Here is a 144,179-nt window from a genome sequence, read left to right on the forward strand (position 1 = left end):
CTAGATTTAACAGCCTCTTCTAACATTTCCTTCAAGAAGCAGCAAACCCTACCATTTCCTTCAAAAAGCAAACAGAGCAGGAAAACAAACCCTAACATTTCCTTCAAGAAGCAGACAAAACAGGAAAACAACCAAAAAGATCAAAAAACAAGCCAACTCTGTGTCTTACCACGCAAACTCACCTGAACAGGCCGCATGGTCCCAAAGAGAGACTCTAGCTGGCCACACCCCCACCTTATCTAAACTTCCTGGTTCTCTTCCTATTGGCAGAGCGAGAAGATGGGGCGGGGAAAGCAGAGCAGAGGAGAGGTGTCTTGTTCAGACTTTAACCTCTTCTCTTGCCGGGTTAGGCATGCATGTCCTCTGCCTGCCCCCCCACTGTCCCTATTTCACCCCCCAACTACTATTATTTCTCCTGATCCATATCCACTGACTAGACCTAGCAGCCTCATCTGACATCTCCCTCACTGTCTTTCTTAAATTTTGCCCATGCACTCCCAGCTCCCTCAACAGTGAAACAGCTGACCCTGCAACAAAACCTCTACACCCCACTTCAACCGGACAGACCCTGGTCTTCCATCCCCTCTGCTCAGATTCTGTCTTTAAATCTGCATACTTAGTCTTCTTCCTTTCATAAGCTGCCTCCACTGAATTTTCCCAAGGGACTGTTAACTCAATAAAATACACAGTCTTTTTACTCATGGACCATAAGACAATGTCTGGCCTCAGATTACTATAAACTATTTCCTGGGGCACAACTAGCTGTCCTCCCAAGTCGACCTGCATTTGCCAATCATCAGCCCCTACCAGGCAGCCACCTCCCTGCTTTCTCCCTGACTTAGCAGCTTTATTTTTCTCCCCCTCTCGAACAAACTGCACATCTAACCTCTCCTTTCTAGAACTTCCAGAATTCACCTGCTTCCTTCTCTCCTCAATGCCTGCGGCTAAGCTTCTCAGCACCTGATTATGCCGCCATGTATACCGGCCTTGTGATAAGCTAATTCTACAACCTGACAAAATGTGCTTTAAACTTGCTGTACCTGAGCAGAGTGGGCACGATTGATCGCCCTGTACCCAGAGACTTAGGTTCTGCGGGGTTGGCAACACATCGTATGTCGCCCCTATCAGAAATTTAATACGGCCTTCCTCCATATTCCACAGGTCCCTCCAACTAAGTTTCCTCTTCTCAACACCTTCCCAATTCAACCATTGTCCCTGTTTGGCTTGACCAACTGCTTTTGCCCCTCTTAACAACTCCTCCTGCCTACGCACCTGTTCCACTACAAGCTTTCTTTTCTCCTTTAGACCTGCTTTATTCCACACTGGTTTGCCTGGGCCAAGCCCCAAGCCTCCCCGGCCAAATTGAACATTTCCTACTATTTCTGCATGCCTAAGAGCTGCCTCTGCCTCCTGCACTGCTGCCCTTGGGTTCCATTTCCTCCCCCCAGAAGGATTCGGAACCACATTGCTAACTAACATGTCCTTACTCCCAGATAATAAAAGTTCTGTCCTAACCTTAGTGCATTTAAACTCCTCTGTTAGACTGGATACTGGCAGCTGAAGCATTCCTTTCCCATACAAAGCTACATTGCTTAAGCACCTGGGAGCACCCAACCATTTTCTAATATAAGAGCTAACTAGCCTTTCCATTCTCTCTGCTACAGATAATGGGACTTCATATACTGACATTGGCCACATTAACCTAGGATACAAGCCAAACTGCAAGCACCACAACCTCAGTTTTCCTGGGAGCCCTGATTTATCTATTCTCTCCAGCCCTTCTGCAACATCCTTTCTAAATTGCACAACCTGTTCAACATCATTCAGGTCCACATTGTACCACCGTCCTAGACTCTTAACTGATTTCTCCCTAATTGTTGGGATTTCCTCACCATCTATAGCAAACTTTCTATCACTTACTTTCCCTCTGTATATTGAAATACTCCTTGACTTACTAGGCTTAATCTTCATACTAGCCCACTTGAGATTCTGATTGACTTTATCTAACAACCTCCTTGTACATGGCACTGTTGAAGTTAGCAGTGTCATATCATCCATATAAGCCCTAATTGGTGGAAGACGCATTCCATTCTGCCGTCTCTCTCCACCTACGACCCACTTGGAAGCCCTAATAATTACCTCCATAGCCATTGTGAAAGCTAGCGGGGACACTGTACATCCTGCCATAATACCAACCTCCAATCTTTGCCAGCCTGTTGTGAGCTAAATACATATTGATTAAAGTATTGGTCCTTGGCATAAATTAGCTCCTTCATTCATGTCTGCTGAGAAAATATGGCTAAACTGTTGATGCCGTTTACAAGCTGTTGTCAGGAAGCAGAGCAAATAGATTTGAAAAAGGTCATACTTTACTAAATGCATTTTGTAGGTAAATACTTCGTTTTTCAAGTGAAGGTGATTTTACTTCATGTGGGGGTACACTGGAGGACAATTCATTTCCAATTGCCTTACTGAACTCCAAGTTTGAATAAAGTACCTAACTGAGGCCTCCGCGGTGAGAAAGCAAGGATGACCCCATGAGTTAAATGTAACGAGATGACCACAAACAGATCTGACACGCAACACAGAGTTCAGCAGAGCCCATTTGCTCCTACTTTTAGGCACGAAGATAAAAGTATTTTAACGCCTCCCCTAACAAAGGAAATGCACCCCGTGCCCTCCAGCGTTTCAGAGCGCCGCAGAGCTGTTCTGACCTGTCTGGAGTTTCCAGCAGCAATAGAATGACGGGACAGACACGTGCACGCACTCCGGTCGGTGTGAAAAAGGAGGTCTTTCATCAATGCTTAATTCGCAATGAGGAATTACAGCTACAGGAGTGATGATTCGGGTCTATCACAACTGTTGTTCACAGCATTTGTAGAATGTATATTCAACAATGTTCTGACCAATAAACCTGATTGAGACACTGAAACTGAAGCGGTGTGAACAAAGTGCACCGGGGAACTGGAGTGACTCTGGGCACAGACATGACCCGCTTCTCCTCTGGTTTTGACTTGTAATGGATGACTTTCTCCTTGATTGATGTGATTAATTTAACAATTTGTGATATGGATCAGCTCAGCATCAGTGTACTGTAAACACACCTGGCTCATGTGCTCACTAACATCACCTAAGGTCAACAGCCGTGTGAGTGTTTGCAAATGAACAGAGCCAAAACCAGCTGACTTGTGGAGCGTCATGGTGTTTTCTTTACTGCACACTGATGGAAAGTGTGGAAAGACACTGTTTTTGGTAACACTTGGATCACAGCCTGGAAATTACTGTGTAGTTATTTTGTAATTACAGGGCCTGGTTAAAATAAGTAAGCAGTGCACTAACATAGTAGAGGGGAAACGCAACACGATTTGGACTAGATGGAGCAATATTATAAATGAATTATGCAGTAGAATAACAATAACATAATGGGAGACAACAGCCATGACAGTGTAAGCATAAGTGCAGCTTATTTATAGATTTAGTGTCCCACCATGTTACGTTCTAAAGCTAAGCTTAAACTATAAGAAGTCTGCTACAGTAACATACATTTTTATTACATATTTTACATATAAGGCACAAAAAGGTGTCTTACTCTCAGCGCTCAGTGCCCACAGCCATCATCGACCAATCAATTCTCGAGATGAGGTCTGTGCAATTTAGGGCTCCCTTCAGACCGCCATTAGCTGATGTCTGCATGCTGCAGCTCGTAGCGAGCATGCTAGCAAAATGTACAGTATACAGAGCTGCAGCTTCTTAAGTACGCTTACAAACAGGTTGAAGCAGGTTGAATCTAAAAAGAGTGTGAAATAGGACTGAAACTTAACATACCTACATAAGACATAAGTCAGAAGTACATGTCTGAATTCAGTCTGGATTTATTAAACCCAAAGCCCTTGATTCTGGATTATTAGAAGGAAGCAGCGAGTCAAAATGTTATTCATATGCTTGGTGTGATTTCACAAGCTAACCGTCCTGACCGGGAGTGCCCTAACGTGACTGTTAAACTTATTAGACAGCTGCAAAATTGAAAGGAAATGATCTTCATTGAGTTTGGGAGACAAGTCAAGAGCTTTCAATAGGGCAAGGAAGGAAATGAAATAATGTGGCAAACGAGGCACAGATATGTTTAAAAAAATATGATCCAGCCTTGAAATAACATCGATTTTTCACATTTAACACAAAGTGCGTCCATATGTGGAGTTCTACAGATATGACCTAATAACTGAATATAATTTTATGATGTTTTTATAAACGCACAGTTCCTGCCTTTTAATATTAATGGCGAGCACTCTTATTATCTGCCAACATTTTTATCCTAATTACTATACTTTGTCTAATTTACTCATCCGTGCTGAGAACAAAACTGTAGCCACGAGGTCTCCAGTCGTGTCACTCTTTCTGTCATGCCTCAACCTGAGCTCTAACACCATGTGTCAGGCTTTTAATTTGCTCTTCTCTGGTAGGTGAGATTGGAGGGCGTTCGCTGGGGGAAATCGATGGGAAAATGGGATGGAATCTGCTGAGTGGATCAGAGCGAATGGAGTCAGCCCTCATGGGCATAAAGGGAACATTGGAATGAGAAAGTCTGGACAATGTTTTTAACTTCTTCCAGGAGGCTGACGACAGCAATCTGCTCTCTCAAGCCCCTCCGCGGAATGTGCTCGCAAGATTAATTTCTTGTTATTCAGAATTGATCGCTTCTTTATGGACTCATTTGCGCCTCATTCCATTCAGGCTTGTCTGGCGACTATCCGCCAACGGCACCGCATATTCTAAACACAGGAGTTGGTTTTCAGGAATGGAGCCTGACTGGCAGTTTTATTGGAAGATTTGGCTACGGCTGTCGGCTTGTGGTTTAGAGGTAGCACCTTGCGCATGCCTTTGTCTCTGGCGTGGTAGATAATTCTAATCTCTGACATCAATCTGCATTTTAATTACACCTCATACTCTTGGAGAAGAGCTTCAGTTTAACCTCAGCATCCAGCTCAATTAAAGTGTGTTTGGCCAGACACCTAGAATGAAAGCAATGAAGGAAATGACTGTACAGTGTTTGGACTTTTTCTTCTTTTTATTAAAACACAAGTGGAGTCAGTTCACTCCTGGTATGTTAACGAGTATTTGAGTTACAGTGAAGGCTGTTTGAGCAGTTAAAGCAAAACAAGTCCGGGTACAGAGTGCGTTTTGGCTTGTGTGTGGAGAAGGTGGGGTGATCAAATATCACCTTTACTGAATTCCAGGTACATCGTGGTGTGACCTTAGGGTTCTGTCATGTAATGACTTACAGGTGTTATCGCTAAACTGCTCCCCTTGTTTTGCCACATCCTTGATTTTGCAAATTGTTCCATTTTTTTTTTCCCCTCGAAATGACCCGAAACTCAGCCCCGGACAGCGCTGACGATTATCCCCAATTAGCTGGAGAGCTCTGCCAGTAACGAGCTCTCTCTGTCTGTCATCAGACAGCGTGTCATCATCACTGCCCACCGCCACAGCGCCGGACACCCTGTGATGTGCTGTCGTCTGCTGGGCCTGTCAGTGTCACAGCAACCTGATGTATGCCTAAGCCTCTGCCAGCGCGACGCGCGGCGCTGTCACGGACTCGTTTGTAGCTCTCATTTTTGCTTACAGCGTTTACTCCCCCCCCCACGCATCAGCTGCTCTCTCAAGCTCTGACTTTCTCCTCCTCCCCACATCTCTCTCATGCCCGCATCTCCCGTTAGTCAGCGCTGCGTTGATTGCTTGCATCGTTGCACATTTTAAGAGAAAGAAATATATTTTTTTAGCCTCTCACAACCTGGTGTAAAGGATCTTACGCTGGCATGTTGTTTACGCCGCTGCAAAGCAAACCCGCTCAGGTGCCTCATAAAAGCACCGCAGGTTGATTTGAGAGCTTGATAAGTTTGTCATTTCGTAATGCAGACGGAAACACAATAATAATGGTTACTGCGCTGTCACGCAAACTCTGATGGCATGTGGTCAATGAAGCTTTGCCAATGAGAAGCAGCTCATTCAGTCGGGGACATTTAAAGTACCACAGCCACTAATGTTTATGCTCCACGGGGAAGCCATTTTGTTTAAGTACCACGGCTCATCCGCACTGTCAGTCACTTCACTCGTCAGCGGTGAATATGGTATTCATAATTACACTGTAGCCCGCTTAAGTGTTTTTGGAGGTGTGGAGGTGAGCTGAACCGAAAAATTAACAGTTGTATCATCCGTTATTTGCATACATAAACGACGACTGCGGCGCGGAAATGTCACATGGACTCGGCTCTTCCTGCTTGAGCTGTGCTGGCGTTACGCAACAGGAATTTAAAGAATTTTACTGGCGAAAATGAGTCACTCATTTCAGGTTTTGACGATTATCTCTGACATTGTATTCATTTTCTAAAATTGTTATCCATTATCTTGTTTGACTTTGGTCCAGCGGCGCAGGAAGAACGCAGGACGAGCAACCATGCATTTGAAACATGCACAAGATCGCAGAGGTAACGTTAAATCACACAAACATCAAGAGCGCAGGTCGGGTGGAGGGAAGTCAGCCTGTATGTTGTGTAACTTCTAAAATGAAATGTTAATGCCAACATGCTCAAAATCTTCTAGCTCCGAGCTTCATCAGTCAAAGCTATTAGTGGGCTCCACCAAAGCAACAGACCTGCTTGCAGCCTACTGTATATGAAAGTCAAGTAGAGCTGTGATCATTTTACCCTGCCGGTTTAATGATACTCCCCCATAGTCTGAGCCAAGTCACTAATGATCAAACTGGAACTGTACATAAACACATAAAACCACTCAACACTGCACTTAATAACTAGCTGAGCAGCTACGGAGGGTTTATAAAACCGCGCTTAACAGATACTGTCTCCACTTCTCACGCAACAACAGGAAGCTAATTATTTCAGCATTGTGCTATGAAGACGGCTGCAGCATGGGTGTTCACAGCATGGGAGCTCCTTTGATGTCGCAAATATGTCCACTCTCCAGCCTCAGACTCCAGACTGCTAATGATTAATTGGCTCTGGGTAGCTTAGTCATTCGTCAGCGCGCTCATAAGATAAGGCAACCGCAGGACAAACAGGTTTGACACAGACACCTGCCGGCAGCAGCGCTTCATCACATATGCACCCTTTGATCCATTTTTCCAAAGTGTATGTTTGGATTTTGGGCAGCTATGCTCGTGTGAGTACTTGTTCTCATGTGGTGATGACACTATATAATGCGAAACCAGCGTCTGGGTTCAGATACATCTTGCGGCGCAAATAGCACAGGCGCAGTGTTCACATGGCAAACATGTTGCGAGTTTAATCTTACAAAGTGTGGGTTGTTTCCACCTGGAGAAGCAGCGGTAACACGAGGTCTCCACCGCGCCGTGCTCTGCAATGTGCTTTGTAAAGTGACACTTAAAGGATGTCTGTGAGCCTCTCTTCCTGTCATAGCCAGCAGTCCACTTGAGACTCAAGTACCAACACACATTTCACACAACCACCCAAAATAACCCCAGCAGGCTGGTGCTGTGGGCCCCTGCAGTGGCCGAGCGAGGGGCTGCCATTCACGGAGGATAACGAAGGCTCTTAAAGCACAAACATCCTTGCATGAGGCTTGTTTAAGTTATTTTTCCTGTAGCTGCTAAAGCTTAAAACTTCAATTAAACTTTCTGTTTTCTATCTGTCTGAGAGAAATTAATGTATATTATTCTAAACTGGCTGCTGAGAATTGGCTCACTGGTGGATGGAAGTGTTTTGAAGTGCTATTACAAATGCATAATCAGTGCCGTCAGCTTATAGAATGGCTTTGAATCACATTAGCCAGTGGCAGTCGTGGTGGGAGGAAATTCCCGCTTTTCTAGGGTTATTCTTGGGTTTTGTACTGTACTGGCTGCAGGCGAGCGGACTGCAGCCTTCTCAGTTAGCTGTCAGCCTCTCAGTTGAATTACTCTAATGTTTTATCCCTCACTGTTCGCCGCTTGTAATGAAATTAATGCCACTTTAATTTGCATCACCCTCTTGTTAAATCTCGGTATGCGGAATGAATGTGGCATTGTTTGACTGCAGGACACGCTGGAGAAAAACAACACTCAGGCTCGGAGCACCACACAGTGTGCGCGTTAACTGACTTGTAAATGAATCTTATAAATTGTCTCGCAGAGATTTTTTTTACTTCATCTTGGCATCCCTGGTTTCATCACACATCTGTTAATTTCCAAAATGTTGCTATAAAACCTAGCAACGGATTGGGAGTTTGGTGGTACATATCACACATATCACACACTAAAGGCGTGTAATATACCCCAATTCAGTATCAGGTGATCCACTGAATCATTCAGTGCGACAATCAATGCTACGTCCTGGGTGTATACAACCTCACAAAGGCAGCAGCTCATTGATCACTCTGCTCCCTCTCATCACTGCATCAGTCTCTCAAAGCAGAAGGGGGAAAAATATGTATTTTCAATGCAAAATGAGCAGAGCTATTACTCCACACGCTGACAACCAATCAATTTCACTACAGTGTTTTCTGTCTTCAGTTGGAGGAGAGGTTCGATAAAATGAGCAAGATAAACCGGGCATGAGAAGCTGGCTGTCAAAGCTCTCCTACAGATGGACACTTTATGAATAGGACTGAAAGAGTGTATCTGCAACAGCTGTGTATGTGCACCCTCCACAGCTCCTGAGGTAACGTAGAATAATTTTGGGTGCATATGAAAAGTGTGTGTGCGTGTGTGTGTGTGCATGCCTGAACTGTATAGCTGAACACCAGTCAATGCGCCCCAGTGAGCGGTAATCCTTGAAGCAATTGAAGAATTGTTGCGAGTAACAGGAAACAATCTTTAAAGTCTGCTTCCAGCATCGCATCAGAAATTAATTTCTTCCCTCAAAATCAATCACCCCCCCCCCCCCCCCATACTTTATCAGTCCGTAGCACACGCACAGGAAATAAACAGCAGTGTTAGAGAAGGCATTGAACTGTGCAGGAAAGGTAAATGGCCCAAGCAGTTGGGAATTTGGAGTCTTCCACCTGCTACTTGTCAAATAATTCAGCTGGTCAAAGTGGGTGTAGTCAGGCCCCACTGACTCACACACTGCACAGCCATCTGCTTCTGTTTGCCACTCTCTCCCACAATCCCCCTGTCCACCCCGCCGCTTTGGCTCTGATGACTAGTGTCTGTCAAAATCACGAACATATTTAAATCCGCAACTCTGATGCACATTCAGGTCAGATTTGCCTTCTTCAGTTCAATTGATTGCGATTCTGTCGAGTCAGTTTAAAAGTTTCAGTTTCAAATTACAAATTACGCCCCAACCAGGTACTTTTTATTTATCGTTGTTTGTTTTCCAGACCTGCATTTTTTCTTTCCCCTGGTGTGAAGCTGAACTAAACTACAAAGCGTTTCGGGGGAAACTCTCACATACACTATCCGTCCTCGCCAGAAAAAACATACGTAGGTTGACTTTGCAAGTAGGTTATCTTGACCCGTATTTGCGTTTAGTGTTTGGCGACAACATGTAGCGCGTAGTTATTATGACGAGAATAAAGGTGACGAAGCATAAAGAGCAATGAAGTCCACAAATGGAGGAAGACAGGATGGATGGATGGGTCAAACAAACACAGGACTTTGACGTACTAAGTTACATAAGTAACGTTTTTAAGCCAAATCATGATCCTTTCTTCAAGCTAACCGAGTAGTTTTGGTGCCTAAACCTTCGCAAACTTGGGCTGTTTCAGGGTATTAACCAGGAAGGTCCAGCACATCTGTTGCTGGTACTCTCAAACAGTCATATATGTCATTTTGGGAGTCATTGGCGATCGTAAAGTATACGGACGTGTTGCACATATTGTCTTTGGCAGTAAAAGCGTTGTGCTTCAGGCAAAAAAATTCTGTAAGCCAGCGAGACAAAAGGTATAATTTTTGTACAATAGGTCTACCGAGTCTTCTCTGATCATTTTCTAACCTACAGCACAAAAAAGACAGCGTAAAAAAGCTTTATAGTCACTCTACACCAGTCTCTTTGCTTCCAGCATCCTTTTAAAACATGTTACTATTCTCGATGAATGCTTCATCTATTTTAATGAATGGACACAGCCGAGGTTTGAGCCGTGTTCTCGAAGGGGGGCTTTCGGTGGCGTTTGTTTACTTAATTAAATCATGAGAGCCATCTCGAGTGTGACAGGTGAGCAAAACAGACGGTCGAGGGTTTCTTCCCCTAATCCCACGGAGACACTCGCATCCAGAAGCCTGGCACTAATGATTTCATTAACATGGCTAACAGGGCATCAGTACACCTGTTCACAGGCGTTCCAGCAGATACCTCGGTAACCTTGAGACAACGGTTCGAGGCCCCTGCCAACACTCTTTTTGTTTTATGACTGCTGTCTCAGCTCTTGTGCAGTTTTATTAAAAGCTACAGCGTGCGCCTTTGAATTTTTCCTCAAGCACGCAACGCTGCTCCCACATATGCGCTGTGACTCGAAATATCTCCCTTTTTTTTGTGCCACAGTGAACTCAGATGTATCAGAATAACTGTAAAATGCAAAATCTACAACGTATGACACGTGTCTCTCCCGCTGAGCCTGAAGAATTGCACATGACTCGACGTTTTTCCCTCAGCCTCCTCGGGACAGCAGCTGTGTGGCGTTTTCCACATGAAAGAGAGAAATGCGTACCAAGAAGTTTAGACAGCTACAGCAAAGCGCTGCATGTTGCACCAGGCTAGATTTGATCGTTTCAGAAGAAAACACACCCATCTGGCCCTCCAAGAGCATCTCAAACAAATCATTTGCATATGAAGTCTGACCCTTGTTTTTGTTGCCGTTTTTTTTAATCTTTTTCTTTTTTTAATAGTTCAAATTTAGCCAGCCGGAGATTGTCTGATCCGCTTGTTTTTTGCATTGATGTGTAAAATTGCTCTCTGTGACTCCGACTGTGTCTCTCTCTGGACCCCTTTTCTCACATTATCTGCATGCTTTAATGGTCTGTAACTTGTCAAGAGGGCCTATCTGTCTCCTCGCCCACTCATCTGACAGCCTCACCGGTGTCTCCCTCCTTTCCTGCCTCAGAATGTGATCGATAGCCCCCGAGCCCCCCACCGCCCCTCTGTCTTCACAGGTGGATGTCATTAACAGCTGAAAAATCCTCTGCCTTCTTTATAAACCGAGTAGCTCAAAACTGCTTCAGGAACATACACGTTCACGTGTGCGCAAACATAAATTGCACAGATGCAGCTATGCACGCACATACACAAAATACTGAGCAGGAATCTGGTTTTAAAAGAAGAAAGAAATGCACAAACATGCCTGGCGCTGTCCAGAGGTAACAAAAGCCACCTACCAACACCTCTAAAGCTCTTACATCAGGACATCATATCTTGCTCATTTCAAAAAGCAAAGTGTAAAAACAACACATTATCAAGGGTGATGTATCGGACTATTTCTTGGCCAAGCGCAGAAACTTCCTGGAGTCTTGTTTCCACTGTGAGATTTTAAGGAAGCCAAATGGTAGGTGTTGGATTTTGTTTCTTTCAGGCAGATCCAGGCTAGTTGTCCCTCCCTGCTCCCCCTCGCCCTGAGTCTTTATGCTAAGCTAAGATAACCTGCTGTTGGCTCTTGCTACATATTCACGGTACAGATACAAGTGTGGTGTCAATTTTCTCATCTAACTCTTGTCAAGAAATCAAACTGTACAAGCGAATTGCTGCTACTGAACATGTATATATGTAAGTTAACCAGCCACAGATTACGTCAGCAAAAAAAAGGGGGGGCGGGAAAGGTAGTATGTAGTTTATGTTCAGCCAGTAAGCCAGTAAAGACGTGTTTCTGTTTCCAGAGCAGCTCAAACTCATTTTTTTTTATGTAACTAAAACTCCAATCTGTATCCTTCCATGGCAGCGCCATGCCAGGAAGGATGCTCCTGTGAGCTTCAGACTGGGATCACATAACCCAGACATCGTGCCCTACTTTTGTCCAGGTGCTGTGCACAGACCCCACTGCTTGTCAGAAGAAGCTGCACTCCAGTATCCATAAGCTTGCTCTGATGAGGACTTACTGCATTATTCATTGGCTTTGTACAATTGATTGGGAAACGTGAGTGCCATTCTTCTGCAAAGTGTTAGATTATGTGTCATGTGTTGCTTATGCATGCAGGTTATGACCACTTATGACTAAATTGATAATGATTGGTGATACACTTTCAAGCAACATGCCATATACATTTACAAATTCTCTTCTTTTCAGGTCATGACCAGCATAACAATATGCTTGTAAAGTATCAGTTCCAGTTAAAAATAATCTGTAAAGTATGGTGAAATTTCCACTGAACATCCCGCGGGAACAATGGAACTTCCGAGGTGATATTATCAGCTCCAGGCATAAACCAGGACTTGGTACGACTATCGTGGTTTTCACAGCAGGCTCACAAAGAGACCAAACCCAGGCTGGAGAGTGGATCACGTCCAAGCTGCTGTGTTTTGTGAATCCAGCTGTGCCTAAAAAGAGAGGAAGGTCAAACCTCGTCGGAACAAGCACCATATTCAGGAGTGGCATGGGTCTTGTGCTAGATCCTTGCTGATATGCAGCGATAACAGGTTCTCTTTATCACACACACACACATGCACAGACATGCAGTCGCCCGTGTACACACATGTAGTCCCTCGCCGCCCGCGCACACACACACACACACACACACACACACACACACGCTATCTTTCTGTCTCTTGTGCAGACATTGCGCACACGCACGCGGTCAGCCGCGTGCGATCCCGTGACAGAACAAACATTGCCCGGCAGACTACCTGAGAGGACAGAGGAGATATTTGCCGCCCCGAGCGAAAGCCATATTATTTTAACGGCCTCTCGTGTTTGGCCAAACGCTAAGGTTGCAGTAGAAAAACGAAGGCTGCCGCACCAGAGATAAGACAGCAGGAGAAGATCACAAGGGGAGCTCAACGTGCGTTTGTATAACCTGTGTATGGACAACCGTCGCCGATGTCGGGGAGATTAAGGTGTATAAATATTGCGGTAAGTTTTTGGAGTGGCTGTGTTACGCCTTGCTACTTCATCACACTGCATGAGAAAACACAGCAGCTTCCAAAGAAATGCTGCATAATGCATAATTGAATTACTCTAGGGCTGTAGCAACTTTGTTCCTTTGCTCAGAGCCTAAAACTCCCATCTGTATCCGAGATACTTCCCTTTGATCCCGATTAATTGATCCCTGTTTAAACATGGAGTCAAACAGAGCACTGCGGCCGGTTCCTACTTGTTTAAGTTTAAACACAAATTTAGACCGCGGAATGAGATATGGCTGTGACTCCCTGACATGAGGGGAGGTGAGGATGTCAGCGTTGTCTGGAGTTATCTGGAGCTGCAGGACTCCTCCCCACGCTCTCTTGTGTCCAACTGCGAGAGCCATATATCAGACAGGGAGGGAAGGGAGGGACGGCGTAGGGAGGAGAGTCGGGGGGTGTCTGCCAAGGCCCAGGTTCACCGCCTCTTCTGTTTGACTTGGCCCACCGACGAGAACATCATCATCGTCAAAGAAAAAAAAAACAGCAGAATGTTTTTACTGGCCGTTATCACTATCTCTCCTGCTCCTCACAACAAAGCTGTCGGAAAATCATGTTGAAAATATGCTGTTTCGGGGGTCAGACATGTGCTGTTTCGCATCACGGACATAATGCTGTAAAAATGTCATATTCCGACTCAGGAATTTCCAAACGTAAGCTCATTCTGCAAAAATCACCCAACTCCCTCGCTTCCTACATCGTAGATCTAACAAAACACTTGTCATCACAATATCCATTAGTGTCCGAATCACTGCACCTCTTGTGATGTATCACTTGATCTTTTGCACTTTTAAATTTTGGCCACTCTACCTCTTTGTTCCAGCGTTCACTTCTAATCACACAACCCCGGTGGAAATCAGAAGAAAATAGGCTACTAAGCACAATACATTCGGATGTTTCAGCTAAATTAGGGGAAGTCCTCATTAGCCAACAGACCTTATTGATTGACAGTGAACCCTGAACCCGCCTACGAGACGCTCCATTCAAATCAAGCAATTATTTCCTGCCGAGGAGGCCGCCCCTGTGGTGTGTATGCTGCAGTTGGTGGGGTCCGCGTTTGAGGTTGCTCATTTAGAGAACAGTGACCCCTGTCGAGTTTTACTTTCCCAGTTGGAAAGTAAATCTAGGTGGTGTCTTTCAGGATGCTAATTTATGTGTCCCCGCTGGCAGCTTAAGCCCTGCTCCCTTTTGAATTGGCAACACCACCAGCTGGTGCGTCCTCACTCTTGCTGAAAGCAACATTGTCTGTGGAGCGCTGAAAAAGTGTTTTGCGTTTAAAAACCTGTCCCTGATCCTGACAGAAGTGTGGGCAGAATGGGTCCAGCTTAAGCGCCTTCCTAATGTGCCTTTAGAAATATAAAGACAGTATCTGTCACATGCAGTGTTACACTAGAGGGTTTGCTTAACAAGGCCTTCACGGCCACGGTCGCTTATCACCGGGTCATCCAGCTGTACTCCAGGAAGGAAAACTGAGTTCAGCTTGGTCATACAGTGCATACACTTCTTTCTTTGAGCTTACTTTGTGATTATGTTCCACTTTTCCTTCACTGGAAAACAGGTCGGTGTGTTACCGGTTGCGCAACCCACCTCTGCTTATCTGATTGTGGGGAAATACACCCTTAATGTGTCCGGTAAGAGATGCCTGTTAGAGAGACAGGCATCTCTTTTCGGTGCATTAAAGCACTGCTGGCCTGCTACCTGCAACCACAATCAACCAGTTTCAGACTGATCTGAGTCAGTGTGACATTGGGACAAATATCAGTGCACTCCAGTCATTAGCCAGAGCCATCTTATTATCAGATGTCTTTAATCACACAGTGTGACGATGCGGTCTCTTTGGCTGACACAGCACACTTCCGCTGACAGGCTCTAGTAAATACAGTATGTGCCTGCTGGTGTTTACATCCTGTTCTGTAACTGTCGAAATGCTGGTCACACATTTCAACAGCCACAGAATTCAGTGCCTTATTTACATTGTTTGCTAATGTTAGAGAAAGCGCTACTGGCTGCTTGTTAGCTGGAGACTACTATGTGTGTGTCTGCATTTCCTTTGCTTTCTGTTTGTTTGAAAAAAGAAAAGATCTTAAAATCAAATTATATAATATCTTGGCCCATGACCTTGGTTCAAGGAGGAGTCAAAGAGTATGTTTTCCTGTAGCATACAGCATAGAGAAATACATTGATGATATATTTCAAACCTATTTGCTGTTTATCTGCTTAAAATATACCAAACAACAATCTATAAATCAGCATTAGAAGCCACCCTGAACTACATCTGTGCATCAATCTCACTCCAAGTTTATTAACACTATTACCAGGTCAGGTGCTGCGTGATCCCTACTGCAGTCTTCACATAAACGTATGATGTGAGCATCTGTGGGAATAAAAAACGAGTGCCTGATGACAGGTGGTTGTAGAATGTGAGAGTGTCAGAGAGGATTATGCTGATGACTACATCGCCAGACAGCCTGCATGCGCTTTCCTGTAATTCCTTCCTTTCAATGAGCTGTAGGTGCAACCCAGACCGACCGCCTCCTTTCTTATGAGAAGCACAGATAGAGATCTTGCGCAGCGTCTCTTGGATTAAGTAACTTCTCCAAGGAACAATTCACTTGTTTTGCTTGGCGACAGTGATTTTGGAATGCCGCCACAGGGCCAATTTAAATACCGAGCAGATTCATTACTCATATAAGACCTAAATAATTACACGGTCAGGTAGAGGAATATGGTCCAAAGCTCCCTGGGGCCTTGTACACAAAGGGTTTAAAATAGAAACATAAACGAACTCAAAAAACCTGTTTAATCTGGCCACAACAGTTAGCTCACCACCTCAAATCTAAAGGCGTATATTAAAGTGAGTAAAGCACAAGAAACGGAGATTCAGATTTCTCAGGTATGTGCATGCTGAAGACTCGAGTGTATTTACACCGTGAACGCAGCTATTACTCTCAATTTTAAGAGTAATTATGCTCACTAACTCACTAAAGAAAATACCCCAGCATGTGAGGGCAGGATTTTTCCACCCTGAGTCATGGCTGCGAGAAGCACCAATTGGTTGCTGGGGGAATGAAAACAGGGTGGAAATACATTTAGGACACTCAAGTCAAAGCATTTTAACGTCCCGTACCTGAGCTGACCTGAGAGCCTTAAAGAAAAGCTTAAAAGAGAGGTAACAAAAGGCTATTCAGTTTTCTAATGACAGCCAAAAAAAGAAAAGAAAAAGAAAATCACTGCCGTACAACAAGGGCTCGATTGTACAGGAGGCCAGTCACTTTTTAACCTCTTCTATCTTTGGCTTGTTGATGGAGACAGAGATGTGCTGCAAAAGAAGACACTGAGTGAATGATGATAATCGGCTTCTATTCAATACCAGTGAAATGCATTCATATAGAAAAGCACGTCATATGGCTGCTCTTGAATGAGGGATTATCTGATGTGCCACGTGAGTGCAGGGGTTGGACAGAAAAGCCGAAATCTGTATGCCGGTGAGAGGAAACGAAATGTTGTAACTACAGCAACGGCGCTGAAGCGTCCGTTGACTTTCTGCAGATGGTGTCTCATGTTGTGTTTTGTAAATAGCGACAGTATCTAGCTAGCTGAAGGGAGATGTGATCAATCAGCCAGATAACATCTTTGATGTATTGTCATTTGCTGAAGGGATGTTATTACACACCAGATTATTGTGAGACTATGCAACTTTTTCAATCTGTAAGCACACCGAGGTAAGTCAGTCTATAGGTGATGGTTTCTGCAGACAGAGCTGCAGAACTGACAGAAAGATAAATCTTAGCATTTAGCAACGCTCAATAATGCAAATAAATACATATATTAACGAAAGGATTGTATGGATTTTAGCTTTAAGAACATGCAGAGCAAAACAGCCGATTTTGCTTATCTGCACAAGACATATCAAGCCCTCAGAATTTACTGCCCCCGAAATAAAACTGGGCTGAAAATACCATGGAAGTGAATACGGCAATGATCACAAGACACAGTTAAAGGGCAGATACAAAGGTTGATTCAGCGCAATGTGATCAAACCGACATTTGGAGATAACAACGCTGAGGGAGCAAGAGAGAGCATCAAACACTGAGGCATTGTTAAGATGCTTTTGCACAAGTGGGGAACGATTTAAGCACAGAGACATCTGCATGTCTAAGCAGGTTTGATTTTATCTATCGTTCGCTGTGCACCACAATGTGTCTTCACAGTCTGAAACACTCTGAGGACAATCGAGGCGGTGAGGAGAGTGGTCAGATTAAGCATTTTTCTCAGCGCTCTCATGTTTTTAGTCATTTTACAGACTTAATGTGCATAAACACATTGTTCTGAGGAAATTCATAGCTGTGATTAAAAGCACAACAGCACTTTTCACATCCTTCACAAACACAAATATGTCCAGTCATTTATACTCTATATGCAAACTACCCACATTTCGCTATGCGTTACAGCACAGGAGGTACCGGAGATGGACTTCACCCAGAATATCCTCACCTTGAACCTCAGAGCTCCTGATGTTCGTGGATATATGCCATGAGAGGACGGTAGAGTAAAGGCAGTAGGAAGTTCGGCCGCGGCAGTATCAGATGAAACAAGAACACAGCACTTTGTGCACATGCCAGGGGGCTGGAACAGCAAAGACAACACGCAGAGAGAAGGTAAACACAACAACAAAGGACACCTCACCACAAAAACTCACTGTGACTCAACTCATGGCCAAGGTACAGAAACTACAACGGGCCATTATCAGTTTTTGTGTGAGCACAGGACCTGGCAATGAGCAGCTGATGCAAATCTTTTATGAACAAAATGCAATGTGATTTCCCAAAGAACTTACCTGAGCTCAACTGCTGTCAAAATAATATCATAAATCCTAAAGTCAAATAATGTAAGAATAGAATATTGTTGAAGGACATGAGAGGACTCATTACGTCGGGTGCTTCAATATCAGTGTGTTCACCTCAGAGTGAAAAATCTCCCTTGTACCAGCAATGCTCTGTCCAGTTCCTCATTACTTTGTATCATTATGTTACGTCACTCTTTGGTATTAAAGTTATTTTCTTTCAAATATTCACCCTCTTCTATGACGCACATTTCTTTCAACAACAACAGAAATATAAATCAGCTTGTAGGTAATGCATGAAGGACATAAAAATACTCATATTAAGCCACAATTAGGAGATACTAAATCAGGTCAACACATTGTGTCGGTCTACTACTGTTGGTTCAGACAGCTATATTTCAATTCTTCCCCAAGGACGAATCCCCTTACTTTTCTTTTAACGCCACCAACAGATCAAACTCTTCTTTTATTTGTTAAATATCTCTTTATGAGTTGATGGATTGCCACGTAATTCTGTACATTCGAGGTTCCCAGACAGCAGAGCGTACTGACTGTCATGATCCCGGCTTGTCCTCTCGTGCCACCGTGAGGTCGACGTTCTTGGCTTGTAGTGACTTGCCGTAGCAGCTATTGGATGGATTGCCTTGACATTTGAGAGTGAATCCTACTGACTTCGGTGATCCTCTGACTTCCTCCAGTGCCACCAAACCTTCTATCTATCCAGTGAAATATGTTTACCTCTGGGTGGAACCTCTTTTTTTTTTCTTGCAGTATTTGTAATACTGTTCAGGACCTTCATTGACTTTGTATTTTCCCATGAGCCCAGAGAAAATCAATGTGTGCTCAGCAATGAATATGCTACATTCTTCATCAACAGTACCCAAACTAAATCGGCCATTATTTGACTGCTACCACACAGGTACTGAAACCCAAACAGTTTTTCCAAGTTTCCTATCCTATCCACAATCTAGCCTTAGTCTGCCTTGATTTACATTTTGAAACAGTTTGTCTTATCACAGCAGAAAAGCTACAGTGCATACCTGCACGTTTCCTGGTTCCAGATCCCTATCAACCGACAGTTTTATCATGCCTTGCCCTCCTCTTCTCTTCCCAGATGCATTTCTTCCCTGACCCGCATCAGTCTGTAAATCTCTCATCACCTTGCCGTACAGTAGCCACGTGAAAGAACAAGGGAGGGTGGGGGTGAGGGGCGGCGGAAGGATGGATGGAGCAAGAGCTCAGAGGTCTACCAGAGTGATGACGGCTGTCCACACCTATCTAGGACAACAGCCGTCATGTTTACAGGAAACCAGTTTGACTTGCTGTTCAGACTTGTGGTCCACAAACATTTCTGCCTAACAGTCTGAAAAGGCCTGATTTCTCACAGCAGCTCCTTTTCTCAGGTCGTCTCATCCTGGTAGTTCTGTCCATCCATCATCCACGAGGATCATGTAAACAAAACAAACAAATGTCAAACAAACTCAACCCCACCCCCCCGTCCTCACGTAAACTCGCTGCCCTACATGTTCCAACACAAGACCATCGCAGCGATTTGTTAGGCCAAAAAAGACTAGATTAATTTAGAAACATGCCTTAATTAAATACATGTGTTGGAAGAGTACACTAGCTAAACTGAAAAACAAGGCGAAAGGTACTTGGAAACCAGCAACAAAGAACAAAACAAAAAACTGAGGTCAACAACAGTGGAAAGCTTTTTTTTTTTTAGTCTGTGATCAATAGATGTTTAGTCGTGAGATGCTTTGAAATCAGCATATACGGATGACAAGAAAAATATTCTCTCAGCTGTATTTATCAGAGATGCACACTGCCGCATATTAATTATGTGCAGTTGTAGACTCTTACATCATTTTAAACAACATAAGATAAGTAGTCACACTCATTGAATGATGCTTGCTGCCATCAGTTCTTGTTTATTTGTAAACCGAAAAACTATGACACACTTTTTTCACATGCAATCATCACTCTTGCTAGCCAAAATCCTAATTTTATGAATGATTACACTCATAGATGTTAAGCATTACACTGTGCTATATCAGCTGTTGTAGAAGATGTGGGAAAACCTCCAGGGAAACTCTATGACAATATTGTCGGCAAACATTTACTTTTTTGCCTTTAGCTCTTCTTTTTACATATTCACATCTCATCACACTCTTAAATATATAGCAATGACATTTTAAAGGATCAGTCTGTCTGTTCTGGGCTAACATGGCGGTGAACATGGCAGACATGGTAGTGGACCCACTCACTCTGTAGCTACAAAGAGCTCAGTGTCAGGCCAAAAAACTTCTTTTCAGGTGATTACACACTAATGAACACATACTGAGTATTGTATTCCATTTCTGCCAGTAGATCCCACTCAATGCACACTGGACCTTCAACTGATGATTTATTCTCCTGCTGCTCTCACTCTTTGTTTGCACGAGAGCATCAGCCTAATTTCTAAAATGCAAGATGGAAATGTAAGATGAATGTCATTTTGTCGTCTAGTGCAGCTGAGAGCACTACGCTGAATGTTACGAGGTTAATTTTTGCCTGTGTCTGCAGGCACCGTTCACTGTTTTGCGTGGGATTTAAAGATGCTGGATGCTCTTTATTTGCTGTTGCATTCAAAGGCTCGACTGGAGCTCAGTGAACAGTGATTCAAGGGTTGCATTCCAACATGAACATGTCATGGTGAACATTGTGATTAACTCAGCAGGCCCACAAGCAGAGGGGCACTGAGTATACTCTGTAAAATAGTTCATCAGTTGTTCCCAATGTTAGTAAAAGAAATCTAACTCGCGATGTACCAAACCAAATGTCGTGATAAAGTTCTGTGTTTTTTGGCCATCACTCCTGTTCGTATTAACATTGCACTCACAAAGTTAATTACTGAGATCTGAGAACTCTGCAACTTTCCTTGAATTAAATATGGATGGGGACAGAAACACAAGCAGTCAGACATTGGAACAGATTAAAAAGAAAACACACAGGTTTGGCGAAGGTATTATTATTGGAAACGTCTGTCACAGCATAAAAATTGACTTCTTGGTTCAACTGAGCGCGCTCGCTGTGTTTTCCCTGTGCAGTGAGGAATTATTGGCAACATTTTGGGCGCAGCCGCTTCAAGTTTTACTTTCAAATGGAGTGATTTAGAATGATAATCTGGCTGAACTTCACCTCTCATTTCATGCCCCATCTGGCTCTGTTGTTGCAATGTCGCCATGTTCAAACGTCTTAGCTATTTAGTACAGTTTAACACAGTTACCGAAATAATGGTCAAAACTACAAATATAAAGCCTAGATTGTATACAGGTTATCCTATGAGGTCCGTCTGCCTGGTATCAACTGTTCACATCAAGTAAAAACGTGACAGCCACACACGAGGAGAAATAGTGGGAGGGAGAGTAAGAAAGAGATAGAGAGTATAATACATAGTCTCTTGTACCGCCTAAAGCAATACATCTCCCTGGAGAGGTTTCCACTGACAACAAGACATAAATGTAGAGAGAGACGGCGAGGAGACGAGGAGAGAGGGAGGAGTGAGAAAGGCAATCACCTGCTACAGGCGGGAGAGGTATGGAGATGAGAACTCGCAATATTACGACATTTCACATCACTCAAACAGTCATCGCCACGTAAGTGCAAAATCACTCACATCAGCTGCATATAGAATGACTGGGGCAACACCTTGTAGCAGGTGGTCACTCATGGTTATTCATAAACAGCCCTCAATGGGAAAATTAATGCAAACTTTTCTGAATTTCACATTGGAGAAAATGCTGCCTTCACATCTGCTAGAAGCAGCTGCTCTTAGATTTTAGGTTCCAGAGAAATAAGTTATGGGTACTGGTTGCATCTACATACGGGAGAGAAAAAGTTTACTTTTGTCGGGGTCGTCCGCTTCTCTCTGCTCGTATGGCATAATTTCATGTAAATCAAAGACAGTAAACATGCTCACACTGTCGAGGCTTTTGGGAACCTGTCATCACAAAAAAGCATCAATTTTCACCCACTGTAATTTTAGCTTAACATGACGAACGCGTTTGTTTTCTCTGCTCCCTTTTATCTCCTCTGCTGTTCAGTGAAGTAACCAAGTGACAATCTGTTACTAACGAGAACGATGGACCAGAAACACAAAAGTAACATCTGAGTTCCACGTTTATCCTTTAAGTCTCATTCACTAGATGCATCTCCTTAAGTAGATGCCCGTTGCTCAATAGTCCAGCTGCCTGAAATGTCAAACGAATCTGATGAGGCTTCACAGGAAGCCTTTACTCTTAAATGTGTCATTACGGGCTTTGAGAGAGCGGTGGGAGGGTGGAGGAATGCGAGCAGCTGACTTGGTTTTCTTTGCACGTTGTGAGTGGCACTTCCAGATTGACACTGACTGACTGACTGCGCCTCTGGGAGACGACCAAAGGGTGTGAACCGGTGAGTGTCGGCGTGTGTGTGTCTGAGCATGCGTCTCAGTGGTGACAAAAGCACAGATGTGTGTCAGATTGACAGAACATTCTTGTCCATCAAGGCGCTCGGTTATGTATCTCTAGAAGCCTGTCAGAGAAGTGGCATATGCGGTTTACATATTTGGTTTAAATGGCGCTGGTTCCTAACACACATGTGCACACGCACATACATATATATATATGTGTATGTGAGTGTGTGTACTGAATCAATCTATGCATCTACGTATTTGTCTATCAATAAATATAGATATAGATATACATAGAAATATAAATCTACATAAAAATTGTCCACCACTTTCTCTGAACCGACACTGTGTCAGCACGGAGACGGCAACGTTTCGACCCATGCTTTGAATTTCTATCAGAGCACTGCTCAGTGTTGTATTTCTAATACAAGTCTGTTTCTCTGAGCTGTGTCATCCAGGACTTAGCTTTGTTGCTTCAAGTGGCTCAACAGACAAGCACAAACATTTCAGATTGCTGAGAGACACCCGTGCCTTTAATGTGGCCTGAGCCATGATTAAAAATTTCTAGCACCTCGACATGTTTGTCCCCACAGGAGACCACAGCAAGGACGTTCAGCTTTGTTCCCCAGCCAGATCTTTCAGGTAAGTATGCGCTGGCTCACAGACATAAACAGATCTCGCATCCAAACACAGACACGAGACAATAGGACGGCGCAGACACGCATCAGAGACAGAGCCGCTCGAGCAAGCTCGTCGAGGACGAGAGAAGACGGGACTGTGCTAGGAATATGCTGAATTTATCCCCCACAGACACTTGCTGTATTTGGAGGAATTTAAAGCAAGTGGTTATGGAGTTAAGAGTTGCCGGGAAAGGCCCTCAGAGGAAGCAGCAGCGAGGATTCTGCAGGGACAATTACTCCTCCCTTAACAAACATTTGTGAGCATTAAATGTAAGTCAACAATACCGAAAGCTTAGTGCATAAGTGCGGCGTGGGGATGGCGATGGGAGATGCATCAGCAAACAGCACTGGCGAAGTGCGTCAGCAGAGTAAAGTGAGATCTGTCAGGTTATGGCTGCCATGTGCACGCGTGGAAGGGATCCTGTGAGGTTGTTGACCTGTGGTCGCGCTATGGAGCAGCAAAACAAGTGAAGCAAGTCAACATACATGTAAACAATGCAGGTTTGCACTCAACATGTTTGTTAAGGATACACAGAACTGGTCAGTAGCGCTGACTGTGAGGCTTTTGTTTGTTTCCAAGAAAACTCCCCAGGGCCTCTTTAATATGATGTTTGCTGTTTGCTAGTCAGCTGGTAGCCAAGCAGCAAGCGCAGTGCTGAGCAACTGATGAAAGTATGGCTTTATCTGTATGCAACACCTCACTAAAAACTCAGTTCTACAAACCAACTCAAGATTTTGCAATAAAATGGTCAGCATATTGTATTTTGTATGATTTCTATTCAGCAACCTGAATACATTAATTTACTTAACGAGCTAGCTTAAATAATAAGTGCATTTGTTGTATGCATCTATTCTATTAGGTGCAATATGAGCAAATTAAATGAACTAATAAAATTAATGATGGCTGAATTCCATTTATTTGCTTCAGTTTCAGGGTCCAGGTGCTATATGTGTTGATGCATGGTGTATGACATGAATTGTAATGTACAGCAAAAAAAAAAGGTGGCCAAAATTTAAAAAGTGAATATGAAATGGACTAATCCAAAACACTGAATATCAGAAATATTCAATGCAAAGTCTGGTTGAATGCAGGCTTTTAATGTTTCTTGCAGTGGCTTGTAACCTCGCAAGGTCGTCTTTGAATGTGTGGCTGCAGGCACACACACACAATCACACACGAAGAAACTTGGATACACGCGCAGACGCACACAAACACGCACACACACAAGCACGGTTATGCGTGGGCACACACACCTTGCCCACAGCCAGTGTGGTCCAATTATAGGAAGAGCCCAAAGTCCTGCTACATCAAAATGAGGAGGAGAGGATTAAGACCTGGGAATGAGGGAGGGCAGGAGTGAACTGGCAAGCAAGTGGCTGACAGGCCCTTCAAGCATCATCCTGGACTGCCTGCCTGGGCATGTACTGGTGCAACCTGTCTGTGTGTGTGTGTCTTTGTGTGTATGTGTGTGGTTGCGGGTGCCACTTGTCTTAATCTGCTTCCTGTACTCTCTGCTGCCAGACCTACATGTATTTGGACTTTCTGGGTCACAGAGGTTCAAGAAAGTGGCAGCTAGATGGAACCTGTCACTGTGAGCCACGGCAAATTAGAACGGCTGTCAAAAACGGAGCCCTGTCAGTGAATAATACGAGAACGGACCCTGAGCTCTGCTGTTTTGTTGCTATTAATGTGCGCTATTTATACAATACACATTTATTTGACAGGGTCTGTTTTGACAGAGTTTATTTATGTGGATTGATTTATGGCGTCTGAAGTTGTAGACATGAGGAATCTTGATTGAAAATGGGTCCACGCCCCGATGTCTGAGTTCAACCAAACCAATTTCTTAGAGAGCAAACCACATTATGTTTGCTGCATTTTAAGCATGTTCACATGCATGCGCGTGGTGCAAAAGCCATCACTTTTTTCCCCCCGCTCTCCTCAGACACATACTCACCAGCTCAAACAAGTCCACACACACACACACACACACACACACACGGTGCAGTTTATTTATTTATTTTTCTCAAGCTTTGCCTGGAACAGATGGCCAGTTTCATGGCCATGTTTGTGAACTCCTGGGTCGGGTCAATCAAACCGTTTTATGGGCGGAAAAAAGGAGGGAGAGATGGAGGGACAAAGTGAGAGGAAGGAAGCTCATAAAGGTAGAGGACAAAACGCGAGCAAATCAGACTGTGTTGTTCTGGCTCCAGGTCTCTAAATGAACTGTTTCTAATCGAAAGAAGTCTACTAAAGGCAGAGCTAGATTTATATTTTTACATCCAGTTTTACTGTGTGCGCAGTCTGACTTAAACAACGCTCTGCTTAACATTCATACAGATTAGTCAGCCAGCTCACATGGACTGATTATTTTAATGCAGAGTATTTACAGTGCACATATTTGGCCTAAAGGCTCATGACCTCGTCAGCCCACAAAAGAGAGCGCCGAGCGCAACACAGTGGCGAATGGGGAGCGACGATAATAACTTCCAACCTAAGGGAAGGTAGACTCAGAGCCTACAGACGGATGCTAGGGTGGAGCAGGGGCTTTTGAAATCCTGTTATGAACAGCCAATGCAGCGGCAGCAGCAGCATGGCAGCAAGAGAGTGGGCAGCACTCCCAGCTTTCTGCCATAATCAAAGGGGCGCGTTGGATATACGCTGCAGTGGGAAGAATACGCCTCGTCTGTGTGGTGGGAGAGTCGAGTTGACCCCCTGAACTACCTCACAGGCTTAATTTCCACACATTCATAATTGAAAGCAATTCAGCAACCGTCCCTCGACTGTTAGCTAAATAGCATCCCCGCTGAAGCAGTTAGAGGAAATTTGCTTTGCTCAAACACAGAGGTTAGTGAAAGAAAGAAAGAGGGGCTGTTGGTTTTACCGTGTGATCGAAGAAGTGAATCTGGAAACTTCAGGTGGCAACGACACTTGTCAAATCTAACACATTTTGAAAAATGTTAATGTGCAACTCTGGAAAGAAAAGAGAGGAGGCACATCATCAAAATATTGTTTTTTCTCTTTCTATTGCAGTGCACCTTGATTGTCACTTTTAGTTTCCTCTCTGACTGCCAAAGAGCAATCCCAGCTATGAATTTACACAAATTTCAAGAGCCCAAAGGTGCATGATCAGGAGGGAAAGACTTTGTGTGTGTCCAGGAGACAACTTAGATTAGAGAACCTCAGGCAAGGATCCAGCAGCGTAATCAGACATGAGGGTAGACTTGGTGTACGGCAGGTAATGTCAGCCCGGCCTACGTCTGCTTCTCTCTAATGAGAGTTCACCTTAAACGTGGCCTCTCTGATCTGAGAGACAATAGCTTGTTAAAGCAAACCCTGCACACTTCACCCTCCATGAGCCTATCGCTATACTTTGAAACTTTTGAAACTACCTGAAAACGGGAGGTGTAATTACTGTGCTTTGTTCTGAGTTGGACCTGGGTTTTGGTCTTGTTCTAGACTTCAGGTGGGATGAGGGGATGAGAGTTGAGTGGGAGGGGTCAAGGTTGCTCCCCCTTTCCTGTAGCTGGTATTAATGCACTGGCAGTGATGTCAGAGTATGTAAGAGTCACCATGAGCTCGTACTTAATCATTCAATGCCAGTTACTAATGGTGACCAAAAGTGCATTCTCCCTTCTCTGAACTTTAGGTCTGCACGAGGGTAATTTAATCCTGAATCATGAATCGATAGAAAAAATAAATAAATAAAGGAGGTTGTCTCAATGTGTCTCCACCAGATTTTACACTGTTTACCCTGTGAGAGATTCATTGTCTCAGGACAGCTGTTTGGTGAAAAATCGTTTCCAAAATTTTGTCATAAACCGGTTTTTAGTGTGTCAACACACTGTGTTTGGATGCAGACCCAAAATAAGACAGTCACCCGAGGAGAAACAATGTGTTAATTACCTCCAAGTCAGTTAGGGATAATTGCCTCTTACAGCATACATTTGTTGACCAATTAGTGGGACAATGATTTTGGCGGCTGGATTTTTCCACATGGGAAAATACAAAATTTCACTTCTGTGGGGTGTTTTTATGAGTTTTGAAGTTGTTGTGTTCTGCCACTAAATGTGCTGGCCAAAAGTCATTTAGAACAAACAAGAACGATTCGATAAAGTACTTACATAGACACCATTTAAAAAGCCTGACTGCAGACAAGATAAAAAGAGGTATAGCATATACATTTATTGCATGTCACCTGTTATCCACTGACCATTTTCACTGGAGCACGCTGAGGAACTGCTGGTTACAGAAATTATGCTCTGATGAAACCTTGCAACAGCCACTGTGACCATCTATCGACAGCTGCAAAACCAATTGAAACAAAACAGTGAGGAAAACCCTTGGGGTTGGGGTGTCATCAGTGAGCAGCATATGCCCATTTTATCGTCTTTCAGCCACAAGATCAGACTTCTCATCCACTTCTGACTTTACTTGATGAGGGATATTGTTAGCGTCCAGCAGGATTCTTCCCTCACCCACTAGGGTTTCTGTTGTTTTACCCTCCCTAGTCCATCCTGTTTGTCTCTCCCTGCTTCTGTTTATGGGTGTGTCTGTGTCAATCAGGGCGCGGTGACCTACTTTCCTCCTCCTGCCTGTTCACCTGCTGCCAATCCATTCATCAACTACACCTGCAGGCTGCAGTATATAAACTCCGGTCCTTCACTCTTTGCCAGATCACTCTGCGTGTTATAGTGATACTTTGTTCAACTGGCTCTCCTAGTCTCTCTCTCCTGAAATGTTCTCTTGCTGTCTTTGAACTGACTAATCCTGTTTCACCTGTGCTGTGCTCGGTTGAACATTTACATGGTCTCCTTCTGGGTCCTGAGAGATTATTTGAACCTTAACAGATAGGATGCATTTGGTTACCACCAAAAGAACATTTTAGTGTGTGTTTAAGAATGTTAACATCTGTACAAAGACCTGTTTTGACCCCTCAGGTTGTCAGTAAACCCACTGTGAGAAGAGCTGAACCAGCAACTTAAGTACCATAAGCACCACAAGCACTAGCAAGCTGCCACATGGCTTGGATTACATTATTTTCTCAACTTTGCTGCATTGTCTAGGCAGTGTTTGCTACACTGTAGTGTTTGGCTGTGGGCTGCCACTGTCAGAACCAGCTTGAATGTGTTTGTGTGTTGTTGTAGGCTTTCGAGCAGATTGTACCTCCCAAGGTTGTGCCTATGGGGAAAACACTAGGAGAAGACAGCCCCACTGAGACTGCCGTGCACACAAACACTTGGCAGTATTGCAACTGTCTCGCTCCGAGGAATGGACTCTGGTTGTGCACGTGCAGGAGGAGAGGGCTGCAGAAGGATCTGCAATCACAGTGATTCAGTATCTATAAGCTACTTTGTGAGACTTTGCAGCAAACAGAGAGAGAGAGAGAACTGACCTATCATAACAAGGACAGGCCGTGGTGATGAACACAGATTGAAATCTACGGGAAAACAAAGGCTGGGAAGGTAGTAAATGGCCCTGAGGTTTTATGATCCCGGAGGGCCAAATTTGCTAAATGGAAGTTCTTGCAGCAGAACACGTTGTCTGTGAAATTGCTTCCCTTGAGACGTGAGGCCTGTAAATGTCACTGTCCTCGCGGGGCTCACATCTTCACGCAGCAGGAAGGACCTGCCGTTGGCTCGGGGTCAGACCTCGGAGGAGATGACCTGTCTGCGTCCTGCCTCCGCTTGTTCACGCCGTCCTTCTTTGACGGTGCCTCTCCGTCTTCGTCCTTTTTTTTCCCCTCTTACGTTCCTCTCCATCTATAATGTCTATACGCCTCTTTCACTGCCTTTCCTTTCTGCTTCTCTCTTGCGCACTCTTCTCTTTTATACTTACTTCTCACTCTGCCCTTCTTTGTCCTTGTTACCATGGCTACTGCCTTCTTCGAATGAGATGGGAGGCAAGAGGGCTGATGGAAGATACAGGGGCCTATGATACTCTTGCCATTCGTCATTGTCCTTCTCTCTGTCTCCCTCTTAAATCTTCATCTCTTTCAAGTCTTCAATTAAGCGCTGGTGTTTGATAGTGTTGTTTTGTTTAATACAGACTTCTTCGATGTCAGGGGACATTCTGTAATTATTTCAAGTTTGGTTTCAAGTCTTTGTTTTCAGGATATAATGAGCAAGATAATACCAGGTGATCTTGGTTGGCTTAAGTATGTATCTGAGGATGTGTTAGTACGAGGAAACATGAGGAAGCAATGGAAGAAACCCAGAGGAACAAAGGCACTGTATAGGCTCGCATGATGCATGGGAGAGGAAGACAGGGAAACGGCAAAGGAGGAACAAGAAAGGGGAAAGGGATGTGCAACTCTGTGATGCAGATCAAAGTCTAGGTGATACCCAGGGAGGGAAGGAAAGAAAGGAAGGAGGGGAAAACATACACACACACACACACACGCACAGACAGTGTTTGTGTGTAGTCAGAGGAGGAGTGAGGCCCGTAAAAAGAAAGGGCAGTGATCAAAGAAGAGATGAGGCGATGGAGGAGGCAAGGGGGAGACACAGGGAAGAGTCGGAGGTACAGTCAGAGCCACGAGGCCTTTGTTCACATGGCAACTTTATTGTTTTGTGCACTATATTTATGAGAATGTTTTTTTCTTTCATGATCTCTTCCCCCCCTTTTTTCTTTTTTTTTGCCTGGCAGATGCACACACCCACCCACACACAAACAAACCGCGGCCACCTTTCATACCAGCTCTGCATCTGCCGGGCAGAGGGAGCATCACAGCCATAAAAGATGTGGTCACACTGCGCCTCACAGCTAAGGCTTGTTATCCTGACCATAGCAGAGCCACATTGGGAAAAAAAAAACGTCAACTGATGTTGCAGATACCGCCTTCCTGCATTACCTCATTTGCCGGCCTTGCCTAACTAATGAACGGGCACCAGTGGAGGCCGAAACGAGGGAACAGCAGGAAAGTTTAAATACACGTGGCTCCAGCACAGCAGCGGAGGAAGTTATTTGCATAATGCCTCCCTGATTACCCATCTCCTTGCTTGCTTGCACTTTTATGTGATGTCTTGTGGGTGAGGTGAGAAAGAAAGCAAAAAGTAACACGGCCAAAATTGTGGTTTCCTGTGTAGTGGCGCGATGGCTAATGAGATATTAATTTGCAACCCTGACTTTCATGGCCTTGGGATGCACAGATCAAAAGGAGAGGATTTGTTTTCTTGATGCAGAAGGCGTGGAATGAATCTTTTTTCCTTCCACTTTGGGTTCCACTCATATTTCTAAATTTGGTGTTTTCGGTGCTGGCAATCACATTAGTAAAGAGTACAGGCCATGCATTATTGTTGACAATAGTTACATTAAACAGTACATGCACATAGCAGTACTGTTAGGAATATAAAGTAATTATAGCCCTATTTGGGTTACGCTGTTGACTTTAGGCTTCATATCCCTGCTTTCACAAACACACTAGTTTACCTGTAATGTCCTGTCAGGAAATTAAAATAGTTGCTTATCCAAACATTAACACACTGCTTACACTTTTTCCCCCAACATCAAAATGTAAAACATGGCCCTGAGGAGGAATACAGCTGTCAAAGCTGTGCTTTCATTGAAAATCATGTATTCCTTGCATTCAATTTACAAGTGCACAGTCGATCCACATCCTTTCTGAATATACAATGCTAGCATCTCTACGGTGCTGGTGAGCGTGTGTCTCATATCCAGATGTATGCGTGACACTGTGTGGGTCAGAGGTTAAGTGGTGAATTATTTAATTATTTGTGTGTCTCTTTCTCTCTTTCTCTCTCTCTCTCTCTCTCTATATATATATATATATATATATATATATTTACACTGTAATGCATCACAATAAACATTAAAAATATATGCTGGTGCAAATGGCTCAGTAGCATTTAGTTTGTGCTACTCAACGCCGCAAAATGTGACTTCTGAAGAGCTCAGTACAAATGTTATGGCAGGGTCTCTCTGCAAGTCAAATTTATTTATATAACACATTTCATACAAAGTAAGCTCCATTAGCTTCACACACAGCAAACATGAAAACATACTTAAATACCTATAAAGAAAAAAAAATCTAAAAATTATTTATACCCCGGCCAACCACCAACATAAACATACCCTCCCACACATACCCAAAGAGAGACAGACATGCAGATGGAGATGGAGGAGCTGGTTACACAGGCCCGAGAGAGCACATTAGTCTAAAGCTTGCTCTTAAAGGACAGCAGTTGTGGAGCATCTTATATCATCAGTCATACGACAGCGACCTGAACGTAAAAACACAGCTTTGTGGAAACTTGTATATATAGTAGCTAAACAATACCGCTTAACTGTACACACTGCTTACAGCCACTTCCCTGTTGACACGGCATGCGTGAGCACTGCTTCCTTCTGCGTTCACAAATTTAGCTGGCGTGTGTAGTTTTATTGTATTTTGTTTGAGCTGAACCTTTAACCGCATTTCTTAATGGTTACACCGTGGACTCAACCAGGTTGTAACCAAGTAATGACATTTACAGTACACACAACGCTCCAGGTTACTTGAGTAACTGAGTTAAGAAGGGGATTCTCAGTGGATATCATTAAAGCAAGCGTGAAAATAGACACAGTAATTCACATTATCTACGTCATATGAGACAGTCTGCTGCCTCGAGTCACTCCATACTTGGCTTTTGACTCAGATTCTGTTCACGCAGACGACACTTCTACCCGGCAACTGAACACCTTGTCATGTTTGCAGACAGGCAGGATAGAACATAACTAACAGGGGGCACCGGGGAGGGGGGACAGCCTTGGCCTAGAGGTTAGATGGCCCCAGAGTTGCTGAGCTTCTCTTTACACTTCTTATGAATGATGCATGGCTGGCTGGAGTTTGGTACGGTGTGGGGAGAGAGGGCGAGTGAGCGACAGCAGCCATAGAGGCAAATGAGCATTGATCAAGAGCACTACGATTACACTGACCTCAGCTAGTTCCTTCCAGTGGGTGCCCCCAGGAGTGGAGGAAATGGCCTTAGCCAGATGAAAAGGCCTTGATGTGCATGTGTGTGTGTGTGTGTGTGCTAAGCAGAGAATCCTGTGACTGCAACTTTGAAATTTTCTTTTCCCTGCCTGAATTAAAAGTTTTCAGTGTGCAGAGCGAGATTCAGTCTTGGACTCTTAAAACATGAAAACATTCCAACGCACAGACAGAAGCAAAAGGTAAGGAATTATTCTCTTTTTTTTTTTTTTCCATTCCTGGAAAAACACTGCCCAACGGCAGCCATGGCACGGCAATACCTAAAACGGGACTGTGAGTAGGTGACGGGGATGAAGTAGGATGTGTGTGTGTGAGAGAGAGAGAGAGCGAGGTGTGAGATAAAAGGGAAGGATGGGAGGAATGCAAGAGGGAAGAGGAAAGGTGATATGGTGCGCTGGGGAGTCGACAGATTGATGGATGGCTTCGCTGCAGATGGATACTGAGCAGAAACAGAGCTGCAAAGACATACTTAAGCACACACACACATATGCAGACAGATCTAAATGCATGCATTCAACACACACACACACACACTTTCAGGATACTGTTATGAAAAGACTCACAAATCGGTGCACACATGCACATGTGAAAACAAAAATACTGGCACATAAACAGTCAGACGCTCTAATCCAAAAGTGGCATCCAGGTGCAGACATTTAACCCGTACCACTTCATCTCTCTCCTCGTGTGACACGCACATACACATTATTAATGTGCATCATGCCGCACGGGGGTGTTGCGCTGACTAATAACTGTAAACAAGTATCACCATGGGGCCTATCACACAGCCCAGTAATGGTTATTACCATCATCGCTCTTCCTATGATTATCTAGGTGCGTCGTTAGAACATCATTCCGAGCCAAGTGTACCGCTGGTGCTGCCGAAACGCACGAGGCCCCCCTCTCCATTTCGCTCATTTACATCCCAAGCACATCTGCTCGCAAGGTGTCACCGCCGCACGTTAAAGGTTTCAGGCTGATCTGTCAAAGCCAAGAAAATAAATAAATAAATAACGGACGGCTCAATGCATCTGAAACAAGCAGCAACTTACTCGACGACGCCGGAATGCTCCCATCTGTTGATGTGTTGTCGAGCGCGGTGGTGGCAACCGTGCAAGCTGAGTGTACAATAACCGCATGGGGGGCAAGGGATTGTGGGTTGTAAATGCCAGAGAAGTGTGTATGCTAACAAAACAAAAAGCAACTGTGCAACTCTACATGCAGACGTGTCTTATTTTGAGGTTGAACAAGCGCTGGGATCTGTGACACCGTCCACGTTTGGTTGGCGTTTGGTCTGGGTGCACGTTTGGGATTAGAGCTCCTTTTAAGTGTTACATTTCTTTATCCACCAATGTGAAAACAATCTTTTTTAGGCCTTCAAAGAGTGTGTCAGTGCCTTTTCACTTTCTGCTCCTTCAAATCCGAAAGCTGTAGGTCAGAGGGAGGAGGAAAGCATGATTTATCTTTTTTCTTCTCTCATTTTCGTCTCTAAATACGCCATCCTGGCAATGAGAGACATTCTATCAGTGCTTCTTTGCAGTTTATTTTGTCCTTGGACTTGGAGGGTGCACTTTATTCCTTCTATTACTCCTGCACAACCTGGCCCGATCAATACTTACGCTGTTTGATGATGTGCTAAGCGGAAGGTGTTTGAATGCATATTGGTGAGGTGATCAGGCCATGTTTACCATTAGGCTTTCAAGCATGTTTATAATTTCTAATCCTGTTCCAGCATTAGTCCTGGTCATGGTGTTGATTGGCTTATCGTGTCCCCCCGCAGTGCTCACTGGATCAAGCGCTTTTTGAGGCGAGAACCTGCTGTTTCGTATCATGATAGCAGACGGATCAGTCCACTAGGTGGAGTGGTCAAATTCAAAGGTCTGAGCCCAGACAATTACACTGCTGCAGGTAAAGTGTCCACTTTAAATTTGCAATCATATTGTGAGCTTTGTTGGTTTACCACTGTGATTTTGCACAGAAGCCACAGTTTTATTCCTTTAAAAGTTGACACACTTCGCAGAGTCACACCTCTGTGGTGAAGTTTCCTCGCTGTTTATGACGGCACAGGTACTCAACACGTGCTCTCTGGATGGGTAAAAGCTTAAAGAGTTATGCTTTCAATACACTCCTGACGGTTAAAGACTTTAACTTTTAATATTGGCTCTTCAAGGAAAAATAGAGACAGATCGAGACAGAGCAGTCTGCTCTCTCTCTCTTTTTTCTATGAACAGTCAATACAATGCCCGAAGCTGTTTTCGTGGTCTGTCCTATTACAGATGTAACCATTATTGGCCCCTTTTCAAGCTTTGCTCAAACACCTTCTTTTTGTTGCAGCTTGAGACCCTGTTTTCCTGCTTCAATCAAGGAATTAATGGCCCTTTGGTCACGGAGGCCCAGATAATAAACTTGTTCACTCTAAATTAATTAACAAGCACAACAGCAGACAGTTAGAGGAAATTGCGGCATGCATACATAATAGGCCATATACGGTATGATAATGCTGCATATATCAGTGTGATATTTAATGTTATTCAATGAGACAAACAAGCCATCAGTGTAAAGCAGCAGCTTACTATTACTGATATGCCTTTGTGTTATTAGAATTTGTTGATTCTCCCTTTTTGTTGATTTGAGCAGAATGTTTTGCCTCGGCAGGGATGTCAGGATCTGCTACAGAAATATTATCGGCTGGGAGGGATTCTTGCTCACAGGCACTTCAGCAGAGGCCAATGCCTGGCAAACATTTCACCTTTGATCAGGTTCCTGCAGTTCTGTTTTCACCACAGAAGTTAGCGGAAAGTAGCAGAAGACATGGGAGAGCTCGTGGAAACACAACAGCGACTATAAGCTGGACTTGATCCTGCAACAATACAAACCCACGCTAATAACTCCTACTCACTGAACCACTCAGCCTTTCCCTGCCACGAAATTTTTACCATTAAAATGTCATCCATCCAAAAGTCATCCATATTTTGCTTCTGATGTCTCGTTCTCTTTGAGAAATAGTGGACAGACGACTGCGCACAGTTGAACGTGCTTCAGAAATTTCCTCCCACAGAGTGAACATGATGAAGGTGAGAGCAGATTTAAGATTAAATAATCATTGCTTTCAGCGCTGTGGCTAAAGACACAGTGTTTGTAGATGACACTCTCATGTGTCTATTTGTCCACATGTAAAACATATTGGAAAATCAGTGACTGTTACTTCCCCAAAGTTGTTGCTGCCTTGGGACTTTTACCTCCTTTTACTCAGTTGAATCATGCTCAACAAGTGAAATGCTGCCTGAAAGTTGGGCGTGGTGCTCTACTTGTACACAGGGTGCTCCCCCCACCAACTTACCCGTACTTTCCCCCATCAGAAGAGACACAGTTTAGTGGTATCTAAGCCTGAAACACCTGATGAAATTCCCAGGGGCGCTTTTTCCCTTTGTGCTTCTATGTACATAGGCATTACAGCCTTCCCTTCTCTTTGCTTTCAGCCTCTCTACAGTCATAGCAGGCTCTCTTTGTAATGGATTAAAACAGCAAGTGAACCAGAAGCTACACACTTACTCAGGACGATGAATAACAATACTTTAATTAATTGCTTCTATGAACGAGTCCCCAAGAGGTAGAAAAACAGCAAAAACCCATTACTGGACCAGAGTGACAAGTTATAACACGTGGTTGGTTTGTTTCTGCTGCATGTCTGTTGCAGATTCACATGTTCACATATACACAGATGCATGTAATGTACACACACACACATAATTATTGAACATACATACATACAACAGCTAATTCACTGCATAACTCACGCACGCACACACACACGAACAGGAAGATGTTGGTATCTGCAGAGTCATAAAAGCTGTGTGTTGCGAAAACCATGCTGCGCACCTGCATGAATGTGATCAAATGTCAGTACGAGCCACTGATGATGAAACAGCAGGTGGCTGATGCAACTCCACTGCGCTACCTGGACTTAGACAATGATCCATGTGTTTTCTATATTCCTACAAAAAGTAATAAACACTTAAACCTCTGATAAGAACCATCTGTAGGTTAACCAGCACTCTCCCTGGATGCTGAGAAAGGAGCCCCTTTTCATTAGAGAGGTCGACTTACAGTACATGTTCATGCTCCTCCTGCCAGCTCAGGTCGTAAAACCCAGACAGACACACTCAGACTCCTTTCTCACCAAACAATTTCAGGATGTATATTGTACAACAAAAATAGTACTAAAAACAAGATCTGTCCTTAACAATGATACTGGTCTCTGTCCTGGTTTCTGCGACTTCCAACTCAAATCCTCAACTGTTTTGACCTACTTACTGTTATTAAAACACAAGTCTGACAAGGCCAAAGAGTACCTTTTTGGCAACCTCTACCAACCATCTCCCACTGCACGGTGTTATGTCTATCCATCATATTATGCAAACGGGGCTTTGAAAGCTCCTGGGCCCAACTCTTTGGGCAGCAGAATCTATAAGCAGGCAGCATTCTGTCAGTCGCTGATCACACTGCATATACACAACAGTAAATAATAACATAAACTAGAATTTTTATGACAGAGGTTGTTCCTGAACAAGTAATCAGTTATTGCCAGGAAAGAGATTTCCATACCATGCTCGCTCCAGCTCTTTATCTTTGATCAAGCGTGTGATTAGTGACTCCTTGTTAGTAATGCTAGCACATCAAAACAAGTTGACAGGCAATACCTGCGCTGGCCAAAACGTGTCTGCAGACTTTTATATAGCAGCTGTTGGACTCAGTTGCCTTTCAAGCCATCTGCAACTATTCAGAGAAGAGAAACATGCTGAGCCTTTAGTCACGGCGCATAGAGGCTGCAGAGGAGCACTGGCTGCTTTTGTCAGTGTGTACGTGTGTTTGTGTATGTATGTACATTCCATTGTGTGATATTGCAGTGTGAATACATCTGTGTGTGCACACTTCTTTATCTGTTTGTTTGATTGATTATCCAGCAGCCTCTCAACACCTTTATACTTTCCTATCTATCACTCTCATTTCTCTACACACACACACACACACACACACACACATATGTACACAAGCCATATAGGGGATGAAGGAGGCCCAGCTAACAGCATATTAGCCACCTGTGGGCAAGCCAAGTGCTGTGTAAATACCCAGGGGAGAGGGGATGAGCCGTGGCGCCCTGTCAGCCCTAATCTAGGAAGACACCTAATCTCCGCAATCCCCCATGGAGCCTTCTCCATCACTCCCAGATGGATAGGAATAGTACCTGAAGGAAAGCCATGACAGTATGACTGTAGAGAATACCAGAAAATAGTATGGGCCACAACAGGCATCAAAGACCAGGGGCCTCATATTAAAGTGTTATTAGATTTATACTTGAACTTAGTCTTAAGATCATTTCCGACAGTGTGCTTATGTTTAATTCATAAAAGATTCTGAGCGTAGAAAAACTTTGTCTAAGCAGGTTTTAAGAATCCCACTTGTGACTTACTCACCTTTGATGTATAAATCTCAAATCAACATAAATTGATCTCACCTGCCATGTGATTTGCTCTCATGTACTGCCAGCACAAATGAGGATTTGGTGAGGAAAATCCATGGACCAAAAATGAAAAGCAAACTTTTTGGAAGACGAGATCACAGCGATGTTGGAGGAGACTGAAGTCGGGCAACACGTATTATTCAGGACTAAACAGTGGGCTGACAAGCAAAGCCAAACATGCAGCTTGAGAGTGTGCCGCAGAGAACAAGGAGGGTCGGAGAGACAGAGGTGATACGTAACAGAAATTGTTTGACCTTAAACTACAGTGGAAAAAGAGAATAGCTGTACTTAACTGTAGCATTAAGGCAACAGGAGGGGGGATGGCACACCTGAGCTCTCCCAAATGGACCAGCACATTGTGGTAGTCATGGGAGAAGGCGCATATTGTTCCTTAAGATCATGCAAAATTCACCACAGGCTTGGATGCATATGCTTACCAATCTGCAATACCCTGCATAACCAGCAGGGAAAATACTTTTGTCAAGTCTAGGCTGGGATAAGCAACTGTTTATACAAGGTTTTCAGCCTAAGTCATGCTGAAGATCAAACTGGACCATAAATCAGTTTTATAAATGAGGCCCCTGAACTGAGGATTAATTAAGAAGTGCTGTCAGTGTGTATTCTTTGGATCACATCATGATGAGTCTCATGTTTTGAAGAGTAACGTGAATCAGTTATGGTGAAGGTTTTCGTGTTCGGCTGCAGAAAAAGAGCTTTTCTTGTTTCGTGAAATGATGAAATAATCTTTTGCTGTTTAACCAAATCAGCCATGCCCGCAGTTTTATTTCTATCACATTCTGCCGACTGAGAGCAAGCGCTTCATGCATTTGAACAATTTCTCACTGACTGTACTGAGGTGAAAGAGGAAATTCTATCGCAATAAAAGAGTATTGCAGAGAGTATAAGAAGACAAAGAGGCATGTCCTCCCCATAAATTTCATCAAAATTAACCAGCTAACAACCTCATCTGCTGTATGAGTCGATCAATATTTAGTTTTTAACAGAAAAATTTCACCTGATTAGTTGAAAATGGAAAATAGAGTCTGGGTACTTGTGCATCAGAGTGGAAATACTTAAGGGATCAGGATACTTATCTCAGTGGCGTTATTTATTTATTTTCATTGATGAAGCATGGAAATTTACCAAGAACGGTGTTCAGAGAATCTTAATGCTCTCATCTGGCCTCTGTATCAGTGTGAGGGTTCCTGCAGCCAGGAATGCCCAAATAACTCATTAGCTAAGGTAAGAAGCAGGTTGTGGGGTCTTGCTTTGACATATGTTTTGGAATGTATTTCCATGCAACAGGAAAAAATTGTTACGCTCTCATGTGGCAAGCAGCTTCCACTGGAAATGTGCTCGGTCAAAATAATCAATGACGGAATTTACGGTTTTTATAACATATGCTGTTCAAATCGTAACTTGTGTGCGATTCTCTCAATGCACATTTGCAGTCAGGAGGTGATATTAAGTGCTTTGTGTAAGATGGATGAGTAGTATCCCATTAGGAACTCATCGTCGTTTGCGAAACACTTTCCAGCAGGCGTTGTCTGTGCAAGTAAGTTTTTATGACCCATATTTGCCTTTATTTTCAGGCGGCGGTCATAGTAATTATGATGGGAGCAAAGGAGGAAGTCATATAAGTCATATGGAGGAGGTTTGTGTCCTGTGTGATTTATTTTAAATTAGATAACCTACTGAACTTATGTCATGTATGTAACAGTAACATAATTATATGAGCTCAAACCATGATCTTCACCTAAAACTAACAAAGTAGTGGCTAAACCTGAGCAAACTGCGATTGCTTTGCAACATTCACCGCCTGACAAAGAACATCCTGTATACCTGTCGCTGGTGCTCTCCAACAACTGCACTGTATATTTCAGATTGAGAGCCACTGGCAATTGACTTATTCAGCCGCTTAGGTATGAAGAAGTGTGGGTTTCCAGTCAGTGCCTCCCCCTAAAGATTAGAATTTCGTCCTTGACTCATTTCCAAGTATTTCAGCGAGGGTCTGGATTGAACGAGTGGCAGGTAGTGCTAGAGATAATAAATAATAAATTCCTCTCAATATGATCCTTGTACAGTCACGCCTCCAACACTTAGAATCAGATATGGACTGCAAGGACGAACATTTAATAATTCAATTGGCTGCTACTGAAGGACATCTAAATACATTCATCTGGTTTGGAGCATTCTGTTGAAATGACTGGCCAGAAACAAGTTGTGGAGAGCTCTGGTTTGTACTGGAACAATCACTTTTCTGTGGAAGTGGGTCTGAGCTGAACCTCCACCCTAATCCAGTTACTCACATCCAAATGCTACTAATAGCACAGCTGCACTTCAAATAGCACTCGAAAGGTGATTGGGGGAGGGGAGGAACAGCAACAGGCAATTTGCATTTTTCAAGCCCTGCTCTGGCAGGTGGAGTGCTAATGAATGAATTCCATGATCCATTAATCGGGATCTCGTTTGTACATGGCTGTCATCACAAAGTGGCACTCGAGTTTGCGTGTTTGCGTGGCTCCATCAGAAGGGTTAATGGAGACAATGGTGCTAATCAGTCCAAAACAAACAGCTCTCTTCCACCAATCAGGTGGGCAATGGCCTATCAGGGTGTCTAGTTTTAAATGTATCACTGTGCAACACAATATTCTCATGTGCAACGCTTAACATGCACAAGAGCAGGTATTTTAGGACGTCTGATGGCCCTACTATGACTCCCAGAATTACCTAATAAAATTGCATAATGCTGTTGTGATTGTAGTCGTGATCTTCCTCAGGGATGACACACATACAAATTGAGGGAGAATCCTGCTCCTAAATCCCAAAAAGAAAGTCATACTTTTTAAATCAGTTTTACTTTCACCAAGCAAACCACATGACCAGACTATAGTCAAACCTCAGTGTATACCATCCCCATCCATCATGCAGCAAGTGAGCCAATGCAGCCTATTACATTCCCCCATCTTACATAATCTACCATTTCCCCAGTGCCGGTACTCCTCCTCCTCTGCTCTCCTCGTGAGACGGCACGTTGACAATTAGACCAAACAACGTCTATTCTCTGCCTGCTATGTAGGCCACCTTTTAACCAACACTGAGGATTGAGATGTCAGAGAGGATTACAAGGTGGGCTGACAATGGCACGTACAGAGCAGGAGGCACACACCTAGGTGTCTTATTGCTGAACATAAAGGGAGAGTGGGGAGACACGCTGGCCCAGCCTTGATCTTATTAGGTAACCTCCAAAAAAAAAAAAAAAAAAAAAAAAAAGAGGGTGACTGGTGAAAAAGATGACTAATGATGTGTAACAAAAGAAAGCGTTAGAAGCTCTTTACTCTGTGGCAAATGGATAGAAATGACATCTGGATCCTAATAGTAATGTCCTCCTGTATAGCAAACATGTAATTCCATATAATCTAAATAAAGGTGGCCCAGGAGGAAGTTCCATCTGTGCAGAATTTACATAGACGTTATTAATATCTCAATTGTAGATACAGTAGGTTCAATCAAATCATGCTTTTGCCATGGCAACACATCAGCCGCCTCAGGCCTCCCTCCCTTGACAACAGTATCACATCTTCTGTGGCAACTATTTGAGTGAAGCCACTCATCACAATAACCATTGAATGTCGTCAAAAAGAGTGCATATCCCTGTTTGATCAAGTTCAGTCGTTGACCTTTGTCATAATCTCCATTCTGTATCATTTGTTGGTGGAACAAACAATGGACCAATTTAAAATGGCTGTTAAAAAAAAAAACCCAGAGGAAGTCAATGTGACAGTGTCAGTCAAACAACAGTGATGAAAAGTGAGATGTTGATTATAACAAAATGGCACAAACAGCCATTAAGCTTTACAAATTAGGCTGACTATGCCGGGTTATCACTGTAATTGCACCACAGTTATTGTGCACCACATGCATTTCCACCTCATACAGCGAACCATACATTTATGTCAGGGCCATAATATAAACACTTGACAGGGGGTAAGCCTTAATGAGTCAACATGGAGGGCTGTTAACTGTGCAGTCCTGAATGATTTATAGTTGCGCTGAAGATAACGGCCAGTTTACTTAATATATTACTCAAGACATGAATGCATCTTCATCTCAGTTCATCATTCTGTTGTGTTCGCCCTGTCGTTTCATTTTCCCCTTATCTGTTCAAGCTTTTTTTTCTGTATGTTCCTATTTTCATCACTTGCATATGCAGTACATCATTACAGTTAACACATATATTGTGAGCAATAAATGAAAAAGGAAGTAAACAAAATTAGGACAAATCAGTGTCAGCCAATACAAACTGATTGTGACATTAAAGAGAGAGCAGGCAGTATGGGTATATACAGTATGTGGCAGGCAAAGGGTAGTCATCGAATTGTCCCATTTGGGAATTAAAACAGCATCAATGCCCATTGTGAACAGACTTGATTTTCCGCTTCACCATCCCTCCTCTCTGCTCTGTGGTAAATACTTGAATGAGCTCCCAGTGTTGGTCATGTGTCCCCTCCAACCGATGCGCAATGATATGCAAAATGGCACCGATCTACTCAGGAGACAAAAAAAGGAGACAAAGCAAATGTCAAACTGTGTTCCTCTGAACTGGGACTCGGGGTGCAGGGGTGGGGGCTTGTTGGTGTCATGGGGAGGTTATGCTAAATTTATGTGTGTGTGTGTGTCTGTGTGCTGGCAAGGGCTTAAGTGCGCAAGCAGATGTGCTTGCAAACACACGATAGCGAATTTATGCATGCGTGCATATGCGCGTGTGTGTTTGCATGTGCAATTATCAGCTTCATCAGACATTACCTTGTCACAGCTATCTCCCCCTGTCACCCAACCAACCCTGCAAACACACACACACACACACACGTCTCACAAGGCTTGATACTTAATGCATGGGGGAAGGAGGGTGTCTGGTGTTACTGTGGGGCCCTAAGCCGGTTAATGACGCCGGGCACCAGAAGCCCCACAGATGGCTAATCTAACCATTGTCTTCCCCACCCAGCCCCTTCGAGCAAACTCCCATCCTATTGGCCCCCCATGCAGCATGCTACTGTTTACCCCTATTCTAACCAATTCTAATCCTGTTTAGCAACATTCTCAGAACGCTGAATGGCCTTTCGCCCCTACCCTCTCCCCTCTCCTTTCTCTCTTCCCTCTCCTTTTGTTTTTTCAAATGATAAAACGGGACGGCTGAGTGAAGAGGGGCTACGGTTATCCTCACTTGTGTAAAGGGAGAGATAGGGCCACTGGGGAAGGGATGGGGGGGGCGCAGAGTGAAAGCACGAGGGAGGGTGGGAAGACCTTGGAATGTTCGGGGTTTCTTTCAAGGCGAGTTCATGCCCCAGCTAATTAACGATTATGCTTCATAGTTCTTGCATTCACTAATATGCAGGGATGATGGATATGGTGCTGACATCCTCAGCCCCCTGATGCCGCTCCCGGTGCCTCCCTCGCTCTTTTCTTGCATGGTCTGTCACTCTAACTCCGCTGTGTCAATCTGGGCCCCAGTCTGGCTGACTGATATACCCAGAATTCCTCTCCCTCTATCTGGAGGGAGGTGTCAGTGTGTGAGGACGGCATTGTACGTGGCATATGAAAAGGCCTCACTTGTAAATCCATTTCTCCCAAGCGCACATATGCATAACTAGATGACTGCACGTACACACACACACGTACACACACACACACACACTGGCTGTCTGTAACCTCTACCAAAGCGGGAATGTCACAAAGCAGCCCAGAGAGGATCAGTGGATTGGGCCTGTGTGTTCACGTTGCCCTCTCTGCTAGTCTTTTCACTTTTGTTTCCATACATATCAAAGCGTTTTTCAGTTCTTTCGCCTAGCCTGCTAATATGACACATTGCCGTTTATACTGATTTGAATAAGTGGATAAGGGCCACAAAAGCCCACACAGAGTAGGGACTGACTTGAAACTCTTTCATCGCCCGCTGAAAAGGACATTGTTACTGTCCGACCTCACCGCCGGGTTCCAGAGGCGTTTCAACAGCGCGGGGAGATTACAGGCGATGAAAGAATCCACTTAACACGTTTTGTTTTGTATTTTTATCTTTTCTTCTCCTCCTGTTTGCTCAGCGGTGAGCGTATGAAAAGGAGAAATTATACGCAAATGGGATTGCGGTCTATCTGTTGCGCCCAGGTATTGGCGCGTCTTGACTTCAAAGGCCACAGCAGTGCTTTGAAGTGGAGCTCGAAGAGAGATACCTGTTTTTTTTTTTGTTTTTTTTTAACTTGTTGTAATAATTGTTCAACACACTGATACTTAACACCGCCCCGAATGACAGGCTTGGATTCTGTGTACGTGAAAACCAGTCTTGGTCTAAAAATCCTCCTATCCAATGATACAGCAGAGGGAAGAACATCAGGGACACCAAATGATTCCTTACTGAGTCGATTTCACCTGCTCAAGTGCTGGCCGGCGAATATAGCTACTCATCAAATATACCTTCAACTGCAAACTGTGATCTTATTTTAAATTGATTTGATTCACCGGCACCTTGCAGTTTTAAATCCACTAATGCAGTGTCATCAGCCACCTTCTGCTATCATGAGCCATCATTTTCCCTTTAAAAGCCGCACGACAAGCTGTTCAGGTAATTAAGAAAACCTACTATCAGTCTACCTGGCTGCTGTCTGTTTTTCACTCTTAAATATTCAAGAGATCTTGAGGCAATCACATCATCTATGTGAAGATGATGGGGGAGAACCTGCCTCAGTTAATCTGCAGCCGCACCTGTGACTTCACAGTCTCGCCTGTAAAGATTAAAATAAAAAGGCATTATGTTTCGCACCTCAAGCCAAGCACGTGCAATCCCCACCCCTCTCAATTGAAAACTCTCAAAGCATTTCTCACATTCTTTCTTCTATCTCTTTGCCTCATCCTCACACAGCGCGCTTTTATCCAAAGCACCTTACAGGACTAAAAGTGCATGCTTTTTTTTAGTATGGGTGGCAGGAGTCTTCAAATTGAAGCCCTGCAGGAGTAACACCTCTTCTTTCTCATCTTTCCTGCTCTTGCTTTTTTTTTTGCTTAACCATAGAACTGTAAATTAGAGAGACCTTTCCCTGCACCGTCTCATAGAGTGCTTTAGTCCTCTGAATCAACTTCGGATCCAGTGAGTGTGGGGCTTATGTTAACCCTTGCACATTATATAAAAAAACATTTAGAAATTTGTAATGGCAAATGTGCTAGCAAATAGATTTCTGCTTTCACATCCTGCAGACGCAAAGAAATATTACCTTTCAGTTGATGTCATGGTGACCTGATGCATATAAATCCAACATTCATTCTGCTGCTGAGACTCAGCCATAAGGTCAATAAGCATGCAGGCTCTAAAGAAGAAACTTGGGTGATAGGCCTCTTTGATGCACTAACATGCAACACCTGTGTCATTTCACAGTCAGTCTTATTCACGTCAATATGAAACATATTGATTAATACAGGTTAAATGTTGACTAATTATTAAAGAGAGGCAACATTAGACTCTAAAGTAACTTAAGGTGATATGTTTTCTGTATTTTGATGCGTTACAAAACCTGAATTTAATCAGAAAACAAGCTTTACTGTCAGTCGTTGCTCTCAGATAGCTTCTATCCTTCTGTTGCAGAACAAAGAATCTATTATGTTGCCTCAATCAAAGAGATTCCATTATGATAATGTCCACTGCTGACTCTGCAGAACATTTTCATATTTCCCACTTTGCCAGTTTCCCATCACTTTTACATATATGGCATAAAATTATTGGAATACGTTTTATGAAAAATGTCAGAAATACGGCTTAAATAGAGAGAACAGGAGCAGAGTTCTGTGTGCATATAGACTGAGGAAGTAGAATTGGTGCCAGTGGATAATAAAACAAATTCTCTTTTTTTTTATTATCAGGTCTTTTCTATCTAGTTGAAGCATTGAGTTATATTCACATTTAGACAATATAAGGTTAGTAATAATGTGATTAATGTCAAAGTTTTAATAAAATCTGTAATGGAAACAGTCTTTTGCGCGAGATTGAATTCATGTAGTCAAGGATAAATGTACATAACTATCCTCATTCTTCACCTCTATGTTACTTTGGTATCAAAATAATCTAATTTTGCCTCACATCCCAGTGTTTTATGTTGATGTAACATGTTTTTTTCCCATTATTTACAGTTTAAGACATTCTCCTCATTCTGAAATTTTATGAGACCAATCAGCCATAACACAGGTATCCCATCCTTAGACTTGTAAAAGAGCACAGCAGGCCAGCAGCATCAGCAGCGTGAATCTACAATGTGGTTTCCAAGCTGAGCAATAGGAAGGCTGCAGCACAAAGAGGAGCTCTGTTCCCCCACTGATGAGCCAGCACAAACTGCCAGTCCCCTCACTGAATCATTCCCCTAGTAAATGTCCTTCACCATCGGCTTTTATGCAGCACAGCTCCCTCGCCCAGACTTCAGGCACTGTAAACGGCAAGCAGGGTCAGAGTAATTGAAATCATTAATCGTGTTTTATTCCACTTTGGGGCAAAGTAAGCTTGAATTGGAAAGAGGTAGGTAATGGCTTTGGATAATGTACCAGTCTTTGAGGGAAGCGAAAGAAACAATATTGAGTTGTATAGACTATTGAGTTTCAAAGGTGGAATAGTTGTAGATCATGTACTATTATGCTGTCATAATAAAATCATTGATTGATCGTTTGGAATAAATCTCATACTGTATTTATTTATCGCATTAAATTTAAGCCACAATATGGCTTACATAAACAGACAGAAGAACAGAGTCACACACTCACAAAAACCTTTCCATCGTTTCTTATCAAAGTAAAACTATACAGCAAAGGGAAACAAGAGGCCGGTGTTAAGCTGTAGGACAGGAATTGGACAGTGAAGTGTTTGATGGCTTTTCCTTTCGGCTATGATGTTGTATTTGTGTCACATTGAACCTCGCAGGATCACAGTCTGTTCAGAATCTGCAAATCCTTCCAATAATCTTATCACATTTAACCCTGTGTCACTTCAGCAACCACAGCACTTAACTGCTATCACATGTTTCTGGACCAGACAGGGCTTAAGTTCAAAGGTGGCTGTCTGGTTGATTGCATGTCCACGGAACAGAGCACCCTGGGGTGCTAAGACACAACATGTCCTGTACCCCCATGGGATCTTAGCGGCATGCTGACCCGTGGCGCCACGCTCCCAGTCTGGCTATGACCGCGTGATGTCCCCCCACTGGTTCAGACGGGCCAATATCAGCTTGTGTCTGACCTGTCTCCACCTCACCCTGCTCCAGTTTCAACATCGATAGACACCCGGGATGGGGGCTCTAAATATGGTGGCCCGTTCCTTACCACGAACGCTGCTCACCATGCACAAAGTTTGCTCTGTCCCTGACCATTATCACCTTCCTGTGCCTTCTCCTGTCTGACCGCTGGCCCACATGAATGAAGCTTTGGAATTACATTGAACATGATTGTAATAATTCATTAAATGTTTGTAAATCCTTGTATTTTTACAGCCATATGTTTTGTAATAATGTAGTACAAAAATGAAAGGGTAGACCACATTTTTTTTTCTGGGCTTGGTTTTGAACAACATCATGCCATTGTGATAATTGATGTAAATTATTGAAAAATGCTTCAATGTTGAATGCATCTATTTGTGACCAAAAAAATCATTACCTGGCACAACAGCACCAGGCTTTTGCTTTTGGCTCCTGTAAAAGATTATCAGAGAGGGGGAGGGAGAAGACGAGGAGGCTGGAGTGATCTTTGCCAGGTGTATGCTTTGTTCTTCACACCAGGCAACCAAGGCAAACCTAAGCTAGCATGCTTTTCTGCCAGAAGCCACCTCCCCCAGACAAAAAAGAGCAAACAAATACCATAAAATAACATTCCCTGGAACAATTAACCCCCCTAGCAGTCCAACCAACATGGCACAGTCTGGGTTCCCCCTCCTATAAAGCCCATTGGAAGATCTCCCTTCCTGTTTGGCAGTTTGGACCAATGGCCGGCAGGTAATATGGATGTGACCTCATGCAAGCAAACATTTAGGTGACTGGCGCTGAATTTAACCAATATATTAATTATTGAATTACTTGTGTGTGTGAGAGAGACATATGCATGTGTAGTTGTTGCATTAACAATGTGAATGATGGCAGTATTCATACTAAACTTACCAGAAATGACTATTGTTAGCAGGTTAGCATGCTAACCTCCATATGCTCTTTATGCTAACTTAGCCTCAGGCCTTAAGCCTTCTTCCGAAAAGCTAATATGTGAATAGCTCACTTTTTGCTAGCTGTACTGTAGCCTGCACAGGCCATCCTGCATAGGTTTCATGGCTAACATTTTTCCAAAACCCAGAAAATGAATATTATGTTTTTTTTATTGATGATGCAGCTGATAACTATTAGACTAATGTTCATTAGTTCATTAGTTAATTCATCTTTTTTGATATCCCAAGTTGTGATGCCTCTAATCTTTCATTTCAACAGAATTATGACATGATGCTTGTAAAGCTTATATTTAATAGCTTTGCGGTGGGGTTGGGTGTGTTTTGATTACTGGCTGGAGGCACAGAGAGGATGTGGTTGCATCCTACCGTTCCAAAGCAGGTTGATTGCCTCAGGACAGGGCAAAGCATGCCTGTGTGCTGACACTGTGCAGCATGGCTAGGCAAGCTTTAAGCGCTAAAAGGAGATGGAATGGGATTGCTTTCCCTCCCATCGTGCCAGCTGGCGCACCTGTCCTTATCAGGTTAACTGGCTCGGGACAGGTTAAATTGTGCTCACTCACTGACACATGGGTCTAACAGTGAGGGTGAGAAAGAGTGACAGTCGCTCCTGGAGTGCAGGTTCTCTTTTTACTAGTGGAAACAGTCTCTTTGTGGATTTTCTTTTTTTTTTTTGTGGTTTGTTGTGTGTGCATCTTTTGCACATAGCCTTGTTCAAATATTAGTAGCGTGGGCATTTGCCACAAATGTGTTTTACTGACAAGTTAGTATAATCAGATCAGTATAATACACATGCCAGTGGCAGCCAAAACCAGACATAAAGCAGTGCTCAAAGCATTCTTGCTTATCCAGTTTCAACCCGTTCCTGTTCCCACAGCATCAAATACCAACGCTTTGTCACGCACCTTGGCGTCTCATACAGACACACAAGGTACCCTTGAGCATCTGTATAAGACGCACAAGGCTTTTAACTAGCTGCAATGCAAACCCATCCACAACAACTGCAACTGCTCCAGCTGTCCTACATGTTCTCATCCCACTGATGCACAAAGCCTTCCTGCTAGAAAGCCTTTCTAACATGTGGTTAATGTTGTGAAACAGTTTCTGTTTTGTTTAGGCACCAAAACCGCTTGGTTAGGATTGGAAAAAGATCGCTCACTTTTGGTTTCATTTTTGGTTTCTCACAGGACACAAACCCCCGGTCTCCTGGGTGAAAAGGACACCAGAAATAAGACCAGGCTCCAACTTTGTCACGGCCACCTCCAGGTTTGTATCCAAATTCAGCAATGACTGCAAAGTTAAGAGGTACGGAGGATTTGCTTGACAGTCCTAGACAGCATGAACAGAAGAGCTGGTTACGGGCTAAGTCTGTGCTCAGATACAATGTGACAGAGATCCACATGATCACTCATCGGTGATCTCTGGATGTGAGGGTGAAACTAACACATTTTCAGTTTTCTATTGACGAGGTCTGAGTTTCTGTTGTCCTCAGATATGAAAAAGTGCAATCATCTGTAAGGGAAAGAGTTTTCTGACCAGATGAAAGCTGCATAAGGTATGCTAAGGTAGCTCAAATGTGTCACTAAGAAAGGTTATGGAGGCCATATTGATTTACATATTTCAATATGGCCTCCATAACTAATTACTAGTTTGTTTTCTTAAATCAACAGTTAGCAGGTAAAAAAAAATACTGTAATCAGCGATTAAGGATGATATAACTTTACCCGATGGTGTAATAAAAATAAATGAAACTATGACTTCACTTGAGCCTGATTAAATTCACAAATTGATGACACGTGCTCTTATTGCCAAATCCTCAGCCAGCAAAGTACTCACCAACCTTAACAACTTTCAGACCTCACACAAATCAAGTTTAACTTCAGCTGATCCTGGGCGAATACAAATGATCTTAAAAGTGAGTTTAAAAAGACATTCCATCTTTTGCAAGGTTAAATGTTTTTTTATGCTTACCACTGATGAACCCCATCAGATTGTAATGAATTTCCGACAAAGTAATCCGAATAGCCTTTCTTCTGAACAGCAATTATATGGCTAAACCCCTTCCGAGAGGTGTGTGAACCCATTTTGTGGCCTGATTGAAAGCTATTCATCACAGTTGGCAGCCTCCTCACTTCTGTGGCGTGCACGTTTGTGCGCCACGTCTCAGTCCTCCACAAAAAGCTTCTTACATTTCAGAACAGGGCATAACGGCCTGTGCCTGTATTTACTGCTCAAGGCGAGCTAAAGGCCTTTTAGCTTTCATGTGGCAAACACTCTGGGAATAAAAACAAACTGCGCTGAGTTTTTGTGGACGTGTCGGCGGTGACAGTGTAAATATTCTGCTGTACCACTCTCTTTGGTTATACACGCTGCACATCCAGCTGCAGTCTTCGCCGTATGCGTGTAATGTGGCGCGGTAGAGGTACAGTGTTAAAGCAGAAACACCTGGGAAGCTATTTTGTACTGTGTTCAACAAGCCAGCTAAACAGAAGTGGTTACTTTGATATCAGCATCACGGTTAGTGAGCGAGACACCAGCACTTGCCATATGGAAATGTGCACAAAGAATTGTTTCTATGTACGTGCATGCATTACTTGTAGATAAGCACCAATATGAAAGAAAATGCATTCAGGTGAGCATGCTGTCACTTTGCATTGAAATGGTGGGAAGCGATATACAGCATGCGCAGTGTGTTTCCTAGGCTCCACTGATAGCACGCACGCTTAATTTCCCCAGTCATGAGTTTGTGTCTGCAGGGAGGACAGCGGAGGGAGACTCAGGAGGAGAGAGTCTGTGGAGGAAGAAGGAACAGCATGGCTTTGTGATAAACCCACAGTGCGTCATAATTTCTCACCAGAGCTGAACTCCATTTTAACAAACATGACCGCTCTTTGACCCTCGGAGCAGGGGGCAGATGGTGATGAGGATTAAAGCGAAGGCAGCGGAGGAGGGAGGGGGCCAACGGTGTGGGGGATCAAAAGAGGAGCGTAGTGAGAAATTAGCGTCCCTTTTAGAGGTTAGCTGTATTTTTTTTCTTTTCTATATGCCATAACAAAGACACATTACCATAATCACCGCTTCCCCACTATCATCAAATCGATTCAATTCCCCTCCGCTGTTCTCTAAGTCCTGTGGGAGAAACATCAGTAGCTTTGTGTTCAAGGTGAACTGTGTGTGCAGGAATGCACGTTTTGCGTGTGTGTGTGTGTGCATGCATGCGTGCACACGCGCGTGTGTGTGATGAGCGATGTTTTTGTATGTGTGCATGTGGAGAAAGTTCCCTGGCAGAGGCAATAAAGTCTGGCAATAATCGCCTGTCCAGTGAGGTGTGTGTCCCGAGGAAAAAATCGTCTCAGCCAGTAACCACAGCCACATTATCTCAACTACACACGGCGGCAAGTTAACGGTGACAGAGCTGAGCTTTTGACCAGAGGACTGGCAGCTCGGACCGATTTGGAAAGTGTAAACAGGAAGCTGTGCGAGCTGTCTGCTTGCTTCTCGAACTCACCCCGTCGTTAGTGTTTTTCTACCCTTCAGAAAGGTCATGTGGCCCTTCGAGATTTACAATAACATGAAAAACCTATCCTATAAAGACAATTATGAAGAAATGTTTGCAATTTTGTGCCTTATCTGGTGGTCTACTTAATGAATTTCAAAAGACACACTTCAGCTACAAAACATCAGTTGTTAATGCAAAATTTTGGCATCAGCCCCTCAGAATTAAAGCACATCCTCTTGTTTTCTGATGCGCCACTTTGTATCTGCATGTTAAAAGATACCAAAGATGCTGCTCAGAATCCATTGACTGAAAAAATATTAATATCCTGGACAGCTGTTACCTGGAGTAGCAGATGTCCAGTATGGCGGGTTTGGGATAAGTGAATACACCAATAAAGTTGAATTAATCTGCTAAATCAAACAATCACTTAATCAGTTGTTACATTAAACACATTGTGAGAGAGCCCAAAGGTGCATGTTTCATTTTATTTCCATGCTGCCACTGCAAAGGCAATTCTGCAAATATGATAGATTCACAGTCAAGGGTTAGAGCTTGGTCGAAAATCAAATCAGTGTTAAAACAAAAAATGTTCCCCTTGGAAATGAATAATGCACCATTTAAAATATACGTTTGTGCTATGTAAGGTGCAGGTGCTGCTTCTTTTCAGTTAAATGGTACATGGTGTGCCAGGAGAAGTGGTAGCTATTGGATTGTGCTGTGCCTGTGCATGTCTTCCAACTGTCTGCCTTGCCTCTCAGCCTATGATGCTTCATATCACATCACACGGGACCACTGAAGCATGTGAGGAAGGAGGTGTTCTTGTATTGTTGTTGTCAAGCATGTCTAGATCTTTTTTTTTTTTTTTTTTTTTTTAAACCCGCGCTAATCCTTTTTTCTGCTCCCGTCAGGGTGGGATGGCGTTCATGTGTCAACACAGCAAAACCGGCTCCTCTGAAGACACGCACACTTTTGCAGCTGAGTGTGAAGGCACGAAAAGTAAACACAGAGAGCCCGAGGTATGACCACACACACACAAAGTCGCATGCAGACACACACACACAGTGGTCTGGGAGGTGGTCCGCCCAGGCCTGGCACAGGTGCAACCGCCTGAAGGACGCAAAAAAGCCCAACCCGTGTAGTTCAAGAAAGGTGCTTGAGTTGAGGGCAGATGATGTCAAAATCAAAGGTCAGAATCTCTTTTTGACGCTCACGGTTGTAAAAGCTACGACAGCTGAAAATCACTGGCTTTGCAATTAAAGCGTCCTTTCTAATTTCACACCAATATACTTCAACAATGGGGTGCAGGATTAAGGGGAGAAGGATTACGGCCGGAAGAGCAGAACACACAGGACACCGCTGCTGTTAGAATGCTCTTGCAGCCATTTCCCCTTCAAGTCTGACATTTTCCTTCTCTTCTATCAACACTTGCAACATAGTGCTAGATAGTACTGCATCACAAATTAGCACATTCTAATCTTATTATAGAAGCTGAGTTTATGGGCAGCCTTTGATGTGTGCTGCATAGCTTTTATTTCACATTTTCCATGTGTTTAATATGACGGCTCTAACGATCTAGAATGTAATGAGAGGTAATTGCCGGCGCTAACTGTGCCTCTATCGAAAGCCTTTATTGTTCTTTATTGGACACCATTTGCACCCTGATAGCGCACCCTGCTAAATTAGGCTTGATGCAAATCTTTGTTAATGAGCGATATCTGAACACTGTGTGTTTAGGCTCGTCTCAATACAGCTATTAAACACAGCGCTCAGCGGTGTAGCATGAGGGCAACAACAATCCGTAAAGCGTGGATGTCTGATTGGTTTATTTAAATCCGTGTCTAGTTTAACAGAATGATGGCTTCTCTGTTTACCAGCTGTCCTACATTTTTTGCATTCACCACTGCCCTCCTCCTCCTTGGAAAAAGAGGACACGTTTTACCCAAGATGCATCACGATCTAGCCTTTGTATGACCTCGTCGCCATGATGCGAGTGTCTGGCCGCGGGCGGGGTCACATTTCGGTCATTTTCGGCCAATCAGAATGCTCCGCTGCGGCTGACTGGCTGCGACTGGTGCTGAGACAGAGCCCGCTGACGCGATTGGAGCAGCGTCGCCGAGCGAACGCTTCAAACATAACGGCAAAAAAAAGGGGGATAAAAAAAAATCAGACACAACACGGTCAGTCTCTTAATCTGCGAAGTCGGACAATGTCCCACTTTTCATGATTCGTCTTATTTTATTGGACAGAAAGCGCTTGGGCTTTCCCGCTGCGTTTGCCCTGCGATCAAGCGCCACTTTTTTCACCCTCCGCCTTTGTTTCGTGACAACTCCGGGCGACTCGGACTGTTTACAGGTCATTGGCAGTGCAGAGAGGTGAAGCCGAGCCCGTAATGAGTTGACACTTGGTTCCACATAAAAACACCTCGCCGGCCTTCGGACCCACACAGCTGTGCAGCCGACAAGAATGTTAGCGCATTATCTAACACCCCCCATTGCCTCACCTTTGTCTGCCTGCCACCTGACATTAGACTGCTTCACTTTGGCCTTGTTAGAGGTCCTTAGCGAGGTCAGGCGGTAAGACTGGACACCTGATGCTAGACGTAAACGACTATAATTTTTGTGTGAACAGAAAATTAATTTGCCCCCTTGGTCTGATTTTTTTATGGGGTAATTTTGATCACACATGGGAGAAAGTTTGTTGGACTACTGTATGTATATATTTTTATTTTCTTCAGGTCGATTTGTACCAGTTTGTTTAGATGAAACAATATGAAACAGGGTTTTCCAGCTGCTGGAGAGTGGTGTAAGTTTTAACAGAGATAATGGTTCCATCTTCCTCTTTCTGTCTGTTTTCCACCTCTTCATTGCCAAGTTTAAATTTTTTTCTTCATTTTAACAATGTTTGCACTGTCTCTTTTGTTGATACTTTGGTTTGTATGGGGTGATTATTTTCCCCTCCCGCTGATTGCGTGATAATAATATTTTCTCTTGAGTTGCGTGTTTGACTGTCCTGTGATCAAAAATGTGTTGCTCGTAGAATGCACAGCAAAGAATCGGCCCGTCGTCGGCTTCGACATATCTCTTTGGGAGGTCTGCAGGATTACATGCCTGAATACTTAACAAGATTGATCGGCAAGTATAATAATTAGGAGGGTCATATTTTTCCTCATATTTTGAACTAGCAAGTTTTTTTCCCCCTTTTTTGTGTTTTGTTCTATTATTAAATCTATTCTGGCATTTTGACTCTTATTTTGTAATCCTAGTGTGAAATGGTACCGAAGTGATGCAATGTATTAATGTGTTTTCATTTTGTAAAAACAGATCCATCAGGAAACCTGTAATTAATGCACACATTCATTTTGGAAATCCTCTTCCAGGTAGATGTTGATTTCACAGACAAAAAAAATATGTTTTGTTGGCCGGAAATGGTCGTGGAAAGTCATTCCAGTCTGAACGTGATGGAAAAATTCCGTATAATGTGTTGCATTTTTGAGATTCAAAATCTTGACAGTTTTCTAAACCACCTCATCCGTTGTGGACTCACAATAACACAACCCTTTACCGAATTTTCAAGAGAAGAAAACAATTATCGCCAGACTTGAATGCCGATGTTTTTTTATCTCGTGCAGTACGTTTGCAATAAGGAGAGATAAGGCAGAAGCCAGGAATGTGCTCCTTTCAATTCTATCTTCCTTTCACGCGCCCCTCTTAAACTTCCTCAAACATGCCAGACTATTTTTCCCTCCTTAAATCAAGGACAGTGGGGAGGACGAGGTGTGATTGCTTTCACGGCCGGGAAGTAATCACACCAGACCTGCCACAGCTCTGATTAAGACTGATAAATATCGACAAGCAGTTAATGAGATGTCAGGCAGGAACAAGGCCCTTCCCTTCATCCCTACCGATGACACCAATGGAGAGGAAAAAATGACCTCAACTTGGCAATGTCATGACCGCCTTCCATGAGTGCAAAGCGCGAGCTATTAATTATCTTTAGTTGCAGAGCAAGATTATCGATGGTGCAGCTGGATTATTCACATCAGAAAAGAAACGGTGGCCAGCAGATGTTTGTTCTTTCGGTATCATTCTTCATAATTACGTCAGCTAAACCAAGAGCGATTATTCTTCATTTTTGTTCAGGACAAAGTTTTTTTTTTTTTTTCCCATCAGCAGGTTCAGACAGACGTGTAGTGAACGTAACGCTTGTGCGGGCGTTCCAATTAGCTGATTAAAAGATTATCTGAAATGTTTGTTTCCTATTGACTCTGCAGCTCCTGCAAGTTGACGCCCATTATTGAGCTCAGAGTTTAAAACCAATATCAATATCAAAATCAATGTAATTCAAATAAGTTCAGATTTGCATTGCCATAGAGATCATTTATGTTTCTGGTTTGCATAATCAGACAGCCCTGGTTTTCTGTAAACATGCCTGAAGCCTTTTGCAAACGGTGCAGTGCATAAAACTCCCGTAAAGGCACACGAACATGAGCCTGGTAGACGTCTGCTGAGCTGTGATGAGGATTTGAGCTCAGCAGGGGGCTGGAGAAAAGTAAATTCATTATCTCACCAAGCATCATGTATACATTGCTGTATGTGTGAGCCCTATTCCCCCGAGTAGCAGGCCCATGTCAGTGCGGTTTCATGCTAGGCCGTGTGATTTATGCATTACGGTGCAGGGATTACGCTCTGTTTACAGTAAATTAAGGCCCTATCTTGATAACTGCAGCCATGAGGATATCTTATCTCCCCACAGCAGCGTTTTGATGTGCCTGTTCAATGGCCTCGCTGTACCTGAAGGCCGCCATACCTCTCACATGTGATAGATTCCCACCAACTGTCCAGCTTTGACCGTGAACTCCAGGTCACCCCGTGGTCCCCGGGTGCAGTCCTGTCGAACATTGTTTCCCCGGCAGACATACTCAAGCCATCAGACAGAAAGAGCATGCAGCTGCACCCAAACACCCAACAATAGGATGCTTGTTCTGGAACAGAAAAGGTCGGGTCCCCTTTTTGGGGAAGGGGGCGATGTGAGCGGGTGGTCAAATATTTCAGGGGTTTTGCAATAGGATAATCCGGTGTGGTGTTCCTTTGAATGGAGGCGACCGTCTGTAGATTTTCGGGAGCAACTCACCCTTCCACTACAGAAATATTTATTTACTGTATATAGCTATTAAAAAAACTGAGCGTTCCTATGTTCTGCATTTCCAAGAATGCCTTATTAGATACAGTGTGTAAGAAAAGTGGTAACCAAGAACTTTTTTCAAAACGTTTATTTCTTTACTTGTTAATCAATTTATTGATAGTCATGACTAGCTAAAAGGCCAAGACAAATAAAGGGAGACACATCCTGAAAGTAAGTATTGTTAAAGTAACAGGAATTAATCAAATGAAAAAAAAAAAAGAAAAAAAAAAACCTTGGATGTGAAAATCAGTTCAATCAGGTCTGTAATTGAGTGCATGTGTTGGAACGATGGCATGGGGGTGTTGAAGACTGGTATGATAGATAGAAGAGGAAAAAAACAAAAGCACGGTGTGTGGAGAAAGTCTGGACTGAGCTAAGCTAATCAAACAGGAAATTTAATTAGCATTGTCATGACAGACAGCGAAATAATACAACAGCAAGAAGAAATGTGATGTATGACGCGCTGAAACTGACACGTCACAGATGACCACTGGAAATGCAATTTAAGGAAATTAATGAGACATTCTGAAAGTCTTGTAGGCAAACCTCTCTGATGACTCATATCATGCATATCGCTTATTTGTAGACTTTTTTTTTGCGTGCCTGTTTCACAGAAGCCTTGACCGAAGGATGGAAACAAAGGTGTAGACAAACACACACACACACACATGCACACATACACATGCTTCTTTGTTGGAAGTATTTGCCAATTAGCAAGTTGCGGGGTTGGAGTGGTAATTAGGCTTTCCAGTCGGCTGGTGTCTGTGTACAGCTTAGCTGAGACAGGTCCGAAGCTAAACGTCTCGCTATTTGTCCAGCAATTATGTCAGGTCCCCATGTCACAGTACAGACGTGACCAATTAGCTGTGCCCAGCTAAAGTGAAAGAGAGGGATTATGGCAGAGGAGATGGGAGAGGATGAAAAAGTAGACAGAGAGCGGCTGTGGGGGTGTTAGAGGGGGGAGCTCGTATTAGGGGGAGAGTGAGGGATGCCCTGTAGGGAATAAGAGAGAATAAAGGGAGACAGAATTTGGTTTTGGAAATGAGGGGAAGGAGTGGGTAAGGGAGCGGATTTCTTTTTTTTTTTTTTAAGCTATTGCTGTGTGATCATGTTTTGCATTGATCCTTGTCCTGACCGACATGTGGCTAAGACATGCTAATGCATAGTGATATTTATGCTAATGCTGTCTTCACAACCGAGTCGGGATAAGAAATTGATCTTTATTGACGTCTCAATAATTCTCGTTTGCATTATATGACATATTTTGATGAAACAAGCCTGCATACAATCGATATTCTCCAGCTCGGAGTAATGTGACACTATGCCAACAGCTGTAGGAAAGCACGCAGTGTTGTAGTTCGTCTTGGCATGGGTCCATATTTACTTCAGACTGACAGATTATACGACATGTGGAGCGCTGAAGGAGCACCCGCTATCTGGACTAGTCAAAACAACTGAAAACCAACGATATGTTCTCAGCCTGTCTCACAACATGTGCAGCATCCATGGTCAACTTTATGTCTTTACATGGGGTTCTCTGCCTCTGCCGAAGTGGCGCCACAACTGTTTCAATACCAAGTGACAATATGAGACAGTAAAAAATGCAGATTATATGTCCATGAAATACTGCTGGACCTTCAGTATATGTCCAGTGAGTCCATCATCCTGACAACATCAAAGGAGAACAAGAAGCTGTAAAAAGTTGCGGAGATCTGAGCTGAAATTTATTCTGCCTGCTGCAACACAAAAAGAACCCACATAATCCTCTGCTGAAACTTCTCCGAGCACATCTGGGGGGGCGAGCGTTGCGAAAATATCTACTCTACGCAGACACCGAGACCACCCGATGCAAGGCTCTGTATTTAATTGGACAGGGAAAGGGAGAAGAGGGGAGCCAGGGGACAAGGCGAGGGGTGGATGAGGAAGAATATATGATCTGAGCATCTTTTCTCTCTTCTTTTTTTTTTTTTTGCTTGAAAACAAGACTGTTGGCTCAGGGCCTGCAGAGATGAGTGCAGCTCATATAAATTAGTGGACTTGAAAGACAATATGGGGAGCTCGAGTGTGGCATGGTGTTGACCGAGTGCAAAACTTTTTTGATTTGATTGTGACAACTCGTCTTGCCAACTTGTGAGGCTTGGAGGCAAGTTGACCCCGCTGTGGTGGTAACTTTTGAGAAAGTATCTCTGATCTGGAATTATGCTGCAACACTTTGGTATTCTGCTGGACGTGTGCGCAATTTAACTCAGCTAAATTGGCAAATTGCTTTAGAACAGTGGTCTTTAACTCATAGTAGCAACCTCAATAATGGCAAGGAACTTAGCAACTAAAGGCGCATTAGAAATAGATGAACTCTGTGTAACTTCTCCCAAGGATCAATATCCATTCATCAGATGCCTGTAGCTATAAAGATGAAAGAAAGCATTAGAAAAAAAATATTTTTTCTGCAGACAGTGTTACTCTAAATGTCCTCAGGCTTTTCCATGGCAAGGGGAATCATGCAGCCTAAACCTGTCTGAAACACAAACATCAAATCAGAGAACTCTGGATGAAAAATGAACAATCCCTGCTCAGAGGTACACTGAGCACATTAACACAAACATGCAGAGTTAAATGTGAGAGTGTGCTTTGTTTGTCTGAAGACAAGAGAGAGCTATCTGGACTGAGGCTCTGGTGCCACTTCATCACCAAGAAATGTTGTTGTGATAACTGCTGAACACTATGTGAAGTTCTGGTAATAGTTATAGGAGCGCGAGATGGCCATAAATGATAATCAGTGAAACTGAGCGTGTTTGTCTTGGGCAATTTAGTGACTGGAGAACATGTGTGTGATTATGTGTTGGCATGGTAGCTCGAACAATTTAGTCCGCATGGATGAATTATCAGTTCAAAACACAACAAGGACTCAGTCAGGAGATCAGGTCACGTTTCTTAAATAATTTAATTGCAAAAGGGTCTTTTAAAAATATTTCTACAAGAATGCATCATCATTTTTTTTTTAGTAATTTGTTGTGTATGTCTGCACCATTAAATACATCTTAATGCTTCTCAAAGAGGAATTAACAATTGCATTTCTCAGCTCTTTATTCCACCCCCCCCCCCCCCCCCCCCCCTAGTTCACTACACATGTACAGAACTCTCTCAAACATATCACTTCCTGGTATGAAGAGGGGGTTTTCAAAAGTGACCAAAAGACAGATGTGGGGTGAGCTTGTTAGAAGACAGAAGAAAAGACTGTATATATTTATTTGAAACAGACAACTGAAGAAAAGGAAGTTAGTAAGTGGTAAGGGGTTTCGGGCAGGGTGGGAGTGTTTGTTTGATGATCTGCGGAGGATGTGAAATAGGCAAAGAAAGGTGGAAGGAATGTTGGGATAGTTTGAATCCTATTGGCACACACAGAGATAACCACATCTGACAAAGCTTAAACTCTGCTGATCAAAGTGTTGTCTGTATAAAATGGTAATCCTTTTATTCCGCACACTCTCTCACACACGCACCCACAAACATAACAGTCCATCTTAATTTCGGCGACGCGCAGTCAGAAGGATGAACCCGAAAAAAACACGAGGGAGCGACTTTCTCTCCCCTCTGCGATTGCTGAACGTTGAACACTTCCATGAATGTGTGAAAAATCCACTTAAAGATTAATTGTTTTGCGGTTGATGTGGTGGCAGTTTAATCATTTTAAGATGTGCAACAGTGCCAGTTGAGCTCATCACTCACGGCCGGTTGACTTTGGTGAACACAACTCCAGACCCCAGTGCACCATGTGCACCTCATCAATAGTTCATGCAAGCTGCGAAGCGCTGCCATTTTTCATGAGTGGGCATGTCTGCCATCTGATTGTGTTTAGCCCCCATATGCCCCCCCTTCTCATTCTTTTCCACGCTCATCAACTGTGTCTTTTTTGGTGTCGAATGTGACTTTTGCAGCGGCGTTGCTTAGCTGATTGAATGATTGAGCTGAGTGTAGGAATAGGGATTGATATTCTATATTCTTGGGAGACTTCAGGTAAATGTGAGCTTCTGATTGCATTAATTCTGATCTTCTATCATCCCTGAACGTAGACACTTTCACTTGTTTTCCAATCAAAATGCCGTTCTTACTTCGGAGGAAAACTAATTAATTCTGCAGAATTTTATCCAAATGGAAAAGTTTGCACATCTAACAGGCACTTTCAACACTGTCTCATCATGGTAACAAATCATGCTGACGATACCAGCAACCTCTGATCTCAGAGCTTTGATGAAAGAAAAAAAAAGTGAGGATATAAGACTTATTTCCTGTATAGTTCGAGTACACAACAGTTAAATCACTGCACCACTTCACTGTGTACTACAACTGCTACAGGTTAGTAAGCCCATCAGAGTGTTCTAGCAGAGTGAAAACGTCTGTATGTGGAATAAGATAAAACGATATAAAACGGGAAACACATTGCTGTTTAGTGTAACATCCTCAGTGACATCTGAAGGGACAAAAGTAATATGACAAGACACGCTGCATGGACGCTAACATCACGCTATCATTACACACCTAACTAATAATATTCACATATTGCATTGATCAGCTCCACCCCATACAACGTGGAGACTGTCTGGAAGATCACACTAGTGTTGCAGCCCCATCTCTTCATCCACTACCTTCAAACACTCATCTGTGAGAAATGCAAATAGTATGTTCTCCATGATGCAGCTGCTATCATTTAGAATGGGGGGTGGGGGGCTGCAGATTTTGGCTGTCTGCATGCCAGGGCTGTTGATCCTGCACTGTACTAATCACGCAGCCTGTGCCTGAGACAGGATGATTGCAGGCCATACAGGAAATGAAGAGAGATAATGATAGGTCAGCCCGCCGTATGTCTGCCCTCGCTGCACGCTCGTATCCTAGCGATGCCAGATTGGCTTCTGAATTAATAGACGTGACAGACAAAGACCAATAGGTTTCTGTCCTGACAGCTCTGGATTCTCTGGCGAGGGCCCTGTTGCGAACTGCAGGTCGAGTGATGGAGCTCCGCCTCCGGGGCGATTGAAATGATTGGCAGGTAGGCCGCGTCATCGCTGGACCTTCCTCCTAATGATTCCTTAACAGCCCCACATGAGATGAGCTGGGTGGATCCTAGTGTTGGAGGTGATGGTAAATAAGTAAAATCAATAGGTTTTGGTTTTCAGGAGGTTTTGAGTTGAAAACGATGCGCCTGGAAGACGATTAGTAACAGCTCAGTGCTTCACAAATGCTCTTTATGCTGAGAATGAGAATTGATTGGGGAAGCTTAATATCCAGGTCAGGCGGCACACACAAACTTGAACACACCTACAGAGACACTCACACAACAATGGACGGAGAGCAAAAGGGCGACATGTTATTACCAGTGGCCTAACCATTGGGTGGTGTTCATCTCCTCCTCTCTACCTCCTGACTTCTCCCCCCTTCATCTCTCGCTCTCGCTTTGCTTTCTGTTAATTTCACTCTGAATCAAACATTTCACAACAGCACTTCCATTTTGTCAAAACACCATTTTTCTTGTTATTTATCGTATTTTTGTTACAAAACATGTACAGGCTGTTTAGAACAACAACAAAAATACAATATCCAATTTCTATGCAATTTCTTTTAATAATAATCAATTCATTAGGTGAATCCTCTTGGAGTTTCTCTTCCTTCTGATTGTTCCGAGTCCACGGTCCCAGAAGTCCATCTGGGTGTTGGTGTGGGGGGGGGGGGGCAGGGTACAAATAAATACATAGGGCAGGATGTCAAGAAATTAAAACAAGAATTTTGATTATTTCTAAATCCAGGTAATAGTAAGTAGAAAGGAAGGTGTCCGTCATGGTTTCTCTCAGTTTCTGCATGATGCATATATATAATTTTATATATATATGTATGTCCTAAGTTCATTTTTTTGGATTCAATAAAAAAGAATGTTTAACAGTTGTCCACAGAATATAGCGTAATTGTTTCAGATATATTTGCTCCTTGTCACGGTTCAGTTCATGCGTTAATTCTCCACGGTGGCAGATAGCGGAAGCTGTATTGTACAGTATACTCGTGTGCAACTTGACACACCCGCACATCCAAGCACACGTAATCACACATACACGCACGCACACATACAAAAACGCACACACAAGGCCAAGTGGTCTTTCTATCGTGTTGCCACAGTCCTCGTCTCCCCTTAATCTCGCAAAGCGTCCAGCGGGGGGGTACTTAGGTTTGACCGGCCGTTTTGAAACCACAAATCTCCCAAAAATGTGTAAGAAAGCCAAGAAAAGACCAAAAAAAAAAAAAAAAATGGTGTGTGGACAAACAAAAATAAAACATTTTTTTATGTGTAAAAACACAGTTGATGAGCAGGTGATCCCGAGCTGTGGAACTATCCTGAGTCACTGCAGGTCAGGGCGGAGAGGTCATCTGGTGAACTGGCGAGGGCTCAGCAGCCAAAACAAGTGTCCAAAAATGCTGCTGCCCTCTTTTGACCTTTTTGACCTCTGTCATCCTCTTGACCTTAAACCTCATTATTCCTCTTCCATCACCTCACCCTTCTCCAGCAAGTGCCCTTTTAGATAACACACCTTCAATATGAAGATGGAGAACGACACACACGTGCACAGTAAAAACAACTTCTATCAGGGAAAGAACTGTCCTCTATCTCCTGTGGGTCCTCTTTTTTTCTTTTTGTTTAGTTTTTTCTTTTTACATGTGAACGTTTGTTCACCTTTTTTTTTTTATACCAGGGAGTTCGTTCTTTACTATGTATTACGTCCATCGAAGCTGGGTTGAGAGGTCAAGGGGAGGGACTCTTGCGTGAGGATCGGCGTGTGACGTTTCAGTTACAGGGCTAAGGCCAACCTCACTAAAACACACGTGCATGCAAACGTCAACCCTCACCGGAGCTGGTGAGGCACGCATGGGATAACTCTGCTTCCTCTTTCAAAAACACACTAATTCTGATTGGATGGGAAAAGAAACAATGACAAATAACAAAAAAGCAGGAACAGGAAATGGAAGTGGTAGTGAAATAAAGGGGAAAAAAAAAATAGTCAGAGGCACTGCAAGCCAGTTTCATAGCGTCTAATTGGCAGAGATGGGTCAGGCAGCTAGGGTTTTCCAATGGCTCTCTCTGGCACAGATTCCTCCCCCGTTTTCCTGTCTGGCTGTCCTTCGACTGCATCGGTCTGTGTGTCCTGTCGCTCACACCTGGACAGGAAGTGTTTGGTTCATCTGTAGTCTCATGTCCTGAATGCTACCAAGAATCTTCTTCTGATGGCCAGCCAACGTTACCCCTATCCGCAGCAAGTCCCTGCAGAGCGAGGAGAAAGGAGAGGAAAATAAGAACAGGTGGCTCAGTCGTGAAAAAAAAATAAAAGCAGACAAACATCACATGTCCGAGGCTGAAGTGCAAATTTCACTTTTCACCCACAAGTACACACACACACACACACACACACACACACACACACACACACACACACTACTCGGTGGGAACAGAGACGGGCAAGCACCTTGGCATAACTCATAAAATGGTTGACAGAGGGTATGTCAACAAAATGTGGACACTCTTGCAGCTATAGTGATTGGAACATACTTCCGTTGCCTGGCAGGTGGGCAAGAGGAGAGGTGTCAAAGGGCCATAGTGTGATAGTTAATGATTAAAGAGCAAACTTAGCTACTGTTCGACAGCTGGCAGGCTTCACAGAGTCCACAGCACTTAGCTGCAGACACAGGGAAGTAAAATATCTTTTTTTTTTTGGTAAGATACTGGACAGATTACTCACTAAGTAGCATGTCATTCACGCTTAGATTGGGTCTGGGTGTCAGTAAATCAGCTTTAACTTGCCCACTGTTGCACAACATTCCTCAGTGCTTAAAAATATCTTAGAAAGCCTATAGCAAGTGAGTGTGAATTAGCTTTTCAGCCGAGGGGTTGTGCCACCTACAGTGAGGTCTTTGTTTGAAATAGAGGGCCTGAACCTCAGGTTGAGGGTGCTGTGGGTAAATGTGAAAATGTTGGCATACAGCTGGTGTTACTACACCCTTAAAAAGGTCTGGGAAACGCACCTGCTTTGGCCGTCATTAGTCCAATGGCATAATCTAATCATCATGGCCATGTTGGTTTAACATTGTATAACAATATCACGAGAAACTCTCTTTTCCGCTCGCTTGTTTGATTTCCCCAGTCGATAGCTGAGGAGAGAGCGTTCGGCGTCTGGGGCAGTGATTAGCTGACTGTTGGGGCTCTGCCACAGTCTGCGTCCTCTCCGTCCAGTCTCACACACACACACACACACACACACACACACACACACATACACACAAATATTGGGTAATCTAATATTACACACAGACACCATACACTCTGCTTGTCTCAATGACTTTGCGGCTCCATCCATTGTCGTACAAAAGCGTGCACCTAAACACACACACATGAGCAAACGAATGCAGTACCTGCATGTGCACACACACACACCCAATATCCCACTGCACATCCAGCCTCAACGAAGCTAAATAAGGGTGCATCACCGCAATTTCACACAAATAAATGGTTTTTTTTTTTTTTTTTTTTCATATTTCGCCATCTCCATCAGTGCAGCAATGGAGGATGAAATGATAATAAATGGGCACCATTAGAGGAATTACTGGCCATTAAGGGCAACAGAGAGCCTCAGTACACCACACCTGTCAGCCTGGCCAAATTGAAACAAATTACCCCCACCTCCATTGCCTATTATGCTGCTAATGAGGATAATTTATTTATCATTATAATCCTAATTCATTTATTTGATCATCACTGGACTCCAATTTCCATGACTTCCATGACATCATTTCCTGTTTGTAAACGCGGCAGACGGTGGGTGAGTTGTCAAGGTCAACTGGATATTGTAGCGAGGGAAGCGTCTATAAGTGCTTGAAGAAAAACTGCATGAGAAGGTGCACTGTTAAACTGTGGTATGCGTCAATTCGAAGCTGTTGTTTCGCATCTGAAGCAGGTGATTGTTACAAGTCCCCTCCCGATTACTTAATCCTCCCCATTTTACAGCTAAACTAACCTGAATTCATTTCCAAATTAGAGGAAACGCATGGAGGATCTTCTGTTTTCCCATTTTCTACTCTTAAATAATGCCTCTGTCTTGTGTCTTACTCTGTAGTCAACAAATCTCATATTTTCCTTTTTAAAACTGGTGGTCTTTATATACTACGTTATGTGTTCACAAACTCTGGAGCAGTGAAAGGCATGAAACTGAAGGTATGATTTATCTTCTTAGCATCACAAATGTATTTCTGAAATGTCTGCCAAATGTACCAATAGAGTAAAATATGCTTTTTTAAAATACTTTATGTTTTTCATTTGATATCTGAGCCTACTGAGAGCCCCTTTACCACATCTTATCATGTTTAATTTAGCCATTAGACTATTTTTATTCCCTCAAGGTCAGTCTGTATAACACTAATTTGACTCTCAAACTCAGCCCAGTCAATCACTTTCAGCCTGATTAGCTGGATCCACTCCCTCTCCACTCACTCTGCTGTCATCTGGGCCACCAGGTCAAAGGAAGCAAATCCGGCGTTGACGAAGTTGTCACGGTAGCGGCTCATCTTGATGGCGTCCAGCCAGTCCCCCACAGTAGTGAAAGTGGTATAGTCTGGCACACAGCGATCAAGCAAGGGCTGGGATACCCTACATTGATGAGGAGGAGGGAGAAAGAGAAACAGAGAGAGAGAGAGAGGGTTAAGGTCGTCACTCTACTGCCTCTACCGGCCAACCTCACCCCTAAAACGCCCCCCGCTGAGCGCCACCTCTCCATCTCTCCACCTCTCCTCCTCTCCTCTCCCCTCTCCTCTCCTCTCCTCCACATGTAAGGAGTTGTGTGCAGGGGGTGGGGGTATGTGCGGTGGGGTGGGGGCACTTTTATGAGTGTGGAGAGACTGGCTGGAGGCTTGGGTGGTGGATGCTGGCGCTGCAGCTGGTGAGGCGAGGTGCCGTGTGTTCACAGATCAGATGTCAGATCTGGTCTTGAGTGATGACTCGGCACATTGTAATTTACATGGAACTCAATCAGATTTGTCTTCAGAAACTATTGTCATTTGCAATCATTACAACATGTGTCATAGTCGCCAAGTGGCCATTTTGGCGTGTGTTTGGCAGCCTCTGTGAGAATGTGGAATGTTCCCTACGTGAACTCTCATGAAACCCTGGAAATATCTGGATGGCTTGCTTCCTGTTTCTGCTTCACGTTTTTCTTGCTGTAATGAGATGTCACTGAGTTGCATGGGAACTGAAGAAAAAAAAATCCCACATGAAATCCAATCTGAGTGGTTGTACTGAGTTGCATTTTCAAACCATCTACAAATGTGGTTTAAATCTGATCTGGAAAGATTGGATTCCGTGTGGTTTTGCTAGACAGCTCAAATCAGATTTGGGATGCCTGTATGAACGTGATCTTACATAACTAGAAGGATATAAGCCATATTCTTTGTAGTAGATTGTTGCTGCATTTATAGCACATTGTCCCAGGGTGTGTTTGAGCTGACAATACTTCATGGCAGTGAAGAAATATCTGTGGAATGTAAACACAGATGTTGTTTACGCATGTGGTTGCATGGTTGGACAGACACCTGAACCTATGGATGCAGGCAATAGATGGAAAGAGTGTTTGACTGTGCATCTGTGTGCATAGTGTATTTAGTTGTATGTTTCAGTGTGTGTGTGTGTATTGCTGAAAATGCGCTTGAGTGTGTTTTGCATGTTCCTGCGCACCTGTTGACAGCCCAAAAGGGCCTTTTCTAAAGAAGAAAGTGTCTGCTGATCAATGCTGGAGATAGAGAGGCCACCTTGGGAGTTTTAATAAAACTGTGCTACAACTCAGAGCGAAGTGGAGCGGATGAACAAGAGAGGAGGGTGGAGGTGGAGGGGGGAGGTGAAGGAGGAGAAACAGATGAGGGAGCAGGCAAGCTGAAAGAGCACCACTGTCCCCCCCCTCTCTGCTCTGTTGATCCCTGTCATCCTTTTTGATGGCATTAGATTCATTAACAATTAAAAGAGGAATGGAGAGAGAACGAGGGAGAAAAGTAAAAAGGCATGGATGGGGAGTTAATAACAGTGATACAGAGGCTCCATTGAGTGGTGTAGATGGAGTGATTTTTAATAAGGCCTGTGCTTCAGAGCCCAAGGCCTCGGGCCGTCGTTAACGCCAGACTCTGGCTTCTCTTAATGGAGTATTGTTAGTCCCCCTTCTCTAAAGTTGGCTTCAAAAGGGTCCACATCGTAGATGAACACACAAGCCACAAGCAGAAAAACAGCAAGAAAGCTGGGTAATGTAGTACACTAACTAGTCAGACAGGCGTAGCCTAAATTCAACATCAGTGGTTGGGACCGTCGTCACAGGTTCTCCAAAGGGTTGGACTATTTTTAGCAGGTTTAGAGAATGGTCCTGATCCATTTCTCAAATGTGACTTTCTGCATTTCTAACTCAACAGGAGAAAGATAAACACAGAAATGACTAATGGCACTGATGCCGAAATCCTAACGCCAAAGCTCAATTACACAATTCAATAAGCAGTCATATCAAGAACACGTAACACACACAACCAGAAGACTTTTAATACCAGACAGCGGTAGCTCACCTCCAGCCACCCTTCAATGCCGAACAGGACGACGGTATCATTTCTCACTTCTCCCTTGTTAGGTTTGTCGGCAGGAGGCCACCTCTCCGCTGGCCCGTTTAAAATCTCGTTAGTGGCTAATTAAAAGGCGCTCCCATCTCTTTTTTGCATCGCCTCAATCGAGCTAATTAACCGCAAGCTTAATCTTCTAAGAACGTCACTCCGGTGGCCAACCGAGACCCTGGTTTCCCTCATGAGCCCAAACCAGGATTGTCTGCGGCCCTCCCTCAAGACAAAAAGACCCTGATGCAGGGACAGATAGGTAGGTCATCCCCCTCCCTATCGCTCCAACTCTGCCACCTTCTATCCTCCAAATTCTTTCCAAGAAACAGGTTGGGGAGAGAGGTAGTGCAGCTAAATGTAGATGTGACATCATTGATTGAGCTCCCAGTTGGCCGGGGAGTTACTTTAAGGGCTGTATTGAGCTGCGGTAATTTGGATTTGCACAATGGCTCCGGCTGCATGTGTGAGAACTAAAGGGTTCTACGAGAAGAAATGTGCACTTTCTTGGAGAGACTGTTACAGCTGAGTCAGAGTGACTCACGTACACCGTATCAACTTGGATAAGGAATGCTTGCACAATGGAAATCATTATCACGGTTGCTCTGGCTCAGGTGTAAATGAAATGGCTCGAGCCAGTACTCTCAGGGCTGAAGAGTTGAGCGGCTTCATTCAATAAACTAATGACCGGTTACTGTTATCTATCACAAGAGTCCAGCAGGTCTCCTTCAACATATGACTGGAGAAAAACAGAGATTTTCAGAAAGCGATCAGCACTAATGTCCATAAAGCTTTGGCCGTAATTAGACATTATTGCCCTTTATGAAAATCACTAATCCACCTCATAAAACTCGACAAGGACCTCCAGGGAAACTGAGAGTAACAACATCCCAGCTGAAGTCTATTTCTGTGGTTACCAGCAGCACTGAACATACACAAGATACAGCACTTGCTTTTAAGCTTTGCTTGACAGGGCTTTCACTCTGATTCTGCACTTAATGTGACCAGCATACTTTTTATATCATAATGTCACAGCTTACCCAGTGGACTGTGTGCTGTTGGTGACCACCTTGAGGCTGGCAGCATTGCGGATAAGCTTATCCAGCGTGGCCACAATCTGGGTGAATTTGGGTCGCAGGTTCCTCTCTTTCACCCAGCAGTCCAGCATGAGCTGGTGCAGTGCTGTGGGGCAGTCCATGGGTGGGGGCAGTCGATAGTCCTGCTCCACGGCGTTTATCACCTGAGGAAGGACGACAGAGAAATCACAATCACTTCTAATCACAGAGCACGGCGTCGAGGGAGGACGGACAGCGCAAGGAGAGAGATGGGTCGATGAAAAGAGCAAGTGAGGGAGGATAGAAGAGGAGGAACGAGGGAGATGATGGGAGAGCCAGAGATAAACAGGAAAAAAGGCTTTAGAGTATACATAGAAATCAGGGCCAGAGAAAGATTAGCTTTGAGTGGTAGTTGTGGGCGGGTGTGTAGAGAGAGAATGGCTTTTGGACAGTGATAGCAAAAGTGGTTGACGACTACTATAATTTTAAATATCTACATTTCTAACTTCTGCTGCTGGTTAATGCTGAACATTTCCAGCAGAATACCCTTTTTCTTGCAAACTATCCACATAATCATCAAAATTCCACATCTCGGCTTACATCTTGATTGCTCATGTCCCAATACGGCCGCTCGCCATACGACATCACTTCCCACATGACGATGCCATAGCTCCACACATCGCTGGCCGAGGTGAACTTCCTGTAGGCGATCGCCTCGGGAGCCGTCCAGCGAATGGGGATCTTCCCTCCCTGTGGATATGCGAATGAGTAGGTGAGCATGAAATACTGGAGGGATGGAGCACAAACACAGAATCACACACATACGAGAGGAAGAGAGAGGGTGAGAAAAACACGGTCTAAGGGAAATGTTGATGCACAACACATGGGTGCATGCTGTACAGCCCAAACACCACATACACACAAGGTTAGTAACACAGCTACAGGAAATGACACGTACAAACACATGAAGCTACAAGAATATTTAATGTGCCACAAACTTTATTTTAACATCAATATATCACCATTACTGAATCCTTGACTGAAAACAGTTTTCCTGTTTGAGAAGTCAACAGGCCCAGAAGCACACTTTCACAGGCTGAAGGAGGCTGACTATCTTTATGCCAGAGCTCACGCTCATTTATGACAATTATACTCAATCTCAAAGGACTCTTTCCTATGTGCCTTAACCTGCTTTGCCAATTTTACATGTTGTGTCACGTGAGAATAGGAGCCAGAATAATTCTTTTCTATTCTTCATTCATTCTATTAATTTGTCAGCTAGGAACCTTGTATAACTTCTGGAAATCTGCAACAGCTTCAGTGTAAACACGTGCAGGTAAAACTTTCACAGAGCCACAAAAGTGTCCATAACTCTCCCCTTTGGAGGCATTTTTATGTCACAAAAATATAATAAAATCAGCAATCAACATTAATTCAGCTGCACAGTATATTTATCTTCAGCCATTGTTTTGACTGTTCTTATTTCTCCCACTTGCTCCTGCCACAGTGAGAAGAAAAAAACTCCCTTTCTGTCCATAATGGTCATGTCATGTGGGAACAGACTTGACACGGATGTATTTTCAAAATACACTCATACAAACAAAGTGATATATTGGCATTAAAACGTTCCATGTAGTGCCTTCGAACGCTGATTTCAAACATGAATACACAGACACATACACACATTGGTATCCCGACTCACCAGGGAGCTGGTATAGGTGGGGTCTGTAGGGTCGTCCTCCAGGAAACGTGATAGACCGAAGTCAGACACCTTACACACCAGATTACTGTTGACCAAGATATTACGGGCAGCCAGGTCTCTATGCACGTAGTTCATGTCTGACAGGTACTTCATGCCTGCTGCGATACCGCGCAGCATGCCAACCAGCTGGATCACTGTGAACTGCCCGTCGTTGAGCTGGCAAAGGAAGAACAAGAATGACCAGGAGAAATTAGACGGCAGATCGAGGTTGCATTTTCAAAGAGATACAGCATATCTCTCTTTTTTAACTTTATGTGTCCTATCTTTGTTTTTTAGGGTGTCCATCTCCCATCACCTCACACTGTAACGTCTTTGTCTTTCTACCTATCTATCCTCCACTCCCCCCGTTCTCTGGCAGACAATGTATGATATGACTTTGAGGCAGTGATTCATTGGAGACTGAGCTCTTTGTAAATGTCACAATTGCCTGAATGCAGCATTTGTCAGATATCTACTGTGAGCTCTGCAGCAGAGCTTAAGAAGACCTTTCATGCCTCCAAAGAAAGTGAGATAACTAAAGGCAAGATCAAGCAGATTTTGATGGGCTTATTTGCTGGAATAGTGGTGCATTGTTGATAAAATCACAGACACATGTTTTATCAGGAGTAGCTAATATTAGAACTATTCCTGTGTGTAGTGTGTGAGATTGTGTGTTCCTTTTTTTTCCTCACCCTTAAGAAAGAGTCCAGCGCTCCATTCTCCATGAACTCTGTCACAATCATCACCGGCCGACTCTTGGTGACCACACCTTCCAGACGGATAATGTTGGGGTGGTCGAACTGGCCCATGATGGAAGCCTCAGACAGGAAGTCTCGCCTCTGGCGGTCAGTGTAGCCCACTTTGAGAGTCTTAATGGCTACGATGATCTCCCGGCGCCCAGGCAGCTTGAGACGACCGCGACACACCTCCCCAAACTCTCCTGCGAGAGCCCAGGTGATACAGCGAAGGGACAGAGAGAGAGAAAGAGGGAGGGGAGAGAGGAATGACGGAAGAGTGGAGGAGAGTGGGGGAAAAGAGGGGAGAGGGGACAGTTAACTGGTTAGAACCAAGGAGCCAGGGAAGGGTAGCAGGAGGGGTGGGACAGGGGGAACTGCAAGAGAAGCCAGGACTCTAGGCCAGTGTCAAGGGATGGTGGTGATGGGGGGAGCATACAATGATTTTGTGCTGTTAAGGTATAGATTAAAGGAAACAGCGTAGTGAGTGAGAGGCATAGTGACAAGATGTGAGGGAATGTAGAGCTGAAAAAAAATGAATGTTGAAATAAAAAAAATGGGTAAAGTATGGTGACAGGGTGAGAGGAGCTCAGGGGGACAGAGGAGGAAAAGGGGGCAAGGATCGGGGGGGTGCTAAGCTTCGGACTGGCTGGGGAAACGGGCACAGGAGGAGGAGACAGGTGGAGACAGAAGCTTGGGGGTTCTTGGGGTTGTGGACGCTTTACGTTTAGAGTCTACACCAAGCGTGTGCAAGAATGCAAGACAAATTAGGCGATGAGAGCGATGTGTGTCAACGTGGGTGCAAAGGTGATTAAGTGGGGGAAGTCAGGGGAGAGAGGGCAGGGGATGGAGGAATGGAGGGATGGATTGAGGAAGGGGGTAGAGGAGAGGAGGGGAACAGGGAAGACAGGGGGTTGAGGGCTTGTCACTTTAAAGGCGAATGCTGGGAAGCGACGGGTTTCAAGTAGTAGCCTCAGCAGTAGAAGAGCTGTTGTAGTGGTAGTAGCAGTAGTAATGGTAGTAGCGGAAGCAGCAGTAGGGACTCCCATCTCTGCCGTCACAACGTCCTCCATTTTGGCTGAGATACAATGCTAAGAAAATCAACCTCACTTGGCACAGTCCTGCAGCTTTTGAGCAGAGATATTACTATCAAATATATCAAATACATAAAATAACCCTCCCTAACATCAAATGTTAGGGAGGGTTTCTAAAGGAGGGGACACAACCACATAGTATACAGGTGTAAGTGTCAGGAACAGGGGTCAAATATAGTGATCCAGTAGAAGCCCTCTTTAATAAAGAGGTTCTCAAGACACTGAGAGGCGGGCAGGGTCAGAGACGGCCAATCCTGGACGAGGAACATTTTAATATCTTAGGCCCCATCCAGACGGGATTAATATTTCATAAGGGTGCAGGAGACAAGTATCAGCCATGCCCCTTGGTAACAGGAATTGCTCTGCACAACCAATAAATTCATAATTAATGTAAGGCAGTCATACCCCCTTTTGATAAGCCTGCAGGCTCAGATTCTCCACATGGGCTTTCAATAACAACTGCATGTCAGAAACCAAATAATGGGTTTGTATAAAACTGTTTCATTACGCAGTATAGAATTCAAATGTGAATGACTGCTGAAATTCAGGACTTGGAAACGGGAAAGTTCTTGCACAATTATATCTTAAAGTCTATCTGTATGGGAAGTTAAAAATGGAAGGCCAGCAAGTGTGCCAAAACACAATCTGACTGTAATTAATACTGGAGGAGATAAGAGAAACACACACATGCGCTCGCACTGGATTAAAATGTCCCCTAGAGAAATAAATCCTGTCTGTATGGGGCTTGCATTGTCCAAAATCTGCTTCCATTAGATCCAAGGAGATTTTTTTTTTAATCAATTAGAAATGACTGCTGTTTCATTCTTATTTAAACTGAATAAATGTCCTCACACGGTGTCTCTCTTGTTCCAGGATTGGGTCTCATTTTTTTATGACACGGGTGAAATGATCCACCATACAAAAAGTATACAGCTACTCTAAATGCACGTGGTATAGCAAACAATGGTAAAGGTGCTAAGACTGTGAGTCTTGTTAACTTAAAGAGCATATACTTTAGCTAGTAATGCTTAAAACACAGGAGAGTGCTGGAGACGTCTGTAATACTGGGGTTACAAAGGGGTTCCTAAGAGGTGACGAGTGTGGGAGGGGAGGGAGCAGGGAGAGGGCTAGCGATGAATTGAGTGAAAGTACCGCTTGGTGTGAAGTCCTCTAACGGTATGGCCTGGAGGTGACTAGCAGTCTTCCCCCTGTAGCTCAGGAGCTTTGGTGGGTTACCTGCGCCGATGACCTCCTCGATCTTCACGCAGGAGACGTCGATCTCCTTGGCAAACTCGCGCACCGCCTCATTGGGGTCCTCGTACGTGAAGGGGTCAATGTAGACCTTCATTCCCGGCGTTACTATTGGGGATTCAGTGGCAAGAACAGGAAAGTGAATCTATGCCATCGGACAAAATTTCAGCTCACGTTATGTTAAGTTCTGAAAACATGCTCTCCATCAAGTACACATCAAAGCAAGATCCTTCATAATACTTTCTTATTGCAGTGGATGATTGAGCCAGTTCATGTTGCTAGCGGCTGGGGATACTCAGTCAGCTAAGTGACACTGCTGTTGGAACGGAAGGGCATCTCAGCAAAGAGACTTACTGTACTGCTGCAGTTTCTCCGTGTACTCCGACTCTGAACCGTTTCTCTGCTTTCTGTTGAGAAACATGAAAAGACAGAAACTGAGTCACGTGGACTCTGCACAGTGTGGTGCAAATACTGGAAAGGAACAAAGGCATGAGGAGAAAACAGATCCCTAATAATGTTACATAGATGCAGGCACACTACGACGCGGCTTGGTGAAGATGTCTTTTTGCACCGGAAGCAAAGGGATGCACTGGAGATAAAGATTGGATCAGTTTATGGTGGTAAAATGATTCATACTTGGGGACACTGTAACGCGAGTCTAAACAAAAGGATATCATATCATTGTCTGAGGCAGCAACTGAGAGTCATTCGCTCTCGGTACCTCCAAAATGAGCAGCCGAGACAAAAGCAGACTCAAACAGCAAGCTCAGCTGTCTCGCCTTCCTCGCCCTGCAGACATCACACTGTTCATTTCAATTCAATCTGCCTCTTATTTTCTTCTCATGGACTCTCGCTCTCTTGCTGTCATTCGTTCTTTGCTTTTTTTTTTTTTCCATTTCTCACTTTTTCTCTTTCACCCATGTCTCTCAGTTTCTGTATCCTCATCCTCCTGCATGTGTCCCCTTTGCATCGGGGGGGCACAAAGACGATGACAGAGCGAGGGGGCTGGGTTGTTGAAATTACATGTTAATGTGCTTCCTTTGTTGTCTAACCAGTAACCAGGGCAATAATACCCGATGGTGATTTGCATCTTATTTCAAATTCTAATTTGGTTCCGGAATATGCCGAAGCTCTGTGTTTTGTATTATTACTATTTTCTTCTTCTTCTGTGGCAGTCGGAGCAGCAGCTAAGCCAAGACCCTGAGAGAGACACAATGTAGCGGTGTGAAAATAGAAGAGAACGAAAAGGCAGGAGGGAGAAGGAGAGAAGGGGGAGCCGGGGAGATTATTATTCAGTCTAGCGTGACCGATGCCCACGCTTGTCAGCCGCTGCCTGAACTGGCTTGTGGAGGGAACCCAGTGGGCGCCAGTCAGCGGTGGGTGCCAACCTTTCACACATATATACACACACGCACTGCATTTGCTGCTTGACAAATGAGTGGTATAAGGATAAACGAGTGTGGTTGGACCCAGCTGATTCAGTGTCAGACTTTTTGAAAGGTCTGAGCAGCCGCTCGCATCTTCCCAGTCAATTGGGCCCAGCAGACAGGGGCGCATCTGGGTTCACAGTTGATTCTGAGTGCTGGGCCATGAGGGCAGGCCTATCAGGCCCAACAGCTGCTCCACCATGCTGTGTCCAGTGAGCAAAGTAGCATTTTGGCCAAAGCTGTTTACTACTCACAGATTCAGAAGGCTAATCTGGCATTCAGTGGCCTCACAGGTGGCATCGCAATCCACTGAGACTGTTCTGGGGTGGTTTGGAGGACAATGAAACAAAGTTGACATTTGAAGCTATCTCAATTTTTTTCATCTCGAAGGAAATGCTTTTTGCAGCAAATGTTTCTGTAAGTCCTCACTGTTTGAACGCATTCTGTGGGCTGGATGAAAGGAAGAATCAGTGTTATTTACCATTGCTACCCAAGCTGTGCACGCTCATCTTTCACACGCTCTGCCTTTTCCAGAGGCTGATAGAGAAGTTAGATTCTGACCTGAGGCAGACAATAGCGATGACCACCACCGCAATGATGAAGACCAAGGTGGCCGTGGCTGATCCCACGATGAGTGGCAGCTGCTCCTGCCATGACTTCGGAGGGTCAGCTTTAGTAATTGAGGAGAGAAAGTGGTTACCTGGAGAACTTGTCACAAACATACACCCACACTCGCTGCAACCCATTTGTATAGCTGAAGACTGTGCCACTCTGTGAGCTCTGCTGTAAGTCTAACTGTAGGCTTGTACACCTTGCACGCATACTTCAGAACTGAATGCTCACTTGGGTAAAGCCATGCCCTTCTATTCTTCAGGCTGTATTGTGCAGAGAGCTAATCTGCAACGACTAAATGCATTTAGGAATAGGGTGAGGCAGACTCCTTCGTTCTTTTGCTTTGTCTTGATGATGAATATGTTGTAGAGCAACAGTGAGCCTGATAACTTGACTGGTTGCTAATACATTTTCACCAGATCACAAGTCAATTTCTCTACAAGGATTCCAGTTCTTTTCGCATGAAAAATAGGCATAGTAGCTTCTAGCTCTGTAAGCTTTTGAGCCTCCATTATGTTCATAAGCTTATGCACAGCACCATTATAGAGATATTGCCACTAAGCCACAAATATCTGAATATATCCCTGGGTAATGTAGTAGGTATGGGAGCAACATACTTTGCAGGTTGGTGCTGAAGTCAGCTGGGCTGCTGTAACGACCGTAGCCTGCCACTGTGCGGGCGCGGACCTGTACCACATAAGGCGTACCAGCCTTGAGACCTTCAATGCGGGCGTTGCTCCGTTGGGCAGTCATGGTGTGGGCGATGGCCTCACCCTGATCCTGCAGAGACAAAGACTGTCAGTGATGAAAGCAGTACCAAATAAGAGCCCTCTGTGCTGTCCCATTCATCACTATCCCCCTGCTGATGCTCTACTCTCCCTTACATGGCCGACCAAGCTAACCATACAGGCTGTTGAAAAAAATCTAAAGACAAGAGCGAGAGAGACAGATTGTAGCCCGTGTGTTAATCAGATAGGAGAAGGACAAGACAACAAACAGAGCAGATATACACTGAGGGCCTTTATTCTCTCCCACAGTCACAACTCTCTGGGCCCCTGGAAAATACAGAAACTTTCTCATGCATGGATTGAAAAAGGACAGAGGATAAGAGGGAGGGCAAGAGGGAGAGATGGAATTAGGGGTACAGAAAAGGGCAGAGCATAATAAATATGGGAAAGGATTGGGAGGAGAGAAAGAGAAGAAGGAAGGAGGGATAGAGGAATGTAAAGAGGGGAATAAGTCGGGGAGGATGATCACACGAGCTAAGATTGGAAATGGTGACTTGCCTCGCTGCAACCATGTGTTTATCAGCAGAGGCATTGTTTTCCACATTTACAGAAACACAGATGAAACAGAGACCATGCAAGTCAATGAAATTGGATTGAATTAGAGGCGTTGACTTACATTGCCGCTTACCTTCTCATGGTACTTAATCTCATAATCCAGAATGATTCCGTTGGGTTTCTCTGGAGGCAGCCAGGACAGGCTCATGGTGCTCGCTGTGGCCGCCATCAGGTGAACTGTGGGCACTGCAGATGGAGCTGCGCAGGGCAAAACAAATAAAGGAAAATCAGCTTTATTTATCGTTTTCTGTATTATGTCTTTTCAAGTTCTGTGCCCTTTGTGTGTCCACAGAAGCTCAAACACAAAGTCTTAGGCTGTGGGCTTTGTGAAAAGCTTTGGCCAATAGTTAGTATGCACAACCATTCCCCACTAATGCTCAATTCTCCCACCCGGAGCCTTTTAACCACATGCTTGCTGAGCTACTGCTGCACTGTTGCTCTACACTTTTGAGGAAGTTATGTTTTGCTCTCTTTGTAGCCCTCTTTGTACTTCTAAAAAAGATATCTGCATTTTGTGCTGTGCTGACACGTTCTGTACACACACAAGCAAATGTGTGCACACTGTGTAGACTGCACCATTTATATGATGAGAACACAAATAGACATGCGTGCATTGGTTTGTGGATATGCGCACACACACACACACTCACAGAAGAGCATAAAACACTTTGGCACTCCACCCACCTGAGCTTTTCATGCTTTGTTCACATGTGCCTATTAATGGCCAAGTGCTGTCTGCCTCCCTGTCTCTCTTTCCTCTTTTCTAAGTTCAGGCTTGTTCTCTACCTCTGACTCACTCCCTCCTCCCAGTCTACTCCATCGCTTTTGTTTCATAACTTCAACTGTCTATCTCCAGCGGTGGCTTCTCCTCAAGAATAAAAAGTTCCTCACTTTTACCTGCACCTTCCTTAATTCCCCCTGTCCTCTTCCGCACTTCACTTCATCTTCCTTTTCACAACTGCAGACCTTCATTTCTGCTCTGTCTCAGTCTCTCACCACTTTCAAGCTTTTTAATCCCCAGTTTTTAGTTATTTGATCCTCCTCTTGCATTTCCTTTCTCCCTCTGCTGCCTGTGTTGGTGTCCAGACATCCTTCTCTCTCTTTCTCTTTGAGCCCCAAACCCTCTCTGCCCTGCCTCCTTCCCTCCCATGGCAGCCCAATCCGCCCAGGCCCTCCACGTCTCTCTTTCTCCCCTGAAGACAATGCTTCCTAGACAGATCCCCTGGTTACTCTAGCCAGGGGATTAGGGGCCCTCCTCTGGGAGAAGACGTTGCAGTAACCATGGGGGTGGCCTCTGGGGCTTATCACCGCCCTAGTATTTATTTTGGTTCTTAAAAGGTGAATGTGCATGCAGGGATGGTTTTGGGACTACACCAAGGGATAATCTGATCACAGTTGATGCTATCTTGCCCCCCTCCTTTCCCTTCACCTCTCTCTTTGCACCCAACTGACCCCAAGCACCCAAGGGTGGACAGTGGTCCCTGTTAGCCCAGTGCCAGACTCCTCATAAAACAATGAGGCCCTCACTGGGGGCCCTATATGGCCTCTGGGTCCTAGACCCACAAACAGAAGGCATTCCGAGCTTTTAGGAGCAGGAGCACAAGGTTAGAGGTGAGGAGGACAAGGCCATGGAGAGAAGAGAGAGATGATGGGGAAAGGAGCAAGGGATTATCCTGGGTGTCGTCTAAGCCTGCAGAAATAGCAAATTTAACATAGCGACTAAACACATCCAAGGCACAACTTAAGAGCCCTGAGAGAACCTCAACAAAGGGACCAAACCACAAGAACAAAAGCTGAGAGTCAGCTCAACAGCACTGAAATTTATTGAGGTCATTCAAGGTAAACTGAACCATCTAAATTTACCAAATCTCTTCAGTGATTGAAAAATTATCCATCCATCGACACACATACCAGTCTACTTATTTTAATCCCAAATAATTAACCCTGATGTTTATTTTACATCATACGTCTTGGTGTTGTAAGCAACACATGCAATATCTTATAATTACCACCCTAAGTTATTCTGTGTATGCATCAGCTGGGTTTCAGTCTCCTGAACCCATAAAATTTCATCTCTGCACTGATTGCTACATTGGCCTACTTACTGCTGCTGCTGTGGGCAGGAGGAGCGGTGGGTTGGAAGCAGTGGGCAGCTCGAATACTGAGGGTTCAACACTTTGAATACACACTGCCTCGCTATTGCTATTTGCAGCGGTGTTAGTACAGAGCATGCTGTGGGCGTGTGAAAAAGGTCCCATTCTAAGCTCATTCAGAAGATTGTCTTCCTTCTCAATCCCTGTTCAAAGGGAAAATATGTAACACACTCCTACATGCATACAAGAAATTGATCTCTACTTCTTCGGCGTAGAGCGTATTCTCTGACATTCTTTTGTATCTTTTTCCAGTCTTCAAAAGTTGGCAGTGCCTACAAGTTCAATATTGATCTCTGACAGGTAGCCATGAGGCTGCAGCAGTACCTACCGGCCTGATTTGTGGTGATATTCACAGTAGAGAACTGAGGTGTGTAGGGGCTCTTGTTGGAAACACCATTGACCGCCTGGATCTCGAAGCTGTACTGTGTGTGGGCTTGGAGGTTGCGGACGGCCACGCGGCGCTGGGTGAGGCCGAGGTGGCGTGGCGAGATGTCGACGTTGTCGTCACAGCGCGAGCACATTCCCCGCTCGGGCAGGCACTTCTTACAGATGACATTGTAGAAGATGTCGGCGCGGCCGCCCAGGTCACGTGGGTCACTCCATTCCAGCACGAGCGAGGTTTCATTCACACTTGAGATGACACTGCGCGGTGCAGATGGAACAGCTGCGGAGGGGAGGTAAGAAGTGTGGATGAGATGAGGAAAATGGGTTTGGAATGAGAATGAATTTAATCTCCATGCACAATAGGTGTAAAGAAATTTGCCTTAGTGACAGTACAGTGACACACTGACAATAGACTCATAGATTCATATTGAAAAGCACAGTTTACATATCATTATACACGCAAACATTCATTATTCCATAGCTGCTATCAACACAATTCATGACCCAGGAATTCTCCTTGCGCTGTGGTATTAGTACATTTTTTATGCATTAACAAGAACTTTTTTTTTCTTCCACATAACAAAACACACATAACAAGAGACTGTTCCAGCCAAAAAAAAAAAGAGGACAGGAGTTCAAATTTGAATTGCATGCTCATTTCTTCTGTGTGTGTGTTGGCTGGGGGGGACAAACGAGCGAGACAAACTATTGGCAGAGCCTCTGCAATTCTTATCCAATTACCGGAGCCTTATCTCTCACTGCACTGTGGGAGAATCAGCCCCCCCACCCCAGCAACAGAAAAAAGGATCTTCTTCTGTCTTCACCAGAGAATGAATTAGCTCCTCCGTGTGTGTGTTTGCTCTTAACGAAGGCACAGTTAGTAGAAAAATTCCTCCACTGTCAGTCTGCGACTCAGACTTCAGACTCAGACTTCACAGAGCGGCAGGGGAGGGGTTTAACGATAACGTTTTAGATAATGTTGGGAAAGCAAGCAGACTTGTTTGCCATCCTCGTGGCGTGGTGGGAACATACTCCTAGGGGCTTTTATCAGCCACTGAGGGATTCAAAGATGCAAGTTTGGGAGAACGTTAATCACACAGTCAAGAATTTTGTTTTATGGTGGCAATACATTTGATTACAGTCTGACAATGAAATAGAGACCCATTTCTGTAATTTGACTAGGAACACAAAGAACACTTTCATACATGCTGGTGGGGTACAGTTGGAAGTGGTCTTTACTCACTGGTGCACGGGGAGTCGGGGGAATCGGTGTCTGAGCGGTAGTAGCCGTTTCGACAGGAGCAAATGCTGGACGCTCCTGAGCTGGCACGGCTGTTGGCTGGACAGGGCTGGCAGAGGCCTTCTCCCTGTTTGGACTTGAAGGTGCCAGGACTGCAAGCTGATGGCAAATGAGAGAAAAAATGGAGAATGAAAAGTGCGAATAACAACTGTTGAAGCAATCGAAGCATTGAATATAACAATTTAGGCTAAACATATTTTTGCTACATTTGGAATATGTGAGTCACATTTTCCAAATTGCAGTCGCCACTCTCACTCTGGAACGAAAATCGAAAATTTTACACTAATCCCAAGCTTAAGTATGCAAGCGTTTACAACAGGATGTAATGTCTTAACTATAGTGGATAATTTTATGGTCACATTGCCTGCATTTTAAACACCGTTCCAGCTCACTGGTAGAAATGGCTAAAACATCTTATTTGATGTGTTTAGCATGTGTTTGTTTATGCACATGTGTGCATGTGCACGCGATTTCTTTTTGTTCCCCGGACCCCACATGTTCCCCTCTCCCTCACTTACGGGCGGTGCATTTTCGGCAAACTGTAGCGCAAAGGGAGATAGCTGTTTGCATAAACCCATGCTCACACGGAGAGACCTGTCAACCCAAATTACAAACACGACCCTCAGAGCCAAAATGCAGGCATGTTGCTTTCATCTGATTTCAGTCTTTCGTGAAATACATATAAACATACGCGCTGAGAATGGAGGCACACATTACATATGCTGATGTGTACACAAACATAGGTCTGTGCACCACTCTACACACACACACCCCCTCCTGGCGTCAAGTCACTTCAGCGTACTCAATGTTTAGAGGCTTTTCTCTAGTGTTGTGCAGACCTACCTTCAACGTAGTTTTACCTAAACTGGCTCTTCATTGGTGAAGCCCAGTTAATCAGATGAAAACAGCTAGCCTTTTTTAGCCCTATCACCATTTTATAGCAGCTGTTTAGACGTTTATAACTCAGATGATAAGTTGCAGACGTACAGGGAAACACTGACAGCGGCACTGTGATCCAGAACACTTTGGCAGGCTCCATATCTTTGATAAACTGTCTCGTTAAAAGATGAATGAGTTTGCCGCAGCGCTTAATAAAAAGAGGCGAGAGCAGGTGAGACAGGCGAAGTTTACAGGGGCCAGTTGATTAGCTGACCCACTAGTGCGTTAGCTCATCAATATCAAGGACACACTGCTGCGTTTGTCCCTCTGAATGATAATTATCACCTTAGATTCTGTGTTTGCTTTTCGCTCCCTGCTGAAAACAACCGAGGTTGGAGGTCAGATCTACAGCAGACCACTTCCTGCTCCTGCTGGTTTCTCCTTTCTGAAAGTTCAATATTAGCACAAAACCACCAGTTGACTTCACTGTGTACATTAGCACTGAGTGTATTTGTTCTTCCACCATTAATCAGAGTCATTCACACCGCCGGCCAACAGGAAGTACCGCTTGATAAACAGATAAGAAATGACCTCGGGTTTTAACAGGTGGGAGAACGGCTTCTTCCACTTGGTGTCATGAGTTCATTCGAGTTCGCTCTGCACAAAGTCAACTACAAGCAATTTCTCCCCTCGCAGGGGATGAGTGTTTTTTTTTGGACATGTTAGCCTAACGAAAGATGGTGAGAGAGCATTCCCTTTACAGAAGCTTTTTTTTTTTTTCTTAAGGAAAGGCTGAAAGTGCTGATCAATCACTTCCAGTGAGTAAAGGGGTCATCCTCTTCCTTTCATCCATTTTCCCCTTAGAGGAACCACTAAAGAATGAGGAAGAAAGAGAGACAAGGGGCTAAAGGGAGGGAGAGGTGGAAGAGGTGGAGGCATAGAAAATGCTAATCCTGCAGGCGCTTTTCCCCCCCTCTACCCCACTCCCTTGTGTCTTATCCTCTCATGCAGAACATAGAGCTTAAGGAACTGATTAGAATGTATGCTGAAATTGGAAAGTGTGGAGCATGAAGAAAAAAGTAAAGAATATTGTGGGTGAAAAATGTGCAGCAAACTAGTAGAAAGGCAAAAGAAAAAAAAAGGCTCATCAATTAATATTAATGCAGACATCCTTACTGTAACACTGGTGGGGTATTAATGAGAGCAACGGCCTTCAGATTAGGGAGGAAAGGGAGAAGGAGAGCTAAAAAGTATAGTGCAGAGAAAGGGAGCTGGAGGAGATACTGCGTGTTGCAATGACAGAAAAGCAGAGAAAAGAGGAGTCACGGCAAGCGGATGATGAGGAATGAGTAGGCTATGGAGTGAAATGGTGGGAGAGGAGAGAAAAGGAGAGTGGACCTGAGGAGAAGTGATGTGAGGAGAGAAGAAGAAGAAGAAGAAGAGGGAGATTTATCCCTTGTGGTTTCAAGTGAAGCTTGATTAGAGAACATTTTATCAGGGCGCAGTCACCAGGGCTTTAACCTTGAGCTGCCAGGAACAAACAAATGAGTTTTTAACCACACACACACACACCATGCTTTAGATTTACCATGCTCTCTCTCTCTCTCTCTCTTACACACACACACAAACATATGTGCTCTCCTTCTAAAGGTGAGAACACATTCAATATTCAGGGTCTGCCAGAGGCTGCCAGTGTGAAGTATCTGCCCACTCTCCTGATCAGCAGCATTGGCGCTGAACAGAATTTCCTCACAGCCTCATCTCTGCCTCCCAAGAATGAGCTCTCTGAAGCCAGGCCGGTGAGGATGACTACTGTTCATGCACACCTCAAACGCAACCCCGCTTATCAGTAACCTCTCCAACCCCCCACCCCCCGCTCATTCTGCTGTCTCCATTTGACCTACACCCTCTAAGCCTAATTTTACGCCCCCACGCCCCTCAACACGCGCACACTTTCCATTTATCCTTCACTCTCCTCCTGCTGTCACCTGCACTCCATTTTCGCCGGGACCTTGCTGTTTAAATTCACCTTGCTCTCAACCTCTGTGAACCCGTCATGTTTTCCATCAGGCCTGAAACCATCGTAGGGCCTCCCAGCTCTCAGAATCAGGCAGCCTCCCCCTGCATTTCCATTTATTTAGCAACCAGCTGCCAGGCAAAACTGAGGTCAGAGGAGTGAGCAGCCGCCTGCTGACTGTGTCATTGAATGTGTATTCTTCTACCTTGTCGTCAATGGATTAATGTGTCAAAGAATACAAGGCAAATAAATGGCTCGTAATAATGTGGCCGCTGGAAATCCAGTGATAACCTGTAGACAAAAGAATACCGATTGAACCTCTCCAACGATCGGCGTCGTCCACATGTGTCCAGGTGAAACGTCCTTCAGCAAGACTTTGACCCCTTACTACTCACTCATTGAAATTCACTCTGCATAGAACCATCAGGTACTATGTGCCGCAAATGCAAATGTAACTTTTCTCAGCAGTAATAATGTAATACATTATTGATCACCACAGGGGAATCCCTCCCAACCCCATCATCATCCTCCAGGAGGGTAAGACAGCAGAGTAAGCTGCGAAATATCACACTGCTCTGTAGATTTGTAAAAATTCATTGACTTACTCTGGGTCAGTTCGGCAGCGAACACAGGGCTTCAACCGTGCGTAAGCATGTCTAAGTGAAAAATACAATTCTGGACTGACGTAAAATATCCCTCATGAAAACACTCACCTTGACATTGGGTATCCTTCATGGCTGGTTCAAAACCGGCCGAGCAGGTGCAGGCTCCGACAGGAACCATCCACTCGCCATCTCCGTTGCAGTAAAGCTTCAGCGGCACGGACACCTCCAGGGCGTTGGGGACGCAAGTTCCCGGCGCAATGACCAAGGACGTTGCCTCAGCTCCAGTTGCTGTCTCTGGGAAAACGGCAAAGTTGGCGATGGTGGTGGAGCACTTCTTGTAAAAGACCCTAACTGAGATAAGTGACATGCAAGCACCAAGGTCCTGGAATGCCAAGTAGAACCCAGCTTTGGACAGTGGCCCGAAACTTCGGACTTTTGTGTTTACACGTCCAGATTCGAGCATGGAAAAGCTCTCATCTGGGGCAATCGTGTCCACCTTCACGTAAGGGTTCTCCATCCAGAAGGGGCTGGTGGCTGTGGCCGAGTCTGAGTCAGACTCATAGTAGAAGAGGTTGAAGGTCTCTTTGCAGGAACCTGGGATGTTAGGAATGCTGTTGCAATCACGCACTGTGAATTTCATTTCCACGTATACACGCAGCACATCCTTTCGTGGGATGAAGTCACTGCGTAGCCAGTTGTTCTGGTTGAGCTCACGTACATTACAGACTTGGTACGTTCGGATGGGGTTCATGGCGTCATCGTAGCCACTCACCTCTTCCCACTGAAAAGGAAGCCAAAGAGAAACGTAGACAGGTTAGAGGATGTACATGTTTGTTCATATACTGAGACACATTCATCCCATCTCTGTGCACTTTGCTACGTTCAGTCACTTTACATGATAAAGAAAGCATGAAAGACCCAGGGCAGAGGTTAGAAATAAGCGATGGTTATTTTTTTTTCATTCCTTTTTCAGTATTTTCAATTACATTCCCTTGCCTTTGCCACGCTATGCCTTTCATCTCTGGTTAGTGTAGCGAAAAGCCAGGGACAAGGGACTGCAAATTCATCACAATTACAGCAACCTGTCACCTCCTCACCACAGAGCCACCACAGCATGTTTACCTCATATCTGTTTGGAAGTAGCAGCCACATTGCTTCACAACCAATTACGCTTCAATTACAGAGCAATGATCGCAACGTCCTCTAATAAAGACAGGGAAAAGGCGCCGGTTAACCTTCATGCTTTTCTGTTTTTACACTCCTCTTCATCTTTCAATGCTACTACGGTACCCAGGGGGTGAATTACTTCGGATAAAATGGGATTAAATTTTCTAAACTTTGATTACCAGCTTCATTAAATGAGCGCAAGCAAACTAGTCTGTAAAAGCTTTGCTGTGAGACACTGTAATCTAATGCATTTTTCAATCTCGAATGAGGACACCACGATTAAATCATTTCACTTCAAATAGCGATTCCTGTGTGTATAATATATCTCTGTGCATGTGTGCTGAGGGATCTGCTCCCCTTTCCTATCAGACAAACAGAGTGCATTTAAATCTTTACTAAGCTGAGGCCTGGCAAGTTTATTTGCATAGCACCTTTCAAATACAAAGGCAATTCAAAGTGTTTTGCATAAGACATGGCGATGCATTAAAGCATTTAAAAGACACTGAGCATGGAGAGAAAATAGAGCAAAATTAAAGTCTGTACTACTTTACATGGCTGTCAGTACTACCTAAATCCATGAGCTTGAACCTGTGACCTCCTGATTACAGGATGGTCTTTCACCTCTCTCAGCCTCCCCCTGCCACTTTAAATGCCAAGACGCATCTATATTAAATGTCTATGGTTGCACTCTTGGGACCGAAGTTTGCCGCAGAACATTTGACTGTCTCAAAACTCTGCCATAAAGGCACCAATTTGTTCTCCAGAGCCAGTTGTTTCCATCTGAGCTCTGAGCATCTTAATTAAGGCTGTGATATGGATGTGGTGGAGACAGGGCTATTCATCCAAGACCCTGGAGGCCACGAGAGAGAGAGGGAGAATGGGCGTAGCTCAGCCGTGGCATTAAAACGAAGGCCCGATAAGGAGCAAGGGAGAGGGAGGCGAACAGAGGGAATCGATAATCACCAGCCAGGTCAATGAGATGGCTAAAAGCATGAAGTGTCAATGGGTATTTAGTTTAGTGTAATAAATCACCCACTGCAAAAGAGCAATACAGCCAAGTGTTTGTGGGTGTGCGTAGATGGGTTTGTGCGTGTTTGTTTAAATGTGCTTGTGCGAGTCTATCATAGTGTGTCCTCACTCCACGTGTTTGTTTGAGAAGGTGTGTGTCTGCTGTTTGTGTATGCGTGTGTTTAGAGAGAGGTCATCCCCCCCGAGACGCGCACCCGTGGCCAAACCCTCTGAGCGCCTGCTTACCAAGCCCGAATGAATTAAGTAGGTCATGTGAAAAAGGGTCAAGTTTCTTGGCATCGATTTCAAGCAAGATGAATCGTTATGCAAGATTTGCGATCCACTCCATTTTCTCTTTGTCCTTTCCAATCAAAGCTTTTAAATTTTACTTTCAGGTGAAAATGAACAATGTGTCGGTGATGCATTATCACCCTCCTTGAAGGTCCAAAGCCCTGCTGGAAATATATATGCACAGTATTTTGGCAAAACTACAACCCTTTGGAACGCATTACGGACCTGAACAGAGAATAAGGAAGCAGGTTGTGCTGCAGGGGTTCTTTCAGATGTTTTCATGGACACTTTTGATACCTTTTTCATTCCTCAACCTTGAATTCAAGGCGAGCATTAGCAACCTTGATGGCAACTTGGATAAACTATTATTAGCTTTGGGCATTAGCTGAAAGGCTTCAGCTCGGTGCTGGCAATTAGTGTGCTTTTACTTTTCTGTTTGTTGTTAGCATGAATAAGCTCTTTGTGGCTAATTTTAAGGACATTTTAGCTTGTTCATAACATGTTTTAGCATGCTGGGGGTCTGTGAAGTAGACACTTACACACTAACAATAGTTATTATCTCCGCAAGCTGACTAACTTGGTATATTGTTATTAGTGTATGGTTATGGAAAACCCTGTGGGTGTCATTCCAGGTCTAAGGGGAGCCCTGCTATAAAGTGGAATTCCCCTTCCATCACCCATCTGTTTTGCAAGATAAATGATATGTTTTAAGGACAAAGGCACACACAATACCGGGAGACATGGTGAAAATTGGAAATCCAAGCAACAACACGAGTGCAGCCAGAGACAGTCGCTGACATGCAGACACCTGAACACACACCTGAACACACACATGCATGTTGCAGAAACCCTACAGGCTATACAGACAGACACAGACAGTGTGACTGAGTAATCCACATACCGAAGTGCAGATACAGAGGTGAAAGGATACATGTACACACATAACACGGTATGTGAGGGCCTTTTTATTGCAGTTTGACAAAGAGTGGCTGCATGAATAGTAGCACCTATATGCTGGTTGTCCCTGGGTTCGCTGTCACAAATAGGCACAGCTTATGTTCCCTATTTGTAGCTTTATGTCTGTTGCTTTATCTGTATGCATTGTGCAACACAAAACAAGACAGAGATGCTGTGACTCAGACTTGGCTGGACAGCATCCCTGGGAGAGAGTGCGTAGTCTGTTTGTGAGTGGGTTTATTTCAAAGATTTTTTTTTTTTTCTTAGAAATTGATTTTTTTTTCCTTGCTGTCTCCCCCTCTCTGTATGGACATTTCTCTGGATTTTACTTAATCTCAGTCTCACTGCTCTCCCCTTCCCTCCCAGCTCTCTCAGTATATTGTTTTGTTTGTCCTCTCAGCCACTGCATCAGTTCCTCTTAAACACTCGTCACCTCGAACAATAACAGGCTGCGAGGACCTCAGAAGCATAGAAATAAACATGCATACGATGCACTGTGCAGAGAGACACAAACAAGGCAACAGTAGCAGAGAAATAAAAAGAGGGAAAACATAAAGGGCGGAAAGATAACTCGGGGACAACCACCGTCTGTGGCGCTTTCTGCTGCAAAACAAAAAACAAAGAAGGTAGTAGGGAAACTCATCTCCAGTCTTTTGGTTGGTAATGTGGGAAATCTGGAGTGCAAAAGGCTCTCCACTGTATGTATATCTCTTGAAAAGGAGCATCTGTTGTGGGTTTGCTTGGGAAAGAAAGGGGGAGGCGCTTTTTAGTTCCTATGCCATTCTGCATGGGACCGTTGGGAGCATCACTACTGCTTTGTAGCTTAATGAGGAGGAGGGGGCCAGAGGGGAGCAAAAGAAGATGGACGGATGGAACGAGGGCACGAAAGGCTGTGAGGGGGTTTGTCCTGCTGATTGTAGCAGCTGAGGTGGCCAGTGTGTCTGGCTTCATTAGTGCTTAGTTACTTGGAAGTAAAGGAAGGGGAGAATACGAAGGGCGGGCCACTTCCAATAGCCGGGGCTGAATCTGCCTGCAGGAGCACTGGGTTAAAAACAAAATATAAAAAATGGGGGCCCACATTTCAAAACACAAGCGCCAAGTCAGAGGGCCACACAAAAGAGAGGGGAGGAGTGCTTGGGGGTCTTTGAAGTGAAGCTGAGGAGGGGTCAAGACTCTTTTTGCTCCTCTTTAGGCCATTGTGCAGACCACATGGGAAAGCAAGATGAGGCTGTCACTGGCACTTTGTGTGGGGTAGATTTGGATGCCTGGGTGTGGAGCGGGTCACCGGCGGGACGTATTTTAGCGTTTGTAAGGTTAGATCATGAGGAAAGTGGCGTTGTTCGCATGTTTTAAGTGCAGTGAGGCAGGAGGAAGGGAACATCTGTGACTGGGCGGGTCGGTGAAATTGGATTGCAGTGTATCTTTTTCTACTCGCTAAAAAGCGCATCCTGTTGGATCCCTAAAACATATCCTGTTGAGTGATTTGCTAATGAAAGTGTAGAGAACTGTCCAACTTCCAAGAGGCATGCAGACACACTATTTGCAGAGGCATATGCACGCACACACACACACACACAGCGCTGAATTTATCCCTTGCATACAAGTATAGAGTCAAAGTTATATGTATAACATAACATTTAAAGACTAAAGCCAACAGCAGTTACGCTTGGTACGCAATTATCTCTTCTCTTTCACCATCTGTGTCTCCATTAATAAATCAGTCTGCATAAACACACAAACACACACACACACCGCACAGTCAACTCACCCCGGTCTCAGGGTGTGCAGTCCAGGCTAATTCTGTCGTGGCCCACTTCGTGTCCATCAGCGTCTCTGTAAACGGAAGCAGAAAGAAAACAACCAGGTCAGACAAAGAGGAACAGAGTGACGGATGAGATCAATAGAAACTTTCAATAGTTTTGCAACAATGTCATAAATGTTCTGCGGAAGAGATAAGGCGCTTTGAGCAAAGTTGTTCTCAGATAACCGGGGGAACAAGTCAGTGAAAAGCGCGGGCTTACAGCGATATTACATTCAATTAGACAAAGAAGTACTGTGTGCCCGCGTGTGACAGGAAGACCAAGAAACGCCAAGCCGCGAAGTGAGACACAGATCTAGGTGGGTGATCTGCGAGGTATTGTGTGACATTTTATTGCGCCTCCTTGTCTGGCTAATTAGATTCAATTAGACGTTTGCTTTATGCAGGGGGAAAGGAAACAACGGCGAGTCTCACTGAGAAATGGTTCCGCTTCCCACAGGGCGCTGTGAGACACACACACACACTTGATAACACACACACACATGCAGTAAGTAACAGGTTGTAAAACTCCACAAGATATACAACCCAACAGAAGGCTTGAATGGAGAGGGGGGTTATAAAGTTGGGTGTCACAAAAGAGAAGCTCTTGAGCAGAACGGAGGTCAATACACTTCAGTTGGATTCACTTTCTGTCAATGCTTCCAAGTTTACCTCACTTTTTACCCCTGTCTCTCGTTGCACACATCATATCCACGAAACACACGAACGCAGAACGAGATTCGTGCAAGTCTCTTCTCTCCTCGCCACTTTCCACTCTCTGGTTTCTACTGGCAAAGACGCCGGCTTTGTAAGAGCATGGAAGGAAGACTATAAATGTCGATTCTTTTACTACCTGGCGCTCAAGGCGCAGTATGCAGCCACCGTTATTATCTCAACCGCTGTGCTGTTCTACAAGATAGTAAAAGATGATGAAACGACACTGCTAGAAAGTGAGCTCGCGCTGTCGCTGGTCACGGAAGGAAGTGCGAGACGCTCCATTTTTCCTGCCTCGGTTGCAGGGGACGAACCTCAAGATGTCTCTCGGCCCACTTTGCTACTCTGCCGCCAACTCTGAGGTTTTCTCTGCCTCTGTCTCTCCCTTTTATCTTTGGGGAAAAAAATCACCTGGTAAGCTGACAGGCAATGGGACTTGGGACCAAAATAAAAGAGAAAACTTGAGGATTTCAGCATCCCTTCTCCAAATACCTGCTGCCACCGCTGCTGCATTCAGGTGCACCGGCGGTGACAAACGCAAACACGCTCGAACTCAAAGACCCCTTGTGAATTATGTCTGGCTCTGTGGAGACGACATGCTCCTGCAGCTAGGAATTCCCATTGAATTCCACCCCACCACGCTTTGAGTGACAGTGCCTCTGACATGTGTATGCGCCTATTACACTGGTGAGAAAACATGACTGTCAAGAGGGTTCCTGCCAAAGGGAGATATCTTTCTGTGCAAAAAAAAAAAAAAAAAAGCTCGCAGCCTTTGTCACAAACACTCCTTTTTTTTCTTTCTCTCCTGTCAGCCTCCGACATTCTCTCCCTGCCGATAGTGGAAACGCTTTAAAACAAATCGTGAATGCAGTCTGCTTTAGACGAGAGCTCTTTTTGGAAGCAGATGCGATGAGCCACATTTGTCACTTGAGCAAATAAGGGCCTACTAGTGTTTTCATCTCAGAAACTGTGTCAGTGCATATTAGCTGCGGGACTTCCCCTGACTCATACCGTGTGATTTGGGACCTGTTACCTACAGCTACGCAGGTAGGTGAGCCGGTGTGGTGGAAATGATACACCTCCGCTGCCTGGTGTTTATTGTTATGACTGGGCCGTGTGTATGGTGCGTCGGCTTGTCATTAGAGCTGACCTTGCTGGAAATGACAACATGTTGAAACACAATGACAGGCCGGGAGAGTCAAAGAGGGGAGAGCGGGGGGAAACAGAGATGAGAGAGAGAGAACGAGAGCCGGAGAGCAGAAAGAGTGATATGCAAAACGCACACAGCTGTGCAGTCTGACTCAGTGGTTTAGACAGTGGATCATTCGGGAGTGCATGTGCAGCAGTAACCCTTCCCTTCTCGATGCATCTGCATTGTATAGCCTCTGTGCTTGAGTGTGTGTGTGCATATGAATGTGTTTATGCATGTGTGTGTGTGGGAAGGTAATTGTGTGCATGTGTGTATTCGGTGCAAAGCCCTGCATTGTGCCCAAAGTGGAGCACCAATCCTGAGTCAATGGGCCAGAGCAAAGGCACTGAATGACCCCGACCTAACCCAGCCGCTCCCTCTCTGTCAGTGTGTGTGTGTGTGTGTGTGCGTGCGTGCGTGCGTGCGTGCGTGCGTGCGTGCGTGCGTGCGTGCGTGTGTGTGTGTGTGTGTGTGCATGTGTGCATGCGCTTCGCCGTTAGGCTCATTTGTCTCTGCACACCGTGTCTGTGTGTGTGAATAACACACCAAGCAGCCGAGGCACACTGCAATATTCATGACCGTACAGCAAATTCAGACACCTGCACAGTCACAGAAAATAAACACATACACACAAAGGAAACAAAACAGGCCAGAATATAAAATGCTATATGCCCACGCACAAAGCAACCGGTTTTGTGCACCAAACCAACAAACTTGCGCTTTATGGGTGATAACGGGTGAGAGAGAGAGGCAGAGTGCGACAGATAAAAGAAAGAAAGGTATTTTTTAAAGCAACAGCCTCTGAAAGCTTCTAAGACCGAGCTGGCGGCCTGCCTAATGGGCCCGGTTTACAGAGAGAAAAAAGAAAAATAGGTGGAAAAGAAAACCAGAAGGACGAGTTGAAGGAAAAACAACCACCATGTGACTCTAAGACCCTCCCCTGTACACAGAAAGTGCTTTTGTTTGCCTTTCAGCTCCATACGGTCTCGCTTCACTCGAATCCCGCAACTGTAAAATGAGAGGAGGAAGGGTCGTAGGTTGGAGGGGGAAGAGAAAGAGCAAACAAGAGTAGATCAGGCAAATGAGCATGCAAATTTCACCGCCGTAAAACAGGCAGAGAGTGACAGTGGAGCTTGCGGATGTGGGAGGTAGCACAGATGCACAAGGCTGTTTAATCCATCTTCCTTGCGTGCACTTTTTTCCTCATTCATTTCCAATCTCTCTCCCATCATCCCTGTGAAATGATGGATCTAATTCCCCATTGTTTCCCCATCTCCATCTCTTTCTCTTCATCTCCCCCCTCTTTATCACGCACTTTCCTCAAACCGCTTTCTCTCTCTCTGTCTTCCCTCCGCTGGGAGGTGATAGGTCTGACCTCTTTTCACTTGTCGTTTTGCTCTTTCTCTTCCCTCCCGCTTTTCTTGCCAAACTCTATATCTGTACTTGTGTTTTCACGCTGCGCCGTGATGGATGTGACACGCCGTGTACGGGGGAATGTTTTTCAGCCTCCTACCGCTTACGCAGACTATTCAATTAGCGAGTCACTGTTTGAATAACTCGAGCATCGCTTTGGTAAAGTGTTATTTATGATAGAGGTCAAATGCACCTGGGATTAGCATAACAAACACGGGGAAGAAATGCCGGTGACATTTGTTTTCTCGGCGAACTCTGATTGTGTGAGAAAATTTGCCGAAGTACAAACAGGCTTGGGGAGATCACATTCAGGCGAATACGTGCGCGCACGCACATACATACGCACACGCACACACGCAAAGCCAACCCCTGCACTCTAATCCTGTAATGACAGGGCAGGCCTAATAACAGGGGAGGGCAACGAAGCATTCGTCCCTATGGCCGCATCCAACACACACTCACACGCACACAAGCAAACACACAAAGCACCCGGAGTTACAAGGCTCTTAAAATATGTCTTTGTTCAAACAAGCAGACTTCTTAAAAGAGAAGGACAGAAAGAGGAAAGGGGGAAGAAAGGCTATTATTGAGGGAGAGGAATGTGTCTCACAGGGCTGAGTCCCCGGGACGCGAGGAGCAGACAGGTGAGGGGTTTGGCTTGGATCTCGCCGCGTCTGCTTTGAGCTCTTTTAGCACGGCCCCGCCTTTGTTAGCGCGACCCCGTCGCCTGACAAGCGAAAGCTGACCGAACCGAACCCTCGGGGGCAGCTGAAAGACGTGTCTCGACGCCCACGGAGATGAGGGTGTTGCGGAAGGTGCTGCTTGACATGTTAGCCAGGAGCTTCCTGTTAGCTTGATTTCAAGATGGCTTCTCCTCGTGCTAGCATCAACTGCTGTATTATTGAAAGACGATGACAGCAGGATTTTGTTTTCAGCCAGAAAAAAGGAAAAGAAAAAAAAACTTCAAACCCCCTCTAATGACTCCTTCCCCTAAATCTTTCCCCTCAGGCTTCTCCACTAGTTAATTATCTTCTCCCCACCTCTCCTCCGAGTTGCTTTTGTTGTGTTCTTCTACAGTCAAACAAGCGAGCACATGGCAACCTGGCATGGGGTAGCCACTCCATTAAAACACTATGCCGCCCGGTTGCCAAACACTTGAGCCTCTGTTTAGCCACAGAAACGGTGAAATGTGTCAACACCGAGAGCGGGGGACCCCGCGCTCGACTTATTAGCGCTATTAGCCTGATTGCTTTGTGTGCCATCTTTGTTGGCTCGGCTTTTGTCGTCCGACGCGAAGCAGGGAAAGAGGAAGCGACGCGCGGAAAAAGGAGAGCAGGAGGAGAGGTGCCATTCAGATTCAAATGGTCCGAGCAGCCTTTTCGCCTTTGTGCGGGGCCAGAGTGCGATGATTAGGAGAAGTCCCCTCCATTTTATGGCGAGACCTCCCCTTCAGCACGCACACACACACAGACACACAGACACTCACACACAGACACTCACAGTCACGGTAATTGGTTGCTGCGACATGGACAGGCCAAGGAGGTGATTCCTCTGTGGAATTCCTGAGCGGACTCGCCTCCCACGACAAACCCTCCCTCCCCTCTGCTCCCCATCGACACACACACACACACACACACACACACACGCATACTTCACCCTGCTACCACTCACTGTCAGTCATCCCACAATGGCTGTCACACAAGACGTTTGTCCTGTGTGTGTGCTAATGGGGTTACGCCGTCGATGCCTCGGAAATAAGCTCTGTTTATACCTTTCTGCCTCTCCTTGTCTCCTAGTTTTTTCTTTTTTTCTTTCCCCCTCACTCAGTCTAACTTTTGGATCATCTCTCTTTTTTTTTTTGGGTCTGTCTGCCTGCTTGGCCCATCTTGTCTGCAGAGGCAATTTCTAACAAGCAGCTCTTACCCGATGACACTGGCGATAAATAAACAAAAACAAACACAGCCATGTTCTTTTCTGTCGCAGGCTTTGAGGGAACGGAGCGGAGCAGTTGAAGTGGAAAAAGAAAGAGCTTTGATCTCAGAAAGGAGGACATTGCGAGCTAGTGCAGCTGCTTTTTGAAATTACATATATGTGCATGTGTGTGTGTGTGTGTGTGGTGCAACCAGAGTGTCTTGCCTTTTTCAAGGGCTCATGAAGTCTGGTCTAGTTCCTGTACTGCCACTGGAATGGGCCTCTTTGTCTTTACCCCCCTCCCTTTTTTCTTTCTCTCTCTCTCCACCCCTCCCTATCCCCTTCTCTCACTAACTCTCCTAATTACAAAGCACAGAGGATCTGACGAACAGGTAGCCCTAAGGGCAGCTGTCTACAAAACCAGGTGTGCATTTATGTACGTACGTACGTGTATGTGTGTGTGTGTGTGTGTGTGTGAGAATACATGTGCATCAGCATGTGTGTGTCTGAACTGCATGCATGTGTGCATGCTCAGCCTTTTGAAGCCGGCGTCTCAGTATGATGAGTGCGAGCGATCGTACGTGCGCCTGCCTGAGTCACCGCTGTATGCTGCTGAGTGGTGGAAACTGGACCGTCCGCTCTGTTTACTGCTCCGTCACTGTGGCATTTACCCTTGTACCTCTCAGGATTAGTCGTTCTAATGCTGGCTACTAGGAAGCAAAGCTTATTTCATTGTTTCACTCAAAGTAAGTCACAACAGATGACCGTGTTTTCTAACTGGCTTCAACGGCAATGCTAAAAACTGAATGTTCACCTGTAGCACTTCCCCAAAAGTCCTTTTTTTTCTGCTGCAGTATGTGTGTGTGCATATGTGCGTGTGTGAATGTGCACATTCTCTCCCTTCTCTTCCCCAACTTCCCAGTTAACCACCCAGCCCCTCACCCTGCCCAGCATTCACAGCTGTCCGCATTGTCCCGTGGGTTCATTGAATGGCTCTGTGTTCGGTTGCTATTGAAAAAGTCACAGCCCCTCCATCAACGGCACGGACAACACAACGCGTACACGCACAAACACACACATTCTCTGCTGGGGGTGAGCCATTAGCGCTCGTTTTATTGGCTGCCTGCTCTCTGACACAAGCACTTTAGAATAGCTTCAAAATCCAATTCTGGAAAGGTTCATTGGGAATCCTTGATAGTGTGAGTGTCTGCATTTCGTCTGGAGGGGCCGTCTTCGCTCCTGTTAGCGTACCTCTATCTAATCAGCGTTTTCTTTTTGCCGTTGTTTCGCTTGCAAACGAAAATACCGACGCAATAACAGCGCAGCAGATTGCCCAAGACATGCAGTGTAACTTACAGCTGACTGACGTGTTTTCAGCTGAATACTTCAGCTATCTTTGAACCTGCAGCCTTTTAGTGGCCGCTTCATTTCCCACACTGTGAGAGCTGCACTTAACATTTTGCTCGCGAAGGGAATGTGAAAGCTTTTGTTCACCGTCCATAGCATTCCACATTTATCTTTATGTCCCTCCCTGCCCCTTCACGCAACGAGTACACATCTTCACGTGCGCGTGCAAAACTGCTGATGCCGACTATGGTGACTCAATAACAGAGTTCTGGGCGTTTGTCTGAGAAGCCCTAACCACCTTTGTTTTGTTTTTTTTAACAATCTTGCTTCCCTGCATGACGTGAAGTTTACAGGCTTTCATTCCCCACCGAAATATTCCTCTGAGGAAGTCATCCCGGGCCCTGCTGCTTTACGACACTGAGATGCTTGGCCTCGTCACGTGGGAGCTAATTAAAGCTGCCGGTGCTTTAACTCACCTCTGACTGGAAACCAAGCATGGGGCCGCATATCTGATCCTGACATCATCTGAAATGGAAATATAACTCCGGCATTTGCAGGAAATGAGAATATTGTCACTGCAAACTACTACTTCCCTTGTCGTGTTTTTCAGCAAGCTGGAAAAGGTTCTAAAGCAAGTCTGAGTATTAATCAGCCGAGTATTGTTTCATTATAGCAATGATTTAATGAGGTTTGAGCCATGTTTACCGCTTATATTTCATTTTGGAAAGGCACGTTCCTCATTTGCAAATGGTTATGTTAAGAGCATCAGGTCTGCTTGTGTTTAACCACCACCAGGAAATGGGCACAAAACCAGATTTCTGTCGGGACACACAATGTTTACATCACCTAACATGGAAACTATTGCCTCGACCTTTACTATAAATGAAGACATTTCTCTTGCAACCCTTCGTGGAAATTCTTCACCTCTCTCTCTTTCTTTTTCTCTCTGTTTCACTGGGTTTTTTTTTTGCCTCCAATGAAACTCAACGTCGAATGCTGACAGTAAACGCTGTTTAAGCACAACACTCTAGTCACGAATTAGATCGCTGAATCTGTGCGCCTCTGCGTGAGATGCCTAGATGCCATCATCCTGATTTCCTGGCAAAGGACTCAGCCAACCGCGTCTGAAAAATGCAAACAAGCGAGCAAGGAGCAGGTTTCGCGTTTGCCCCAAGGATCTGCGTATGGAAATACAAATCTCCTTGTTGCATTTTGTGGGTATTTGTGCACTTGTATGTTTGTATAAGTCAGAGTGAGAAAGGAAGCGAGACAGAGTAATTTGGGTGTCTATTTGTGTGTGTGGCAGAGTGTGTGTGTGTGTGACACTACAGCTGTTGATTTCATTCATTTCACCTCATGCTCCCTGAGGGGGTTGCAATACCTGGAGTATGATTCATATTTAAAACACAATATAGTGTAACTGCAGTGTCAGCAGTGTCTGATTGATTTACTAGTCTGCCGCACATATGAAAGGTGAGACGCCACACATGAACACACATAGGTGCACATTTAGCTTCAGTGTTCTCCCCCTTTTAATTGACACATACCAAAATAATAAGCAGGGAACACGCCTCCTGACATCAGCTCCACCTTTGCCTTGCTTTCGACCATGCACATGCAGTAAAAAAAAAGGCTTTTATTCAGGCAGTACCTTCCTTTGCATGTGAGGTTACAAAGCCATGCTCGAGGGCAATGCGGTAGAAGGAGGGGAGAGAACAGCACTGTCACTTTTTTTCGCAGAGAAGTTAATGTGGATAACAAAAAGGATATTATTTATCGAAAAATGATTTCATGTTTTTCATTCCAGCTAGAATGTTTCTTACTTTAATGCAACCCACGTTCAGCCAGAACTGAGCCAGCATGACAAAAAATAGTCTCTCACATCTTCCAAAACAGATACATGCCTCTTTATCCATCCATCTCATACTCCATGTACTTTGGCATGTAGGCTACTTAAAGCTTGTTACTGATGTTCAACAATTGCCTCATTATATGTTCATCTACAAAGAGAGAGGCATAAAAGGGGGGCGGCGGAGTAATTTTCTAAATGAGATAAAGCAGTGCCGATATGCTTTGATTTGCTGCTTTGTCAAACCTGCGGGCCGCTCTGATGACTCCTCGGTGGATACGGCTAATGAACAAACGGCGCACTGTAGCTCGCAACCCCGAAAAGGATCACGTGAGGGAACGCAGATGCTAATAAAAAATGGAGTGTCTCAAAGGTCAAACAAGAAGAGGGAAAGATACATTGTGATTTAATTAGTTTTGAAATAAGCTTCATTCTTACTCAACAGTCTCATTTAAATGTTGGGATTCTCAAAAAAAAATTCTAATTAGGCTGAATCAAAGGGAGGCAGACTTCCACAATTACACCCACAAAGCATGTATACACACAAAATCATCTATCTATCTATCTGTCTGTCTGTCTGTCTGTCTGTCTATCTATCTATCTATCTATCTATCTATCTATCTATCTATCTATCTATCTGTCTGTCTGTCTGTCTGTCTGTCTGTCTGTCTATAAGGAACACAGCATCCCAACAGTACGATCGTCTGTATGTGTGTGTCTGTCTGTGAGCAGAAATTCACCTGGCGCCTCTGCCTCTCTGAGGGATTTTGGGTATTAGAGGTGCAGGCTAACATTGTGACAGGTGAGTGTCAGGACTCGCTAACCCCCCTCACATTTAGCATATCAAGTCTGCCAGTGGGGTTTTGGCAGACAACAATCTGCCCTTACACTTTTTCTTCATCGACCCCACCCCCACCACCCCAGTCACATCTCTGCAGAGTCTGCGTGTCCCTTCACAGGAGCAAAGACTACTTGAGAGAGCGGCCTTGTGGTTCTTGAGACCACGCTGTAAAACGTTAGAGTATATCACCAAGGTCAGCGTGTGTCCATTAGTAGACTTTTAAAATGTCCTTGAGAGAGAAAATGAACCTCTATTTGCTCAATTATTGTAAGTCTCTCTGGATCAGAGCAAAACTGACTGCGGTATAATTAAAATGTTGGGACGTCCACGCCAGAGACAAAAAGCAATGAATGAGGACTGACCCATTTGAAAAACAATAATAGAATATGTGCCGACAGTCTCGTGCATTGTCAGTGCATTACTTCCCAGCCTGATACAGCCACAGCACAGAGGAAGTAACTATTGTAAATGGGTTTATTTGTCGAGATAAGCGAGAGGCGGGTGGAGAGAGAAGGAGTGAGGGAGAGATTCCCAGCTTTGGGTGTGGCTGCCTGTGATTTAAAAAAAAAAAAAAAAAAGTCATTCAGTGCATTTATATCAGCAATGTTTCTTAGTCTCTGTAGATTTCAGCGAAAGAAGAAATAGAGGAGAAGCAGGAGGAGGGAAGGGGGAGCAAGAGATGGGATTGCAAAAGAAAAGAAGGGATATTCAAAGGGAGCAAAGCAGAGAAAGAGATGGGAATGAAAGGCAAGGGGGGCCAGAAAGGTAACAAAGGGGGTAGAGAGGGAGGAGCAAACACAGAGGAGAGAAAAAGAGGGAGAGGAGAGGATGGAGAGCTGCTACACGCTCTCTTGTATTACCCACAGCCCCTACGCTTCTTTCATTGCCACTGTGTTTTTGGCATGCTGACATGCAGCGGCCTTCAGAGACCGTGTGTGTGAGTGAGTGTGTGTGTGTGTAGACGTCTGCGATGTCCTGCACATGTTTGTGTGTCTGCCTGGAGTGTCTGTGTTTAACATGCAGCCTGATGGGAACTGTTTTTGCTCATTGCCTTACTGCAGCTCGGGGAGCCATCGTCTACTTCACTGCTGTCCTTTTCTCCTCTCCTCTCCTCTCCTCTCCTCAGCCCCTGTGCCAACCAGGGCGTTCATTCACAACAGCTCGATGGATTTGGCAACAGGCTGCGTCGAAGATAGCAGCACAGATTCCCGGACCAAATACATGAAAATGTGCAACTCGTCCCTGGGGAGCTACGTGTGAATTTCAATGGAAACGTTTCCCTGGTGCTCAGGACGGCTTTGTGTGCACACGCACACGCTCACCTGTGTGAATGAATGAGTGCTTGCTTGTATGGGTGGAAGCCAGTGATTATCAGAGTGTCTCAGAGGCGCGAGAAGCATAAACATGCACAGTTACACACACACACACACACTTTTGTTCAATAGGAGGTGGGCTATTGTGCTGCCTGTGCAGTCGGATTGTGTGTGAGCAGTTACCTCACAGCTCTAATAGCAGGTTTCAGGCAATTTTGTGTGTCAGCAATGGCTGACTCAACAAACAGAGCTCAATCGCATGGGAACACAAACCCGTACTGTACACTTACATAATGCTAACGCACACACATTATGCATAATACATTATTTAAACAATAATAACACTAAAACACATACAAATAGAAAATGAGACATGTTATTAAGACTTGTACACACACACACACACACACGCACACACACATACACACACACACATGCGTGCACACAAATCCTGTTTGTTCACTGGGGGTGTAGCCTAGAAAGAGCTGGAACCGGGCATTGAATAAAAGCTGTGGCTTTTTGAATGGCTGAGCACCACAAGAAAAGGGCTTAGCACCCAGCTTTGCCATTCTGTTTCAATAGCCACTCAGTCTCTCTCACAAACACATGCCATCTCTCTCTCTCCCTCTCTCTCCCCCATTGTTTCTCTTTAAACAGTCTCTCCTAATACAGTCATCTGCCAACATATCAGATCACCTTACAATGCACTTCCACTGCAGCATGTAATGATCGTGTTGAATCTAATTAAAGTTGGCTACTTCCTGTTACACCCGGAACAGCTGCCCATGTGTCTGAAGCGAGGGGCAAAGCCCCAATGCGGTCCGCATTTTCCGCATGCCAGTGGCTTCCAATTACTTTAAAACAGTTTAAAAAATACTGCGGCGGTAGAGACCAAAAGTCTTTGAGGTTTGCTTGTTTCTTTTCTGCTTCTCCTCGGAAACTTTCACAGACAGGATAAACAAAAACAGAACCAAAATAGGAGCTGGGGACTACCCTATTAGCAGGACTCCAGCTACACATACTAAAAACCGTCTTTTGGCTCATTGAGCAACCGCTGATGATTTATGAAGATGTTTCAGGGTAATTATCAAGTCAATTATCACCGCCAGTCATGTTAATTTCCCAGGTATGCCCTCGTTTACCTGTGAGGAAGAAAAAAAGAGAAGAGTGGGAAAAAAGAAAGGGAGAAAAAATGGCAGATGGGGAATTTTAGTAGAAGAGTAATTATACTCTACCCCCACCGCCACCACACATACGCATCGTCGCACCCCCACTCCCCTGTCCTGTCTTCTCAAAAGGAAGGATAAGGAGGACCAGGTGACGCGCAAACCCTGCGGGCAGACGGGTGCTTCTCACATCAGCTCGTTAAGCAGACAGTGGCCTTGTTACCGTTTACCTGCTTGCCCAGTCATTAACCATTCAGGTCAAAGACAGGCAGAACAAAGGGGAGGTTAGGGCAGTTGAAGTCAGGAATGCAACCTGCCAGGTCAGGGCTCTGCGGGCCCGTGTGACTGAGACGCTCACACACACATGCACACACCCTGTCTGTTCCAGCCACGCAAATCCACATACACAAAGATCACATAAAAGATATCTCTTTCTCTGCGCGCTCACTTACAAAGAAGCCAGGGAGAGGCGCTTTATGGAAAACAATTAAAATTTGAATGTGGCATGCCACATTGCAAATACAAACAGGAAGAATGGCCCAGATGCAGTCGCACACCAGATGCTGTTTATATAAAACACTGGACAAGGTAAACTGGGCAGGTCAGCTGGTTTTGTCTTGTCTCTTCCCCTCACAAATCCTTTCTTCCTTTTGTGTCTATTGCTCTTTTGTTTCTACCTTTATGACAGTCTCTTCACATATGTGGCTACCACTCCCAGTCTTGTCGATCGTTTTTCTCCTCCATAGATGTGTGTTTGCTCGCTGAAACTGACTGACTGACCAGCTTTGGATCTTTGGAGAGAAGTTGTTCGAGTTTCCACCATGTAAAATCTTGCCAGCAGCATTGCTCTCCTGCATGAGATAGCTGGAAACAACCTAATTCCCGGCTGCCTGTTCCCATTCTTTGCACTGTGAACAACAGTTAATGGTCTATGATGACAAACAGCTGCGGATTGATTACTGAAAAAGGGTTATATATTTATTTCAGAGACCAGGCTTTCATTTCATTTCTGAAGCGGGTAGTGGCAGATAAATGCGTTTATTTGTTATTTGGCATCATTAACATAGAGTAAGAGGTGCAGAGGAGTGATCATTATTGTTTATGGCTATTTTGTTTTTCAGTGCCACATACCCACAAATGGCTGGATGAGATTAATCACGTTGATCTGTTTTGGAGTGGAGGCTCTCTCTCACACTATCTGTGCGTCTCCCTCTCGACCTCCCCTCCCCTCGCTCCCAGAGATTCTCGTCGGACCCGCATTCTTAATCGCCACTGAGTTAATTAATCTCACACTTGGCTGCTGTAATAACTTGACTTGTTAGACCTCCTCTGTGCAAATGGACTTCGCCTCTTCAGCAGCTAAAAGCACCAGTAATGAACCGGTCAGGAGCTGGGCAGAGTGAGAGAGCATGAGGAGCATCCAGAAAAAGCTTCAAACTTGGCCATGTCAGTGCTATTATCTGCTCAACCCTACATGTACATTGCATTTAGATTTTAGCAATTTAGCTTACATCCCTGCAAAGTGCTTTCTTGTACGTGTAGCAGTGCTGTAGAGCAAGCTCCAGTTTCTACACTGACAACATTGCATGTGAGAAACTGCAAACATCAGCTGCAGCATTCTGACAACAGATCCAACTAAATGTGTGTGTCACTCCAGTTATGATGTCATTTAAAGGAAATAACCAAGAGCTGAGGAGATGGAGAGGACGTTTCTGGCTTCAACAAGCACAAATTGCTGTATTGCCTCACTTAATTATTACCATGTTTATTTTAAGGCGTTAGTATAATTACCATAATAAACAAAAACTGCTGTGAAGGTTGGCAACCTCTAACCTCCAAAATAAACTTCACATTTTATGCCACACAGATTCCAGGAACATGGCTTTATGACTTTACAGTACACAGGGGGATTAACTTTATGACACAAAACAGTAATGACATTTATACTGCAAACAATACAAAACTCCATTCTAGCTCCACGATTTCAACGACATGATCTCGATACAAAGGGGGGTTGTTTTTGGTTCGTATTTTCATGTTTACCCTGAAAAACAGATAAAGGAGGAGCAGCACCTAGTTTTTTAAGGGAAAATTGTTTGCAGCTTTGAGAAACACATTTTATTCACTACAGTATACCACCTTTATATAAAAAAGAGAGTGGGGGGAAAAGATGGTGTAAAATGGGCTTGATGACGACAGGAAAGGGAAAGTTAGAGCCAGGCTTTAGCCTTTAGCATCCACATGCTACCCGTTCTCAGCCCAGCTCAGCATTATCTGGTCAATCTCGTGGTCAGGGATTGGTGAAGTCCCAGACCTTATTACATATTAATGTATTTAACCTATGGAGAAACCACTCGATGGATAGTGACGGCACAGAGTCCGGGCTCTGGGCAATTAAAAGAAATTGACGGATGGACAGACAGACATCCAAGGCTGCTGGGGTCCATATGGCAGGGGGCTTTCAGAGGCCCACTTCAATTACATAAAGACCTCTGCGCATTGGAATGACACACAGAGGGCCCCAGACAGCAACACCAGAGAAAGACGGAATAAACCATACAGCGGTTAGTAACACACACACACACACACATGCACAGAAGTGGACTGGCAAGGACATAGCTCCCAAAATGCAGAGGCAAATGCACAGCACAGGCTGACATAGACACAGACAACACATCTTTCTCTACCACACATACACACACACACACACAGAAGTACATCCTGTCATTGTCCTAGTAAGATGGATGTGTAAATAATCACACCATGATTACAGAACCACTTGCATCACCGATCCACGCTCAAGGACCCTCACACACTCCAGCGGGTCTGCTAAGCCCAAGCAAGCTGACTGGCCTGGACTTTACGCCTCGACCCCTTTTTCATCTGAAGGTGTCCTGTTGTCCTTAAAGCGCCTAAACAGCAGCATAAATCTGAGAGATAGACGCTGGTCGTACATCAGGACAAGGGAGGAGGAGAGGGACACTATCTAAACAAGGAGTGAGGAAGGTTGAGGTTTGATGGTTTGGCTGAATGATGTGGACGACAAATAAAATTAGGGAGGGAACGGGGAGCTCTGGGTTAAATATATTTTGTCTCCTGGCTTGTTTTTTCTCTCTTGAAGATACATAGTATAGATATTTTTCATTTTGTCATCTATTTATCTTTCCATCCCTCTGTCTTTCTCTTGGGATATGTAGGAGGAGTATGGGCTACCCTGGCTAATCTATTATTCACCCTTCATTGATGTGTAACTAAAACTGGCAGTTTGGAGGGAGCGAGGTGTCACCGATTACCCCCAGACCACCATGACCTACACATACTGTACACACACACACGCACACACACACTGTAGCTCTAACCACATGGCCACCAGGCACCCATTGATTTATGTGCTAACACACAGTGCTTGTCTGTGCACATACACACACACACACACACACATACACAAACATTTTCCTGCATCTAAAACATGGATTTCCATCTTGAATAGATGCACATCTGTGCACACGTTTGTGCGTGTGTGTGTGTGTGTGTGTGCAGGGACACAAAAGGTCATTTGGGAATTCCAACAAGACCTCAGAAGTATTATAGAGATGGAACATTATCACCGGTTTGTGTTCGCACATGTGAGTATTCTGGTGTGTCTATCATCCTAGTAAACACAATGGATGGCCTGACGCCTCAGGAAGATAAAGAAAAGGAAATTAAAAATGATTTTTATTTAAACAGAAGGGGAAGATGCTAAGTAGATAAAAGGGACAAGGATTTTGTTGATACATTTGCATTGGTTCAGAAGACCAGGTTGCAGGGACAGTAACTGATCAGTTTATACATTAACCTGTTTTGACCAGCTTTTTTCAGTTTTAAAATGACATTATCTGGATTATCTGACTACCAAAGAGGCTGATGGGACAGATTGTGAGAACTGTGTTCAGAGGTGAAGCTACTCAGAAATACGCTAAAATCAAAATCAGAATCAACTTTAAGTAAGTGTGTGTGTGTACACATACATGGAATTTGCCTCCAGTTTTAAGTTGCTGTCAGTGTACTTACACACAGGAAACAGACAGAAACAGAGATACAGCTAAAAGCAGAGCTGAACAAAGATAAGTAAGAATAAACATAGAAGTATAATGTGCATACAAGTGGGTTGAAAAATAAACATGAATAAATACAGAAAGCAACAATGACTAACAAAATAGAATATAGTATAAAATCAGGGGAGTAACTGAATGTTGTTTTGCAGCAGGGTTGTCCAAGAGAACCAGTGGTTAACTTTTTCATAACTCACCCAGAAAGTTCCCCCACCTACCCACCTGCCTTACTGTGATCCTTATAACACTGCCTCTGGCAAATTTAGCTAGTTAAAAAATAACAATCCCAATGTTTATGCCTAAGCTCACCCATTAGCACAAGTGTTCGGCTGGGTTCACTTCTGTTGTGGCCTGTGGCGATACGATCCGAAGGGAATAAACAACAACGAGGTGCAAGTTTGTTTTTCTCCCCAGCTGGAGACATGGGAAATGAGATGCACCAAAAATATCAGGATGTTTCCATCCAGCTCATATGTGTTTCATCTACCTTCAACAGGCACACACACACAAATTCACAAGCCAGACCTCTTGGTGGTCCAAGTGAGCTAGGTGGGGTTGGTAATGCGCCAACCACAGGGTGTGGATCAGCACTGACCTGATTAGTCATCGGCCCTGACCCTGAACCAGCCAAAGTGGGTAGAATACAAATGAATCCCCAGGGCCACTGGCCAGTAAATCTGACTCGGGACCGGTGTTTATGGGATTCAAACCGCACCAAACAAGGCCAGAGCGGCTGGGCTTCCTGACCCTGAACAGTGACTTCATTTAAAGGACGGGAAAAGGCTGTTGAGCAGGGTGCCTGCAGCACCGATTGGTACTTGCAGTAATTAAAAAGACTGGGGTTATACAAGGATGTCTACTGGCATACTTCACTCAGAAAGGTGTTATGAAGCCAACAGTACACATCTGTTGTTTTTCCCTGCATGCAACAAGCCCCTGTTTAAGAGGGAATACACATATCAATAAATCATGCCGGAGTTAAATCTGCAAAGCTCCTGCTGCTCTGGGAAAGTGTTAATATTTCACCAACACGAAACCCTCCCGTTCTGCTCCTTCAGGTTCTCTTCCATATCTAATGACTGTCGAGGTTCAACACATCCGGGCCGCTCTGTTCTTGGGTTAATGAATAGGTGAGGAATTAGTAAAACAGACGGAGATGGAAATTGATTTTTTTAAGTGTTGCCTCATTATCCCATGTGGGGCACTTTATCCAGTACTATAGAAACACAACACCAGACAACGTGGGTTGTATAACGTCAAGGTCATATGGGTGTCATGGTTGTGTTTGCATTGACAGAATGGGGGTCGGTGGTCTGGGTTGCGATTGTATGGATTGTGTGGAAGCAGGGCCATTAGTGGGGGACTAATTAGGGGAGACCAAGTGGTCTCCAGTACCGGTCGAAGCCAAGATTCATAAATAAGTAAGTGCAGGGGCAGCCTGGTCGCTTAATTAACAAAGCGTGAAAAAAGGGCGTGAATCCCAAGAGGCACAAACCCAATCTGGTTGCAAGGATGGGCTATCGGCAGCGTTTCTGTCCATCTTGGTGGCATTGATTGATGGCAGGCCACATTGAATCTCTAATCATCACCACCCTTTTATATCTGCACCCTCTGGGATTTAAGGAGGCCAAAAGTGGCACAGGGGGTAGTTCTTATGTAGCCCCTTCCTGACACTAGTGGCAAAAACATTGCAGCCCCCCCAACCTTTCTCCCCTGCTCACTTGATCACCCCATCTGGCCAGGGGTTATCTGACCCCCTGTGTGTGTTCTCGCTCGCACTTTCATGTCTCTGCCGATTGTTTTCACACTCTTAGCTGTTTGGCTGAGGTATTCAAAAGCCAGACACCTCACACGACTCCCACTTAGACACCCTCTGCCACCTAAAGCAACGTATTGCGTTACAGCCCGCTGAGGCACTCCCGCCTTTCTCGTTTCAGTCGTTCATCCTGCGCGACTCTTTTTTTTTTTTTTTTTTTTTTTGTCCAAGCTGACAGGCGAGGAACACGTTTCGTGGAAAACGCCGAGGGCGACAGTGACACATTGAAAGAAAAGTGCATGTCAGACCTGTCATGTAAGGAAACAATTTCGGTCAACGGAATGAGGGGAGATGACATGCATTTGCCATGCCTTTCAACTGCAGACTTTCCTCTCTCTGTACACATAATAGAGGGAGTCGTCTTGACAGTCAAGACCTTATCAAGTAGTAGGCAACAACAAAGGGTCTCTGAGCAGTAAATAGCATCTGTCTCCCCGCTCCTTACTGTCACTGTTGGGATTTTGATATCAGAAGAGAGTGAGATAACAGGGAAAGGAAAATAATACTGCAATTAGGACCTACTGTAGCTGTGATAAGCTGCGGTCACAGAAGAGGGAACTGAAGAGGGGCAGAGGGCAGAACGATGGACAAAAAGGATGGGATGAAAGAAGAAAGGGCGAGAATGACAGTTAAAGAGAAGTGGCGGAGAGATCATAGGCTGAGAGCAAGGCTGGGAAAGGGACATGGCCAAAGAGAGTGACAGGGAGGTGAAGAAAGGAAAGGTAAACAGTATATAAAAGGAGGCTTTGTCTGCAGAGGATTTTGCTTAATGCCCACCTTTTTTTTGGTGGAAAGCCGGGAACCTTTCGGTTCGTCTCTTTGGCAGGCCGGAGCGCCAAGCTGTCTGGCTGACACAATACACACCTTGAAGTTGGTGGTACCTGATTAACTTGAGCTCAACCACCACTGCAGTTATACAACCTCAGACTTCCCCAAATCAAATGGCATTAAAATGTATTGATCTGTATAAATCAATGAGCATCTGAACCAAAGGTAAACTTTGCCACTCTATAAAAAGAAACCAAATGTTGAAAAATGACACCACACCTTGTTCCTGTTGATAGCCGAGTTTAACAAGGCTTTGAGTTTCTCAGACATTTAACTGTGCACAGGTATTAAAGCCACAATGCCCGGCTATTGGTTAAGCTTGCAATCATAGCTCATATGAGATTTGTGTTTACTCACTCGATCCCTCTGCCTTTTGTTCGACTCTAATTATTTTATTCCATCTCCCATTGACTCACCCATACTGACACTATCGGAGATTGCATCTTGACATCGTCACACAATGTTTCCATTGATCTGCACTGGCTTGCTTGTCACATTCATTAAAAAACTGCTGGCAGATTCTTTCCAGACTTCATCAAAGCCTAGACCTTTCATCTGGGACCAATGTGAACGTATGTGTGTGCGAGATGCAGGGACTGCGGGTAAAAGATAGAGAGAGGTAGAAAGCAACGGCAGGTACGGTCCTGTATCTGGGAGGAAGCTGCATGGTATGCAAGGGGAGACTTGGACGAAAGGTTGGTGGAATGCATCCAAGTCGGGAGATTACAGTTTCTCTGCTCAGATGGGTCTCACAGTCTCAGAACCTACTGCTGCTCTGTTCCTCAGCTCCTCACACTCCTTCGCCCTCTTCTTCCGCCTCCTACTGTACCTGCCCTCCTGCACTTCCTTTCCCCTAACCTCAACGTAATTGACCTTGGCTCCCGGCAACCTCTCTGCAACCTCTATCCTGCATGGTTGCTTCTCTCAACACCTTTTGAAATGAAGCGACAGCCCGATAGACAGAACTAAGTGGCTTTTAGAAATGAAAACCCTCTCTTTTTGCCTCACTCTGCATGGCCTCGGACACACGCAGCTCCAACTTTGAGGGGCTTTAATAACTGATAACCTTTCTGACTTTGACTCGGTAGGTGGGGGGAGAGGAGCAAGGCAAGAGCTGGACCCACCATGCGCATCGCTCACCTAGCCAAGCTCGAGGCTCAAACGCAGCTGTAGGGCAGGCAGTTTATACCTCATGGCAGAGAAGGGGCATCCCTGGAAGTGAGCGAGCTTGCACCTGGCTGAAATCCTCCACCCGCTAGGTCCAGCCTTCCCGTGATGCTGGAATCCACAGTGCTAACACGCTAGTCTCGCAGAGGTAAAAGGAAGGTCAGATACCATGTATAACCTCTAGGAGAAAACATCTTCTCTTCTTGATCTTTTTTTAATCTGTTCTCGCTCTTTGATTTCACTGCTACACACCGTCAGAACGCTATATTTCTGGGGAACCAAAGCAGATAAGAATCGTGGAGGACTCTTTGAACTGCCTGGATGTTTCGAGCCCCTTCTTCTCGTCTCGGTCCCTGAGCTCTCCCGCTGCTCTGTTGGGACAGAGAGAAAGGGGCTGATCGATGGGGCCTGACAGCAGTGAAATGAATGGAAGCAGGCACCAGCTGATTGATTCATTAGCAGAGGAGTGAGTGGATGTGGATGTGGGCCCTGACCCTAAGAGGCAGGTGGGTGCGTGGGGGAAGATTTCGCGGGGGCTTGAGTGCATGTGTATCGGGCGGAGGTAATGTGTGCATGCGTGTGTATGGCCTTGTGATTAAGCAACTGTCACCATTCATGTGTGTTAAATGTGTGTGTGTGAGAGTTGAGAGGTCAGAAGGGATTTCCATTGGGTGCGAAAGGGGAAAGGGAAGCTGTTTATGGCCTGACTTGGCACAGAGGGAGGGGGTCAGCCTATATTGTCCAGGGCTTTCATCTGAATCATTGCAATTAGTCTTTCACAGCACTCATTGTCAAACCCCTGTTAAAATCACGACTAACAACCACTATGTCACACAGGCATACCGAACACCAAATATTAATTTGAAATGGCCTGATAAACTCTATGTGAATTACAGTTTTTATCCACAGTTTGAAGTGAAGTTAACGTCAAGTGAGAACAGATATTATGTGAACTTTTGTGACATGAAACCTAAATTAAACAAATATACTCAACCAGTTGCTACAGCTCTGTGAACTGGCCAAAGCTGAAGGCAAACCCACAGGGTGGCCTCCCCTCCTGTCCTCTGCCTGCTGCCGAAAACACACATCATGACTGTATTTGTGTCACACTCACACACACACACACTCAACTTTACAGCTCTCTGCCATCTACCAAATGATCAGGTGTTAGGGCCATCTGAGTAACAAAAGACCAAATGCAACACCTCCACATTTGCTAGATTGCCCCCATTTAATGCCTGCCTTAATAATAGGCTTTTGGGACTTTCTTACATTGCCCTCTAAATATTGCACTCACTGAGACATTAAAGTCACTGTGTCACTGAAACTCCTTTTCAACTTGAGCTGAGGTTAAATAAATGCTCCCTACAGCTGGCGGTGCATCTAGGAGGCCGCAGCGTGGAACCATGGGGATTATGTAAATATCCTGACAAAAGGTCACGTGTGACCGGTGCTTCTGCCACTGAAATGTGTTGGATTTGCCGTGTGTGAGCTCTGCAGTAGACAGTGTGTTCGAGGTGTTCAGAGTGAACTTGGTGCGCAGTCGTTAAGAGAGAAGGAGTCTGGTTAAACCCGCTGCTGTTCTCGGGAAGACAAAAAGGGAAAGGGAGAAATATTTAATAGAAGTGGGGAGCCCTCCTCTAGCCTGTGGGGCTTTTGAAGTGTAGATGAAGTGCAGGTGGTGAGTGTTTTTGACATCAAGGATGAGAAGTGGGGCAGAGGAAGGTGTAATGGTGCCCTGCTGCAACACTACGCTCAACAAGACCCCTTACCAAGTAAAATATACACTGTTCAAACACTCCCGTTCGCACACATGCATTATGGTTAATTACAACGGACATTTGAGCCCATCACATCAGGCATGACTTCAGCTTTTCCCTTGAAGCCGTTCCTATCATCACACATAGGCTCTGTGCGCTGTTTGAAAATTAGCAAAGGCTGTTTTCCTGCTCTTGAAGGGAACAAGGCCTGGAGCCAGGCCCTGCGCCTCGAAAAGTCCCGCCATCAGCCACCCAGCTACAGTTCAACTCAACAAAGAAAGTTCCCCCATCTGTCTTTTCTTCTTACAGTTAACAAGGCTGAAACCAGGTGATGTGGCCTTTCTCCCCCCTCGAGGCATACTGTTTTACAGCAGCGTCCACTCTCCAGACAGATGTAACTGGCTAGTTTTTTAAAGAGAAATATCAAAGATCCCTTTCTGCTCCATCGGCAAAATTTGTTACAAGAGTCTGTAGCTTGTAAAGAAATGGTGGGAGGAGTCTCTGAGGTGGATCAAACTGCTGCTCGGAGAAGTCTGCTCCCCAGAGCTCCACCCCTCTGTTCCTTCGAATAACCTCCTCTGCTTGCCAAGTGAAGAGCGCCATAACGACTGTCATGTCCACGCAGGCTCTTAGTCACCTCTCGGAAGTGCTCCAGGTCCCACCTGTATGTAAATAGCACAACTGCCCTGATGAGCAGCCTGACCATGGTGACAAAAAAGAAGTCAAGCGCACATCTCTGCCCCAGTCTCCAACTGTGCTTTCGACCCGGTCTGTTTTGAGAGTGTTTATGTGAGTCAACGAGCCGTGGAAAGTTGCACAGTCTGTCTTTCTAAATGTACACATCCTCTTTCAGGGTATTTTTATTCGCCACTGGAAAAGGATAACCCCTGGAGCTTGATTGTGTTAGAGCAGCTATTGTTGAGGAGGAACGGGACTAGCCTTGGGGAGTAATCCCCCTCCAAATTCGTCCAAACAGACCCCCCTCATGACCTCTGGATAGGGGTCACAGGACGTGGGTTGAGAGTGGGTGGAAAGCACAGCGGGTCCTAACTCACTTAGAATCTGGACATTTTGACACGTGGTAATTTTAGCTACACTTTATGGACATCCGGTGCCGACAGGGCCTATAAAACTCCAACTCTGATGGCCATTAATATAATGTCAAACATTTCATCAGTATTGTGAAAGCCATTAATATAGTTCAGAAAGGACCAGAGACGGGAGACATCCCTGTCTGGGTGAGCTGAGCAATGTGAAATACCCATCCTGCATCCACACACATGCACACATGCGATGAAACTTTCCTATGACAAAAATTAACAGGTTCTGAGTAAGTTCAGACCAAAGCACATGTATAAGAGGCTGTCAGTTAACTTTTGTTGTGTTTTACCTCTTGCAGGGAATACAGTTTTAAGAGAAACATTATATTGTGGGGGCAGGATAATGGTCTGAAACCCTTTAAACAAAAGGTTTAAGTTAAGTTTCAGCTATTAATGTCAACGGCTAACGCCGAGGGTGGTGTCGCTCTGTGCTACCACTGCATGACTTCATTTTTAATTCAGTCCACCTTAGCTGGAGGAGGAGACATATCGTGACATACTGTACTCCCAACAAAACACACACAAACACTCCCCAACCCCTGCAACCTCCCAAACACACACACACTCCTACCCCCCATGTTGCTCTCGCTGCGAGTGCAGAACCTCTCCCTCGCTCTCTCTCCCTCCCTCTGTCTGTGCGTCTCTCCCTTGTTCTGCTTGGCTGACTGCAGACACCAGCAGTGTGTCTGTGCAGTGGGCAGGCCCAGACACACTCGCCCTCCTCTGCCTGCTCTCGACAGTGGGCGCAAAGACCTGCCATCCCACAAGGCCCCTCTGTCGGATGCCAGGATGGACTGCACGCACAAATGCCGTGTACAGAAAGAGACGCGCACACGAGCCCCGTACGCACATACAGTCACATACTGTCCGGAGAACGCCCTTTGAATATCGCATATTCAAAGGGACTATCACGTAAAGCTGACATACTACTCGCTAAGGCTTCTTTCAGGAACATAAACATTTAACTTTAAAGCAATAACAGCAAAAACATGAGCACATTTTATATATTAATGTGAGTTGTTGCCATTATGCACAAAGCCTTTGGCTTTTATATCAAAATATCCATATCAGCTGAAAAAGTCCAGGATTTACTTACATGTGGAGGCGACTGTAAAGTACCACTAATAACCTACAAAAACACATTGTATAACTGCAATATGCTTACACTCATATTTCTCGAACAGTGTAAAGTTGCTACTGGTTTTCTATTCTGCCTCTGTTGAGCCTGTTTTGTAAGCTCCCAAAGCTAAGCTAGAAACTGCCATTATGTTTCAAAGCCCCAAACAAACACAATAAAACAGACATGACTTGACACGTTCCCTGATGTCATGTTTTGTCTCATCGTCAATGGAGGCTGCAGTTCAGTGCCACAGAATCAGAGCTGAGTTCATCCCAGCTGCCTTATTTTCACCAGCCACCCTGCTTCGTCCACTCCGTGGTGTGCGTGAAGGCCCCAGCAGGCCTGACGCGGCTGTTGCTCGCCTACATGTGAAATTCCAGCTCGGTGAATCTTTCCGCGCCGCCATATGAGCCATGAACCATCAGCCGGTGCGCATGAGCGCTCCCGCAGGCCCGCTGCATCTGCAAAGTCTGTCAGTTCTGCTGCTCTCTGGGTCTCTGATCCAACTCTGCCCCATATCCTGACCACCACCTCACGCCCCCCCCCCCCCATCCCACCCCAACTCCCACCGTGTCGTCATCCGCTCCCCCTTCTTTCCTGAGCGTCTTACGCCAATCTGAACCTAAGTCACTGTACATCTGTTCAACATGGCGGCTGCCTAGCGTGTGACCTAGCGACTGTCTGGGCTCTCTGTCGAGGTCACCTCACAGGATACTGCTGAGGGCGACGCACTGATACTATTGTTTTCTCTCGTGGTTCAGTTTATTCTCTTTAAACAAGTGAAAGTCTCTGAATGTTTATCGATCTGCATTGCTTTGCCAATTTGTTACTCTGAAGCAAATATAAATTCAAATGGACAACCAATGAGTTTGAACATGACAGACAAAAAGAACTTATTGGATTTCAAATGTATAAACACTATGGTAAGATAGAGCTAACTAATCATACTACTACTACTAATAATAATAGTAATAATTAATAATGGCAAAAATATCATACATTTTATATTCATCTTCTATTAAAACGACGTATTTTTTTATATGTTAATAAATGACATGACTAACTAGATTTTGTTTTAGTCTAAATTCTTACATATAATAATATTAATGTAATATTAATAATATTAATAATTCTGATAATTCTGATTTGAAATGTTTTTTGATGTATGTTATTCATGTCTAAAATATTCTTATCATCATTATTATCACTATTATTGGAGAGGCAGGAACCCTTTGTGCCCAGTGTGCACTCGCGGCTGTTGCACAGGAGTGGAGGTTATGCTTCGCCCAGCAAATTGATTGAGGACATTGATAAATATCCTTGTGAGCTGGTAATCGCCTCTCTCAAGAAGACAGCCCGCATCCAGCCTGATTCTGCGGTTTTGAGGGGCTGAGCAGCGTTGATTCGCTCGATCAATAAGACCACATCAATTGACACTTTGAACGCTCTTTGTGTGTTGTGCGCCGGAGCGACTGCCAGCATGATCGTATTTCTTATCTTGTAAAAGTGTGTATTTATTTATTTTTATTTTATAAGCCAACTTATATATAAATATATATAAAATATAAATTTAAATAGATAGATAGATAGATAGATAGATAGATAGATAGATAGATAGATAGATAGATAGATAGATAGATAGATAGATAGTCCTTCGCTATTTTGCTGACCTCCACAGGGAATGATTCATTAGCAGAATTGCCAGGATGACTTTGCTTTTATTTTGCAAATTCACTTCCACGCCTCTTCAGTGCGTTTCCACTCGGCCCTTGAATGGTCTGACTGATAGCCACCATAGAGCCACTAACTGTGCCCTTTGTCACTTCAATTGTGACCCTCAATACATTTGTTCAGGAGAGGAGCTCCTGGAGTAACGTTTAACATCGCAGCTTCTCTGTGAGTCCTGCTCGGGCCACACACACACACACACACACACACACATTGACGCTGCGCTCTTAAATAAAGCCAGGCGTATGAGGGCCTTCGGACAGCAAGTGTGCCGGACAAAATGGCCCCATTACTCCCCTCATGTTAATGTAATTCGAGTTTTTGACAGATGCAGCCCTCCAAAATCTAGGAAAAGCCTCAAATTTAAGTAAATAGGCCTAATAATAATATTATTATTATCAATGGGCGCAAATATCAAACAAGGCACCACATTCGCTATTTCTTTAAAAAATAAAGCAAGAAAAGAAAGTAGTTTATACCCCATTCTCTTAAAATTGCGCCAAATCACCTCACTTAAATTTTAGTTCACGCACGTTTTATATTTGTTTGAATACAAGTTGACGCATATTTTTCACCTCTGATGGAAAATTCCATTTACGCCCGATATCTTCGCATGCAATGAAACTTAAGATTATTACTCCTATTCCCATCCTTAAATGAACTCGAACTGTTTTGCGAGGGTGTTTTTCTCGTTTCCTAATGATCACCACCTGGAAATAATAATTTATACCACCCCTTCCCTCACCTTTTATGATTTGCCACTGCCTCACTGTCTTATAATACGTGTCATAAAATAATGATGATGGCGAGTGGTCTTCCTCTGCTAAAGAAAGACCAGGGGGGGAGAATAAATCATGAAAGAGAGTGAGGTGAGAAATGTGCCAAACGCGACCGGGCACAGGGAAGCTCCTGTGGAGGTGTGATCTCACCCACGTAAAAACATAAACATGTGCGCCTCAAAGGCCCTGGTTGTGCGTATAATCGCTCCACGAAAACACACCGCCGTAAATAGAAAAAACAAGCATGGAGAGTGAGCGGGGAGCCCTGAGCGGCGAGCATAAAAGTCCATTTGTTTAAGTTTAGGACGGAAAATGATTCCAGGTGAGAGCTGTTCAATTGGAAGCCGTCGTAAGAGGTTTTTTTTTTTTTTTTTTTTTTTTTTTTTTTTTTGGGGGGGGGGGGGGTGGGGGTAAAGTGCAAGCGTAATGTCTTTGACGTCATTATAAATACAAGCAAAAAAAAACTTTTTTTTTTCATTAAGTTTTCAGTTGTGGCACCTGAAACTCCCTCCAGTGCTTCCACACTGAACGAGCTCAGCAGGCTGTATCTGATTTCAGCATCGTTTAAACTAGAATGACACATGCGTTAAGACAATCAGTTCAGATAAACAGCATCTAAATGGGTGCGCAGCTCGTCGGTCTGGCCTCGGTGTCGTTATGGTGCCTTTGTTCGTGCCCTTTTTTTCTTCCTGTGCTTCCTCCCTCCATCACAAGTAATTTACACCGAGCAGTAACCACGCCGCCTGTGCGCCACGGTGAACTGTCATCGACGCAATTTGTCTCCCCAGCTCGCTGATGGCAGCTGCAAGTTCACCAGGCAAGGCCTCTCTTACAGCGACTGAGGCCGCCGAGTGGCCTGACCTCCACAAACATTATGAATTACGCTTTCTAATGAACACAGAAAATAACTGAAGTGGAATTAAAAGGTCGTGATCCTCAGACAATTAACGCATTTAACACATTTGAATAGTCAAACTCTTATAGGGGAAATAAAAAAATCCATCAAATTAAAAAAGATGAGCCATAAAACGACCATTATGGCAGGAAGATTTTCATCCTGCGCTGAAACCACTGGTCATTCTTTTTGGTAGGGCCTCATCTGAGCCACGTAAAACCAATCAGTCCAGCCAGCTGAAGCGCACGGACAGATTCTGAATGTCGTCCACGTTTGCAGCCACTGAGAAGCCAGAAACGGGCGAAATGGGCTCCTAATCAAATAATTAGAAGCAAAACAAAATTTACAAGATTGATTGCTGTGGATTTAGCAATTGCACGTCAGTTTGAGAAGTGGATGTGAGCAAGGGAGGATAAAAAGGGGAAAAATGAGAAAGAAAAGAAAACATGAATTAATTAAGAGCCTTTCCCCGGGCTGTGTGACCCCTGGACCCGGAGAGACGCACACAGGGGCCCGGGGAAACTTCCCCACCAGACCGCTTCTCTCTCCCCAAATCGCCATAAAGCCAGATAGCCCAGAAAGAAGACCCAGCGTCGGACATAAATCATCCAGCTGTATTAAAAGCTTTGGTAAACCCCCTGTCAGGTCACTCTGGTACAATTTATGACATCACGTATGTAGAGAATAGATTGTTCAAACGAAATGCGTCAAGCCCGTGCGCAGCCAACTCGCCAAATCTCTCTCTCTCTCTCTCTCTCTCTCTCTCTCTCTCTCTCCGGTAGACCCCCCACCCCACCCCAAAACTTCTGCACAACAAGAATCCACTCATCCACTGAAGCCATGTGTTTTAAGTCAGTGGTTCCCAGCTGAGGTCCGGTGACCTGCAGGGGTCATTGCGAGGGGTCCAAGGGGGGTCCCTGGCAAAATAAAGAACTACAATTTCAGAATTATTTGGTTCAGAAGGCGCTGGTATCAGAAACATGTAATGCCTGCCATACCTATCCATCTACGGGGTGGGACGGTAATTAAATCAACTTTTTTTTTTTTTTTCCCAGCAGCATCAAAAGTGAATCTAAGTTTGACTGATGGTTCTACTATTAGAGCCACTAAGCCTTCTGTGCGGGGACTCTTATCACAACGGCCTGGCGGTCATTTAGAGGTGCCAATAAAACAACAGACCGTATCAGATAAGTTTTACTACTCTATTTTCACTCATGGCGCTCCTGTATTCTCTCCGCCTGGCCGCGGCAGGAGGACGCGGCGCAGCGTGAGGAGCGCCCTGGTCAGAAATTGGCGATTTCACGAAGAGTTCCAGCAGCAGCGCGATCTTTTCTCTGCGGCGACCGTAACAGGCCCGCGGATGTTTCCCCCCAAATGAGGGTCACGACACCGCAGAGTGAGTCGAGAAACGGAGTTGAGCGAAGCGCACGCAGGGTGGTGTCGCGCCGGATCTTTATTTTACGCGGCGTGGATGTGCGGAGGCTTCGTGGGGAACGCGACCCCGGCGTGAAATAAACGAGCGTTTCCTGTCAGGCCGGCGTTTTCCACGTTTGTTGTTTCTGCGGTGTCTGCGTGAGTCCACTGCAAACACAAACAGAGGAATGTGGCTGATGTCTGCGTATTAATTCAAGCCACCGACACCAAGCAAAGTATTTAAAAAAAGGAAAAATAATAAAAAACTATAATTAAAGTTGACTTGAAAAAAGAATTGATTGTAAGGAACAGAAAGCCTCCGCGAGGGCAGGTCCATAGAAACAAGCAGAGAGAGAAAGGCGTTTACTGAGCCAGTGGCCCACTGTCCTACTTTCCTACTGGCATCACAAGCCAACCGGGAGCCTCGCCTGGGCTCCAGCATGCACAGTTCAAGCTTTAGGCCCATTCCAACCTTATTTCCACTATTCCTTCTTCTTGTCCCCCCCAAACAGAGCAGAGCGAGACGCTCCAGCGTGAAGGAAAGGGATAACAGAAGACATTGCTGAGCAGAAAAAAGCTAGAATTTCCCATCGATTTTACGCACGGCAAACACTCAGCTTAAACAGATGGCTTTGTTATTGGAAGCAAGTGTTAAATGTAACTGTAAGTAATCAGTGGATGCCACGTGAAGAAAAAAAGGCATGACCGCAAGAAAAAAAAATGAAATGAGCAGCCTACAGAGATAAAGAACAGCTCATCGTCTGTTTGCCAAACATTTGGCGTCTCACAGCAATTAAGGATAAATTAGAAAAATCTCATCACAGCTTTTCCAAATCAATTCACTATTAAAATAGAGCATTATCACATTTTTTTTGAGTGTGTGCTTTGACCTCGAACTGATAGTCCACATGTCGAAAGGCCACACACTCACACAGCCCTAAAATACACGCAGCCGACCTGGGGGAAAGTGTCTGGTGGTGGTGGGGGGGCTCGGAGCCGCGGCTCCCCGATGTGATGCAGTGTGGCGCTAATTTCGTTTAAGCGACGAAGAAAGCAGCAGCAGCCGGCAATAGCTGATCTAACAAAAAGGAATACACAACTACCATTGAAATGGATGAGCTTTCCTTGACGCGCATAACAATTGCGTACAGAAACCAGGACCGGCCACAGCGCCTGGCTGCGTAAAGCCAATAATGCCATTAGTGAGCCCCAAAAAGAAGCCAGATGGCCACTTGGAAAATGAAACGTTGCCTTTAAGTCGCAAATGACAGAAAAAAAGGGAGAATTTGGATACACGGGAGCCTCGCCCGCTGCGGCGCCCATCCTCTGAGAGCCAGTGGGTGCTGGCTCACTTCAGGGGAACAGGCTGTAGGCATCGCAACAACACATTAGGATGAAATTTCTTACCTTCAACGGCGGACACCACAGGCAGCAAGAGGCTGCATAAAAGCAGAAAGTAATCCATTGTCATAAAGCAGTCAGGTCGGACATGTAAATAGACCCACGAGAGAGAGAGAGGAAGGAATACAATCCTGGGTGATCCGACGCTCCACGCACCCAGTCCCGTCCCAGTCCCTGTCCCAGTCCCAGTCCCAGCTGTGTCAAGCCTCCAGGAACAGAGTCACCCCCATTCACCAAAACACGTAGAGGTGAGCGTTGGGAGGAAACAACACCCTTGGTTTAAAATGTGTGAAAACAGCAGCCCTTCTCCTTTTCACCGAGCTCCAACGTGCCTTTTTTAAACCAGCGCGAAGGCAGCGGGCACAAGTCTTCCAGTCCCTTCCCCTCGCATGGAGCGATTCAGCTGAAAACAGGTAGTCCAGTCCGCGGTCACCATCCGGAGAATATTTCCAGCAGTATTCAGAATAATGAGAGTCAATGGAAAAAAAAGAAACGAAAAGAAACGAGGTATCAGCCTTCTCGAGGAGATCCAAACACTTTCTCTGTGGTCAGAGGAGCAGAGGCAGACGCACTTGTGTCAGAACCATGGTGTACAGTCCCAGATCGGCATGTGCGCGCTCACATGCGTCCGCGATCGAGTGGTATTCCTGTAAAGACACAGCCGCGCGGTTTATAGATATTTATTCCCTGAGCCAATTTATCAGCTTTGGCTGCTGTGTGATCCGTCTGCTTCGCTCGGCTTGTGCACTGGAATGAAGCACACGGCTGTGGAGGAATAACGGGAGAGTGGGGAGAGAGAGGGAGAGAGAGGGAGAGGGAGAGAGAGAGAGGGAGAGAGACCGGGGGGCACAACCAGGAGGAGGGGTTACGGTTAAAGCAGCTGCATTGAAAAAATAAAGTCTACCTTGACAATCAATAAGTCTCATATGAATTATCAGAATAAAATCTGTTTTAAACACGGGCGCATTCGCGATATTTGTACTTCCTCCCGCAGCACTCTTTGTTCCTCGCATCTCCGATCAAACATACCAAACGATCTTCTCTCCCAGACACTTGCTTTAAACCATTCAGGACAGAAATAGAATAATTGGGCATTTTTGGAATAATTTGCGCAACGTTTTGAAATGTATCCTCCTTTTATTTATTCCCCCCAAGTGTTTGCAAGCCCTAAGTTAATGGCTTTATAATCTTGATCTTTTATTCCTGTTTGTTTTTTCATTTCTTTGCAGCGCGTCACTCTGCCCTTCCTTTCCCGGGACTCCGAGCCCGTGCGCAGGCATGGACGCACAGCGCCTCCCTGCGGGTCGCTCCGCCTCGATGCAGAGGAGAAAGGACTTTTCTGCTGAGTCCCTTTCGATTATCGGCTCTCTCCAAAAACGCTAAAAACGTTTCTAAAAATCCCCGGCGGACACCGGACAATCCCCACCCGACCTTATTCCAATCGCACCTCGGCCGGTTTTGACATTTTCTGTGAGTATGAAAGTGCATCCTCACATCCAGCGCGTTTATATTCTAGACTTATTTTCGTTAAAAATAAATATAGAAACGGATGGATAAGATATGCAATTTAATATGCTCATGCAAAACATCAGAGCTTTCCACTAATAACTATTTAAGCGTCCGTGGCATCGAACTTTTCTCTTTAATTTAAAGCAATAACAAAGTTGAGAAACTTTCCCAGACGCTTTTACTGGAGCGGAACAGCCGTCTACATCGCTCGTTTGTGTTTATAATACAGTGAGACATTTAACTCAATCGCTCGGGTAAAAGGCAGCGTGCAGAGGTTTTTTCCTGCTGGATTATAGACCTGCAATTTACTTTTCCTTCTCCTCGGACACGTTGAGGTAGGGGGCAACAGTCACGACCAGGCTTTTACAGCCTCTCCCCTCCATCTCTCTGACTTTACACTCGGTTTATTGTATCAGAGAGTGCCTCAGTCCCTTCTCAAAACAGCAGTAAACAAAGTTAAGGGATCTGCCAAGAAAATATGCATTTCAGTCCAAGAGGCAGCCTTTAATATAAGCTACTTTTTTTTACAGAAAAAAAAAATACTGTTGCTTCACGTTTTTCAGTTTTAGGGCGTCATTATGGTGCTTTAAACCAAAGGAAATAGCCATTTGCTCACTGAAATAAAACCTTGTGATCTGTGGGGAATTTCAGGACTGCTGACAAAACAAAAGCCCACAAGAACTCAGCACACAGGTTATAGGCACACCCTAATGTATAGGAAATATTTCAATAATATTGACACCTACTTTAATGCTGAGTAATGTCGTGTCCAGTTTGTTTTGTTTAATTGAGTAATAACCAACTGATGCATTAAATTAAGTCGCACATATACTGTACAGCAGAGATGACAGGCGCAGTTCTGTGGGAGGCTGAGCTTGGCACAGTCAGCATTAGCACCAGGCTGCTAAATAGCAGAAGTCGATTACATTATTAATTACGTTGAATACTGATGTGTCCTCTGCTGTATGTGGAGATAAGAAAGAAGCGGAGGGCTGAACTCGGCTCCTCAAATAAAGTTCTGGAAGTTAATGTGAGGGATTTGCAGTGTACTGCCAGGCCCTGTCTACCCTTGACTTTATCCTGTATGCGAAGAATAACAATTATGTGAACACACTGGAATTTGCCGCCTGTTCTGCAGGTTTAGAGAAATGCTTTAGGTGCGCTGTGAGGAAACTAGACCTGTGAAATGTCCAAGCGAAGCCAAATGACTGGTGGGAAGTTGAAAGGTGATTGGATGCCATTTCCTGAGAGGTGCAAGCAGGCAGATGTCACCCACGGCTCTGCTGTGTCTCCCTGTTTTATGTGCTGACACCGTCACACAGTAGGCTGGTAATAAATACTTCCAAAAGACAATCTGGTGCCATTTGGCTAATTTGTGGAACTTTTTCAGTATTCGATCACCAAAACTGCACATTCATCTCCTGAAACGGATTTGTCAGAATGTGTTTTTTTTTCTTGTACCTTTGTGCAAAACAGCAGAAATGCTTTATTTCATTAGGAAGAAATATTGTCAGGAGTTTTATTGGTCAAAAACAATGCCATCGTACAGCAGTGCATTGTGGTTCCCCAAATAATTCATGTTTCTAAAGGGATAACAGAACCCCAATAGAGATCTGTCAAAATATTGCAATGTAAGTAAAACAGAAAATGGACTTTTAAAGTGTTGCTGATATGCTGCAGTTCTGCTCACCGAGTTTTCGGCTTCAGTTGACTGAAATGTTCCAACACTTGTGGAACTGCTCTAAGTCTCCCTGACTGAACTCTACATTTTGGCTGACATCAGACAGGAAACATATTAAGAAAGGGTTGGACTCTTGAATGTGAATGAGAACTCTTCAAAGTTTTCCAGCTTGGTGTTGCAGGCCAGCTTGTCAAAGCGATGTTTTCACTTTGTGTTCCCTCATGTCTGAAAACCGCTTTTATGTACGCATAATATGGTACAGTATTTTTTAGAATGACTGTAAAAATGATAAAAGGACACTTTTAAGAGGTAAACAACTGATCCACACTGTTGTTGTTTTGAATAGAGATCAACCAAAATCCAAAAGCAATATAATGAAGCAATAATCTCTGCTGGTAGTATAAAAAGTGCCTTTGCAACATTTCCTTTAAACAGTTTTCAGTCTGTTTCCCTCTGTGATTATTATTGCCGGTGTTTGACGACAGCATGTGGCACACACTGTTAGAAATACAGGGTATTGCTGTACAATTGCACGTCTTTACTGTAATCTTAACAACAGCACTGTCATTAACAGCGCTTTGCAGTTGGTGCCACATACAGGCTGTGACTTTAAAAACAAAAATAAATTCTAAAAGGAACTTTTTTTTATTATAGGTGTTAAATGACAGACTTTTTTAGTAGCCTCATACTAATTGTTAAACAAAATTCCATGCAAAAAAAAAAAAAAAGACCATTCCCTGTGTTTATTATATTTTCAATGACGAATACTTTTAGCTTTTCGGTCTCGAAGTGTTAAAATACCCAGAAAGTCAGAGGGAGGTCGGTCTCGCTGACGCAAAATTTGTCAGATTCCCATATGAACGCCTCACAACGACATAGTCCGTTTGAAAGGAAAATCATTTCATAAGTGAAGCGACGTGGGTAAGAGGATCTGTGGCGGCTTCAAAGGAGACTGTCTCATTTGTTGCCAAAACCGCCGAAGCCCCAGATCTCCTGCCTGGTCGCCATTAAAGGGCAACCAGAAGCACACTGAGTTCACGACTGCCACCTCGGTTACTCCTGTACGCTTATGACTGCTCTTAAAAGGAAATGGGGGAGAAAGACTTTAGAGCAACTTTGCTAAGAAACGAAAACACAGATTTTTGCTGGGAGTCCGTTACACCTTTGATGGTTTCTTCCACAAGATCAGAAAGCAAATATCTTGGTCTATGATAAACAAAAGATTACCAGGGGTAAGTCTCAGAGAATTCCTGAACCCCCAACTGTTTGCCAATGTAAAAAAGTAAGTGTGTCAAACCATAAATATGGGTTTGGAATAAACCAACACACTGGGAGGGGGGGACTTTTCCTATGACTGGAATGTCCACATTAATAAATCAACGGTTGTGTGCTTTATAGCCACGATTCAGAGCTTACGGAGCAGGTTTATTTTTCAACGTTTTATAGTGTTTGAATGTTAAGAGTTTTCCCATCTATGAATGGTTGTAGTAAAACTGTATATGCAGCCTTGTTGTTGTGGAATAATTAACGGGTCAAGTTTGGTGCTGAAAACACCCACCAACACACACACATACACACACTCACACACACAAATAGCTTATTTCTGGAGACGCTGCACTATTTTTTTCCTGGAGGATTACCGTAACCATTACCCAGAACCAAAACATGCCTGACCCGAAGCGTCGCCCTCACCTTTACCCTATAATCTAACCCCGAGGAGGACAAGAGGATATTTCAGCTGCGCCTAAATGCAACTGCTCTGAAACCAAATTGTGGATACCAATTTTGTCCCGAAGCGGCGGCTGATCTGGTTTGGAGTCCGCAATTTGTTCCAAATGCGACGTAAGACAAACATATATACACACACACACACACACGCTACACACAGGCTCAGAGAAATGGTCCGCTAAGTGCTCACGAGAAGCACCTGGCACACATTAGAAAGTCAATAAGTAAAGTGGCAGACATTTTACTGCCATATGGAAATTTCTCAAGCTTACACCTACTGCGCCCTCCCCAGACCTTCACTAACCTCATCCATCCTTCCTCCCACTCATCTGCTGCCAGGATATCAGTGTCCCTATTTTCTCTTAAAATGCAACACATAAACACACACACACACACACACACACACACACACACACACACACAAACATAGACCCAAGACTTTTCTGACACACACTAAACTTCTCCAACCTTTCCTCCCTCACAAATCACATGCCCGGACGCAAACACAAACACACACACGCACACACACACACATGCAGTCACCCCCTCTAGCATGCATAAAACTCTGGCAGACTTCGCACACACACACACACACACACACCCTGTAGCTCTTATGTCTGGGTATGGTCTAATAGCAGCACTAATGCGATGTGAGTGTGAGGGGATCGCTTTACTCTGGCAATATTAAGGGAAGGGTGAGCCGTTGGTATGTTAGAGTGTCTTTTGACGTGTGTGCGCACTAGTGTGTGTGTGTGTGTGTGTGTGTGAGTGAGCGAACAGGCAAAGAGTACTGGTCGTGCTGGTGGAGGAGGAATTGATGGTGGGTGGCTCTGGAGAATCTCACAAGGGCTCAAAGCTGGAATCCAGGCGGAGAGGAGGTGCGTGTGTGTGGGAGTGAGGGGGGCTGTTTACAAGAGTTTTGGGGGGTAGGGAGGGGTGGGGGTCTAATCCTAAAGGCCTTCACCACTGACCGAGCACTTAACACAGGATCACAAATGCAGCCCCAACTGAACCCCCTCAAGACCACCATCATCCACCCTCCTCTGCGCACACCAACACAAACACACACATCCACCGTCTCGCCTCCAGCTAAGGTTTTGCCGCTGTAAATCCGCACCTCCTTACCAGCCCCCCCCCCCCCCCCAAACTTCTGCCACAACCAGCTACTGTCTGTCTCTGGTGAGTATCTATCACCTTTCAGCACCTCCTCTACCTCACAGAGCAAAGATATACTTCACTGTCTCAGCTGACTGCAGATTTATGACTCAGCCTCCCATCACCCCTCCGTCTTTGTGCCGACAGACAGGCAGGCATTTAGGCAGACGGGCAGTCACACACGTATGAGGATCGCTGTCTCGCAGGCACACACACAGACACACACGAGCAGCTGACAAACAGTCCAAGCATGCAAATGACACGCCGCGTGGACAAAAAGTGAGGGAATTAACCTCTTGCATAGAGAACGCGGTAAGAAAGTTTTTCTTACCAGTTTCAGGTATTGAGGTTGAGTTGATGGGTAAGTGATTGCATTCGCTTGCAACTCTGGCAGCTGAGGTTCAGTTCTTGACTTGAGGGGAAGCTTGTTACCATAAATGAAGATTTTAAGACACTACAAAAGCCAGATCCAAACCTCAACTAGTCACCTAATATTAACTGAAGGTGCCTAACTTGCTTCAACTCAATTGGCTATATATCTTCGAGCAATGTCGAATTAGCATGCCTAATTTGTGACATATTGCTGTCATTAAGGTCCGCATTCATAATCTTCATGAGACTGTATATATTTTTTTTAAAAAGTAGCTTTTGGATGACAAATTCTCTTCCCTGCTTTGTCATAACATCGCCTTTTCCAAAACCTGAGAAAAACTGAACTGGGTGTGTTTGTATCGCAACTGTAACCTGTAACGGAAAGTAGGAAAATTTAAAAAATGGCCTGCCAAAAATGTATTTTGCTTATTGATACTTCACTTGAGTGTTTGACCTTCACTGCTCAGAATGATGCATGAGTAGACGGGCGAAGGCTCTCTTCACAATCATCTGCTGCGGAGGTCAGCTCGTTTCCGGTAATGGCCTCAATTCAAAAGCGCTTGCTTAAAGTTCGGTACAAAAGCAAACACATGTAAGTCCACACACCTCTCTCTCAACCCCTAATTTCTCAAGCATGTTTTTCTCTGCCTGCTCGTTTCCCAACATGCCTCTGTTCTCTGTATTACAGTATTTTATCCAGCCTGGGGGGCAGAGAATGTGGGGGGAGGTCATGGCAGGTGCACTGGCCAGCAGAAACACTGCTGTACGCTTCACGGCTTTTCCCATTAACACAATGGAAAAAATCCTGTGTGCCGTGTGTTGCTGCTATCATTGCCATTGTAAATGCGCGGCCTCACCAGTGTGCGAGCTGCTCCCTCTCTGCTCCCGAGGTACATTCCAGATTTATACGCTGTCCCCTTACATCCATGGCTGAGCTTGAAATATCTCGAGCTTAACCCGTGCCAACAGAATCGTTTTAGATTCATAAATATTCTGGACGCTTGCATGGCGGCAGTGGATTACTTTCACGTTGGGCTGAGAGAAGAACACTCAATTTACTTTAATAATGAAATGTTTTGAAGAAAATACAGCTGTGACAAATTCCCAAGGACAAAGTCCAGACAGAGAGGGAAAGAGAAGGCTCACGCGGGAACCGCTTGACGTCGGCCAATATCAAAGGTCCGGGATGAATGATCACCGGTGCTGGTCCAATAACAGAATGATTGATTGGCCCAGAGCCCCACACTGTCTGAGATAACATTGTTCAAAGTGTCCAAACACAATGTCAACACAGTGCCTCCCTCGTGGGCGCCGTTCTTCCTCCATACCCAGAAACCCACTGGCGACCCTTGACCTTTCAGCATGTCCAGCTGCAAAATGCAATCTTCCATGCGGTCTGTGACCCTGAGGTTTGCCCACAGTGGCAAATGGTGGCAGATGCTCTCCACTGTAGGTTACTGGAGGTCACTATAAACATCCCTCAACAACAAGCAAGGAAATTAACTTATTAAACAGGCCTGGAGGAGTTTTTCTGCCTTTTGAAAGACCATCAAAACCTCTGATAGTGTTGTTCCTGCTACGCTCACATCTCATACTGAAGACTTAGTTGAGGCCACTGACAGAAGCAGAGGTCAATAGCTTTGGTGTCTACTTTTTATGAGCATCAAATCACAACAAATCGTCCCTGTCTAGTTACTGTCAGTCAGGTGAAGAGGGATTTTCTTCCCCCTCGGTGTCCAGCTCCGCTCCAGCGCTCCCAGAGGTAGTTAGTCATGACAAAGTTTCTAACCACAAAAGCACATGGTTTCAGTTTAGCCCTCGCTACCATTTCAACATGGCTCCCATCCGGTCGTTCTCTCTCTCTCTCTGTCTGCACGATCACACCACTTGTATATGACATACCATGGCCCAAAACCTGCGTAATGGAAAGCAGAGAGCCTTAACCACCACTACCCCCAAATCCGGACACCCAATAGGAAATGTCATCCATATCTTGGGGTAAATGCTTGTAATAGTTAGAGTGACTCTGCCTTTATGGGTAAGAGGGCTCTACTGAATGATCTGAAACCTGAATAAATGTGTCTAAATGTGAGAGATTGTTTTGCAGAGGCAGTGCTGGTACACGGTGTCATCTGCTCAATTGGTTAGCCTGGTCTTTTGCTTGGCTATTGGACGAGCAGTGAGAGAGCAGACACTTGGCAAGATGCTGCAAGACTGTAGTCATTCAGTGTGTATGTCTGTGAGTGCGTTTATGTGTAAGCCAAGCCCTTATTACCTCAGTGTGGGTGACTGTGAGGTGGTCTGTGTATGTGTGTGTGCGTGCTAAGTCCTTATTACCTTAGCGTATGCGTAATGTAACCAAAGTACTTATTACCCCGGATGGCATTGCGTGTGCGTGGGTGCCTGTTTGTGTGTGTTTGCATGTGTGTGAGCATGTGTTTGTCCCTATTAGCTCCGTCCTCCATCCCAGATATTCCCTGAGCACTAGTTAGCATGTAAAGCAACAAAAGACGGCAGGATCCTGCCAGGAGTGCTACAAACATTAAGAAAAAGCATAATTCACCCCGTTACAGGTTACTAACTCATTATACTCGCGCAGACACAAGAGATTATTAGTCATTTCATGCATAGTTTAATACAAATAAGAAATCCCACAACTGACAATAGTTTTTGCTACATAAACAGAAATGTTTTATCACATCCAGTAATAAAGAGCTGGTTCACCTACACACAAAAGGACAATGTTTTTGGGATATCTGTCCCAATGCAATGGAGGTGTATCAGATTTCTTTTGCAGCTTGTCTTCCCACAAAATCCTCTCATCTGGGGTCAGTTTATGCTTGAAAAGAAGTAGTCCACGCACAGTGTTGTTCAGCCACTTTGAGCTCCACAAGAATATGTCATTAATCTCCGCTGTATTGAGATGGAGGCAAAATCTCATTTATTTCTTAAAACTTAGACAATAAGAAAAACTTACACATGGCGAGATACATCTGGAGGTACGTAAGTTATGTGAATGTGGGTGAACCAGCCCCTCAACATGGATCTTGCGATGTTTAAATATACAAATCCAAGAACTTAGCATTTTAGAAAATGGATTTTCTGCTGTTCAGATGATGCTGTGTAACACAGTGCTGAAGCCTGCATGCAATAGTGAAACAATGCAAATGCAAGATAGTAAGTACTCAAAAAGGAAGGGTTGGCAGAAGTGAGTGAAAATACATTATTTAAATCTAGAAATCTGAACACAAAGCTCTTAAGTCCAGCTGCAAACTATTGCAGCAGTTAAAATTCCATCTTTCATGTCTGTGCGCAGTTCCACATTCATATGACTGTGTTGCATTTTTTTTCCCTCCTTTTGCGCAAATATGGCATTGATGAGTTCCCTAACACACAAAAGTCTAGCCTCAGATGAAACAAACACTCGCAGCCACCCTGCAGTTTCACAGTTGTCTCGGGCCCCGCTAGACTCCAGGCAGGCAACACTGCTGTTTTCCCTCAGGGCTCCGACTTGTCCGTGCACTTACACACGATTACATCATCAATATTTGGGGCGACAAGTGAAACTAGCGCTGCTAGGCTGCAACTCATGTGATTTCACCTACTTATGAGTCACTACAAGTTATGCTGCTATAGATACAGGTGCACCGTCACGCGTAGTCACTATCGTATTTAGTCTGGTATCGGAGGAAGCAGCCACTATAACCAATAATCATGGCGTGACTGCAGATGACTTTCAGCAAAACTGTGTTGTTGCTCATGTTGATTCAACTTTCATTTGGCTTGAATTTACTTACATTTGGCCTGAAGTTTAATTTTAAGTGCATATTAGTTTACCTATTGTAATGTTGTATACTTTGTGAAGTTTCTGTAGCCCTTACTGTCATATCCAAATACTACACAAAATCTAAGCTAAAAGCTGAATGAAAAGTGCAGCTGGCTGTGCAAGTTTAAATATGAGGTTTGGGATAATGCTATAGCACGTTGCTCTCTCACTTTCTCTACTCATGCACACTGTGACAGCAGACTGGCAGCCTGAGAGAAAGGCAAGATCCCTGGCAGAGAAGGCAATCTGGTAAAGCGGATATGTAATTCAAGAACGCGCACCCATGCACAGACAAGCCTGCGCAGTATGCACATGGCAGTAGGGATGAATGCATGCAGTTGTGCAGGAATACACACACACAGACACACACACAAACACATGACTGTACCCAACAAGCATTTGACAGACAGCAACATGCAGGAGGTGGCCAAGTTCAACCACTTTCCAAACCCCAGTGACATTTACATGACACACAGGTTGACTCTATGAAAACATTAAAGCAGCTTTGGGAAATTGTTTGGAGCTGATGTCATAATCGTATTTAGCTTCTGATTTTATGACGCAAGCATGCAGCATTAATGGAAGACATATATTGGTGGCATACAGTTTTTTCATGGGTGCGGTGCAGTCCCTCAAATAGAGATTTATCCAGCATTACAATGTTCGTGTTGCTTGCATACACACATGCACAAACGAAGGGACGAGTTATGAATGTGCAGACTTTGTTTTCCCTCTTGAGCAGCCCCACCCATCTTTATGGCACAGATACACGCACACAAGGAAACAGTTGCGCTGCCAGCGCCTCCCAGCACACAAACCCAAAACCACCAGTCAGCCGCCTTATGCCTGCAACTGATACAAACAGACAACACAAAGCGTTCTGCCAAGAAGCAATCATTCAGAAAGAGTGCCTCAGTGATTTGTTATGAGCAGGTGCTGTGAAGAAAATTGACAGGCAATGTTTTATCAAGACAGAGTGAATTTACTGCCGGTAAATTGATAGTAGACATAATGAAACAATAAAAATGTCTGCGGCGGCAGCCGGGACAAGGTGCTCTGTGGTTGCATATATCTGTGCGTATGTGTGTGTGTATGTGTGCGCGTGTCAGAAAAGATCCATTGCCTTGCAATTCACCAAACCCCCACATTACATGCTCTCATTCATGCCCCATTGTTTCCTTAACTGATAAGGAAGTACTTGAGCTGTTTGCAAACAGTGTGTCAACAATGGGAGAGGACAATAGAGCTATTCAAAAGCTAGAGAGAGGAGAACAGGGTAATAAGGAGGAAAGAGAGGGAAAGAGAAACAGAGAGGAGAGCATGAGTGTGTGTGAGAGGGGTGTGTGCGTGTGTGTGTGGTTTGTGGGGACGGAAAATGGGTGCTGTTCAAACAAACAAACTTCACCAAAGTGGCTAATTTTCAGCATTGTTGCATTATATCATGTCTCCGTGCTGCAAGTCCTAAGGTGTTTAGTGACTTTGCCCAGTGCTCTCTATATACCTCTACCCCTCCTACACACACACACACACACACACACAGGTCTGTCACCCATGGCGATGTGAGTGATCTCTGTATGGACGCTGCTGAGCAGCTCAAGGGGGCATCTGGTCTTTTTCCCCTCTCAGTCGCTGAAATGTAAACACCCCAGTCGCCTGGATTTGCCAAATGAGCACCTGGTATTTCAAAGTGGCCTCCTGGCTGTGACTTTTTTTTTTTTTTTTCAAGTCAGGGTAAGAGGCAAGGCTGTTCTGCATTATGCAGACATACACACAGGCATGCTTGCACGCACCCACGTTGTTGTTTGCCACAAATGTATAGTGGGAGCGGAGACACAGGGTGAAACAGGCCAGCAGGCCCACACACGCACATGTACACACATTGACACAACCATGTTAACTCAAAAAAAAAAAAAAGCACACTTAGGGACACACACCGAGCACTCACGCACACACACACACGTGCACCACGCAGTCCGTCATTCCCTCACCTGGCCTTGTGTTTAGTCTATACGAAGTGTAATGGTATACGGTAGGATTACCGCGGCCCTCTGAGGTGCCGCAGTGCAGCGGCGTGGTGTGTGTCAAGACTGTCTGTCCTCGTCCCCGCGGGCTGCTGCGACTTGTCATCGCAACAGTTAGCCACATGGAGCAAAGCCAGATCCCAAACCTTCGCACCGTTAATCTGAGAAAAATAATTGAGGTCATCACACAGTATATACATCGTTAAAAATCAAAACACACACACACATATATATATATATATATATATATATATATATATATATATATATATATATATATATATATAAGCACAGATAGGAAACAGTTTTTTGTCACATGGTCAAGGAAAAGAGACAATTTTGGTCCAATTTCAGTTTTTCTCACAAAGAAAGCCGCAGACAGAAAGTTGCCTGAGCTTGACTGCTCACTGGAGGATGGGGTACCCAAACACTCACACAAGTAAAGTGGGGAAGACCACACTGTATTCGGTCCTTTATTTTCTTCAATATGCAGCACAAAAACAAACTAAATTGCTCAGAAGAAAACGTTCCAAACACATTTTTGGATGCAGGGCTCTGTTGGAAAACTACAGTGAACTAAACTGAAAGTTGAAATTCCTACTGATTAGGTGATGAGCTTATATGATATGTCCATAGCATAATACAAAGTAATCCTAATGAGAAAAAAAAAAAAAAAAAACAGGAAAAAAAAGCAATTTATCCATCTGACAATTCATTTGAAAGTCATCAGCTGTGGTTATTAAATGTTACTGAAACAGCATATTTATACTTAGAGCTACATACACCCCTGCTGTTATTACATTTGCTAACAAGCCTACTGTACCCCTCCTACTCCCTCTGCTGCCTTTTCAGACTCTCTTTTTTTTTCTTTTTCTTTTTTTTTTACATGGCAAAGAGAGAGGAGAACAGATAAAATCTGTGCAGCAGGGGGGACTCAGCTCCCTGCACCATAAAGGAGGACACAATCCTCTGTGGTGTAATTGCTCATTGTGTTGTCTATGGTGACACATGCCAAACTGACTCTCGGCCAGATTTTTATTTTGAAATAAATCGCTTGTCTGAAAAGTGATTATTCTTGTTCTTTTGGGCAAAAAGGAAAAAGACAAGCAAAGCAAATGAGAAGCACTAAAACAGCCGTAGTGCAGCAGGACCATAATGATAATTTAAATTGGGAAGGGGGGCACATCCCCCACATTATATACATTGATACAGGTACAATCCACTATACTGTCTTTCTATTTCAATACTTTCAAATATATTAAAAAGTTGAAAACTACAATGTAATATCAGTGTCACATACACTCTCACTGTCAATTCCATCACATATTGCAGTGAATTTTTAAAGTGAAGTATAAGAAAACAAATTAAAAGGCAATGAGATCATTTTGCACGTCCACAATGCCTCACAAAAACTGTTCATTCTTATGACAACACTGCAGCCTGCGTACACAGACAACATCTCCATTTGGCCCGAGGAGCCTTTTACTCATCCCCCCCTCACCTCTTCCTAAAATGGAAAATGTTGTCTTGTGTTTTTTTTTTTTTCTTTCTCTCTTTTTTTTTTCGCTGATGTGATTTGTGGTCTGTTGCTTTTGGGGCTGATTCACCTTCATGTGATAACAGACTATGTCATACCGCTGCATGCCTCGACACTGACAGCGCAGGGCCGACGCTGGCTGTCTGTCATCGTGTGCGCGCTGACACATCCTGGCCCACGCCCACCCCGACCTGCGTGAGGCACCGTGTGCGGAGAGTAAGGTGTCTCGTTCCGGACTCCCAAACACATTCCATTTCACTTAATCACAGGGATCAGCAGCTTGGAAGATAAGTGAGAGTCTGAGTTGTGTTTATTATTTATGTGCGTATGCATATGTGGGGACTGGTTTGTGTGTGCTTGACTGGAAGTACAAAACTCAGGCATGAGTGGGTGTGTGTGTGTGCAACAATCTGTTTCGTGGGACAAGTGTTTGGCGCATGAGCTCACAGATCAAAGTGTGTTTTTAAGTCTGTGTATGCGTGCATTCCTGTACAGTATGTGGGTCTGGACGTATGTGAGTCTTCTGACACGTCTCAGCGAACAAATCAGGCGCGCTTCCTGTCTCATGCTTTCAGGAAACTTTCCGCGAGGGACCGTGATACTCTCCTCCGCTCGCTCCTGCACAAAAGTGCCGTTCTGCCTTTGTAGCAAATCCCTGTTTTCTCAGCCGGCTGCATCCACCGGGGAGCGAGAACACGTTCTACAGACAAGCATGAGAAACACCCTGACAAAACAGACTACAAACAGCCAGCACGGGTACAGAAATGCTGATAACGTCAGTCTCTCTCTTTTTTTAATCTCTTTTCCCCTGTCTCCATCAGGGAAAAACTACCGTATCTGTCAGTTTGTCATTTTGTCTTGGGTATTTTCTGCTGTTCTGTGTGAATGTTCAGAAGTTTCCCATGGGCGCTGATGGGAAAAAAAAAAAGATCCTGGCAGCATTTCATATAGACTCCCCAAGGTTGCAGGACCTTCAGTCTTTCTCCCTCCCGAACAACAGCCCACCTTTGCCTTTCATCACCTCTCTTTGTCTTCCTCTCTTTCTCCTTTTGCCCTTCCTTTTACTCTTTTTCATCAAAACTTCGGCAAAACAGGAGCTCTGTGGTCTCCTCCTATGCGCTGGGGGCAAAGGTGCTCTAGATTAAAAAGAACTTCGCAAATTGAATTCACACTTGATGAAACAAACAGATTTGCATGTGTCTATCCGCCTGAGACGGGGTGGCCAGCTCCAGGCAACGAACTGTCCCACCTCTGAACAGTGTAATGCGCTCAACTAATTAATGGGCTGTTATTGGAGAAATGTGTCACAGAGTTTGAGGTGAGGCGATGTAGAGCGCCGCGACCCCAGTCCAATAAAGGTTGAGGTCCTTGCTAATAGGATGGAACCGGGTCATTTCTGAACCTAATGAAAGTTTCCAACTTAAGTTTGTCGAGCTGTGTGTGAAGTTTTGTATCATTCTGCCTTGTTCCAATCTCAGACAGAAAGCAGAGATTGATTCTAGTCTTGCTGGTCTTTCTTGTCAAAAGGCTTACATTGTCATTTCTTTGTATTATGGTGGCAATATGTAAAGTATTCAGGCTTCTTTGAAGCCATATTGTGGTGACAGCTGTGCATTCGAGTTGACAGCTGAGTCTATTATCCCCTTCCTTTTTTCATCAAAGGATGTGTTTCCTCACATTACATCAACTTAGAAATTAGAGTGATATGCTGAGGCAATCGGCTACGTGTGTGCGCTCTTGGGTTCATTTATGTGATGCATTAGCTTCATTTGTTGCTGTTTGGTCCCAACTGGTGGTGTTATTTTATGATGTCGTCTAAGCTATTTCTGTCAGGGCTCGGGCCACACACCAGCACAACAAGGCCTCTTCACTCAAGCCCCTTTCGCTCATCCAGCTTGTCCCTGAAATGGTCGGGAACATTTGCTGCATGGGCTTGTGTGTCGATGGGATCAGGGATCGATATTCATTGAAATCTGTGCTGCCACTGTCCCACCTGTAGACCTGGTCACATTTCAGGGAAAATGTCAGTACGACTGTGCTGTGATCGACAGCGTAACAGTGCAGGGAGAAGCATGTAAAGGGTTACGTCCGTCTGATGAAAGACCCTTTCACAAGACTTGTTTAATATTGAATGCACAGACGTTAGCGCCACATAAAAACAGCTCCTTGCATGTTCCTGAAAATAATAAGAGACATCTCCAGCTGCATACACATACATCTGGTCTTGCCCCATAGTCTTCTTCTTCTTCTACTGATGAGTTTTATTGTGGTTGGCATCTAAAAGTGCTGCACTCATCTGCTGGACTGCCCCTTTCCCCTGATATTCCTGCACTGGCATGGCGTGTGAAATGGCACACAACAGAAACATTGCTCATTGCATCTGTTTGTGTGAATAGTGAAAATCACTTGCAGTGCCTGAAAGATTACCCCAGTAATTTACGGGGAGTACGTGTGAAAGAGGCCCAAGTGTTTTGTCGGCCTCCCCGCTGGTTGCCAATAGAGGTCAGTGGGGAGATCGGTTGGGCATCGGCGACCACAGATAAACCCTCCTCTCTCCCTGGGCATGATGGGAAGCCTCATGGGAGCAGCGTGGGCAGACAGGCTGACGCGCTTCCTCTCCCCCCTCTGTCCCCTCAGCTTTTTACCAGACGGAGGTCCCATCCAAGCAGGAATTTCACACCCTATTGACAATGTGGCTTCTGTCAGCTGCCGCTCCAGCACCCATTACCACGGGCTCATCTTTTCTTCCATCCTCCCTTGTTTCTCTCCCTCTGCCTTTAGTTTAATCCTTCAAGGGGGTTCTGCCCTGTAGGTTGTTTAAAGAAAAGACAGGATCTGGACTTTAAAACCAAGGGTCGATGGCTGGTCAGGGATGTGTGGCTAGGGTGTGGCTTTGTTCTCAAGGTGCTCTGTTGGTTTAGCTGGGGAAGGAGGTTGTTGAGTGTTGAAAACGGACAAAATGACAAGTTACGTGACCTCACAGAAAGGAAATAAACTACTGCAGTTCTCACCAGGCTTTAGGATGATGTATGTGTGACTGGTGTCATGGGAAAGATTTGGACAGCTTGTTTATCGACCACTCGTGAAAGGGGTTTTATTCTTAACACTGACTTCCCAGTCCAAGTTCAGGCTGTAAGTTACCTCATGAGGTTCTTCACAGCTGACAGTTATCCACCATTCGCATGAAGGTGTTAACCGCTCAGTGTCACCTCTCTCAGGGTGTTGGAGCTTCTAAAACTGCCTAAATGTACCAACAATGGTGTAATTTACTTTGAGAGGTTAATGATGTTAAAGAGGCTCAAAAGCAGAGATTCGCTGCCCTCTCTGTTTGAAAGCTTCAAGCCTCTCTCACCTGTGATCACACCCAGGATCACTGATAGGTGTGGCTGGGTGGGGTAAACGGGGACACCCAACAATGGTGTCATGGGCTCCTGGAGTCCACCTGTACAGCCAGGTAAAAAATGTTAAACCACTGGTCATTAAAGGCGAGATTCTCAGGTTGTGTTAAGTTACTCTTTCAACATTGCTTTTTTTTTTTCCAGACAGCTTTTGGACCGCAGATACAAAATGATCAACCATTCAGTCAGTTCCACTCAATATCAACTGTAATTCTTCAGGAAAATGGTAGAAATCTTCAGAGAGGCAATAGCAAAGCGATGTACAGTACCCTCTCTGTGTGTACCGCAATGGTGTGATGGGAGCTGCATATGATGAATCCCAAATGCAGAGATGAAAGTGTCACAAAAAAAAAGGTAATGGGTTTATGATAAGTGCCACTGCCTGCATGATAAACCCGATAACTCCAAGAAGTCCTTCATAATGAGTTCAATATCAGTTCTTGATACCGCTCCATCACCAAGAAGGGTTTTGAGGGTTGGGGTAGACGGGTGGGTGGGGCATCTTGGAGGATCAAGACAGAGGAGGCCCAGATGTTTTGTCCGAGTGTGTTGGAAAAAGTGTATGAGGTGTAAAGTTTGCCATCAAAGAGAAGGGGGAGACGTGATATTCAGACAGTCTCTCCTGGAAGACATTCATAGTGATGCACCGGCTTATTCGTGCCTCAAGCAACAGAACTAGTTGTACCGAGAATGAAAAATAGAGCTAGAGAGAGAAGTTAAAACCCTGGCTCCTGTCTCACGTCCACACGGCTGGCGAACCAATTCAGTGTGGGATTGTCGGAGGGTTGGACACTCGTAGTTCAACATTGGACAGGTGTGGGGGAAGGGGGTTTCTGAGGCTATTTGACAGGTAGCTCTGATAGAGCATACTGGCCCCTGAACCCTACATGCAGACATTTAGCAGGTGTCTCTACTATTAAACAACCTAAGGTGCTGTGTTGCTGGTAGAGTGTTGCCTCAGGGACTGATGAGACAATGAAAATACGATGCAGGAAGGACGATCCAGTGCATCGCCGAGCAAATCTCAGCCCTTTGACTTTGAGCTGCTAGCCAATCATGGCTCAGCCTGAAACAAAACAAGCGTTGTGTGGCAAAATTATCTTAACTCAGATTCCCACATAGTGTTTTTGGAGCTTTCACCTGCAGCTCACATTATTCATCAACAAATGGAGTTGGCTCATGAGTCCCAAACTGAGCATTCAAGGGAGATTCTGGGATGGCATACAACAACATGAAGTACATATAATATGTTATACTGATTATTGCATATGACATATTTTAAATTAATGCAAACAGCTCTCAGTATAATGACATAATCATACTATATGATACTCGTGGACTAACCCTTTTACCAATACAGTTACTAAACTCTCCTGGCTTGCTGCTACTAATCTCACTACTATGTTATTTTGATTGAGACAGTATATTAGTTGAAGTACAACATTAGTTGTGGGTACTGTATGTGTACTGCCAATTAAATATTATTCATGGAAGTGTTCAGTCGGCCTGCATCTTTGACTTGACCCTAACCCTTCCAACGCATATTACCTGTTTTCTTTTTTAGGGCGTTAACAGGAAGTTGGTTGTATGTGTTTGTGAAGGCAATGATAAACATGCCAAACCTAAATAATCCTACCCACATGATTGTTATTCTAAAGCAGGGCAGCCTGAATTCCCTTGTCTAAGACTGTCATAAAACGTCTCTCATCGCACGTAAGTGTTCCTTCCTGAAAGGGAAAGGTCACATCCTCTCCTGCAGCGAGACGTGTGCTGCGGGGAAGGGGAGTGTCGCTTTCCCTTCCCTGTGTATTTATGTGTTGGTGTAAACACCGAGGCCGAGAAGATTAAAGACAGACTGCACATGTTTGTTTTAAATTTCGCAGAGCAATCCGCGGTATGTGGCGTGATCGATAGACGTGTCAAGGTAGGCTCAATTCAAGGTGTGGGTTTTTTTTTTTTTTTTTTTATGGTTTGTGATGGAAATATTACAAAGTTTCCAACAGCAAAGCAGATGTGGTTTGCTGGTTTGTTTGAAACACAAAGAGAACTATTCACCACTGTACCATTTTTTATGTTGTCTACACACTTGAATCGTGACAGATTTATAAGTGAATGCTGTGTGTCTAAATATTAGGGATATTAACATCCGAAAGTCTGATTATTTCATTCATTTCATCCTTGTCCTGCAGGTTTGGAATAACATGTGTTGCCTCATTCTACTGGCCAGTGTCTCATTTTGGGACATGAATATCATTTCAAATGAATAAATGCTCACATCCCCGGATAGCAGCTGCCATAAGAGTTAGGTTCAAACATTTAATTAAATAAATAAATAAATAAAAAACAGATCTTGTATCAGAATATTTTCAGCCAACAGTATCGTCTGCTGGTCCCCTTGCTTGAGAGAAAGTCAAACCTAAAACACTCATATGGTATGCTTTTTGAAGCTTGACTAAGACCATATTGCCATGGAAACAGATTTTTTTTTTTTGGTCTCATAGAGGCTTTTTTTTTTTTTTTTCCTTTTCAGGAGAGACAGTTTGAACGAACACACTCGTACCGTTAAGCCCATCTCTGTCACTCACATGATGCCCGAGAGCAAGGGTTCTGGTAGAGGTGCATTAAGTTTACCTTAAACGTGATTAAAGAAGGGGTCGGGGATGGCGGCACCTAAATGAGATGGAATGGAATTGGTGAAGGGGGGAAAGAGTTAATTAGCTTAATAAGATTGGGGAGACGGGGAGTGGTCGGAGCAAAGAAGGTGAGGAGCGGAGGGCTGTGCTGGTGTTTTGGAGGGGGTTGCTGTGCCGCTGCGCGTCTCTCGAACGTGCCAGAGGTACAATAGGGGTGCTAATCTGGCAAATTGAAAGGTGCTCGCAGGGATGGGTGTGGGTACGGGAGTGGCAGTTGGGCTCCCATCCCTGGAATGAGAAAAACAAATTAAATTTTTGTAGCCTCGGAATAGCCCCCCCCTCCCTTCCTCCTTCCACCCTACACTCGTTTCCTTGATTGAATTTGTGCCTTGCGCACGAGCCTGGTGTAATTTTATGAGCGAGAGAGGGGCTGTAAAGGTAAAATCATGTCCGACATTTTGTCAGACGTGTTTATACCCACATCTTACAAAAATCTTCCTTGTACAAGGCAGGAGTGCCAGTTATTCCCCAGTCTGTGTAATTCACAGCCAATGTGCGCTTCTACCGTCATAATTCAGTTTGTGAAGTTTGCGTCTCAGATAAGAATCGCTTAATTGCTGTGATGAAAAACAACAGAGGTGTAGAAACACTTAATTCAAAAGTGAAACAATGAAAACAAACTATAGAAATATCAACCATGATCCACAGCAATTAAATCCGAACATTTGCAGCAGCCTTTTTGTTGTCCCTGTGGCTTTGATGCCGTGCATGCAGTTCATTTAAGAAGTGCTCCAGCAGCCATAAAAGCCCCGTCTGCAACTTTGAGCATCCCCACTCTGCCTTTTAGCATGAATCAATACTGCCCCAACTCTCATCTATTAAGACGGCTTGTCATTTCTTGTTTAAAGGCCAGATCAGCTCTTTTATGAGGCACCTGTTTGATAACATCGCTATTCCCCCGGAGAGGTGTCTGCTCTGCCAAATCTGACAGCTTGAAAAAAAACAAAAAAAAAAAAGAAAACAGAGGGAGCCTCATCTTTGCCTGTGGACAGTGTCAAATTAGTTACAATTATCTGCTTGTTGTCAGAATTAGACATATTTTTGTCCTCCACCTCATTGGCAATAAAATGAAGGGGGTGAATGACAAATTGAATCCACGGGCTTAATTGTGGGGTCCTTGATGGATGAGGGTCCATTCAAATCGGCAGATAATGAATGAGAGAGGAGATAGGAGAGCTGCTGCCGAGCAGTGACGAGGACTGATTACCTCTGCGGCCCGAAGAAAGCTGTGATTGGTGGAATTTGTTTGTCAGCCTGACTGCTAGGAAGAGATCAGGTGATGTTGCTGTTTTCGTTTTTTTTTTTTTTCAGGTGGGAAAAATGCGTGAGGTGATATATGAAGTGTTGGCAATGACGTAATGTCTGAACATAACTGAGTTTTAAACTTCTAGAGAAAGGTCCCAACAGAAGGAAGATATCGCTGTTTTTTTTTTTTTTTTGACATGGTTTGCTGCTGACAAGTTCAGAGTGAGGATATTTTTGCTCTGTTCTAGCTGTGATATGCAGCATTGTTTCAGCAAGATCCGTGGCTGAATGGAATATGTCAGTCACGCTGTATTTTTCTCCTCAAACTGCAGACATATAGTGCAGGAGATTGGACAGCCTCCCATAGACAGACTGTGGCACATTAAAGCAAGATGTAGGAGAGGCATACATTTTGCTCTTATGCAGAAAAACGTCCTCGTTGACACTGACGAGGAATCAGCACAGATCAAATGACAGGTGAGACTTCATAGTTTCATGACTACTTACAGTTTTAACATTGAGGGCCCAGAACCTGAAGGTATACTGCTCCATCCAGCACTCGTGCATCGCCACATAAGTGCAACCTGATGCCAAAAAAGCTGGGATGCTGTGTAAAACATAAATAATCACAAAACAGAATGCCATCATTTGCGAACAAGCTGTTTAATTGTGCATATGTCAAAAAGGATTAGCGAACAATCACATTCTGTTTTATTTCTGTTCTCCGCAGCGTCCCAACTCTTCTGGAATCTGGGTTGTGAAGCATTTCACATATTTAAATTAGTGTTACGTTGTTTGAAAGACTTTTTTCAGGTCAGAGAGAGGTCTGATGAGAATGTGGTTTATGTCTAACTGGATTACGATGTCATCTAGCTTTGACAAAACCACTATGCGGAGTTGCCAGTGGCTACCGCACAGACAAGGAGAGTGGATCCAGTGCCAAAACCTTATGGCAGACGTCAGCAATTCCTTCATGATCCCAGTTTCCTTTTTTTTTTCCTGAACTCATTCATATTAGCTTCACTGCATCTTTCTGTCTCTCATTCTCCTTCCAGTGTCTCTACAATATGTTGCCCCAGAAAAATGCTAATAAATAATGCATTGCATGATTAAATTACAATTTCCATTGTAAATGCACTGATGTAAATGCGAAAAGTAACTTGCTGGCAAAGAATTAAGGAAAGGGGGCTCATTTGATTATGTAAAGAAGTGCTCTCAGGAGTCAAAAAAAAAAAAGTTGGCAATGACCTGTTATTGGAAGGGTGGACCTGGCTCATTATCCTGTGTGTAGTAGTGAAGTCACAACATGTTGATGTAGCCGTTTTACAGAAAGCATGCACTATGACTACAAGATGGGTTCTCTTCCATATTTCCTTTACACATTAGTAAGACATTACACCAGACATGTTATCGCCACGTCTGATCGCTCTGTAATGTTTTTATTGCAAGCATCTCTTGGCTCAGGCCAGCGTTTTCACTCATGCCCTCTCGTGAGCAGCAGCTTCTTTGTCCTATAATGTGGGCTGGTCTGCATCCCAGCGAAACATATGACCTGGGGTTTCCACTGGGCTCGTTTCAACGCCGTGCCATGTTGAAAATAAACAGCATTCGCTCCCATAATGTGGCTGTCAGTAAAATGCACATCCATCCATTAAATAGACCACAGACAATAAGACTGGGTGTCAATCAGATGGGGAGTGAGATGCCAACAGGGTGGGGGAGATGAGGGAACCTGAATTGAAAATTCTCCAATTGAAATCCAACTTTGGATTTAAATGTCTGAGTGGAGGCTCAGTGTGGATTTGTCATTGAAATGCAAACCGTTTTGCTTGCAGTGCTGTATACGAAGGGATGAAAATTAGCATAAATTTTGATTTTCAACACATAAAACCGGTGCATTTTCAGCCAACACACCAGGATTTAAATGCATTTATTCAGCATGCAGTCATTCATTATTCATGTTTATATGTGTGCACCTCATAATTGCTTTATTCAGAGTCATGTCTTGTTTCGGCATGGGGCCTTTTGATGGCTTACAGACTGACTACTTGAAATTTGGCCGCTTTAGATGTAATGAGTGTCTAATGGACACCTGCACTCGGTCTGCTGGGGAGACCAGCCATCCAAAAACAGCTTGGCCACTATCCCTTTGAAAATGAGTCACACAGGACGTCCTGGTGGCCAAGTGGCTCGCACTTCCTGCTTCATCTGTCACCTCAGGTTTTAGGGCCCACTCTCTATTACACCAGTCTGGTTCGCAGCACAGAGCTGTGTGGTATTGTAAAACCTCTAACCCCTGACCATCTGTGCCTTTTTGTCACCACAAGGCCAGACATGCCAGACGCATTTTGTGTATGGTTAAAATCTTTGCAAGTGACAAGAGGTGAGGCATTTCCTCACACGGCGGCCGCCATCCTTCCTCTAACCACACTGTCTAAAGTGACCTGGTTCACATGTAATTAAAGAGAAAAATTGGCCCAAGCTTGAGTGGGGTAGAGGATTATTCCACTCGATCCCCTTGTGTTCTTTTATTCATTCTTTTTTTTTCTGGATGACTACATTCCTTTAATATGATGAATGGAAATGCAACAGCCCAGTAATTTCATTCTCCAGCTACGGCCATTTTATTATTTCTTGGGGCTTAAAAAAAACGCTGCTGAAATTTTTTGGAACAAAACCACTTCAAAGTCACACCAGGCCTCAGGGCTATCGAGACTAAGAACAAACAGTCTCCGGAATTGAGTTGATACATAGCGAGCAATGAATTTAATCCTTGACAAAATTCAGACCAACATTCACATGAAAAAAAAAAAAAAACGCATCATGGTTATTACTTCCCATTTATGTTCACTTTGCATTTCAAAGGCACGGCCTCTCCCACTTGTCACACCCTAGTTAACAGTTTAATCCCGACACGGATGAAGTGCACGGCCCTCCTTTGTGAGTGGACTGCTAAATGTCCAATCGCTGGTTGGCGGGGATGTGATGAAATCAGCGGGGAGGGATGGGGAAGGAGGGCAGGGTGGGGGAGATGATCTGAGGGCTACTTTATCTGCCAGAAGTCACACCGAGTGATTGCCATCAAGGAGGCAAGGAGATTAGCGAGTGGGTGTTTGGGTGGGTGGGTGGACAGGGGGAATAAAATAAAGCATCAGAGACTGCTCGAAGCCAGGAGGTGTGTGTGTGTGTGTGTGTGGGGGGGGCTATGTCTTCAGTGAAAGGTGGCAGTTACAACCAATGTGTCTGATCCCACTATACTTA

General features: G+C 44.5%; 1 protein-coding gene and 1 long non-coding RNA gene across 10 annotated transcripts; one reads left to right on the plus strand and one right to left on the minus strand.

Moving 5' to 3' along the window:
* The first annotated feature begins 12,799 nt into the window (after positions 1-12,799).
* On the plus strand, positions 12,800-18,126 carry LOC121605903. Its single transcript, XR_006006808.1, has 2 exons — positions 12,800-13,005; positions 17,504-18,126. It is a non-coding gene; the product is annotated as an uncharacterized LOC121605903 (long non-coding RNA).
* Positions 18,127-59,361: 41,235 nt separating this feature from the next.
* On the minus strand, positions 59,362-120,493 carry LOC121605414 (ephrin type-B receptor 3-like). 9 transcript variants are annotated; one of them, XM_041935320.1, is made up of 16 exons: positions 119,760-120,493; positions 89,880-89,944; positions 84,797-85,469; positions 81,131-81,286; positions 79,832-80,167; positions 77,424-77,548; positions 76,625-76,787; positions 75,957-76,065; positions 74,323-74,375; positions 73,954-74,076; positions 71,582-71,829; positions 70,851-71,066; positions 69,749-69,898; positions 69,134-69,333; positions 65,953-66,108; positions 59,362-63,732 (listed from the first exon to the last, which is right to left on the minus strand). In XM_041935320.1, the coding sequence occupies exons 1-16, from the start codon at positions 119,821-119,823 to the stop codon at positions 63,624-63,626; spliced, it is 2,946 nt and encodes a 981-aa protein (XP_041791254.1). In that variant the 5' UTR covers positions 119,824-120,493; the 3' UTR covers positions 59,362-63,623. The 9 variants fall into 9 exon arrangements, with proteins under 9 accessions (XP_041791254.1, XP_041791249.1, XP_041791246.1 ...); XM_041935315.1 differs by having other exon boundaries at positions 73,954-74,088; XM_041935312.1 differs by having other exon boundaries at positions 73,870-74,088.
* Positions 120,494-144,179: the final 23,686 nt, after the last annotated feature.

This window comes from Chelmon rostratus, chromosome 4 (genome assembly GCF_017976325.1).
Source record: "Chelmon rostratus isolate fCheRos1 chromosome 4, fCheRos1.pri, whole genome shotgun sequence".
Taxonomy (NCBI): Eukaryota; Metazoa; Chordata; class Actinopteri; order Chaetodontiformes; family Chaetodontidae; genus Chelmon; species Chelmon rostratus.

Excerpts from the sequence above, each read along its gene's own strand:
- LOC121605414 (XM_041935311.1), bottom strand. The coding sequence starts at position 119,823 with ATGACAATGGATTACTTTCTGCTTTTATGCAGCCTCTTGCTGCCTGTG. Across the intron at positions 81,287-84,796 it reads GAAGGATACCCAATGTCAAG|CTTGCAGTCCTGGCACCTTC; the intron begins GTGAGTGTTTTC and ends ATTTGCCATCAG. Across the intron at positions 74,089-74,322 it reads GGAGAAACTGCAGCAGTACA|AATCCCCAATAGTAACGCCG; the intron begins GTAAGTCTCTTT and ends TTCTTGCCACTG.